Source organism: Mytilus californianus, unplaced genomic scaffold (assembly GCF_021869535.1).
Source record: "Mytilus californianus isolate M0D057914Y unplaced genomic scaffold, xbMytCali1.0.p SCAF_35, whole genome shotgun sequence".
Taxonomy (NCBI): Eukaryota; Metazoa; Mollusca; class Bivalvia; order Mytilida; family Mytilidae; genus Mytilus; species Mytilus californianus.
In genome coordinates, this window is record NW_026262685.1 from 1,371,967 (window position 1) to 1,496,728 (window position 124,762).

At 31.7% G+C, this 124,762-nt stretch overlaps 2 protein-coding genes across 3 annotated transcripts; one reads left to right on the forward strand and one right to left on the reverse strand.

The window, feature by feature from the left end:
• Nucleotides 1-12,666: 12,666 nt before the first annotated feature.
• Nucleotides 12,667-23,049, reverse strand: LOC127736681 (uncharacterized). Its single transcript, XM_052247260.1, has 5 exons — nt 22,943-23,049; nt 21,503-22,133; nt 15,969-16,007; nt 15,552-15,621; nt 12,667-14,687 (listed from the first exon to the last, which is right to left on the reverse strand). Exons 2-5 carry the CDS (start codon nt 22,130-22,132, stop codon nt 13,891-13,893), a joined length of 1,536 nt encoding a protein of 511 aa, XP_052103220.1. The 5' UTR covers nt 22,133; nt 22,943-23,049; the 3' UTR covers nt 12,667-13,890.
• Nucleotides 23,050-56,891: 33,842 nt separating this feature from the next.
• On the forward strand, nt 56,892-120,767 carry LOC127736695 (protocadherin-11 X-linked-like). 2 transcript variants are annotated; one of them, XM_052247271.1, is made up of 6 exons: nt 56,892-57,053; nt 68,610-68,679; nt 111,932-114,697; nt 116,358-116,507; nt 118,288-118,408; nt 119,069-120,767. In XM_052247271.1, exons 3-6 carry the CDS (start codon nt 112,001-112,003, stop codon nt 119,560-119,562), a joined length of 3,462 nt encoding a protein of 1,153 aa, XP_052103231.1. In that variant the 5' UTR covers nt 56,892-57,053; nt 68,610-68,679; nt 111,932-112,000; the 3' UTR covers nt 119,563-120,767. The 2 variants fall into 2 exon arrangements, with proteins under 2 accessions (XP_052103231.1, XP_052103232.1); XM_052247272.1 differs by lacking the exon at nt 56,892-57,053 and adding an exon at nt 63,939-64,028.
• The last annotated feature ends 3,995 nt before the right edge of the window (nt 120,768-124,762 follow it).

Below are 124,762 nucleotides of genomic sequence, written 5' to 3' on the forward strand. Positions count from 1 at the left end.
TTTAATTTTTTTTTTCCATTTTTGAGATCAAGGATTTGTATAGTGAGAGAATCATGCATAAATGAAACAGTGACCCAACAACAGCAACAAACACAAAACACAGAGGGCTACATAAAGTCTTCAATATTAAAAAGTTTTGCTCACTGGTGAAGGCAGTAAGGTTATCTATAGTTGTTATAATTTCTGTGTCATTTGGTCTCTTGTGGAGAGTTTTCTCGTTGGCAATTATACCACATCTTCTTATTTATATATATATATATAAGTCTAAATTGTCCCAAATCTATAAAAGTTGCGAACAGTGAACAGAAGCATTCAAAGATTTGGCATTTACAGGAAGAATATGCCATGATGCTCAGCAGCTTTCACAACTAAAGACTGGCTGAAGAAAGATCTGAAGTCAATAATTATTCAAGTTGGTTCCAATTGTAAAGAGCCTCAAGATTTTTTAAACTATTGGTATTTTATTCCGTTAGTTTAAACATATTTTATTTGTTTAAATATACAAAAGGGATGAGACACAAGTTAATCAAACCAGAGACATATAATGTATTATATGTCTCTGATCAAACTTATAAAGTTTTCTCCTCTTCTTTATTCTGTTTTATGGCAACACTCAGTAGAATCATGTTAAACAAGGGACATAATTCATCTCACTTCCAGACAATAAATCATCTAAATATTGTTATGAGAACGGGGTTGCTGAGATTTTTTAATAACAGTTATCTTGTAGATTATATAATAATGAGATTTATATCAAATTAGATATACTTACAGATGATAATGTCTGCACTGGGGAAGAAAATGACAGTGAAAGTTATCAGAGAAATATATTGTAACTTGATGTGGGATTGTCTAACTCAGGTTAGATATAATTAATTTACAATGAGTTATTTATTTTTAACTTAACCAGCTAGAGACATTTTAATTTCAAATAGGGGCATCAGTGGCCTAATGGTTTAAGTAGTCTACGTACTGTATCACTGAGGTTGTGAGTTAATTGACTAAGATTGTCAGTTTTCCTACCGAAGGTCTTGGTTCTCTCAGGGAACTGAGTCAGGCCTCCTCGGTCAATTAAAACTGACTAAGGTAGTTTTTTGCTGAAGTTGAAGTCCAATCAACTTGAAACTTAGTACACATGTTCCCTATGATATGATCTTTCTACTTTTAATGCCAAATTAGAGTTTTGACCCCAATTTCACGGACCACTGAACATAGAAAATGATAGTGCAAGTGGAGCATCCGTGTACTATGGACAGATTCTTGTTTCTGAATATTTTTTTTGTACACATATGCATCAAATTATTTTTCTCAAGCAAAGTTCCAATTGTTAAAAAAATCAATATGTGTTCCTGGATACTTATATAAAACATAACCATACACCATCGTCCTGTTTAGAAAGGATTTGTACCCATTGCTGAGCTAAAAAATTTCTTTATGTCTGTTGACAGTGGCAAGCCTGACTACATGAAAGTGCTGTTTGATTTTTTCCCATGATATCCAGCATTTATGGTGATATAATTAAAGGCTGATTTTCAATATTAGCAATTGTTCAAATAAATAACATGTTTATGTTTCTAATGCTATCTTAAAATATTTTTTAATTAGAAAGGATATTATAATTGTGATTTAGTAGATAGATTATAACTTAATAACAGTTTTATAACTTCGGACTTGTGAAAATCATACTTGAAACCATTTGAAGGACTTCATTTAGATAAAACGTTTATCATAAACATGAATTTAACATTGTTATAGACCCTGTTACAGATTTAGAAAAGACAATAAAAATTGTGATGATTTTATGACTGTTTTATTGACAGGGCTATGAAATATAAATTGGATCTATGAAGAAAAGAAGTTTAGGAAATAAGCAAGATGGCGGAAAGTGATAATAGAAGAAACTTTTAAGTTGTAACAGCAGTTCAAGGTTTGTCATAAGATGATCCTCCCTTTATAGCACTTGCCATCACTTTGCGCCCTGATGATCGTCCGTAAGTTTTTCTTTAAAAAGTCTTCTCCTCTGAAAGTGCTCAATGGATTGAAACGAAAGTTTGTCTGCTTCATTTATAGGATGTCAACTTAAAAGTTTGGGATTTTTGTCCAGGTTGATAAACCAACATGGCTGCTGTATCTAAAAATAGACTGTAGGGGTCAAACTACAGTTCTGAATATTATTTCTAAAACTATAGCAATTAAAGGAAAACTGACAAGGTAAAAATGGCCAAAAACACAACAAGGTCTATCTACACTGAAAATTTAGGAAAAATCTGCCTACCCATTATGAAGTTATTTCCTCTGAAATTTTTTTATTTTATTTTTTAGGCATTTCCTTATCATTGTTTCAAAAACTGAAGGAGCTAGGTTAAAAGTATAAATTGCAAAACTGATCAGCATGACAAGATGTATTCATCCTGAAAATTGGAGAAAAATTTTACTGCTTGTTTTGTAGTTATATATAAATAATTATTGTCCAATTTTAGAAGCTATTGGCTGTTATCATGAAAACTATAGGAGCAAGGTTAAATTAGTAAAATGCAAAAAGGATCAGCACAAGAAGATATATATATTCTGAAAATTGGAGAAAAATCTGTTGACCTACTAGGAGTTATTGCCCTTGAAATATATTTTTTTCTTCTAATTTTTTGATGTTATTTTGAAAACTATGTTAAAAGTGTAACTGCAAAATTGATCAACATGACATGATCTGTCTACTCTGAAATTGTCTCAACCCTTTTTGGAGTTATTGCTGTTGAAATGTTGATTTTTACTGGGTTTTTATTTTTGCAGTTTTTGGCTGTTAGCTATATAAGTATTGGAGCTAGGTTAAACATGTAAATTACAAAAATGATCTGCAACACAAAGAGTTACTAGAATATGTGCATATAAAGTCCATATTAGCAACAATAAAAAAGCCTCTTGAATCATAGCAGTGCAGCTGCATTGATATTTCAGAGTTTACTAATGCATAATAAATTGAATTAACTTCATCATATTTTAATGATTGATTGATAGTAAAATTTATACTATGAAAAACCATGCTTTTTGAAACTATATTTTTTTATCCCCTGGCCGTAGGCAACAGGAGCAATAAGTGTTACCCTTGTCCGTTTGTCTTTCTGTCCTCCCGTCTGTCCTCCCCATTTTCGTTTCTGCACTCTTAACTTAAGTTTGCCTAATACAAATTTTTATGAAACTCATACACAATGCTAAGAACCAAAACTAGCAGACAGCGTTCAGATTTGGGCAGTGAGTCACTTACTGTTCTAGAGTTATGCCCCTTTTTAACTTGAAATTTCAAAGCTTGAGCCATTCTTCTTTTATTTTCAAAAGCATACTTGGTTATATTTGGGGAATTGGTAGTTCAGATTCCCATTGTTTGATATTTGAAGAATCCTGTGCTTCTACATATTTTAAAAGAAATTGTTTGCAAAATCATAATGAAAATATTTGGGAAATATAGAATTAATACTGACAGTTAAAAAGCAACTCAGTAAATTAGAATTGTCTCCCTTTGCCAAGTTCAGACTACTGTTAAAAAAAATGAAAAATTAAATATACAGATTGACATAAAATACTGTTTTTTTTTCTTCTGCCACAAAGGTGTATGGGAAGTACATCACTAATTCATGGCCCCATTGCTTTCTATGTTAAATTCCTCAATTTCAAGCAGGCACAGCTCTTTTGTCTTAAGTTCAAATAAAGTGGCAATCATTGCATGTCAAAGCAACACCTTATGGTGTATTGTACTGAAAAAATCAACATACCTTTAATTGCATGTAAGAGAGAACTGGTTCATGGAACTTCGGATGTACCAAAACAGGTACTTCAGATCTGACAAGCAGGCAAAATTTACCCCCCTTTTTGAATTGCATGCAATTGTTTTATTATTCAAAATTATATAAGTTAAAAAGTATTCTACAATGATCACCAGTCATTCAATCTCCTTTGAGACTAAAATTACCTAAATATTCTACATATTTTGAAAGTTACACCCATGCATAGGAACTATTTTGTGTTAAATATGTACTACTTTCTTGTATGTGCTTTTTGACTGGGCCCAAATTAGTGGTGTTTCACCTATATATTTGCAGACCTTTAGATGATAGATTATATTTTACACAGTTCATTTGCTGCATGCAGTACCCAGAAATATTTTATTGAACAATTTATCTTTTTAGGATTTATGTAATTTGTCTGTTGTCAGTAAAAATAGCTTACATTAATATTGTAAATTTTTTTCTGCATGTGTAGCACTCTCCTTTGTTCGAACTAAGTTAGACAAGAAAATGCCAATTTTCTGTGGTTTTTAAAACGTGTCTAGGGAAGAAAGGTACTACTTCTGATGATTTTATGACATCATCTATTTTAGAAAACTTCCAGTTTCTAGACAAAGAAATACCAAAGCTTGCTTTTGAAAACAATTTTATTTCAATGGAATTTAAAAAACCTATTTTAACCCTGACAAATGTTCACCTGTCTGCATCAAATCAGGAACCTTGTCAGTAGTTGTCTGTTATGTCACTTAAAACCTTGTTTAACCCTGACAAATGTCCATCTGTCTGCATCAAGTCAGGAACCTTGTCAGTAGTTGGCTGTTATGTCACTGAAAACCTTGTTTAACTCTGACAAATGTCCATCTGTCTGCATCAAGTCAGGAACCTTGTCAGTAGTTGTCTGTTATGTCACTGAAAACCTTGTTTAACCCTGACAAATGTTCATCTGTCTGCATCAAGTCAGGAACCTTGTCAGTTATTGTCTGTTATGTCACTTAAAACCTTGTTTAACCCTGACAAATGTTCACCTGTCTGCATCAAGTCAGGAACCTTGTCAGTAGTTGTCAGTTATGTCACAGAAAACCTTATTTAACTCTGACAAATGTTCATCTGTCTGTATCAAATCAGGAACCTTGTCAGTAGTTGTCTGTTATGTCACTGAAAACCTTGTTTAACCCTGACAAATGTTCATCTGTCTACATGAAGTCAGGAACCTTGTCAGTAGTTGTCTGTTATGTCACTGAAAACCTTGTTTAACTCTGACAAATGTTCATCTGTCTGCATCAAGTCAGGAACCTTGTCAGTAGTTGTCTGTTATGTCACTGAAAACCTTGTTTAACCCTGACAAATGTTCATCTGTCTACATGAAGTCAGGAACCTTGTCAGTAGTTGTCTGTTATGTCACCGAAAACCTTGTTTAACTCTGACAAATGTCCATCTGTCTGCATCAAGTCAGGAACCTTGTCAGTAGTTGTCTGTTATGTCACTAAAAACCTTTTCTTAACCCTCACAAATGTGCATCTGTCTACATCAAGTCAGGAACCTTGTCAGTAGTTGTCTGTTAAGTCACTAAAAACCTTGTTTAACCCTGACAAATGTTCATCTGTCTACATCAAGTCAGGAACATAATCAGTAGTTGTCTGTTATGTCACTGAAAACCTTGTTTAACCCTGACAAATGTCCATCTGTCTGCATCAAGTCAGGAACCTTGTCAGTAGTTGTCTGTTATGTCACTGAAAACCTTGTTTAACCCTGACAAATGTTCATTTGTCTACATCAAGTCAGGAACCTTATCAGTAGTTGTCTGTTATGTCACTGAAAACCTTGTTTAACCCTGACAAATGTCCATCTGTCTGCATCAAGTCAGGAACCTTGTCAGTAGTTGTCTGTTATGTCACTGAAAACCTTGTTTAACCCTGACAAATGTTCATCTGTCTGCATCAAGTCAGGAACCTTGTCAGTTATTGTCTGTTATGTCACTGAAAACCTTGTTTAACCCTGACAAATGTTCATCTGTCTGCATCAAGTCAGGAACCTTGTCAGTAGTTGTCTGTTATGTCACTGAAAACCTTGTTTAACCCTGACAAATGTCCATCTGTCTGCATCAAGTCAGGAACCTTGTCAGTTATTGTCTGTTATGTCACTGAAAACCTTGTTTAACCCTGACAAATGTTCACCTGTCTGCATCAAGTCAGGAACCTTGTCAGTAGTTGTCAGTTATGTCAATGAAAACCTTGTTTAACCCTGACAAATGTTCATCTGTCTGCATCAAGTTAGGAACCTTGTCAGTAGTTGTCTGTTATGTCACTAAAAACCTTTTCTTAACCCTGACAAATGTTCATCTGTCTGCATCAAGTCAGGAACCTTGTCAGTAGTTGTCTGTTATGTCACTGAAAACCTTGTTTAACCCTGACAAATGTCCATCTGTTTGCATCAAGTCAGGAACCTTGTCAGTAGTTGTCTGTTATGTCACTAAATACCTTTTATTAACCCTGACAAATGTTCATCTGTCTGCATCAAGTCAGGAACCTTGTCAGTAGTTGTCAGTTATGTCAATGAAAACCTTGTTTAACCCTGACAAATGTTCATCTTTCTGCATCAAGTTAGGAACCTTGTCAGTAGTTGTCTGTTATGTCAATGAAAACCTTGTTTAATCTTGACAAATGTTCACCTGTCTGCATCAAGTCAGGAACCTTGTCAGTAGTTGTCTGTTACGTCTTTATGTTTTGTAATTGGTATATTGTTTGTTTATCTTTGATAGTCTTTTGTATCTTTTTTCAAATTTTGTTGACTTGTAGCAATTTTCAGCTTTTCATATTTCATGAGATACTTGCTTAGTGCAGAAATAGTAATGTTGATATCTTCATGGTTTATTTGTTTAATCATTTGGTTGCTGTCTTACTGAGGTTTTCCCTGAATCTCCTTTCATTTATGATACAAGTAAAGTTATGTTACCTAGTCAACCTATTTATGATTCAGTTTTCTGGTAAATCAGTTATGTCCGACTTGGAATTGTAATACAATGAATGATTTATTGTCTTGAATTCTGTGACGTGGTATTATCCACTGCAATCTAGTTGTGACATTTTTTTTTCTCTCTGATTGGTCAATGTTTATTCACATTTCTCTATACCCTGGATACCTCAGATCAAATATAAACAGGTTAACAGTCATCAGTTTCTAATACTATCATGAAGATGATCCAATGAAACCTTCAAGTTGGACAGTATTTGTATCTGTGCCTTCAAGTTGGACAGTATTTGTATCTGTATCTTCAAGTTGGACAGTATTTGTATCTGTACCTTTAAGTTGGACAGTATTTGTATCTGTACCTTTAAGTTGGACAGTATTTGTATCTGTACCTTCAAGTTGGACAGTATTTGTATCTGTACCTTCAAGTTGGACAGTATTTGTATCAGTACCTTCAAGTTGGACAGTATTTGTATCTGTATCTTCAAGTTGGACAGTATTTGTATCTGTACCTTTAAGTTGAACAGTATTTGTATCTGTACCTTCAAGTTGGACAGTATTTGTATCTGTACCTTCAAGTTGGACAGTATTTGTATCAGTACCTTCAAGTTGGACAGTATTTGTATCTGTATCTTCAAGTTGGACAGTATTTGTATCTGTACCTTTAAGTTGAACAGTATTTGTATCTGTACCTTCAAGGTGGACAGTATTTGTATCTGTATCTTCAAGTTGGACAGTATTTGTATCTGTACCTTTAAGTTGGACAGTATTTGTATCTGTACCTTCAAGGTGGACAGTATTTGTATCTGTACCTTTAAGTTGAACAGTATTTGTATCTGTACCTTCAAGTTGGACAGTATTTGTATCTGTACCTTCAAGTTGGACAGTATTTGTATCAGTACCTTCAAGTTGGACAGTATTTGTATCTGTATCTTCAAGTTGGACAGTATTTGTATCTGTACCTTCAAGTTTGACAGTATTTGTATCTGTGCCTTCAAGTTGGACAGTATTTGTATCTGTGCCTTCAAGTTGGACAGTATTTGTATCTTTACCTTCAAGTTGAACAGTATTTGTATCTGTACCTTCAAGTTGGACAGTATTTGTATCTGTACCTCCAAAGTGGACAGTATTTGTATCTGTACCTTCAAGTTGAACAGTATTTGTATCTGTACCTTCAAGTTGGACAGTATTTGTATCTGTATCTTCAAGTTGGACAGTATTTGTAGTTGGACAGTATTTGTATGACAGTATTTGTATCTGTATCTTCAAGTTGGACAGTATTTGTATCTGTATCTTCAAGTTGGACAGTATTTGTATCAGTACCTTCAAGTTGAACAGTATTTGTATCTGTATCTTCAAGTTGGACAGTATTTGTATCTGTACCTTCAAGTTGGACAGTATTTGTATCAGTATCTTCAAGTTGGACAGTATTTGTATCTGTACCTTCAAGTTGGACAGTATTTGTATCTGTACCTTTAAGTTGGACAGTATTTGTATCTGCACCTTCAAGTTGAACAGTATTTGTATCTGTACCTTCAAGGTGGACAGTATTTGTATCTGTACCTTTAAGTTGAACAGTATTTGTATCAGTATCTTCAAGTTGGACAGTATTTGTATCTGTACCTTCAAGGTGGACAGTATTTGTATCTGTACCTTCAAGTTGGACAGTATTTGTATCTGTACCTTCAAGGTGGACAGTATTTGTATCTGTATCTTCAAGTTGGACAGTATTTGTATCTGTACCTTCAAGGTGGACAGTATTTGTATCTGTACCTTCAAGGTGGACAGTATTTGTATCTGTATCTTCAAGTTGGACAGTATTTGTATCTGTACCTTTAAGTTGAACAGTATTTGTATCTGTACCTTCAAGGTGGACAGTATTTGTATCTGTATCTTCAAGTTGGACAGTATTTGTATCTGTACCTTTAAGTTGGACAGTATTTGTATCTGTACCTTCAAGTTGAACAGTATTTGTATCTGTACCTTTAAGTTGAACAGTATTTGTATCTGTACCTTCAAGTTGGACAGTATTTGTATCTGTACCTTCAAGTTGGACAGTATTTGTATCAGTACCTTCAAGTTGGACAGTATTTGTATCTGTATCTTCAAGTTGGACAGTATTTGTATCTGTACCTTCAAGTTTGACAGTATTTGTATCTGTGCCTTCAAGTTGGACAGTATTTGTATCTGTGCCTTCAAGTTGGACAGTATTTGTATCTTTACCTTCAAGTTGAACAGTATTTGTATCTGTACCTTCAAGTTGGACAGTATTTGTATCTGTACCTCCAAAGTGGACAGTATTTGTATCTGTACCTTCAAGTTGAACAGTATTTGTATCTGTACCTTCAAGTTGGACAGTATTTGTATCTGTATCTTCAAGTTGGACAGTATTTGTAGTTGGACAGTATTTGTATGACAGTATTTGTATCTGTATCTTCAAGTTGGACAGTATTTGTATCTGTATCTTCAAGTTGTACAGTATTTGTATCAGTACCTTCAAGTTGAACAGTATTTGTATCTGTATCTTCAAGTTGGACAGTATTTGTATCTGTACCTTCAAGTTGGACAGTATTTGTATCAGTATCTTCAAGTTGGACAGTATTTGTATCTGTACCTTCAAGTTGGACAGTATTTGTATCTGTACCTTTAAGTTGGACAGTATTTGTATCTGCACCTTCAAGTTGAACAGTATTTGTATCTGTACCTTCAAGGTGGACAGTATTTGTATCTGTACCTTTAAGTTGAACAGTATTTGTATCAGTATCTTCAAGTTGGACAGTATTTGTATCTGTACCTTCAAGGTGGACAGTATTTGTATCTGTACCTTCAAGTTGGACAGTATTTGTATCTGTACCTTCAAGGTGGACAGTATTTGTATCTGTATCTTCAAGTTGGACAGTATTTGTATCTGTACCTTTAAGTTGGACAGTATTTGTATCTGTACCTTCAAGTTGAACAGTATTTGTATCTGTACCTTCAAGGTGGACAGTATTTGTATCTGTACCTTTAAGTTGAACAGTATTTGTATCTGTACCTTCAAGTTGGACAGTATTTGTATCTGTACCTTCAAGTTGGACAGTATTTGTATCAGTACCTTCAAGTTGGACAGTATTTGTATCTGTATCTTCAAGTTGGACAGTATTTGTATCTGTACCTTCAAGTTTGACAGTATTTGTATCTGTGCCTTCAAGTTGGACAGTATTTGTATCTGTGCCTTCAAGTTGGACAGTATTTGTATCTTTACCTTCAAGTTGAACAGTATTTGTATCTGTACCTTCAAGTTGGACAGTATTTGTATCTGTACCTCCAAAGTGGACAGTATTTGTATCTGTACCTTCAAGTTGAACAGTATTTGTATCTGTACCTTCAAGTTGGACAGTATTTGTATCTGTATCTTCAAGTTTGACAGTATTTGTAGTTGGACAGTATTTGTATGACAGTATTTGTATCTGTATCTTCAAGTTGGACAGTATTTGTATCTGTATCTTCAAGTTGGACAGTATTTGTATCAGTACCTTCAAGTTGAACAGTATTTGTATCTGTACCTTTAAGTTGGACAGTATTTGTATCTGTATCTTCAAGTTGGACAGTATTTGTATCTGTACCTTCAAGTTGGACAGTATTTGTATCAGTATCTTCAAGTTGGACAGTATTTGTATCTGTACCTTCAAGTTGGACAGTATTTGTATCTGTACCTTTAAGTTGGACAGTATTTGTATCTGTACCTTCAAGTTGAACAGTATTTGTATCTGTACCTTCAAGGTGGACAGTATTTGTAAATGTACATTTGTGCAAGTGATACCGTAACCTTGAATGACAGACATATATACATGTACCATAATGATCATCCTGAATATGCATGAACAAGGTCATGTTTTTCTCAGACTGTAAATGACAACTTTACACCAAATCCATTGGATGTTGGATTTGAACCAATTGATATTTTAGTCTTAGATACATGATTTTTTTTTGTCTAGCCTGCGACGAAAGTCTAAGTATGCGAGACATAGGGATTACTATTCAACGGTGGCAACTGTGTAAACTATTTGTATAAAGCTTTATATAAGGTAGAAAACCTTGATGCTTCATACCTTGTACGCAGATACCTTATGTTACCAAGTTTCAGTCTGTCACATGTCCATTGTCCTTGACCTCATTCTCATGGTTCAGTGACAGCTTGAAAAAAAATTATAGATTTCACCTGACCTTGACCTCATTATATGGATCAGTGATCAAGGTTAAAGCTATGTGATTAGGTCCATTTCTCAGAAACTATAAGCAGAAGGTCAGCTATATGTGGTGTATGGAATGAGTGAAAGTGACACATGTAAGTCTGGCAGTTTTCATCTGACCTTGACCTAATTTTCATGATTCATTGGGTAATGTTAAGTTTTTGTGTTTTGGCTGTTTTTCAAATACTATAAGCAGTAGGTCAACTATATTTGGTGTATGGAATGATTGCAAGGTGTACATGTCTGTCTGGCAGTTATAATCTGACCTTGACTTTATTTTCATTGTTCATTGGTGAATGATGAGTTTTTTTGTTTTGGTCTGTTTTCAATTACCATGAGCAATGGGTCAACTATATTTGGTGTATGGAATAATTGTAAGGTGAACATGACTGTCTGACAGGATTTATCTGACCTTGATTTCATTGTCATGAATCTTTAAAAATGTTAAGTTTATGTGATATTTGTAGTTAAACTTTTATCTTTAAAGGGGCATTAGCTACGAGATATAAAAAAATAAAATTTGATTTTTTTTTGTTCAGTCATTAATTGCTATGTCAGTAACTGCTAGTAGTCCTTTGTTAATTTATGTATCATTGTCATTTTGCTTAGTTTCTTCTGTTAAACTTTCAATACATATCAGTTTAACTATTTCAAGGCCCTGCCCACTAGATCATGGTCCAGTGACTTAGAAATAATTAGTAATTTTCAATGTTATGTTTTCTACTTAAATCAGTTTGATAGGAACTACTTGTCACAGTTCAATGATATTTTCTATGAAGTTGCATCACTATCAGTACATATCAGTTTGATGACTATTCCGAGGCCCTGCCCCGAGCCTTAAGTCATGGACCAGTGACTGAATTAATTCAAAAGCAATTTTCAATGTTAAGTTTCAGTTTGATAAATGTGATAGATCAATGATATTTTCTGTTAAGTTGCATTACTATCCAGTCATATCAGTTTGACAACAATTCCCGTAAGTGAATAATGACTTTCAATTAGTTACAGAATTTCAATGTTAAGTTTTTTGCTTAAGTTAGTTTGATAGGAACTACTTATGATAGACAATGATATTTTCTAAAAAGTTGCATTACTATCAGTATATCTAAGTTTGTCAACCAATTTGAGGTCCTGCCCCCTAGTTCATGGTCCAGCAACTTTAAATTAATTAGCAATGTTGCTGTCCATCAGATTGGCTTCTTCTGAATTTTCTGCCGACTGGCAAAACATATCTCTGTGTCAACAGTTTATTATATTTTGTTCTTATGTTGCAATGTTTCACCATTGTCAGGGGTAGGGTTTGGCGCCAGCAAACATGATTAACCCCGTCACATTCTGTATGTGCCTGTCCCAAGTCAAGAGCCTGTTATTCAGTTGCTGTCGTTTGTTGCTGTATATCATATTTGTCTTTTTGTTTATTGTTTTGTACATAAATCAGACCGTTATTTTTCTCGTTTGAATTGCTTTACATTTTTCATTTTTGGGCTTTTTATAGCTTACTGAGCAGTATGGGTTTTGCTCATTGTTGTAGGCCGTACGGTGACCTATAGTTGTTAACTCTATGTCATTTGGTCTCTTGTAGAAAGTTTTCACATTGGCAATTATACCACATCTCCTTATTTTTCTATAAAATACTTGACACTGGACGTTAATCAATCACTCGCGTTTGGCGTACACAACTTTAAGTCAGGTATCTTTGACAATTTTATCATATATCAAATTAATACTAATTGAATTAAACAAATATATTATAGAACTGAACATTTATTAAAACCACACTAAAGTATTACTTTACAACTCAACTTTTTATAATAAAATGATATACATAAAATTAGTTAAATATATACCTTCATGTAATCATTTAGCTCTCTGATGGGCTACTCATTAATATAAAGATTCCTTAAATGTACCATACACAAATATATAATTTAAGAAGGGTGTCACTTTAAAACGACTATACTGTGTTATATCCCAAAAGACAAAACAGAGCCTGTAGTAGATCCCAGCAGTTAAAAATAATTAATATATACAGCAATTGATCTCAGCAGGCAGATATGAACTCAAATTAAAACCTTTAAAATGGCTAGCTAGAATTGAACAGGGCATAAAATTGTTCACCTGCTATTTTATGTTTGATCTGAATTGTTTTTTTGGTTTCACATTCCCAAAGGTGGACTTTTCGACTGCATATTTCATTTGGAGACATTAGGAAAAAACATATTTTCCTTAGAAGCCAGTGGCGTGTTGATTCTCAAACTATCAGATTGTGACAGTTGCCTATAGTACTAAACGAAAAGACCTTGATTCAAACAAGGATTCCATGGAATCTTTAAGTAATGCAGCAACAGTATCTGTTTTAGTGTTGCAATGTCAGGCACAAAATATAAATTTGTTTCCTATAAGATTCATTGGATTAAAAATAAAAAATAAAACATGTATATTTAGCTCAGCAATCCCATTTTTTTACTGGAAAATTGGAAAACAGTTTTTTTTTGGGGAAGCCTAAAATAAACAAAATAGCCGAAACATTTCAAACAAAACACAAAACAATGCTCTTAAATAAAAAAAAAGTTTATTAAATCTGTTAAATAACAAATATTAAAGCAATTAAACATGTTCCAAATGTCCTTTAAATTGAGAATTGTTTGATGGAGTTTATTATAAATTGTTTTTTTTTTTAAATTAACTTTTTACAAAGATTTAATCACCAAAAAGATTTATATTATGTACTGATTTTTTTTAAAACTATTTTATTGTTTTAAATTATCTCACTGAAAATGTTTTTTAACATGAAAATGGTACTTCTTAAGTGCTTCTATTTTATGGAGAATAACCAGAAATTATCAAACTGATTAAATAATAAAAGTAAAAAAATGATTACCTTGAAGTATCAAATATGTAATAAGTACATTAAGTTACAATTGATTAAAGACTTTAACAAGATCACCTTGTATGATCACCAGTTTTCTTTGTGTGAAATTATAATGTATCACACCATTCCTAGCTGAAGTGGTTTGAAGTGTCTTCACTGGTTTATACTGTTTACCATCAGATGACACATGTACTGATTTATCCTCACACACCACATACAGACTGTCATCTTGTAGTGTAGTCATACTATAGGGTGGTGATGGTAATGTTAGGGTGTGATGTCTGTCATCACTATAACTGTACCAATACAGCTTGTTGTTGTTCAAGTAGGTATCACAGTAGAATATTCTGTCACCAGAACCATGTAACCAGTAAGGATCACAGTCAGTCTGTATTGTCTGTACCACCTCTCCTGTCTGATGATCTATGATCTGTAGTCTGTTGTCACCATATACAACTAACTGGTTGTTTATAGTTGTAATGCTACCACACCACATTCCAGGTAGTGAAATTGATTTAAGTTTGAGTTTATTGTTTATGTCAAACATCTCTATACACCCACTACCAAACAGTGTAACAGCTACTGTAGAGTTGTTGACTGCTGTAACACTGTATGGGTGACCCTGTACATCTATACTGTCTTCCTGTGATCCATCTGTATTACAGATCAGTAGTCTGTCCTGGTCAGGTAAACACACCACCAGTCTACCATCATCCATCATCACTATTTCTGTTACTCCTCTAAAACTACCACCAACTACTGATGACAGGTCTATCTGATGATGTAGTGTGAAGATAGACTGTCCTAGTTTGTAGGTTTTTATTGGATATTTTTTATTTTCTGAAAAAGTAGAGTTGAAAGTATTGAGTTGAATCTGTAGGAGGTCAATAGGTTTGATCTTATAAATAACATCACAAACACTTGTTGATTATATATATGACATGACAGGTTAATATGTGTTTTTTAAATCTAGATTACACAATTCAGTGGTTTTATATATTTCCTTTTTTGAAGAAGAAAACCAAAGATTTTGTCTAATAATGATATAATATATAGGTGATTACATCCTTTTTTATGTATGGTTCTCTCATTATCACCTTTCTTTGTCTTTATATCTATACAAATTTTAAACTGTTCGAAGACAATTGGTGGGGTCAATTTCCCTTTATTTTATTTTGCACCAGGTCCATTTTCAAAACGTTTTCTTTTTTTTTTTTTTTTCTAAAATTCACATAATCACAATTTCATGTGTGTTCTTATTTTTTTTTTAAATAAAGTAAATCTAAATTCCACAAAATGGTTGAAACATGCAATTTAGGCATATTCTGAGTTATTTCACAAAAATGAATAAACCATTCTTATTTTTATATTAAACCATTTTAGAAGTAAAATTGTATTCTTTCAGATACAAATTATTTAATGCAATAAGGATGGAATTTAAAAAAAAACATGTAAAATTTGCATAGACGAATTAAAAGTGTTCCCAGTAAAAATGCATAGTACTGAAAAATACTTAGATTTTATGGATATTTGTAAAATTGGAGTCAATCTTTAATGATTATTATTTAGGTTCATTTATATTCAACTTTCAGTTAAATTTTGGACTTAGACCCTGTGAGTGATAAAAAATAATTGGATGAAAATGGTCCTTCCTCTTTCCTTTAGCATGTTAAACAGTTTTAATTTTTGTATAGACAAAAATACCTTGTTTGTCAGTTTTCTCTTCTAAACTCTGCTTGGTCAAACTCTGTGTTGTTAAATGTTGCCATATTTGCTATAGAAATATAAACAACAAATTTAAAAGTAGAGACAAAGTGGAAACTTTCTTTATACATGCAATTTTATATAGTCTTTTTCAAAGTTTTAATATCTGCCGTTAATTTTTATGTAAGAAAAAATAATCTTTAAAGCAAAGTGCATAATAGGAATGTAAAATTTCTTAAACAGGGATATTTTTCATTCTAATCATTCCCATACGTATTTATAGTACTGAAACAGCTGCTTATTAGGTTAGACTTATTTTTATCACATATTGCATATATACATGATATATTTCATTTACAGAATGTCATTCCATTTGTTTTTGACTATAAAAGTAAATTAACATGATCGTTTACATACCTGTACACAACGCAGTGTTTCAGTCGTATTTGTATCTATCTGAAAAAGAGAAAATTTGTGAGAGTAAATATGAAACATAATTTCACCTTATATAAGAATGCCTGATTTTGATTGGTTGGTAGCCAGGGTATTTTTAGCATATTCTAACCTTTTTTCCTCATTGCAAACGAATTTGCCTGTTTTCACCACTGCCGGTGAATATGCCTCGAAGTCCCCTCTATGCCGTGGTATTTGCCATTTGCCATTTTGGATATTCCTTTTTTAACCCTTGCGAGCCTCTTCCCGCCAAAATTATTCGGATATGACATGACCTCAAAACAGCACTAACGCATATAAGTACATGTATAATTCCCGCCGTACTTTGATAGTCACTATTTATCCTCAAATTATGCATAAACATGTTCATGAGTAAAAGAAAGATTTCCCTTGACCTGTACAGAGAGTTTCAATAAAAATCTATTCGGTGTAATTAAACAGATATATCATGTTATGGAGGGGTATTTGCAAAAAATAACAGTCTTGGGACCAAATTTCCCTTGCCTAGCGGCTTGGGAAATTTCACAGTCCCTTGCCTAGCGGCTTGGTAAATTTCACAGTCCCTTGACTGATATTTTTTGCAAACACCCCGCCATAACATGATATATATCTGTTTAATACCTTCTTTTAAACTAAATAATCTTGTGCAATGCTAAAACATAAGTACATGTATCAACAAAATGCAGGACCATAAATGTTCTTAGCTGACTACAGCAATAATATTAAGATATATTCTAATTTATTGATAATGATAAGGTCATCTCTAGGTCTTCTCCCAACAGGCAGAAAAACCCTTTCCAAAGTGGGATGTCATTTTGGATGTGTAGGACGTATACATTTTCAGGCATGTCCTTTCATAATGAGAACATGAACATTAAATCTAATCAGAGACATATATACATGTCTCTGAACTTATGCATTATGTAGAGAGAGTGCCATATGCTAGGAACATTAAAAACCTTGCAAAATCTTTTAGAGGGGTCTTTAGGTGATCTAATGCAAGGCTAAATTTCTGTCCCCTGTTTTCCATTGGCATACTAAATTTCCCTCCATTCATCCAGTTCGATCCCATATTGCAGGACCTCCCTATTGTATTTATTGTTAATTTGTTCTACTCCTGCCCATGCATGTCTGACTTATTTGCTACTGAGAGTAAAGCAAGCAACAATCAACCAATCTTATTATAGTGTTATACTGATAACCTTCAAAATTTACTTTATTTAAAGGATTTATAAATTTTCACAAATCATATCATGATTTACAGACTCTACTTTTTTTATTTTTTTTTGGGGGGGGGGGGGGGGGGGGGGGGGGGGGGGCTTTAAAGCTTTCTGTTTGGTTGTGACCTGGATGGAGAGTTGTCTCATTGGCACTCATACCACATCTTCTTATATCTATCTACAAATAACATTTCCATAAAGATACAAATGTGACATCCCTATAGTGATCAGTATTCTGCAGATCTTGTTTACTAATACTGTTACTTCTTGAGTCTTTGATTTTTATCCTAAAGTTCCTGAATATGGCATATTGATATACAACTTGACAATAAATTGACACAAGCATTAGCACATAATAGGTTTTGTTTTGCAGAAATGGCAACGGACACTTAGTACTGATACTTCATCTACTGATACTTATTATACTAAAAGCGTAGAAACAGCTTAGAAACAGCATCTATAGAAGGCACTTTTTTACAACATTGAATGTATTATAAGCAAGAATGTTTGCAGAATGTCATCACTTGGTGTTCATCGGTCATCATCTTATCAGTTTAAAAGTTTTGTTTATTTCCTTAAAGCAGTTATAGATGACAAAATCTGACCTAGGGAAAAATGTTTATAATTTTAAGAATAAAAGTAAACTTTATTTTATAATTATGTCACATACTGATTGTACATTATACAATAACATTTAAAAATATGCAATAAAACAATCAATACCCAGCCATTGAGTAGGTTTATGAGACATATTTTTATTTTTACCATTTTTTGTGTTTTGGTCTATTATTTTGAAAACTACAATAGATAGATTAGAGACTATGAAAAGCAAAAATAATCATCAAAACAAGATTTGCAAAATAGGTCAGTAGCCTTCTCATATGATTTACTGCCCTTAAATAATGATTTGTATACCCTTTTTAGCTCACCTGGCCGGAAGCTTTTTAGGGTATCTGGATGGCTGACAATGGTAATAAAATGCTTCGCTGAGCGCAGCTGGATACGACCGCAGAGGTCCAACCCTGAACAGTTGGGGCAAAAATGGACACAATATTCGCGCTTGATACAGGTCTGAATTTGGATTGTAATTAAACATTTGACACATAATAGGTTTCTGACACAGAATAACTGTAGTCAAAGAACTTAGAATTGGTTATATGATTTGAATTTATATTTTGTGCAATACACTATGATGTTGCGTATTGACCCCCCCCCCCCCCCCCCCTTTATTTTGCAAAAAAAAAAAATATTTGAAGAAATTTTCTTTTTAATTTCTGAAATCTGAAATGAGAAAAAATTGACCCCCCCCCCCCTTTTCCAAAAAAAAAATTCTTTCCTTCAAGATATGGTCATAATCTCGTTTCAAATTTACAATGGAGTTTGCAACCATAATAACCAATTTAAATACATCATAAAAGTCTTAAAATAGAAAATGACATACATAATCATGGCTAAAATTAATATTCCTTTAATAGTAACTTCTAATAAAATGCTCCGCCGGGCGCAGCTTGATACAACCGCAGAGGTCGAACCCTGAACAGTTGGGGCAAGTATGGACACAACATTCAAGCTTGATACAGCACTGAATTTGGATTGTGATTAAAATTTGACACAGCATAGGTTTCTGACACAGAATGAATGTGGTCTAAGAACATAAAAAATTTTAATTTACCTATTCAAACCATATCATTATTATTTGCTTTTATATATAAATCAGAAATAACCAATTTAAAATGGAAAATTTTAAAGAAAAAAAAGGAAAAAAAGGAAAAAAAATCCCTCTACCAAATGTTTTGAACCCCTTATGATTCATCACCCCATACTCAATCCCACTTACACACAAGTTATGGTCCTGAAACTAGAAAAATGCTTGTTTTTTGCCCCTTTTTGGCCCCTTATTCCTAATATTTTGAGGCACTTACCCCCAAAATCAATTCCAGCCTTCCCTTTGTGTTATGGTACCTTGCAGTACAATTTCAGAGAGATCCTTACACTTGAACACAAGTTATTGTCTGGAAACTAGAAAAATGCTTATTTTTGGCCCCTTATTCCTAAACGTTTTGGCCAATTACCCCCAAACTCAATTCAAGCTTTCCCTTTGTGATATTGAACCTTGTAGTATAATTTCAGAAAGATCCATACACTTACACACAAGTTATTGTCATGAAACTAGAAAATGCTTGTTTTTGCCCCTTTTTTGGCCCCTAATTCCTAAAATTTTGAGGCAATTACCCCCAAAATCAATCCCAGCATTCCCTTTGTGATATGGAACCTTGTGGTACAATGTCAGAGAGATCCATACCCTAACACACAAGTTATGTCTGGAAGTTACAAAAACGCTTATTTTTGGCCCCTTTTTGGCCCCTTTTTGGCCCCTCATTCCTTAAATGTTGGTACCATAACCCCCAAAATCAATCCCAACCTTCCTTTTGTGGTATTGAACCTTATGGTAAAATTTCCATTCACTTAAACTAAAAGAGTTAGAGTGCGAAAACCAATGTGTCTTCGGACAACGACAACGCTGGACGACGACGACGACAAAGACGACGCCAACGTCATACCAATATACGAACGCAAAATTTTTTTGCAGCCGTATAAAAATTAATTGACAGCTAATCACCTCAAGACAATACAACATCTTTATACATAATTTAAAAGCAATGTAAGGGAGGTAATCCAATTTTTTTTTTTAAACTTTAAATGTATTTGGATTACCTCCCTTACACTGCTTTTAAATTGTCCATTAACCAGGAAACCCTTGTTTTTCCCCCTTTTTTGCCCCTAATTCCTAAACGGTTTGAGCCATAACCCCCCCCAAAGTCAATCCTAACCATCCCTTTGTGGTATGGAAACTTGTGGTATAATTTCAGAGATTCATACACCGTTCCACAAGTTATTGTCTGGAAACTAGAAAAATGCTTATTTGGGCCCTTTTTTGGCCCCTAATTCCTTAAATGTTGGTACTATAACCCCCAAAATCAATCCCAACCTTCCTTTTGTGGTATTGAACCTTATGGTAAAATTTCATAGAGATCCATTCATTTAAACTAAAGTCATTGTGCGAAAACCAATGTGTCTTCGGATGACGAAGACATCATACCAATATTTTTTGCGGTTGTATAAAAATAGAACATAGGGGTAAAATGCAAGTTTGTCTATTATCTTGAAAACCAATATAAATAAATAAAATCTGAAAAGGGCAGAAATGTTGCGAATGATAAGATCTAGCTATTGTTCATTTGTTTTTAAACTGTGAGATGACTTTAATAGGAGTTATTTATACCTTTAAATGACAAATTTTAACAACTTTTTAATGTTTGCCTATTATCTTGAAAATTATAATAGATAGAGAGAAACTTTATATAGCAAAAATGATCAAAAAGATAAATACTACAAATAAGTCAAATGGTTGAAATCATCTGATAGCCCCTTATTGGAGTTATTGCCCTTTAATGACGATAGTTACTAATTTTTTGCAATTTCTAATATCTGAAAAAATATCATAGATAGTAGAGATAAGTGAGAAGTGAGCACATATGAAGCTGTTACTTCAATATCATTGCCAACAACCTGTTATATTTTTAATGGAAGAGTGAAGTCTTTTAAATTGGTATGTTATAGGATTAAACGCCTTTTAAAGGAATTTATTGGTGTATAAACTCGACCAATTCACTCACAAACAAATAAAAGTCCGAAGGACTTTTATGATATGTTTGTGAGTGACTTGGTCCAGTTCAGACTTTCATTTGTTTGTGAGTGAATTGGTAGAGTTTATACACCAATAAATTCCTTTAAGAAGGCATTTAATCCTTATAATTTTTTAATATTGGAGATGAGGATAATTTCCCAATTACATAGCCTCTATCACAAGTAAATTGTATATTTGTGTCATTGAATTGGCCTGGCGCATGAATATATTTGTTGGTTAACACAAAAATATGTACTCCATGAAATTTGCTATCTGATAAAAAATAAACTACAAAAACTCTTATTATCATTCAAATGAAATGTTTTGTGCTCAATATTTAATTTAACGATTAACGTGGAGTGAAAATAAATTTTGTTAAAGTCGAGCCGGATTGTGTTATTATCCCTGCCTTCTTGTTTACATTAGTTACGAAAAGAAGTTCGGTCAACGTCTTCTATTGAAAAATAAACAACGTTAAGAACAACTACCGGAAGTCCTCTCAACCAATCATATCAACGTATTCCTATACATAGTACTGAGGAATATCTGAGTATTGTTATATTTTTTGTCTAAATAAAAATAACTCTAACCTTTTCCAATATCTCATGAATATTTAAAAGGGTTGTCATGTATTTGTTACACAGTGCATCATCCAGTGGTCTTTTCTGTATCCTTATCAGTTCATCTTCTTTAGTCAGGTCAAGTTGAAGGATACTGGTCTTGAGCTCATCCATCAATGGGCCATACTCATCCTTGGTTATACCACATGTTGTGTTATGACTCAGATAGTCATTTTTATTCCGTCTGAGGATGTGGACTGCCTCTTGATCAAGTTGTCCAAGTTTGCAGCAGTTAAACAATATAAGACCACACAAACTCAAATCAAGATTATCCAGTTCGATTGACTTGGCTGTGTACTTACAAAAACAGTTGTGTATACCAGGCCCTGGATTTTCAGCATAAAGTTGTTTCCATTGGTGATGATTTAGAGGAAGAGCTCCTTGGTTGGTGCAGTTTGCTTTATCTGTACAGCACCATGCATTCCTGTGGCGTAGGTGAAATAATATGTGGATGACTGCCTTTTTATCAAGAAAATCCTTCAGACATCCAAAGTTGAGGCTTTTATAGTTTTCGTCTAACTTTTGTTGAAACAATGGAGTAACAACCTCCAGGTAGACAGATCCAACAATGAAGTATCTTTTTTTATCTTCCTTATCCATTCTGTAAAATATAAGATAATTAAAATGCTACCCCATTTTCATTGTTAAAAAAACCTGATTAACTGTCTAAAGTATTTGATTTTAATCCCAATTTTTTTGAGTATTTTTAGCTCATGTCGTCTTCCTAATTCACTGTGTTGTTTGTCTGTTGATCCTTTAAATTTGTTATTTTTTACTCGCAAAAGCTGCATTAATAAATCTATCTGGAAAAATTAGTTGGATTATAGTATTTCCATTAAACACCACCCAGTTTTTGAGAATTTTTTCCTTTTTTGCCAATACTGAAGAGAAACATGTTTTTTAATCTTTGCTGAATTAGAAAACTAATAATTGTAACCGAGTCATTTTAATGCTTAGTCCATGTTTGATAACTTGACAGAAAATGGATTCTCAGCTAAGTTATGGCATTTATATAGTTTACACTGGCTTTATGGTCAGGTAAGCTATAAAGATGAACTAAATTGGCCACTGTGCCACACAGAGACTGGAAAGCGTTATTTGCAATGAATTGGTGAACTATTTGAATTATAAGTGTAAATAAAAAAGGGTGTGGTTGTCAATAAAAATATTGGGTTAAATGGGAAACATGCATTTTTTTTAGATAAAGACTATTGAAATACAGAGGAAATACGGAACAAAAGTTTTATAGTGTACTATTAAAAATGGTATTTTCCTGTCTGATATATATAATTATAAAAATTGGTTTCATTTTGAATTTCCAAGTAGCCTTTCAACTTTCAATTTAAGCAGAAGGAAATGTGTAAACCAAATAACTACCAAAAAAAATAAAAATATGTTGATTGTACAAACCTTTGTACCTAGTCCATGTTTTGGTGGTCAATTTTTTTGTTTGTTTTAGATATATACTACAGTCACCAGTTTCTGTTGTCCCTAAACCATTAATTGGAAATACCCTTTTCTTTTTATATAATTTAAATAATGAGTCATGTGATCACAGAGAAATATAAATGAAACATGCTTACCTCCCTTAGTATATATATATATTATTTAAAGCACTGCAATATATAGAGGATTATAGATCATTGTTTTGCACTTTAATATATTATCAATATTGGTTTTGCTCATGCAGTTGTATAAAATGAAGGAACAAGTGAAAGCATAATTATTTATTATATTATGTTTTTTTTTATATTTATATATATAATCATTATTAGAATTTGTGTTTTACACCTGTCAGAGATTATTATAATTTATATTTTACACCTGAGATTACTTTAACATTATATAGTAATCTCAGTTTACACAAATATGTTTTCTATTTTTGTTTGAATTCATTTCTAATTTTCCCAGTGTTTATAATGGATGAGGTAAATGCATGGGTGTAAATATAGATATTATACACACACCCTTAACCAATGCCTTTAAGAAATAATTTTAATTTAAATGAAGTGCTTATGGACTGTTACTAATCAATGACCATTAAGTTGTTCTTAATTATTCAATTAATAACACTGACTATTTTTTGGATGTCTGTGATTCAAGAAAAATGATTTCTTTTAAGGAACTCTTCAATTTTGATGAAGGTTTCCATTCATAATAAATGATTTTTAAAAAACATGGAATAAGTTTAATAATCAGGAAAATCTAAATGGCTACCATTTTTCATAAGAGGAATTATATTCCATTTTATTATACTAGTTCGTCATAGACAGGACGTATTATGGTATACTGCTGTCAGTCTCTCCACATGTCCTACAAAACTATAAGCTGCTTTGATAAAAATTTAACATCTTAAAACTTGAACGGTATGTATGAATTGGTGGAAAAAAGCTTCATTTATATTTTGAACATTTTAATATTTGTTCCAGATTTTCACATATTATGCGCTAACTTCGGTATTTTTGGATTGATTTCCTCACAATTGTACATTGTTGCCCGGATTACTAAGATTGGTACCTGTTATACAAATTTGTTGGTTTGTCGTTATGGGATTTCACTGTCAGATTTAAAGGAGAGGTGGGATTTCACTGTCAGATTTAAAAGAGAGGTGGGATTTCACTGTCAGATTTAAAAGAGAGGTGGGATTTCACTGTCAGATTTAAAAGAAAGGTGAAGGATACCAAAGGGACATTCAAACAACAGTACACAAAACAACATAATATTTTTTTAGCATGTTGTACCATAACCAGATTATGTTTTGCTCAGATCACTAGAATCTTTACACAATTGTTAGAATTGATGAATGAAGCATTTGAAGAGAATTTGATTTATAAAATTATGGCAATATTCTGGCAACGAAGACTTGAGTGTTCTTATGAACAAATTGGTCCCCATTTCAGATTTTTTCTGATTTTCAAACTCATCTTATGTTTACATGAGTCATGTCAATTTGAAAAAGATCCAACAAATAAAATAGCGCTAGCATGGTTACAAGTAAAAATGGGTTATTTCTAGTAGTCCCCAACCCAAAAACATTACACCCCATTTTAGGTTTTTCTGGTTATCAAACTCATCTGAGGTTTTGATGAGTGAGAGCCTTCATGCAAATTTCAAAGATATCCAACAAATAATGAAAGTGCTGGCATGGTGTCGAGAAGCAGTTGGTTAGTTTAGGTCCCCAACCTGAAAATTATTTTTTATATGCCATATCTTTAAAAAATATGTTGATGTTCTTTCATTTAGATATTGTGTGTAAGGTTTACATCTGAGGTAAAGCTTTGTAAATCAAATATATTGAATTTAAACAGTTCAAATTCTACTGTAGACACATAATAAAATATAACGATTAATTTGTCAATAATATTAAGTTCTAACAAAGATAAGTCTTCAATAAAACCGATTTTCTGTACTTAAAAATCACAATCTATGTCAATATTTGGAAATATTTGTCCACTTCAGTGATAATCGAGTATTAATATCATAAAGAGGTTTTCCTTGAGTGATTCAGGGCGGAATAAAAGTAAAAATGGATTACAATTATCTCCCCTGAAGCAAAAATAATTATAATATTTTATTTGTCTGTTTTGAATGTATTTTTATTGAAAGTTAAATGTAGGATACATTATATAGTTATATTATGTTAATGTGCCGTTAAGCTATAATATCCTTGATCCCAATAAATTGTTGTCCCATCTGACAAATAATTACCTTGTGTGATAGAGTTCATATAAAACCTTTAGTAGCAATATAGGTAAAAGTATATTTTTGGATAAAACGAAATAATTCTGAATGACTGAGAATGAAAGAAAATTCCAGATTAAAAAATTAAATATTTAGGACCTGGACAATAATATAAAAAAAAGTGAACCTGGTTTCTTAGCTTTGTAATATTAGATTTTATAAGTGTTTTTTTTTAATTTTTATTATTTGGTTGGGTGTAATAGTATGGCTGCTAAAAAGCTGCAGTATATAGTGTTATTTTTGCAAAAAATAAAGAAGAAATTTTGTAGATTTGAATCTTGTGTTTAAAATAAATTACTAATTAAACAATTTATTTGAGGTGCTTTAATCAGATGCTAGAGTGTATTGCATATATAGATATGTTTAAAAAACATGAAATCTAAAGGCAATTGGATTTTCTTAAAGCAAGTGTTTTAAAGTAGTAAAGAAATATTATATCTGAATGCTATATACCAGTCTGCTTGTTTTCACAACCATTTTGTTGTCTTATTTTACAACCTATATAAAAAGACTCTTGTAAGTATGCAGCACATCAGCATTAAGTACATTTATTTCCTGATAAGTGTAATTAATGGATCTCTAATTTTGCTTAAATACTCTGCATTATCTGTGGTACAGTTTTTGTTTGTTGCATTCTGAAAAAGGGAATTCAGTGAAAAAGTAGTATTATCGTTTCTTCTATTTCTAAAAACAAATTCCATTGCAGAAGTGTATGCATAACAGTATTTGGAAGTACATATAACTGCCTTCACCGAGGGTCTCTATCTCCTGTGTTTAATCTCCAAACTACCTATATCATAAGGTCTGTAACATCTCTCAATGATTTATTCCTGTCCATATAAAACTATCATATAGTGAAATATGGATTGTTTGTATTGCTTGTGAAGTACCGATCGTACAGGATATTTGAATAAGACTTATAAAGTCAGTATGAGTAGGCATGTGTTTGACTTTAGTGTTTTCAGATCTCGTTCAGGAGGATTTATAGAATAGACTTAAATGTTGACAAGTTGGTACAGATGTTTTATACTCTTATGAGCAGGAAAAACATGAGCTTCATAAATAATCAAACCTTATATGATTGTTGTCTTCATGAAGGCCATTTATATATATACTGAAGGTACACCATGGTTAAGATGCATTATATTAAAAATGATATGTTTAAAGCTGATTAATACTCAATTAAGCAAGCACTGAATTTTTGAATGTTGCATACTTTTTGTCTAAATTCTAGTCTATGCAACAAGATGCTTGTTAGTTTTAATCTCTCTCAATTATAGACAATTGTTTGAGGTAAATACAGTCATGAAACATCCATTAGCAAAAAATGTTTGGTTTGATTAACAATTTGTCTAAAATTGAAAACAAAAATTGTTTACAGTATATTTTCCTTGTTCTCAATTTTTCTTTGATCTTAAGAGTCTAATGAAATAAGCTGATAGTTAAATCTGTGATTCAAACCCTATATGTCCTGTCACTTGTCATTTTGTTATAACATCCAAAAATGTCTATCTATTATCAGTCTCAGCTTTGACATGGAAGCTAAAAGAAGGCACAAAATGGATTGAAAATAATATTTTAATAAAAAAGACTGTTTAAAGAGGTTGTTGTCAACAGAACATTATCAGGGTCCTAAATAGAAATAAATGAAATATAATATCAGATAAATACTTGATAAAAATGATCACCTCTCATGTGACATCGTTCCTTTTGTCCTCAAATTGGTCACTAAATTCTGATTGTTTACTTTTCATTTTCTGCTCACTTACAATTTTCTGGTGCATTAGACATGGAGGATTTTGTTTGGTATCAGAATACAAAATAAATTACAATGTAGGACTGGAAAATCAACAAAAACACAATTTGAAAAAAATAATCTTTTATAAATATGGATTTGACCTTGAGGCATCTTATTCAGGTGACATGGGTGTCACAAGGAGCCTGGAGGATGAAGAAAATATCCATCATTTATTGGTTCAACCCAAAAACATGTAAAAGTTCAAATACAAATATAATAGGCCACTGTATTATATTATAAATATTCAAATGTTACTGGGAGTTTTTATATGACTGATTTATGCTTGTTCTGTTTTTGGATTTACAAAATAAAAGATGTAGGTTTACTGTCAATGAGATATCAACCCTTGATAACCCTATCAAATCCTCCCAAACAATCAATATGTGATTTTGTGAATATCTCTTTTCATGTGCATTTGAACAATTAATGTATTTGCTGTTGTTTTTGGGTTACCTTCTCTTTCTGGCTTCCATACAAAGAAAAGTGTTCAATTACTTCCTTAGCTTCTCTTATGCAAAAGTTCTAAACCATCAATAACAGAAGTTTTTTTTTCTCAAAGTCATAATGTTAGTCAAGGATTCTTAGGTGCCTTTTGAATTTCTTAACACACACACACACACAAAGAAATAAGGAAAATATCATGTGAAATGTAATCAATAATGCTACCCAATTTTTTGTTTAATGATAGCTGTGATCATCATTACATTTCGGTTATGGCACTTCCAGCCTTAAATTAGTTCTTAATTCTGATCTTTTTAAATGAAATTAACTATTATTGAAAATCAAGAAATAGGGCAAATTGGTCAGAACTTACAGAGATTGAATACGTTTATTGAAAAGGCTGAAGAGTGAACATAATATTTGCATCTTGCATAAATCAAGATAATCACTTTAGATCATCTAGTTGAGTAATAAGTTTTTACAAATGTCTGCCCTTTACAGTTCTGACAGCCATTGATCTTGGCCATGTTCTCCATGCACATCAAGACCTGTAGTGTATTAACGTATGTATAATAAAATTGCAGATATTTGTTCTCGATTTGTTGTACTAATGTTTTATTTCAATACATGTTAATCATTGCAAGTAGAAGATGAATTACATTTCACTGTAATATGTACAAAACTAAATACAATTAGAGAACAAATATTTTCCAAAATTAGTGAAATAGTTCCCTGAGACTTTTTTAAATATGACTATAATGAAGCAAGATTTAAATTTTTGTATACCTGTGGTAAGACTGATATAATTAAAATTATTGTAAAATTCATAAGCACAGGGCTGCCAAGTCTAACGCAATTAGTGTGAGACTCATGCATTTTCATGCTTATTTGGCAGCATTTTCCTTTGATCTATTGTTTTTTCTCTTTGATCTTTACAATTTTGGCCAAATCTCACGCATTTGCTTCATGAAAACTTGGCAGGACTGGAAGCACCATGTATAATTCTAGAAATGTTTTATTGAGTACTTAATAACTTTGTGGTACCACCTCCTCAGCAGAGATTATATACATTCATTTATTATTGTAACAATATTTTCTTTTAATAATGGAGGGTATATACAGTTATATATATATAATGTTTATAAATGTGGTCAGATATATGTTTGTATGTTTATGTATAGTCAATGTTTATTGTCTTGGTAACAATCCTATAATTTTGGATTTTGAACCAATAAAATTATCTTATCTTATCTTATCTTATCTTATCTTATCTTATCTTATCTTATATCTTATCTTATCTTATCTTATCTTATCTTATCTTATCTTATCTTATCTTATCTTATCTTATCTTATCTTATCTTATCTTATCTTATCTTATCTTATCTTATCTTATCTTATCTTATCTTATCTTGCCTTCCCCTGTCCCTAGGTCTCCGGTGGAGTAATCCCTAATACTACTCCCCTAATGCCTCCCAGAGCAAGGTGTGAAACCATATGGTTGACCTATACAAGGATACAAGATAGGAGGTCTAGGACCTTAGTGATAAACATTTACATATTCCATAACCTATGTGTCCAGATTTTCCATTTATTGTAGAAATTAAACATTTACATTATAAATGGGTAGGAGAAATGTAATTTATCTTTGTGGTAAACAGATCTATCTTCATTTGTAAACAATTGGGTTGATAAAAAGTTACTGTGATGACAGAGACTGATTATTTTGTAAGTGATCCAAGGTGGTGCCACCTGGTGAAAGAAAAAAGTATATTATGTTACCCCATCTTAAAGTTCAGGTTCAGGTGAAATAATTATTAAGATTTTTTTTCTGCTTCTTGCACCATATGTTATTGGAAATGATAAAAAAAAATGTACATCTGTCAACGTATATTTGTTCTGCCTAACAGAAGTTCCACTGGAAACTTTGTTATAAACAATGTTATAATATCTGTTCCTGTTGGAACAAATATTCTATACCATTTATTCTGTTAGAAACATTTACTGTAATATTTATTCCAGTGGAAATAATATTCCAGAATATTTTTTCTATTTGGAACTTATATTATGAAGGAACTTCTATTCCGTGACACATCAAGCTATTAAAACAATGTTATTCAACCTATTTACTCGTTTTTTTCTTCTTCATTTTAGTTGCTTTAATCAAAAATGAATGAAAAGATGCATGTTGTTTACATCTAGGTAATAGTAACCCCAAAACACAAAAAAAAACCCATGTATTATGATTTCTGGTTGATGTTGTTTGAATTTCTTGTCCTTGATAATCATGATAATAGTATATTTCCTGTTTACTGTTCAAGTATCAGTCTAAATTTGTAATACAGTTGTCTGATGCTGTCTTGTAAGCTAGAGACTGCACACCTGTCAAGGTTGATTATTTAAAATGTGGATCGTGTCAACAATCTGAAGCTCAGGACTATCTTATCGACTCAATAGTCCTCCGAGTAAACACTTCATTTTATAGTCTGTAAACCTATTTACTTTCATTGCCATGCTATAATCCTCTTTTCTTGTTTGATGTTTCTATATTAACCACACTATTTAAATCACTCGTCCCTTCGGCATTTTCTGATAAATCAAAACATCGAAGAAAAAATATTAATCATCTGTTACATCATTTGTGTTTATTATTTCTTAGGTTTGAACTGAGACTACTATAATAGTAGTCTCAGGTTTGAATTCAGAAAATATTTATTTTTAATTTATTTTGAATCCGTATAGATTTGAAGATACATGACCTGGTACATTTGGTCGTTTGGACATTAGATAAGATTTTGAGGACACTTTTATATTAATATTTAGTTTTAATAGGATTAAAGATCTTTTTCCGCAGGATATATTTGGTGAGCTGGAAGGTAATAAGAATGTTCCATGATATAGCTGTTTTTAGAACTTCATTGAAAACATTCTTTGAAGATTTCATTGACACTTATATTTGATTAGTTTTAATTGATGCTTAATCATATACAGATATTTTTAGATCATATAAAGATGCATTTAAATTTTCAGTCTTTGTGGTAAGATTAGATTTAATGATGCGTCAATAAAACTGTAGTAAGGTAATGACCATTTAATTTTAAAGGGGGGGAGAGGGGGAGGGTAAATGTTGGTGTTTTTTTTTCATTTTATTTTTTTTTATCCATGCATGCAAACATCAAATTATTTCTTTTTTGTTTTTTTGTTTTAAGAACTTAATAACATTTAATGGCAAAAATTCTCAATCCGAAATTTTTTAATTCCTTCTGCTTGATCAAAATATTTGGGAATATTTGTTTAGAGAAAACAATTACCTCGGTCATCTCAGAGTTAAATGGTTGTTCCCTAATTTGAATGACCAAAAATTTCTAAGTGTCTTCTCTTTGACAGCAGGTATACCATCAAACATAAGGATTTGAATTTGATCTCACAAAAAGAACAAAATTCCTTTTTAGTCAAGATTTAACTCAGAAAAAAAAAAAAAAATGTGACAGAAGAAATTTCTTTTGACAGACCCTCATTTCAATAAGGCCAGACATTTCCTTGGTATAAAGGACAAATGGAAACATCGAAAAACATTTTTTTCATGTTAATTTTAGATAGACACGTAGAGGTCAATGTACATAGTATTCAATGATTTTCAATATTTCTTTTTTTTCAACAATATTGTTGACTATGAAGAACATGAAAATAAGAAGATGTGGTATGATTGCCAATGAGACATCTATCAAACAAAGACCAAGTGAGGTTGATTTATTAGTAACTATACGTCACAATATGGCCTTTGAAAAAATTAGAAAAAAAAACATACAGTATAGTAAGCTATCAACGAAATGACGAAACGTATAACACTTAAAAGGGAATATTCTAGGCTAGGATTAGGGCTGGTGTTAGGGTCACCTATGTGTAGGGTAAGGTTTAGGCTAAGGATAAATTAGTATAGCTCTATATGGGTTTGGACCTAAAGTAAAAGAAGGTCAGGTTTTTTTTATGTCTTTTACATTGATTTTTTCAGGATGATTTATTTTAGAACTTCAGTTTAATGATGTGGATGTTAATCATAATGTTTTCCCCAATCATTATTTTGATAACTCTAACATGCATCTTTCACTGATTCAACAGAACAGAAATGTTTAGCAGTCTCTTGCTGTTGTTAGTATTTACTATACTTTTATTTTCCACTGTGTCTAGCAGTCTCTTGCTGTTGTTAGTATTTACTATACTTTTATTTTCCACTGTGTCTAGCAGTCTCTTGCTGTTGTTAGTATTTACTATACTTTTATTTTCCACTGTGTCTAGCAGTCTCTTGCTGTTGTTAGTATTTATGATACTTTTATTTTCCACTGTGTCTAGCAGTCTCTTGCTGTTGTTAGTATTTATTATACTTTTATTTTCCACTGTGTCTAGCAGTCTCTTGCTGTTGTTAGTATTTACTATACTTTTATTTTCCACTGTGTCTAGCAGTCTCTTGCTGTTGTTAGTATTTATGATACTTTTATTTTCCACTGTGTCTAGCAGTCTCTTGCTGTTGTTAGAATTTATTATACTTTTATTTTCCACCTTGTCTAGCAGTCTCTTGCTGTTGTTAGTATTTATTATACTTTTATTTTCCACCTTGTCTAGCAGTCTCTTGCTGTTGTTAGTATTTACTATACTTTTATTTTCCACTGTGTCTAGCAGTCTCTTGCTGTTCTTAGTATTTACTATACTTTTATTTTCCACTGTGTCTAGCAGTCTCTTGCTGTTGTTAGTATTTATGATACTTTTATTTTCCACTGTGTCTAGCAGTCTCTTGCTGTTGTTAGTATTTATTATACTTTTATTTTCCACTGTGTCTAGCAGTCTCTTGCTGTTGTTAGTATTTATTATACTTTTATTTTCCACTGTGTCTAGCAGTCTCTTGCTGTTGTTAGTATTTATTATACTTTTATTTTCCACTGTGTCTAGCAGTCTCTTGCTGTTGTTAGTATTTATGATACTTTTATTTTCCACTGTGTCTAGCAGTCTCTTGCTGTTCTTAGTATTTATGATACTTTTATTTTCCACTGTGTCTAGCAGTCTCTTGCTGTTGTTAGTATTTATTATACTTTTATTTTCCACTGTGTCTAGCAGTCTCTTGCTGTTGTTAGTATTTATGATACTTTTATTTTCCACTGTGTCTAGCAGTCTCTTGCTGTTGTTAGAATTTATTATACTTTTATTTTCCACCTTGTCTAGCAGTCTCTTGCTGTTGTTAGTATTTATGATACTTTTATTTTCCACTGTGTCTAGCAGTCTCTTGCTGTTGTTAGTATTTATGTAATTTTATTTTCCACTGTGTCTAGCAGTCTCTTGCTGTTGTTAGTATTTATGATACTTTTATTTTCCACTGTGTCTAACAGTCTCTTGCTGTTGTTAGTATTTATTATACTTTTATTTTCCACTGTGTCTAGCAGTCTCTTGCTGTTGTTAGTATTTACTATACTTTTATTTTCCACCTTGTCTAGCAGTCTCTTGCTGTTGTTAGTATTTATTATACTTTTATTTTCCACCTTGTCTAGCAGTCTCTTGCTGTTGTTAGTATTTATGATACTTTTATTTTCCACTGTGTCTAGCAGTCTCTTGCTGTTGTTAGTATTTATGATACTTTTATTTTCCACTGTGTCTAGCAGTCTCTTGCTGTTGTTAGTATTTATGATACTTTTATTTTCCACTGTGTCTAACAGTCTCTTGCTGTTGTTAGTATTTATTATACTTTTATTTTCCACTGTGTCTAGCAGTCTCTTGCTGTTGTTAGTATTTACTATACTTTTATTTTCCACCTTGTCTAGCAGTCTCTTGCTGTTGTTAGTATTTATTATACTTTTATTTTCCACTGTGTCTAGCAGTCTCTTGCTGTTGTTAGTATTTACTATACTTTTATTTTCCACCTTGTCTAGCAGTCTCTTGCTGTTGTTAGTATTTACTATACTTTTATTTTCCACTGTATGTTTGTGTGGTCTGTTGTAGGGTCTTATATATGTGGGAAATCTGTTAGCCTTTTATGTGCTGTTGAAAAGCTCTCTAAATTTCTAATGAAGTATCATTTGGTTAAACTAAAAACTGTATTGTCAAATATAGTGGGAAAGAACCAAAAATAGTTTTGTCTGTAAGAACCAAGAAACAAGTTTTCACAATTTGTTATAAATAGATATAAGAAGATGTGGTATGAGTGCCAATGAGACAACTCTCCATCCAAGTCAAAATTTAAAAAAGTAATCCATTATAGGTCAAAGTACGGTCTTCAACACGGAGCCTTATGGCTCACACCGAACAGTAAGCTATAAAGGGCCCCAAAAATTACTAGTGTAAAACCATTCAAACGGGAAAACCAACGGTCTAATCTATATAAAAAACGAGAAACGAGAAACACTTATGAACCACATCAACAAACGACAACTACTGAACATCAGATTCCTGACTTAGGACAGGTGCAAACAAATGCAGCGGGTTTAAACGTTTTAATGGTACCAAACCTTCACCCTTTTCTGAAACAACAGTGTAACATCACAACATAGAAAGACACACTATAAAATATCAACTGAAATAGCTTAACTCAATCAAAGGACATATTAACACCAATGAACATACAATGAACAAATAAATTTGACCTATGATACAATGCAAATACAAAATAAATAAACTAAGGGAAGAATAATAAAAGTAACATGTTATATCGGTATGAAATGTTAAACAATTAAAGAAAAACAATATGCTCGAACAAAAATATCAGCCATTTGCAATTATTTTAAACACAGGTAAATGAAAATAATTTTGTTGTGAGGTATACGTGTACAGTTCCAATAGAGAAAGGAAATACTTTTACAAAAAAAATAGTTTTGGTGTTCATAGTAAGAAGTGAAAATTTATAGTAATACCAAACACTTATCAAAGCTGGTATATAGACCAGATATAACCCTGAATAACATTAAATAACATAAGCATTACAATTAGTATCAACAGGTCAAATAAACAAGAAAGTACGATTTGAGGGTTAACTTAGAATCATAAAGTCTGCATCAATATGTTATTACAATATTAAAGATAATCATTTGAATAATTACAGTGAGATCCAGACAACAGTATCATACTACAGAATACAATACAAATATATTCATGGTGTCGGAGACCAGAGAATTACAAATGCATTTATGGTGTCACAGACCAGAGAATTACATATATATTTATGGTGTCAGAGACCAAAGAATTACATATATATTTATGGTGACAAAGACCTGGTCTTAAGAACTACATCTATGATCAGGTATTGCTGTTTTGTACAATATTACCCTGTCTTGTTGTCACACTGTCTATGATCACACAGACTATTTTGTTATGTCTTGTCGTCACACAGACTATGTTGTGATGTCTTGTTGTCACACTGTCAATGATCACACAGACTATGTTGTGATGTCTTGTCGTCACACTGTCTATGATCACACAGACTATGTTGTGATGTCTTCTTGTCACACTGTCTATGATCACACAGACTATGTTGTGATGTCTTCTTGTCACACTGTCTATGATCACACATACTATGTCGTGTGTTGTCTTGTCGTCACACTGTCAATGATCACACATACTATGTTGTGATGTCTTGTTGTCACACTGTCAATGATAACACAGACTATGTTGTGATGTCTTGTTGTCACACAGACTATGTTGTTATGTCTTGTCTTCACACAGACTCTGTTATGTCTTGTTGTCACACTGTCAATGATAACACAGACTATGTTGTGATGTCTTCTTGTCACACTGTCTATGATCACACAGACTATGTTGTGATGTCTTGTTGTCACACAGACTATGTTGTTATGTCTTGTCGTCACACAGACTATGTTGTTATGTCTTGTCATCACACAGACTATGTTGTGATGTCGTGTTGTCACACTGTCTATGATCACACAGACTATGTTGTTATGTCTTGTTGTCACACTGTCAATGATAACACAGACTATGTTGTGATGTCTTGTTGTCACACTGACAATGATAACACAGACTATGTTGTGATGTCTTGTTGTCACACAGACTATGTTGTTATGTCTTGTCGTCACACAGACTATGTTGTGATGTCTTGTCGTCACACAGACTTTGTTGTTATGTCTTGTTGTCACACTGTCAATGATAACAAAGACTATGTTGTGATGTCTTGTTGTCACACTGTCTATGATCACACAGACTATGTTGTGATGTCTTCTTGTCACACTGCCTATGATCACACAGACTATGTTGTGATGTCTTGTTGTCACACAGACTATGTTGTTATGTCTTGTCGTCACACAGACTATGTTGTTATGTCTTGTTGTCACACTGTCAATGATAACACAGACTATGTTGTGATGTCTTGTTGTCACACTGTCTATGATCACACAGACTATGTTGGGATGTCTTGTCATCACACAGACTACATTGTGATGTCTTGTTGTCACATAGACTATGTTGTTATGTCTTGTCATCACACAGACTATGTTGTGATGTTTTGTCAGCACACAGACTATGTTGTAATGTCTTGTCGTCACACAGACTATGTTGTTATCTCTTGTCGTCACACAGACTATGTTGTTATGTCTTGTCGTCACACATACTATGTTGTTATGTCTTGTTGTCACACTGTCAATGATAACACAGACTATGTTGTGATGTCTTGTTGTCACACTGTCTATGATCACACAGACTATGTTGGGATGTCTTGTCATCACACAGACTACGTTGTGATGTCTTGTTGTCACATAGACTATGTTGTTATGTCTTGTCATCACACAGACTATGTTGTGATGGTTTGTCAGCACACAGACTATGTTGTAATGTCTTGTCGTCACACAGACTATGTTGTTATCTCTTGTCGTCACACAGACTATGTTGTTATGTCTTGTCGTCACACATACTATGTTGTTATGTCTTGTTGTCACACTGTCAATGATAACACAGACTATGTTGTGATGTCTTGTTGTCACACTGTCTATGATCACACAGACTATGTTGGGATGTCTTGTCATCACACAGACTATGTTGTGATGTCTTGTTGTCACATAGACTATGTTGTTATGTCTTGTCGTCACACAGACTTTGTTGTTATGTCTTTTCGTCACACAGACTATGCTGTAATGTCTTGTCGTCACACTGTCTTTGTTGTGATGTCTTGTTATCACACTGACTATGTTGTGAGGTCTTGTCATCCCAATGACTATGTTGTGATGTATTGTCCTCACAATGACTATGTTGTGATGTCAGATTATTTGACAATTTGTTATTATTTAATTAACAGGTACTATAACATGTAGTCAGGCAGGAAAACTAAGATTAAATAGAATGTTCAATCCAAAACTTCAAATATCATTATTCATCTTGAGACTAAGCAAGTTATAAGCAAAATTAAATTACTGGAAGTTGACTCTTGCAAGCTACTTATTGATTGAGACTTCATGGATCATTATGGGTCATACCAATAGTAACGATGTCCAGATGATGTGCATAAAAAGTTGGGTTTCTATACCTCTGGTATACTGGTTTTTTTTCCAGTTAATATAATCTGTCAATTTTCTATTCTTAAATTTCATTAAAGGAAACAATCTGTAAAAATCATAAAAACTTCTGAAATTTCGACTTCCTTATTTTAACTTGGAACGTTACTATTCAGTTATCCCTAATGCATTCTGGACTTTAGCTAATATCTGATTTTAGTACACACCAGATTGTTTTTGGATGATCACTTTCATTACGACAGATTTAGTTTGGCTAATTGTATTAACCTTTATTGACTCTGATCCCGTCATTATTGTCAGAATCAAATCATGGAACAAGTGATTCCTGCGTGAACAGTGTAATTTGTTGACATGGAAGACTTCATTAAAATCTTTTTCAGGAAGGGTAATAAGCCAATGGATTTTTGAAGCAAATGAGACATAGGAATTTACTTGTTAAAAATCTCTTGATTCATGGCTGATTTGACAAAAATATTGAACTGACATTTCACAAATCATCCTTGCCATTTGGACCTTTTCTACAGAAAGCAAGAATTGATTATTGTTGTTTTTAGCTTTTGACTCCAGATGGTTTATGAAATTTATATGGAAACAAAGTTAACAAAACTTTTTTGAGATGATATGCTGGTGATAAAAATCCTCCACAATGGAAAAAATGTTCTTTTCCTAAATAAATATGCATTGAAACACTCAGCTTTGACAGTTGTGTCTCCATATGATCATGAAAGTTTCTTTAAGGTAACAAATTATGTTTGTGTTTTTTATTTTTTTTAAGAACACAACAATTTAAGAACTTTTTAGTTTGAAAAATCCCATACTAACTAAGTATTCTGTTTTTATCTTATTTTGTCCCAATTGATTAAAGAAACGTTTGTTTTTCATTTTTAGTGTACTAAGAAACCTTGCTTTTAATTCTACATCCTTGATCAATGGGACTCATTTCAGGCACTTCCAAAATTAAGCCATTGTACTGTGTTATTTTTCCAAAGTAAAGAAAGATTGATAATCATAAAAAGTCTAATTAAGTATTGATTACTGATGTAAATTACACATCTATCAATTGTAGAAATTAATACCATATAGGGATTAAAGAGGGTGTGTTTCTGTTGTCAAGTTGGACACTGATAGACGAGCCTCACTTTGATATCCTTCTTGTCACTTGAACAAAAATATAAGTTTACCAATTAGTGTAATAATCATAGCTTACACCATGTTCAAGGGAGGTAATCATTGTGTAACATTAGAACACTGGGACATATCTTGAAGATTTGTCAATGTCTTTTTTTAATTAAATTGGGTAAGCTCCTTTGATAGGATACCCTATGATATTAGTGTTTAGATGCCAAATATTAAAGTGGCATGTTGAACAATGAATACATTTTTTTGGATTTCTTTTCAATGGATGTTGTATTATCTTTGATTGTCAGAATATTGTATAAATGTTGAACTTTGCACATTTAAACAGTCAATTTACATGTAGAGTAAATCCAGTTCACAAATGTATTTGACAAATAATTATTGGCACTGCATGAAGGTTATATACCCACTGGCAGATCCAGGACTTTCAATAAGGGTGAGGGGAGGAGGAGTAGCAGTAAAAAGTCACAAAAATTGTCCAAAAAAACACAATTTTCAGCCACAAAGGAACTTTAAGTTATCACCAGCTGGTTTTACTTTCTGTGGAATTCAATGTACAATTTTTTTATTTTTTTTTTATCTCAAATTGATTTAAAAATTACATGTATTTTATGTTTCCTTCTCAATATATTGTATTACTCAAGTTTTATGTTGTGTTCATTTAGTTTAAAGCATGCGTTTCAATTTTATTTATCGTCTTGTCTTTTGCTTTTGGTACTTTGTGTAAAACTTAAATGGTAACTATTGTTTATAAAAAAAGAAATTTCTAGTAAATTTGATACACATTAAAGACAGTAGCAGTAGCAGAGGTTCAAGTAAATTGTGTGTATAACAAATGCAATTAATGTTTAATGATGTTTCTCACTATTTTGCACAAGACTAAAAGAGGAGGGAAATTCCTTGTGATGCTTTTCTTCATTTACACTATTGCAATAAGGGGGACCTTCAGCTATTTTCACTTTACTTTTTTTATTGCAAAAGTGGTTTTGTCTTTTTTAAGTTTAACTAAGAAGACGACAGAATGTCTAAAACAATAAAACAAATTTATATATTCTGCAATTCATTGAGATATGACCGATCACCAGATAACTTTATTCAACATTCAGTTCATTGCGATAGGTAACTCATAAGTCAAGACTTAAACTGTCGCTTGTTCAAAGTTTAATGAAATCACATTGGTTGATCTTAAAGCTTTTGTTCTCTTTATTTGGGTACAGTTTAGAACTTGGTATGATCACCTCATAAAATAAAGACACCCGCTATATTACAATTAAAGGTTTAAGGTATACACTTAATTGTGTTAAAATCCTTTGATCTTATCTCCATCGAGTAAATGCTTTTATTTATTGTGACAATTGTCCCTGTTTATTCGGGTCATTAACCGTGACAAGCGAAAGTACGAATAGTCAAATAGCGGAAAAGTAAAGCTTTTAGTTTAAATTTTCTTTTGAACTAAAGACTGATTATAAACAAGAGAGAAACCTGGCTAGGTTACCACACAAAACAATGAGTTTTTACCAATGCATTGATTTTTAAACATTTGTGTGGTTTATTATTGTTTTTAATTGTAAGTTTCCTATAAGCATTACAAATACCTGCATATATATCTCTGACAGTGGCAGTTTCATAAATTTATAAAATTGTCTTTAAATATACCAGAAAAAATTGTATGATAAAAAAAACAAAGAAAAGTGAAAACATTAAACATAAACATAAACAAAAATACAAAATTGTTATTCCCTAGGGCTGGATACAGATGGATACCTGAGTATAATTGCTCCTACTGTAAAAAAAAACATAAGTAATCAAAATATTGCCAAAGACTTTGATGTCATTTTCTTTGACAAGAGATTAATGTAATAAAATCTGCCTATTTCATTGCATTATTATCTTTGTTATAAAACAGTGGACAAGAACACAAATTAGAATTTAAAGTCTTTAAGGCAAATATAGTTTTATAGAAAAAAGAAAATTGCTATATTAATCCGGAAATATATCTAGTGTGTCTTGTAAATAAAGATGGTTAAACTATAGCCTCAGAATATGTTATAGCAACCAAGGTCTATCTTTTACAATCATGGAGACATAAATCCTGCTGTGTAGCTTCCTGTCGAAGGGTACAGCCCTTTATTTATACTATCACATAGCCTTATATTGAGAGTTATTGAACCAGTATTATCATTCACGCCATCTTTTTCTTTCATTTTGTCAATGAAAGTAGTTTCACTTTTCATTGACAGTTTATCAGCTTGAACAGATTATTTCTTAAACGTTTCTGTCTATCATTGGGTTTACAGATCCTCACGAAATTGAAAATGGAAGTAATGTGTTAAATTTGTGCTAAAACGGCACTAACGGCTATCTTGAACAATACTAATGAAACATTTATATAAATGTATAACAAAGATGCCCAGTCTATTATGAATCTCTTGAATAGATATGTTTTTACACTGATGTTGAATTGTGAAAAGTAGTTCTATTTGTACATGATATTAAAAAAATTGAAAAAGAAGGCAGAAATAAAACACATTTTTATATGAAGTACAGATGACCATTATTGCACTATAGTAATGTCTGATTCAGTGACAGATTTTATCCTGGTATTATGGGATCTAAGAGAACACAAAGTAATACCATTATCATGTGACAATTAAAGCTGGTATTATTGGATCTAAGAGAACACAAAGTAATACCATTATCATGTGACAATTAAAGCAGGAAAATTGTCATTTTAAACCTAAAAGGAAATTGAAATCGAGACTTTTCACAATCTTTAGACAACGCTTAAAAATGTATTTTTGCAAAAAGCAACCCAATTAGTAGATTAAGTGTTGAATGACAACTTTGATATTGGCTTAACATTATCACACATTGATTGAAGCAAACTAATTATGCATCTGAACTTCTGATATAAATTATAGCATTAATACCTAGAATGTTACTAAATGTGGAGATACATTTTTTTCTGCAATAGCATTGATGCCAAAAGTGATACTAAATATTCAGATATTCTAAAATGAGTGCATTAAGGTAAAAAAAATTTGACTAATAGGATGCTAAACAATTTAGGAAAGTTGTTGGATGGAATTTTATTTTGGCTTATTAAGTTGCTGTCTTCATTACTTATAATTTTATACATGAAAAATGTTAGGTAGAATTATTTAACTTTAGCAAATTGAGGCGATGTTCCAAGCAAAGAAATATAATGTTGAATGTCTGCTACCATTATGTAGTTAAGCATTATAACATACCTTGCTGTACAAAGAGTTACATCATTTTAGAGTTGATGTGTTAGACAAGAGATGACAGATTTTAAAGAAAGACTTAAATTGCCATTGATATCTCATAGTTTATTTTTTACTCTGCTTTCACAACTTCTAATAGCTACATGTATGTTAGTTATTGTGGAGCTGACCATTGATATCTCATAGTTTATTTCTTACTCTGCTTTCACAACTTCTAATAGCTACGTGTATGTTAGTTATTGGGGAGCTGACTATTGATATCTTATAGTTTATTTCTTACTCTGCTTTCACAACTTCTAATAGCTACATGTATGTTAGTTATTGGGGAGCTGACTATTGATATCTTATAGTTTATTTCTTACTCTGCTTTCACAACTTCTAATAGCTACATGTATGTTAGTTATTGTGGAGCTGACAAAAAGGAATTTGACTTAACTTACTTTTTATAGGAAAGACCTTCAGTACATTATTGAAACGTTTCATGAAACAGTCAATTAAAAAAAAACAGCAATAAAAGGGTGAGGAGGATTTTGAAAATGAATAACTTGGCCTGGTAAGAACTGAAAATAAATGACTTTGCAAAATGACAGAATGAAAATAAATAATCTGCAACTAAAATGCAGGATATTTGAGGATACAAATGTGTACCAAAGTGAAAATACATTATCAATCCGTCCCCTAAGCAACAAATATGTAGCTGTTGACTTTCCCTGAATTAATTAAGTCTATAAATGCAGCTCTTGCAGTGGGAAGCTAATTTGTTAATCTAGATTTTTAAGACTAGTACATGTAGAACAGCATAATATTTTGGTTGTGTTTCTGAGTATCTGGCTAATTGACAAATACCTCACCATCTCCTTTTATTCATATTGTCATTATGAAGGTCATCATTTTTTGGAAGCTCTGATCTTTACTTATATTTTATGCAGCAGAAATGATATTTTTCTTGGTTGGATTATCATGACCTTTATCTTATACATGAAGATTCAAGTTAAATAGTACAAGGGTCCATATCCAGTCAAGTCGTATATAAGTAAAATTGTCAAAAGTGTTAGCCGTCACTTGCTAAACACACCTATATATTTTTCAAGATGAAAATTGTAGATCTTTGTTAAGTTGTTACACTGTTCTTTTATAATCTACGGAAATATTGGCTCATTTCTTTATGCACTCTGAAGGAATTTGGAAAATAATTTTTTCTTGATATTTCATGCCATAACCTATCAGCAGTTGACTGTCCACTTGTCATTATAAATAAACATTGACACATAGTTTTCAAAGCAGATGATTACCCACAATTCTCTGGTCCATCATTATCACATGATTTGTGGCCAGACACCTTTGATGGTTCATGATGTATTGGACAGGGGCAAATTGGTCTTGCTTGATTTAAAAGGTCATCTGGACTTTGTCCTGATCATTCACCCAATGACAATGTACATGGACTAAGAAAACTTAATTAAAATTTTATTAAAGCAGACTTTAGTATTGATGTATTACACTGGAATTAATTACACTTTGAAGTCAGTACAAAAGAAACAATGATTTACTAATTGAAATTTTAAGGTTTAAATTTTAGAAGAGTGCACACATGCAGGTTTACTTTGTGTGTTTGGTTTTTATATGCATGATTTGACTGAATTGTTTGTAATACTATTAAAGCTTGTACGGTACAAAAGATTTGTTGTTTAGTCTGATATTGGTTGTTGTTCATCTTGGTCTTTGATATAAATGTAGTCTCTTGTTTCTGACAGCTATTTGGTTTTTCTCAGTCATCTGTAAAGGGTCATCTGCTATATTTAAAGATTTTTTAAAAACAAAATTATGAAAATAATCCCTGATGATTTTAGTTTTTCGATATAAAGCACTGCATGATATAGAAGTTTTTGATCAAGTACAAATCATGGATCCTAAATTCTTTTTGGTGTTTAGCTTTATCTTCAAAAGAGAGACAATTAAGAAACTAAGTAACAGTTGGTTGCAGGCTGAAACATAAATCCTTTTCTATAGATTGTTGAAATAGAACCAAATTTTGATTAATTTGTCCTCAGGTACCTGTTATTTCCTTTCAAAATCATATTCAGCAGAAAATAATAGAATGTACAGCATACCTTAGAACCTGTACATATTGGACCTCAAAGCATTAATATTTTTTTTTTTTAATGTTTATTGATCTCTGAAATATAATTCTTTCCGCGTTTCCTCAACTTTTGCTGACCCGTTTATTTATGTGCTTCTACAATGTTTGTGAAAAGTCAGCTTTTATGTTCTTATTAAATTCTATAGATGGGTATGCTTCATTGATTTTATTCCTTCTAGTGATTGTCTTAGTTTTATGAAAATGCAGGCTAAAATAAGACCACGGCTTTACCAGCAGGATTTGGTTCTTTGTGTTCAGAAGTATAAGCACTTTAGATAAGCCTTTAATGATAGATGTGTTTAAAAAGTTACACTGCTATTCTATCATCAAGGAAAAACTAACGAAGAAAGACCCTTGTGAAATTTACATAATTTTTATGTGAAAAGAGAACTTTTATTAATTAAATATGCAAATACGGCTTACAAAGATTTTTATAGATTTGGAGGAGATTTTGAATTGTTCTTTGTGAGTCTAAGACTGTTTGATGTCGATTGAATCAAATTTCAAAAGGAAAATGATCAAAATGTAATGACACAAATAGTGTATATGAATAAAAAGCAAGAGCTTAGACAAAGAACAGAGAAACAGATTTTCAAAGTCGTGGGATTAAAGTTAAACTGGTTTATCAAGTACATTTTCTTTTAATGCCTTGATGAATTTCTTACTTTCAAAATCAATGTCGGGATAATGTTGGCATATTCGGTCTCAATGGTTTTGTGTCTTGCCTTTAGGATCTTGATAAAAAAAGGTTATGACAAGTTCTGCCGAGACCAAGCTGGTTTAAGAAATTTTTCAAAAATTTGTCAGTTTTACATTTAATATTCCTTTCAATAAAACCGAGAGGTGATCATATTTCCTTTACCATGTGATTGACTTCTGTGAAGTGTTATCCATTTTCTTCCTAGAGCAAGAATGACAGTAAATTACATGAAGGTAACTTGAATACAGTTACTATTTCTTATATCATAATTAAATAGGTGAGGTGAAGATGAGGTCAGGTGAGTTGACGACCTTTGTCTCATGATGACCACTGTAAAACAAGATGAAGCCATGACATTGTTGGTTTTAAATTTTAATCTGATATCTGTCAAAAGATTTCAATCTTTTATCTAAATATTTATGCAGATGTGTTTTTCATGTCATATGAGGTACATCTTTTAGCTTACAGAATGTGGAAAGTGTAAATTGATGTTTCGTATCTGATAATTTACAAGTAACTTGGGAGTTTATTCAATCCAAATGATCAGAACTTTTGTGTAGAATTCAATTCAGAGAAAAATGTTGGGTTTTCAGGAGAAAAAATATCAAAATTATGTTAAATCACAATTTAATACTAAATTTTAAAATTAATTCTATTTTTTCTTAGTTTACTGCAAGGCCTTCAGTTTGATCACATCACTGTCACGCCAGCACATTATAGCCTGTACATAGAAGATAAGACAGAAATATATTGACTGTAGGATGAAGTTAATACATATAAAGAAAAGATCACAGAAGAAAAAGACTTGAACCATCATATGTATATCAAGACAGTAATGCTGCTGCATTTAAAAGGGCAATCAAGATGGAGGATACTGCTTAATACATGTAACCTTATTGGATACCTTTCTCTAGGTATTGCTTTCTATATTTCTAGACTTTTTGGAATTAGAATAAAGGAGGAGGAGGGGGGGGGGGGGGGGGGTCGGTGGGGTATCAGGTTCATATTGTTAAACATTTATTTCTTTCAAGATATTTGATAGGAAAGCCACAGATATATTCTTTATCTGCTGAAAACTTAACTTTTCTAATTTATTCTACATATGGGCGTTTTTCAATAAAAACGTGATTTCTTAAAAAATGTGTTTGATCTTTACAAGTATTTTTTTGTGCAGTCAGTACATTTAATTAGATATAACATTTTTAAGCAAAGAAACATGCTATTTTTTAGAGGGATTAAAGGGATTAATAAGATATTGATTCCTGAATGGTTCAAAATAGTCAAAATGGCATGTCCCTAGACCTCCTATTCAATATTCATTATCTCTAAAATATTGTACTAAAAGGTAGAAATAAATGTTATTTTTACTTAATATAAGTTCTTTAATTATTCAAAAGTATGTTTAGAGCCAACATATTTTAATAAACAGTTTTTGACAAAGGATTTTTAATTTTAGAAGGTGTGTCCCTGAAATTCCTGACAAAATGTCCACTATGAAACGAAGTCATTAAATTTTGCTAATAAACAGTTTTATAAAATTAATGTTTGCAAGATATATAAACATTAGGGACTTACAATAGAAGTGATGCTTTTATAACGGCAGTTAAATTGTTGGCAAAATAAATTGAGCACATCAAATGGACCAGAGTGATACCATATTTTTTTTAATGTCCACTACGAAACGATCAAATCTCCTTCAGTATCTGGTTTTAAAATTATGAAAAAAAATATCAGTGTACAGCTTTGTATGTGCTTTGATGAATAGAATCATTTTTGTTACTATAACAATATAGGGATTGTGGGGAAAAAAATAACACATGTGAATATGTCCACTACGTAATGGTCAACTACGAAACAAGTATGAGAGAAAAACGTTTCATAGTGGACACTACCACTACCATGCAGTCATTTTTTACTTTTTTTAGCTCAACTGGCCCAAAGGGCCAAGTGAGCTTTTCTCATCACTTGACGTCCGTCGTCCGTCATCGTCGTTAACTTTTTACATTTTGAACTTCTTCTAGAGAACCACCGAATGGAATGAAACCAAACATGGCATGAATGTTCCTTATGAGGTGCTGACCAAGTGTTGTTACTTTGTAGCCGATCCACCATCCAAGATGGCCGCCAGCAGGGGACTTAGTTTAACATAGGACCCTATGGGAAATACATACAAATGTCTTCTTTTAGAGAACCAGTGAATGGAATGAAACTAAACATGGCATGAATGTTCCTTATGAGGTGCTGACCAAGTGTTGTTACTTTGCAGTCGGTCCATCATCCAAGATGGCCGCCAGCGGGGGACTTAGTTTAACATAGGACCTAAATTATGGGAAATACATACAAATGTCTTCTTTTAGAGAACCACTGAATGGAATGAAGCAAAACATGGCATGAATGTTCCTTATGAGGTGCTGACCAAGTGTTGTTACTTTGCAGTCGGTCCATCATCCAAGATGGCCAACAGCGGGGGACTTAGTTTAACATAGGACCTAAATTATGGGAAATACATACAAATGTCTTATTATAGAGAACCACTGAATGGAATGAAACCAAACATGGCATGAATGTTCCTTATGAGGTGCTGACCAAATGTTGTTACTTTGCAGTTGGTCCATCATCCAAGATGGCCGCCAGTGGGGGACTTAGTTTAACATAGGACCCTATGGGAAATACATACAAATGTCTTCTTTTAGAGAACCACTGAATAGAATGGAACCAAACATGGCATGAATGTTCCTTATGAGGTGTTGACCAAGTGTTGTTAATTTGCAGTCAATCCATCGTCCAAGATGGCTGCCAGCGGGGGACTTAGTTTAACATAGGACCTTTTTTTGAAATACATACAAATGTCTTCTTTTAGAGAACCACTGAATGGAATGAAACCAAACATGGCATGAATGTTTCTTATGAGGTGCTGACCAAGTGTTGTGTCTTTGCAGTCAGTCCATCATCCAAGATGGCTGCCAGGGGAGGACTTAGTTTAACATAGGACCCTATGGGAAATACATACAATTTATGTCTTCTTTTAGAGTACCACTGAATGGAATGAAACCAAACTTGGCATGAATGTTCCTTATGAGGTGCTGACCAAGTTTTGCTACTTTGTTGCCGATTTACTGTTCAAGATGGCCACCAGGATATTTTATTAAATAACGGGACCAATATTAAACCAAATTTGGCCTCAATCATTATTTGGGTATCTGTTATGATTTTTATCTATCTTTACATGATTTCTAAAATCAAAGTAGAGTCAGGTGAGCGACACAGGCTCTTGAGAGCCTCTAGTTTCAATTATATTCGTGCAAATCAAATAACAAGGGTTAATTTCATGTAATTTTCAGTATGTTTTTATCAACATAGAATAGGGTTGATGTCAACTACGAAACTTATCAAAAAGTCCACTACGTAACATGAGTTGTACCTTCATATGTGAAGTACTGTCTAATCTTTGTCGATACAAAAATGGTTCTCCAATTCAGAAAAAAATGAGATCTTTCTAGTTTATAAAGTAAAACAAACTGGAATATCAATAGGAGACATTAAAATGTCATACGATGTGCGTTTAGAAGCAGTTTCGTAGTGGACAAATGTCCCCTACGAAACAGTACATAAATTATGGAAAAAATATCATTTTGAAGAGTATTTAAGATTGCACTTTTTATTTACAAACAGGTCTATAATAGAGGTATTCAAAATAACTCTTGAAATAAAATTTTATACAAGTTGATTTTCCATTTTTTGTAGGTCTGAAATTCACACTTTTATTGAAAAACGCCCATATACACCATTTATACAGGTTTATATTTAGTCTGAGGCTGTATTGCAAAGCTCCATTTTTCAGAGTTATTATTTTATTCACTAGTTTTAATCTCCTTTGACTTGAGTCGGTCTCTGAGCGTCACTGCTTAATTATCTGAGTTTACTCCATTGGTTGTCAATTAGTCTTGTGTACTCCATTATTTTGTTACTATTTGAGAAAGCGGTCATCAGAGTGTTTGGTATGCAGGATAAATTTTCACGTCAAAATGAAATAAAGTTCCCACGCCATACCAAAAAAAAACATAACTGGTTATTTGAATGCAATTGTTATTTCATCAACTAATGAAAATCAGGAAGCTTTCACAATAATTGTTATGCAGCTCTTGAATATTTCTGCATGAATGTGCAATTTTAGGGACATTCTCAATTAATTTCATCTTATTAAATGTTAGTCTAGAATCATCTTTTTATCTGTCCGTCATCCAAGGCAGAATCATGGCGATATCTTTTGAAGAGAAATAATCTTTAGATGCATTGTTTGTATTGCAAACCATGTCTGTGCTGGGGGCTGAAAGAAAAATGGTGGAAAGGTCTTTGATAAGCTGAAAAGTATTTAAATTTTCATTTTATTGTACCAATAATTACAATTTGTGATTCATTTAGCAACATTAACAGTTTGAAGTATGATCTCTTGAAATTTTTGTCAGGAAACAGATATTAAAACTATGTATAGCGGTAGGAATTAAGGTTCTCTTCAATAAATTGTGTGCTGTTGGCAGGTTATTGAGACCATCTGAAAATATGCACCAGCATTGTGCAGTAAATACGATAATTATATTTTTCTAGCCCCAGGGTGAGTCTGTGAATACCTACCCCATTAGATGTTTATTCAGAGGGAATATTGTTTAATTTTCATTTCATACCAGTATTAGACCAACTACAGGTGGCAATCACAATTGTTTACAGGTGAAGTCATTAAAATTCAAAATAATTAAATAAGTGATAGTCTGAGATGAAAATTTAACACATTTTGTTTGAGAGTTGAAAAGATTGAAATTTTTGAACAGATTTTGTTTTCTCAGTAAGCAGGTAATCATTAGTTGCAATCTAATTGAGCAAGTTCACACTTTTCTGTTTAAATTTAAAAAATTGGTCAATTTGTGGTGGAATTTTGTATCACTGATGGACATGCAAACGTGATGACCATTGAATTAAAATGACATCTGTTGAGGATATAAAGACCAGTAATTTACTGGACAAATTGTTACTTAATGATAATTCTTTGTAGAATCATGTTTTATCCTATTTGTAATTTGCAAGTATTGGTCATTTCAGAAGTTGAATGTGGGTGGTCCTTTCATGCAGAATTTGTGCATTCATTTTATTTGTTCAATAAAAATTGATTTTAATCTGTAAAGTTTGTCATCATGCGAAGTGTGTTACAATTTATTCTAAAAGCCTTGTGAATATTTCATGTAATTTTTTGTTTGGAAAAAAATAAATGTTTAAATATTGTTTTCCAAGTCAATTAATTATGAAAATAAGAAGATGTGGTATGATTGCAAGACAGCTTACTCTCCACTAGAGACTAAATGATGCTGAAGTTAACAAATATGTTATTTTCTAAGTAAAGTATTAAATATGAGGTAAATTGTATCATTTGATTTATTGCAGCCCATTTACCAATATATTTTCTTCTAAATGTGAATAATATTTGCCACTGGACATCATCAACAACAATCAATATATCTAAATGTGAATGAAAGGAGATGTGTGAGAAAACATCAATCAGACAGCAACCAAACAACACAAAAGACATCTAGAGCACATCCTCCTTTCAAATTGCTGGGTAATATATAGTTTCAAGCCATGATCTCTTATATTAAATCATTGTTGTCAGAGATCAGTTATTTGTCCTTGGAAAGTCATCTTCAATGAGACACATCATATTGAGATGAGTGCACATGCTCACATTTTCCAATGAATAAATATGCACTCAAATATAAAGATTTGTTAGATGTCACAGTTGTAACCATGATAATTATTTAACACCACAGTTGAAAACTTTGTGACCCTTAGCGTCAGCTCTTTGCATATTGGTCACCCCTCAGCTGTGAAAGTAACAATAACTTTTTGATGTAAACTTTCTGGATGGCCTAGCTATTCTGATTGGAAAACTCCTGACCCTGTCACTTACTCACTAAACTAAAGTGAATAGAGAATTCCCATCAATTTCTTCCTGTACACTAACTTAATAATAGTTTGTCCTTTTATTGAAAGTGCTTGTAATATTTGCCACTGCCTATTAGCAATGAAAAATTGGCTTTAAACCCACAAGTTTTGTTTATTATAAGATAGAGAATATATTGCCTGAGGTTTAGGTAGCTGCTGTTTGTCTATGATTTTTTGGCAACTTTTGGGCTCTTGACAAATTGTTTCTTGGACTCGTGTCAAATTATATGCATTGAAATCAAAGTAGTACATATATCTCTTCTACTGGATAGTTTAGCAGTAAAGCTGAGATTTAAATTCTTCAGTGGAGACATATTCATAACTTGAATCTATCTGCAGAATTCTTGTATTTAATGAAGGATCTTATAGATCTTTTAAGTTATTTTTTTAAATTAGTAACTCTGTATAATTAATAGCAAATTAAATTCATGTTATTTTGTTTACTATGCACATGTGGACCAATCTTCAATTTAAGTTGTACTCCACATTTTATCAATGATATAAGATGTCCAGTTATAATCACCTTGTTCAGATCCAATATAATGTGATAAGTACATGGAGCCTATCTATGAATGTAAACACATTCAGACAATCTGATTCATCCATCTTAGGAATGTCTGGATATGGACATCCAATTAAAATCTAATTAATGGTAATTAATGGCTGGACATGCACCATATGTCCACCTTAGATTTATCTCTGTATCCAACATGTCATTGAATTTACATAAATTCCTGTCATATAGATACAGGTATTAAGGGTTAAATGAAACAAAATGCTGATGTCAAAGATTCTAATATTTGTACACATCATTAAGGCAATTCCTTAGACAAGTTATTGCTGAGAAAAATTTGTTTCTTATTATCTCTGGATAAATAAAAACAAATTGATTCAAATAATATAATACTTGTTTGTAGATTTTAACCTTTTTTACCTGCAGTATATATCATATTTGTTTTTATATCACATCTCTATGTTTATGCAATTTGCATTTGTAGATACGAAAGAATTTACTCTTTTTAATACCTGTGTCAGCTCATTAAATCCAAGCTTTACAGATTGAAGCAAAAATGACATTAAGACAGAATTATGCAGCTAGAAATCAAAAAATTAACCAACCAACAGGTACCCATTAAATGATAAATTTTTACACTATTTATGAAATTAAATCTTGTGCAACTTGCACCTGTAAATTGTTAACTAACTTGTCACTCAGTTTCAGGTTACTGTATCCTTGTTAGCTCATCATAAGGTGAGGTATTACATGCTAATTACATGTTTACCTGGATTACAGGTAATAACAGGTTACCTGAACCCACTTGTGCTTTGGGTTGCTTAACTTTTGAACAAGGCTACTTAATCAGTTGATTTATGTTCTTTGAAAACCACCTGAATTTTACCCACAAGCCACAAAAATTATAACCACTTTGTACCATCCATGGAGATGTAAGGGGTAGGGCAAGAAGAAAAATATGGTGTTTTTCTGGTATACAAATATGAAAATGCTATAATGTTTAAGTTAGGTTTTGAAATTAATAGATATAAGAAGATGTGGTATGTGTGCCAATGAGACAACTCTCCATCCAAGTTACAATTTGTAAAAAGTACGGCCTTCAACATGGAGCTTTGGCTCACACTGAACAGCAAGCTATAAAGGGCCCCAAAAATGACTAGTGTAAAACCATTCAAACAGGAAAACAAACGGTCTAATCTTTATAAGAAACGAGAAACACTTATGAACCACATCAACAAACGACAACCACTGAACAACAGGTTCCTGATTTAGGCAGGTGCAAACAAATGCAGCGGGTTTAAACGTTTAAACAGGTGGCAACCTTCACCCTAACCTGAAACAATAAATAGAGAGACACACTCGATCTTGATATCTATATCATTAACGGGAAGCTTAATACAAAAATTTATGATAAAAGAGATGATTTTTCATTTCCTATCGTTAATTATCCATTTTTAGATGGTGACGTTCCCTTGTCATCATCTTATGGTGTTTATATATCTCAACTTGTACGATTCGCTCGTGTATGTAACAACGTATTAGATTTTAGCGAGAGAAATTTATATATTACTGAAAAATTATTACACCAGGGTTTTCGATATCATAAACTAGTCAAAACATTTACTAAATTTTATCATCGGTATAAGGACATCATTCGTAAATATAACTCAACATGCAGACATCTTATACGTTAGGGTATTTCACATCCAATCTTTTATGGTAATATTCTTTACAAAGCACAAAAATGTCAGTATTCACCTCAAAAGCTAACAAAACCTTTAAACAGAGTTATTAAGAAGGGATATAGTTACGATACTGTTGTCAGGTCATTAAAGATTGCATATTTTGGCTTTAATATTGATTCACTTATAGGGTCTTTGCATCGGAATTAAACATATTTATTCTAAAACCAGTTGTTGGCATGACATGGGTTATGTTCTCATATATTTTATGACGGTATAATACTAAACCCCTAACAGGAGGGATTGTTCCTGATATTCATATGATGAAGACATAATCTTTCAATCAGTTTAATTGAGGTCTGGAGCTGGCATGTCAGTAACTGCTAGTAGTCTGTTGTTATTTATGTATTATTGTCATTTTCTTTATTTTCTTTTGTTTCCTATTCTGACATCAGACTCAGACTTCTCTTAAACTGAGTTTTACTGTGCATACTGTTGTACGTTTGTTTTTTCTACATTGGCTAGAGGTATAGGGGGAGGGTTGAGATCTCAAAAAACATGTTTAACCCTGCCGCATTTGGCGCCTGTCCCAAGTCAGGAGCCTCTGGCCTTTGTTAGTCTTGTATCATTTTTAATTTTAGTTTCTTGTGTATAATTTGGAGTTTAGTATGACATCCATTATCACTGAACTAGTATACATATTTGTTTAGGGGCCAGCTGAAGGACGCCTCCGGGTGCGGGAGTTTCTCGCTGCATTGCATGAAGACCCATTGGTGGCCTTCGGCTGTTGTCTGCTCTATGGTCGGGTTGTTGTCTCTTTGACACATTCCCCATTTCCATTCTCAATTTTATTTTTAAATTTTATACTATAAAATATCATTCCTTATTATAGTGGTAAATGTACAGGTAGATTATTATTGAAAGCCTATGATAATTTCAATGTATTTTAATATTTTAACAGGATTTTTTAAATTTTTATGAACATTTAGTTTGGAAGATGGTTAAGGACAATTTTAATTTTAATTATAAATAATTTCAAAAAAAGCAATTAAGAATAAGTTAAAATGAGGGTCTGTCCGGATAACTGGAAACAATTTTGTTCCCCTCTCTGTTTGAGCTACAAAATAACAATTTTGTGACAAGCCTGCTTTAACATCTGATTTATAGTTTCCTTGTTTCCACCTGTAATCTACAAAAAACAAAGTTACATTGTATATTCTGTTTACATGCAAATGTAGCAGAAAATTTACCAAGCCTGCTTAACTTGGTAATTTATGATTTCCTTATTTAATAAGTAGTTATAGGTTTTACAAAACTGCATTGCACCCTGTTAAACAGCTTTATAATAAGTACTTTGCTAAACAGACAGTTTTATACCTACCAACCACATCATAAACAAATTATAGGTTTATATATCAGGTAAATTTGTTTTGTGGCCAGGTAGGGATGTTAAAACCCTAGTTAAATATGTTTTATTACCCAAATCAGATCTAACTTTATCTGAGATAGATAAGTATATCAGTGGATCGACTGTAACTGATAGGTCTTTATAAAGTCTGTGTAACTTATACTTCCCAAGTCTACTTAATTAACTTGTATTGGCTGGACTGGTCAGTACAACTGAAGATTTAGGTTTAATTGACATGGAAAGAAAAAATGTTTTGAACTTACATTCTATTTTTATAAAAAAATATTTCTTTTTTTTTTTTAGTTTGTTGTGGGATATCCAAACATAATTAAATTAAGGAAATGAGATGTGTCTTTTACATTGTTAAGTAGCTTTCTTAATTAAATTTATCTGCCATGTAGGTTGAAGAAGTGTCCATATTTCACCGGGAGGAAGAAGCTGTCTGTAATTTTAAAGTCATTTTAAAAGATACTAGTATTTAGATTTTCCATAAACACCATCAATATGTTTGTGTTTTGGTTGATTAGACAATTTGTGCTTTATTTACAGTGTTTGATCAAATTCAATCTTTAGTGATGTCAGGCTGTCCTGTGTTGGGATGCAGGTAACTTAGATTACAGGCAGTGCTTTCCCCCCAATGATATTTGTCCTTACATATGTCCATTTGTATATTGTAGAAACCATCTGTAGAGTTACAGTACTGCATCCTGTATTCATTAGAGATAGTTCAGTCTGCTTGGTTATTGGTTGTCCATTGTGAAGGTCAGTGGATGGTTCTTGGTTGTCCAATGTGAAGGTCAGTGGATGGTTATTGGTTGTCCAATGTGAAGGTCAGTGGATGTTGGTTATTGGTTGTCCAATGTGAAGGTCAGTGGATAGTTCTTGGTTGTCCAATGTGAAGGTCAGTGGATGGTTCTTGGTTGTCCAATGTGAAGGTCAGTGGATGTTGGTTATTGGTTGTCCAATGTGAAGGTCAGTGGATGTTGGTTATTGGTTGTCCAATGTGAAGGTCAGTGGATGGTTATTGGTTGTCCAATGTGAAGGTCAGTGGATGGTTCTTGGTATTTTTTCAGAAGCGAAAGAACTCTGGGTAATTTTATTGTTTTATCACCAAAAGAAAAGAATATTATGTCAATGGTTGAATTTACATTGTTTAGGACCTTTTTTTTCCCATCATAAAGTTTTGGTGTATGCTTTTGAAAATATTACCCAGAATGCATTAGATTCTGAAATGGTGAATTGTGTAGTCCATTTATAATATTTTAAAATCTTTAGAAATTAATAACTTGATGAAACTAGATCTTTGTATTAAACTTTTTGTACTTGAACACATTGTTTGATTTGAAAACTTCTTTTAACAAAATGCATTATGGCAGGTCTTAGCTTTCTGTGACCATTTTAGTAGTAGAAGTTTTCTTCATAAGAATCATGGGTTTATATATGTTCTATATTATATGTAGTATCTCTCTATAAAATTCATGTTGTTTATAGAACTGTTACAGTTAAAAGTACATGTTTATTCAACACCTACTTCAAATAACACATTTCTTTTAAACATTTTCAAAGTAAGCTGAATCCAGTACAAGAAGACCATTGAAATTTCAAAAATATTTTGACAAATTTTGTAATAATGATTAAAGTTGGGTGTAATGTCTATATCATGATGTCTGCAAATTTCATTAAGTTAAAAAAAAATAACATTAAACCTTTGATGAGGAACATGTTCTTAGGAGACCTTTGAAAAAAGTTTTTCCTGTGTTTATATGATAAGGAAAACAAACTTATGCTTGTTTAAGTTAATGTATAAACATTGAGTTATTTATGTGAGGTTGTAATGAATTACTGTGTTACTTAATGAAACTTTTCTGGAAACTTTGAAGTATGGAAATTAGTCGATAAGTTCATTAATGTGATAATTAAGTGATTTAGCATTATAAATTAATGAGAACTATTTAGAAGAAATTTGTGAAAACAAGCATTATGAGTTATCCCTGGAATTAAAATAGTTGTGATTATAACACTTTATTTTTACCTCTTCATCTACAAGAAGCATGATGAGCTGGATAGTCATTGTTTGTTGGAAAAAAGGGGGGTATGATTTATTCCAGAATATTTGAAGTAAAGATACAATTCACAGGGTCAATGAGGAATGAAATACAATATATTTTTTAAATACTTGTACACTTATTGCTGATCTTGAATTTTCATCTACTGCATATACAAGTCACAGACACACTAAAGACCTGAGGTTTGGAATCCATTTTTTTTTCTGGCATCTCACTTTAAACAGGAAATTAATATAAATTGGAACAATTTTGAACAATAGAAAATCATGTTAGTTTCTGTACTATATACGTCTATGAGAAACGAACCAAACTAAGAAGGACTAAATTCATTTGGTTAGCATAGAAGTACATATAAAACTAACCCCCTTGACCATGCATGACCAACCCTCCTTAAGTCAGGTTAGTTTCATAATAACTTATTACTAAATATTCAAGAGTCCAAAATTATCTCAAATATATAGTATCTTGCTTTTAGATGATTATGTTATAAGACCTTTCCGAAATATTTAATTATTTCTAATACTTCCTCTACAAAAATTGAAATTTCTATTTCATTTTTAAAGAAAATTAATATACCTTAAATTTATGCTTTGTTTTACTAGGATCAAATTATCCATCTTTCTAGTCCACACATATAATTTGTAGATTATCTAAAATTTTGAGTTTGGGTTGCTGTCTCATTGACATATATCCCACTTCTCTTTTTACACATATGTAAATGATCGTATAAAAAAAGTTTCATTGAATATCAGATAAATTTTGTAAAGAAAAATAATAAAGATGTTTAAATATTTCAACTACTTGGTTGTAAGCAATCTAGATTAAATGATAACAATTGTCTTTGTTTTCACTGCATCTTCAATAAAACAGATTTATTGTAAAAAGTCCTGATTTATCTCCATTCCCCAAGACACTGAAACAGATATCACAGATAAGGCAGATCTCATTAATATTCATTAGATCACATGACCCAGGTGAAAAATTGTTCAACTATGACAAATGTATTAGAAAATCATAGTAAAAGATAGTGATAAGTTTGTTTTTAGTTGACTCTCGGAAAAATTGTTTGATGAATGACTGATTTTGAAGGATTTGGAAAAAAAGTTTTAATCAATATTCAAAAATTTTTGTGCCAATAGGATTTTTCTCATATTTCGAATTCATGTGAGTATTAAGCTTTTTTTTTTAAGACGAGACTTCATTTTATATTCAAGTTCAAAATAGACTGAAAGTTTTAATTTAAATAAATATTTTGATTAAAATGTTTGAAATTTTAATTAAAGTGCCTTAAAGAAATTATATTTTGTACATGATAGGTCAATTAATTTTAACAATTTGGACTTAAGATTTTTAAAATAAAAAATGAAATGGTATTATTATATAAAATACTTATTTAATGTTACTTGCATTTGAGAAGACATTTAAAAAAATTGTTAAATTTGGATAGAAAAATAAAGTTGCAATTTTGGGAAATCTGCTGCAATTGGAGACTAGGGACATAGTTTTTCCATTACTTAGGAGCTGTAATGATTTTTACCATTATCATATTGTCCTTCCTGTTACTTTGATCAATAGGACTGCAGAAATCCCAAACAGTTTCCTTAACATTGAATATCAAAAGTGAAAGCTTGAGACGTTGTGTCTCACAAACCTTAAAATAACACAAAATTCAGAAAATTCTAAGGAATGTGTAGTGCTAAATCAATTATGGTATAATTTACTGTTTTTGAAATAAACAAATTAACTACTAATTACATCTAAGACAAATATGGCACCTGTGGTCTATCTTTCTATATAAAAATGACAGGCAAATGTTTTATATCAATCAGATCTAAAATAAACAGAGAAGTTTAGGTGTTTGATTGATACAGCAGTCTTGCTAGTATAAACAGCATAGTTTTCATGGCTGATTATTAGATTTTTACAGCCATTTGATTAGACTAGATTGAATTTTGATGTCTATTTAATGGGTAGACTTCCTCTCAACAGTGACAGATGTATCATGTTCTCTTCCTCAAGCTTTTAATCCACCTCATATCAAGTTAGATATTATTTCTTATTGTCACCTGGTCAGCTAATTATCCAGATATCTCCATTGCCAGGACTTTGAAGACTTTGGACAACCAATTTTAATACTGTTTTACTGTTTTAAAGTGTTTTTTTTTGTGCTGTTTCGTAAGACTAGAGTGGAGTGGAAATCTTGAAATTTACTTTATTATCCATATAAAGCTTTAGGTATACAGTTGACCATTTTCAATGGAGTAAAAATAAAAACACCTGACAATGCAAGTTTAAAAACAATACATATTTCTTGAATATACCCCAAAATCCTTATGTACTGAAATACTCAGTTTGTATTTTTTATAAATTCTGGTATATACAGTGTGTTCCTCAGATTCCAGTAGCAGGTTGAATAACTGTCTTCTTGGCTGTTTTGTCCATTTAAACTGTCTTTGATAAGTTTATGAAAAATTTGTAAGCAATGCACACACAATTTTTTTTTAATCATTAAATTCATAGAAATCCCTGTTTTTAATAACGTTATTTCAAATATCTTGCATAAGATGAATAAAATATGATCCACAAATCGGCTTTAATGTTGACAACTACCAATTCATTTTGTCAGCTGATTTTTGTAGATTTCAAGACATAATGTAACTAAAGCAACCTTTCTTCTATACAAATGTTATCAAATTTTAATGCAAATTAAATTAGGGTAAAAAATCCAGTTGATGACAGAAGAAATGTTTTTATGGTGGGAAATACCAGAAAATTTTACTAATCAAATAATAGTTTAACTTTGTGCCTAAAAGCAATGGAAAAAATACTGTCCGTTTTCATTACTGTCAATATAACGTACAAGAACACTTTGATTGGTAAGGGAAGCCGATTTATTTTGTAGGATTATGGGCTGTGAAATTATTCATATAATGACTTAATGAAAATTGATTTGTATCAGTGATTTTAATCCATGAATCTGGTTATATCCAAAGATTAGGATACTGATGAAGATGTAATTAGTCCCCACAATGCTTATATGATGAAAAAGTGACATTTTAGATTTAATACAACAAATGTTAAAGGAATATGTCTAATAGGATCTTCAGTTACAGAAATATTTGTTTGTCAGATATAGAATAAAAATATCTAAGAATACAATAGTTGAAATGCAATATGAATGTACTTATAAATTTTGCATTTTTCATGCTATAAGCAGATATTTAATTACCGGTACTAGAAAATGTTTCCAAAAAAAATGCATTTTATATTCATTCTGTTTTGTTAGGTTCTTTTTTCACAGATTAGTTTTCAAATTTTTATTATGTTTAATAAAAGGAGGTGTGGGAATGAGATATAGCAACCCAAGGACAGCCATACCAGTTTGAAATTGTCTCATATATAATAATCTTGAATTCAATTATAGTGACATTTATAGCAATATGTAAATCCTGTTATGTAAGACTTGGTTTTACTTTTTTTTCCTATTGAATGCCAAGTCATGAGTCTAGGTGGAAGTCTATATAACATTTTCACATATCAACATTTTAAAAAACGATGTATTTAATTCAATAACTGAATCTGATACATGTACTACAACTGTAAACATGTATGGATAGAACTGGCTATTTATAAAATTAAGGTCACAAGAAGTATTGGAATTCTTGTTCAAAAATCAATTATTTCAAGATACCATGATGATTATTGCTTTAAAGTAAAAGTGTTTCCAAAATTCCTTGCAAAATTCCTTGTAAAACCAGGTTTAATCCACCATTTTCTACATAAGGAAATACCAAGTCAGGAATATGACAGTAATATTTTCCATTTGTTTGATGTGCTTGAGCTTTGCCATTTGATAAGGGACTTTCCATTTTGAATTTTCCTTGGAGTTCGGTATTTTTGTTATTTTACTTTTTGCAATGAAAAAGAAACATTTAAGGCAAAAATAGACCTGTTTAAAAAAAAATGCAATTATATTTTGTTTAATAGTAATATGTACACAGTTATATGTCTCTATGTTAGTGGTGTTTCTATTTAGTTATAATCAGTTTATTTCTGGTCGAAATCACTACTTGCAAATGTCATAACATTTTGAAAAAACAAAAAAAATGAAAATTTGAAATAATGAAAATAAAATGTGGTCTCATATTTTATGACTAACATTGTGCAAGATCTGCTCCCATTCTGTTCAAGCCTTGTAATTCATCACATTAGGATTTTATTGTCAACTTTGTTGACAGGCTTTAATTATTCAGAAAATGAGCTGTCTTTTCTTTCACCAGTTTTCCGCTGTGGTGCAAATTTGTGATGTAATACTTGGCACTGTCTGACATTTATTAAATTATTCAATTAAAAACTCCACATTATTGATAAACTTTTTAATCATTTTTCAATTTAATTTAATTAATTTTTCAAAGGTTAAAGTGGTCCATTTAAGGATATTTATGTAGGACATTTAACAGGGTACAGTGTGTATAAATCATGGTAAATGTACGAGTTCTCCTTTCAACACAAAATAATCAATCAATTTTGTAGTTTATTATAGGTGAATGAGCCTCTTTAACTAGTCTCTTCAAACTGAAGCCAGGGACAAGGGTGGTCGATATTATGTGGGACACTTTTATTATTCACTTTTACGATGTTTATATCAGTACTTTTTAGTTTGATATTGTAACTGTTCATCTTAGTTTCAATGGAAAATATTTGGTTGTTTTTTGTCGAAGACAGTCTCTTTAAAAGAGCTAGCACAACTGCTTTTTAAAGTCAAAGTAAGAAGTGAGCAACCTCCATCTGGGAGAATTTATTACCAGTGTAAAGGTCACAAATGATAAAATACCAATGGAGAGTTTATTACTCACACCTCAGTGTTACACGTTCCTTTTATTTACTCTGACAGGGTTTTAGGTTCAACAATCCAGATTTATATGGAGTTAATCTGAATGTTTTTTGAGGGTTGGTGAATAAGTTCTGTGGAACATTGGGATGTTTTTGGTCGGGGTTTAGAGAAGGGCTTGGGAAATAGCTTTGCTAGCTGGCTTGTTTGTTCTGGTTAACAAGAGCTAAGGTTCCACAGCTAGTTAACAATCTGTTCAATCGATCATCCCTCTCAGCTATGTGTTTTTATATATTGGATTTATTTTAAAAAAGAGTATGCCAAAGGCCACGTAAAACATATTATCGCAGTCTATGTGTTTATTAACAGTTCTGGTTGTTATTATGAAAATGCAGTGGTTGATCAATCCTTTTTTTTCTAATTATTTGTATAACAAATAAATGAAATTTCAATTTGTTTTGTTTCATTATTCAGAGGTGATAAAAGGCTTTGTTATTTTTAGAATACATTTTGGTGATGCATGCAAATAAAGAAATCATATTTCCTCCTCCCTCTGGACTAGATAAATATAAAGTGTTTACCAAAAGGAAAAGTTACATTTATTCAGATACTTATCTTAGTAAAAAGTCTGTTGATTGGAATTTGTGTACAAAATATAACCATATGGGTTTGTGATTTTCTTGAAGACACATGTGTCAGAATGCACCCATATGTTTGAGGAATTATCTTTACAAGATAATCTAACATTAAACATATCATGTATTTTTATCTTTACTCAAATTACCTTATCTTATAATCTAATACTGATCTAAAGAAATCCTCCTTTTACTAATTTAGATAGCTAATTGGCCAAAACATTTCATTTTCACTCTTTGTCCTCTTTGAAATTGAAACCACTATCATTGAGGGTTTGAAGATTGCAGTAAACTTTTTGTGAGAAAAAACTAAACATATTTTATAGAACTATTGAAAAGGTCGAACTTGTAGAAATTTGCAAACAAATACAGCATCACTGATATATTCATTGAAAGGACAAGATTATATAGGGCCTTCTTTGACCTAATTTTTCCCTGAAATTTGTACAATTAATTTTAGTAGAGATAAAGCAAAAACTAAACAAACAGATAGTTAGAAGCCATTACGTCACAATATATGTAATCAGAGGTAGGCTACATGTGTTATATAAAAATGTAAAGAATTTGGTCCATAAATGTCAATCGTTCCTTAGCCAAGATTGCATGCAAGAAACAGCTAAATAATGTTCCAAAGTATTTGTTTAAACACCAACACCTTTTATTAATATTTAAGTGGCTCTTAAATGTGCTTGATATTTCCCATTCACAGATATATTTGTCAAAATTTATGGCATCTTTTAGCATCATAAATTCTCTGTGAATCTGATTTAAAAGATGTGTTAAAATTAGTAATCCATCATTTCAAGGCAGAATTCACATGATTTTATAATACTTGACCTAAAAAGGTGTCTTTATGCAACCTCTCTTACTAACAGTGATAGAGAGTTGTTTCCCTTGATTGTATCAAAAAGAGGTAAAACTAAAAGCATGAATTAAAAAAATAAAAATAAAAACTTGCTGCTGGATACTATACCAACACTAAATCCAAAATAAGAAAGGAAACCAATTATGTTTCTCTAGATGTCTTTTGGTTATTTGTTTCATTGGGTTGCTGTCTCATATCTATCTTTCATATTCTTCATTGCCACCACTGTAAAAGTGAACACATGTATGAGAACCAATCTGTTTGACCTTGTTTGATGATATCACAATATCAAAGGAAACTAACAAAAGTCTCTAATTAAAGAACATGTATCTTCCTATGTCATCATTGTCTTTAAATCTGTATGATAAGGAACTGATATTATCTATAAGTATTAACAGAGTCTAGTTTCACTTCTCATTCATATCTACTTTCATTTTCATTGATCAGCTGTTTGATTCTGATGATTTGTTAATTAGCATGAATAATTACCACATGGTTGTTAATTTATCAAACAATTTAATCATGAATAATTTCCATCTCACTTAATGTTTATATATAACATTTGTAAATTTTGATATCAATAGAATAAGATGTGGAATTTATCATAATGTCAATGAGACAGCAGCTCAATGATGCAAACAAGAAAAAAAGACTTCCAGGATAAATTTCATGATTTGACCTCATCTAGTGACCTCTACGATCTTCGTGCACACCTCATGGTACTCTCAGCATATAGGTGCAATAAAATTATAGTTATATTGATCAAAACTATTTAGTAATTATAATCTTTTGAACTACAAATTTGGTAAAAACAAAAATTGAATGCTTTCAACAATTCTATTTAATAATTTCTGACAAAATGTGACACAGATTTCCATGGTTATGACATGTGTTGCTAGAAATGTCCCCCCTGATCTTTTACATGAATGGTCTATCTGCATGTATAATATCAATACCTAGAGATGGCTTTTCTGTTAATAATTATTGGCTGAGCCTGTTATAACAGTAACACACTAGTAGTAGTACCAGTTATTGGCAAAGTCATAAAATTGATAAACTTTTCTCTATTAAATGAATTGTGTATACTCATTTATTGATTACATAATCATTCTACAGTTACCTAATATTGACAGTAGATCATCAGATATTTTATACCTTTGGAAATTTGTAAATTCAATGCATCAGTCATTCAATCAATGTAGATATGCATCATCATAGTTTTACTACTGCACTATTTACAGTCTGACTGGAGGTCAACGGGAATCATTTTACAGTTCAGCTAGCTTTAAAACCTATCTTTATATCACAGATGCATTGAATTCTATCAAACTCAACCTTTTCTATCGTTCTTTTATCATATGACATGCTACGGGTCAGCATCGCTCTCGGATCATGTCCAGAATTTAAATAAACCTATACATTGAATATAAGATTGTATTAAGACATAGTTTAAAGGATATTAGATGGACTATCAGATTAAGATCAGAACATATATAAGATGATGATCAGCAATCGATCCAAATTACAGAATTTAAAACCTGGCACACGGTACTACCGTATTAATAGAATATATATTTCGGTTAAGTTCCAAAGACTTGTAGATTGATAAGATTATCAGTATATGATATCGGAGTGATATTACATCCAAAGGTGTTCCGGGTGATTGGAGATTATTTACGATAACAAAAACAGACTCAAATAACATTTGTATTTTTGTAAACTTTTGCATATAACAAATGCAGGTCTGTGCTGGTGGGGACTTTTTCGTGATATTCTGATAAAAGTTGGGAATCTGTTTCAATTGCCAGGTGAGCTCAGATTTTCTTCAGCTTTTGTTTTGATAACAAAGTTTCCCAACCATTACCTATGAATACATTGAAAGATAAAAAATAATTCACCAAAGTGATGCAGCACCTGTTTAGAACTTTTAAAAATTCTTACAATTAAAAAATAACATGGTAGGCAATTCAAAATATCCTATGGTAGGGAATACTCAATTTATCTATTATTGGAGACAGCCATCATCCAGTACTGGCTATTGATGTTAAAATAGGGTATGCATAAGAATTTTTCCTAACATTTGCTAAAAGGGTAGAAAGGAGAATTAACTTTCTACTTGCTCCTGAGTATACCCGGCCCATAACATTGATCTATGACTCATTTCAAAATATGATATGAATATTAAAAAATAGAGAAAAAAGCTATAGATATGATGCAAATGAGACATTAACGGATGATAGTCATGCTTGCAGGGTGACATTAAAAAAATTTCGTCTCCCTATTGGCAAGATTGTCATACATCACTTAAGTAACTCATAATTATCAATTTTATTAATGAGGTAATTCAATTATTCATTATTTTACACGGTAACGACCTTCAAAAGCAATGGATCCTTTAGAATCATATTGAAAATCAATTAAATTTAACATGAAACTTTATTTTCAACATACCTCTGAAAGAAAGGAATAGAAATAATAACAGTCTGTTGTTAATTGGTATTATGTAGAACTCATTACAATATTATGTAATAACATTGTTTATTGCCTGTAAAGTCATGATTATTGATAGACATATTTGTATTAATTATGAAGCAAGGAATTCATATTTAGAAATTAATATTCTTGAATTTTATTAATAGTTATACATTGATGACAACTATTATGTATCTGCATTGCACAAAGTGTTTACTTTTACAGCTAGATAGGAAGTATGTAAAAGTTTATCTGGCTTTAGTCTGAGGACCTATGTAAAGCATAATATGAAAGTTTAATCTTAGAAGCTATAATGTAAAGCATAATATGAAAGTTATGTCTGAGGAGCTATGTAAAGCATAATATGAAAGTTTAGTCTGAGGAGCTATAATGTAAAGCATAATATTAAAGTTTTGTCTGAGGAGCTATGTAAAGCATAATATGAAAGTTTTGTCTGAGGAGCTATGTAAAGCATAATATGAAAGTTTAGTCTGAGGAGCTATAATGTAAAGCATAATATGAAAGTTATATCTGAGGAGCTATGTAAAGCATAATATGAAAGTTTAGTCTGAGGAGCTATGTAAAGCATAATATGAAAGTTTAGTCTGCGGAGCTATAATGTAAAGCATAATATGAAAGTTATATCTGAGGAGCTATGTAAAGCGTAATATGAAAGTTTTGTCTGAGGAGCTATGTAAAGCATAATATGAAAGTTTAGTCTGAGGAGCTATGTAAAGCATAATATGAAAGTTTTGTCTGAGGAGCTATGTAAAGCATAATATGAAAGTTTAGTCTGAGGAGCTATGTAAAGCATAATATGAAAGTTTTGTCTGAGGAGCTATGTAAAGCATAATATGAAAGTTTTGTCTGAGGAGCTATGTAAAGCATAATGTGAAAGTTTTGTCTGAGGAGCTATGTAAAGCATAATATGAAAGTTTTGTCTGAGGAGCTATGTAAAGCATAATATGAAAGTTTTCCTCTCCTTAGTTGGCTCCTATTTTGCAGGAAAAATTAAGCTCTTAATAAGCAACAAGATGTAAAAAATTGCAATGTTACACAATCTTCTGGTTACCGGGTAAATTACTGCACTTTTCTTGTATCCCTGGTACTTTCGACTGGAGAACCGTCGTACACAAGCATCGCACAAGTTGGCTCTCCGAGGTGGGTGGGGAGCAAGAAGGTGAACTGTGGTTTATTTTTATCAATAGTAACGCTTAAGTCGACGCTAGGGGCCGTCTTGACCTTGTTGTAGGGTATGAATGATTCGTTCATTGTTGAAGACCCTACATCAACTGTCAAGATGAAGAACAGGAATAAAAGCCCTGTTCATTGATAATTTTCTATGTTTTCTATGTATTGTGTGCGATTTTGTCCCATGTACATTTACTCCATCAGAGGTCGACTTAACAAAATTTAAAAGTATGGCCAATAGGGCCAGTTAGAGCGTAAATTTACTGGCCCAACTCAAATAAAATTTGCCCTAATAATACTATCTATGTGAAAATATAGTCAAATGTATGGCCAATGGGGCCAGTAGTTTTTATGTTCAACTGACCCTATCGAAATTCTACTGGCCTAGAGCCAGCGAGCCAGTGCTTAAGTCGACCCCTGCTCCATATCCTTTCATTTTCTATTTAAACTGTAAAGTGGTCTATTTTCACAAAGTACATATTTCAAAACTTAAGTCAAACCAGTATTTAATACTTTCACATATTTTTTGTCCAGATTTCTAATTTTCCTTTATGATTAGATTTAGGTAGGGTGATTTTTTGGGCACTTTATCTTAGTTGTGATAGTAACTAAATGAACACATTGTGACAATTTTTGACATTCTAGTATTTGTGCTGGTTGGTTGCTGCCTTATTAACCAACACCTCATATCTCCTTTTATTCATAGTATATGTCAATAATAAACTACAAATTCTACTTTTTTTCTGAATTACTGGTCAAATTAACTGAATGAACAGGTGCTTGATGACAAGTGTTTCTAATGACACCTTAGGGAACTGTAACCTCCCAGTAGCTAGGATATAATGATATTTATCACTAATATTAGATTAATTTGTATTATACTGAGAATTATGGAGGTAATATTCCAGTAATTAGCTGATTACTTGATCATAGATACTATTTAATCCTATTAAAGTCCTAAGTCAAACATTGTCATCTAGCTGTCATATATTTTTGGACCTGATACTGGTCAGGTATGTTCAATCAAAGATTTGTATAGGAAAACTTAAACAGATCCTTGGTTCAATGTTTTAAAAGTATCAGAGCTCTCCGTCAGGTATAAAACCAAATGACAGGTATAAGGGGTCCAATCAGTTCCTAAGAAATCATGACAAATATAGTCACATTGAGAATTCTGAATAAGTGAAAAATATGTATGAGCTTTAAGCTCGTTTAAAGTGAAGAGATTTTTGACTAGTTTATAGTCGTCTAATTGCTGTTTGCTTTTAATAGAATGTCCCAAGAAGAGATTTTGGGTGGGAACAGTAAAATACATTCACAACAACATTGTTATAATGCAAGTTCTGTTTTAACTTGGACTCAATACATATCTATTGGTCCCAGATTTTATGAAATGCACATTCTAACTAACTATATCCTGTGGGATCATGTATGTTGTGAACTATATTGTATGACAGTTATGTTCCTGACACTGGTGATTCATCTGATATTTATCTACTTAAGGGTAAAACAAAAACAGAATTGAAAAGGCATTTTAAATGTTACTTCAATAAAGTGGACTTGTTTCCATATAAGACCTAGTCCATACTGTTTCAAGCTTTGACATCCTTATAGTGTAATACATGTGGTCACTTTATACCCCTTCCTCATTGATGAGAAAATGGTTGTGAATTGAATTTAATTATCAGTTCAAAATGACATTGATTTCAATACATGTATAGGAAAAGATGTTCAACATAGGAGTAGATATAATTTTGACATGGCGTTTCTCTTCGACAAATGAATTTTGAATGTGACCTCTTGGTATCTTGGTATCTTCCGCATTTTTTTCAACTTTTTTAACTTGAATGATTTGTGCTATGGTCATTCTAAGGATTCAATGTCTGTTATCAAAACACTGATATTAACATTACTTTTGAATTTTTATGGTTAATACTCAGACTTTAAGGAAATAAGTAATAAATTTTAAATGTACTCTCAGTCAATATTCCTCGTCAGGAAAATGCATTTATTCAACCACAAATCATTAGAAATAAATCTTTTATGACTTATTATGAAAATGTAATGTATTTTATCAATAATTTTAATTGATTTTTGTAAAGTAAGAATTGAATAAGAATTGTATAAAATTTCTAATCCTCAACTTGGATCTTTGTATAATATTGCTTAAAATCTTCAGGATTAATGGCAATGATTTACAAAAGTTTAACTTATGAAAATCTAGTGATTTTTCCTAATCTTATAATTAGATGATGTTAAAGTGTACATATATTTCAAGTAAATTTTAGCCAACAAGTAACCATGTTTCTAGTCTAGCTTATTAAACGAGAAGCTGTAATAGCCAGATATGTGGATATATATGTAAAAAAAAAGGTTAATTGTCAAATGAATGGTTATATGGCCAAATTGACTTGGTTCTAAAATTAACTTTATATTTATATATTTTTCAAAAGCCTAAATGTTGTTTTTTTTGTTAGAATAATTCATAAAGTTTTAAAACAGAACGTTTCAAATTTCATATTGACTATTGTCAATGACGCACACAAGTGTGGTCATTATATTTCAGCAGTCACCAAAAACGTTTAACTTGACTGACCCTAAAGTAAATAGTGAAAGTGTTCAATTGTCTTACCTTATACAAAGACAATAGAAATTGAAATGAAATTGTTAAGCATGAAATATGTCTTTATATTTAATTGTTAACTAATGGACTGTGTAATTTTCAGGTCTGAACAAATTTGGCATGGCATGATGAGGCAGACAGTACAAGAACAAAAGAGCTATAACTTATAGAAGGTAGGGCAATTATTAAAAATATTATACAGAAATTATCAATGATGAAATTTTCAAATAAATTATTTTTGCTACCATTTTGTGCATACATTTTGGCTATAAGCATTCCTATTGAAGGATTTTCAAGGAAAGCTTGGAATGCAGCAAATTAATGTAAATAACTTGCAGACCTGGAAAATCATTTTCAACTTTTGCATTTCTTGATATAGATCCCAATTGACTGTTGGGTGTAAAATAGTTTATGCAACAAGAAATTTATTGCATGGTCCTTTTCATAGATTAATAGACATAGGTGAATTGGATCCTATGCTTATTTCAAAATATATGTGGTCACAGTGCTAGTGGATTTTGCAGCAAGCTTTTTTTCTAGTATCTATAAGTAACTTGAAAGGTTTTACATTGTTATAATCATATGGACTAAATCAATACGAATTCCTGTAATTTCTTATGAAATTAATACATTGTCAGTATACCCTTATAACATTTAAAGTCAGAATGGATTTATAAAGTGACCACCATAAAACCTGTCATACTCAGGACGTTTAGTTAATGAGGTTTCTCCCTTAGCATGAGGGTAGGATATAAATGCCAGTAAATTTTGGAACTTAAGTCTATTGGCAGATAGGTACTATGTTGTCTTAAGACATTTGATTTGACATTTTAGGAAGAGTAATATGAACCTCTGGGTGGGTGCAAATGTGGAGACAATATATTTACCATTATCATCTATAATCTTTATTATTTTGTTCATGGGTTATCAGACATACCAACTGGTAAATTTGTATTTGATACAGAATGACAGATTAATGGTATAGTTTATAATTTTCATGAGGTTTTATGAGTTTGAGATGTGTGCTAGTGAGATTGTCTCCCCCTGGCCTTAATGGATAGAAAGAGAAAATACAGAATTGTAGATACTGGTTTTTATTGCTCATAAATGTTAGGATTAAAAACACACCATATTACTGTCTGAAGATAAATCTGCATCTAATAAGAGAAATTCTGATTTCTGGTCATTGTAATTGGCAGATATAAAATACACATAAAACTTTTTATGATGAACCTGGGAAGTAAATTTCTTTTGTGTTTGTTTCTCCAGTCCTTGACAACCATGATGTGAAGAGAGTTGGAATCCATATTATCAAAGTTGTTATAAACCTGATGCATTTTTATACGACCGCAAAAATTGAAAATTTTTTGGTCGTATATTGGTATGACGTTGGCGTCGTCGTCGTCGTCGTCGTCGTCGTCGTTGTCGTCGTCGTCGTCGTCGTCGTCGTCGTCGTCGTCGTCGTCGTCCGGCGTCGTCCGAAGACACATTGGTTTTCGCACTCTAACTTTAGTTTAAGTGAATGGATCTCCATAAAATTTTACCATAAGGTTCAATACCACGAAAGGAAGGTTGGGATTGATTTTGGGGGTTATGGTACCAACAGTTAAGGAATTAGGGGCCAAAAGGGGCCAAAAATAAGCATTTTTGTAACTTCCAGACAATAACTTGTGTGTAAGTGTATGGATCTCTCTGACATTGTACCACAAGGTTCCATATCACAAAGGGAAGGCTGTAATTGATTTTGGGGGTAATTGCCTCAAAATTTTAGGAATTAGGGGCCAAAAAAGGGGCAAAAAACAAGCATTTTTCTAGTTTCATGACAATAACTTGTGTGTAAGTGTTTGGATATTTCTGAAATTGTACTATAAGGTTCCATATCACAAAGGGAAAGCTGGAATTGAGTTTGGGGGTAATTGCCCTAAACGTTTAGGAATTGGGGGCCAAAAAGGGGCCAAAAATAAGCATTTTTCTAGTTTCCAGACAATAACTTGTGTTCAAGTGTATGGATCTCTCTGAAATTGTACTGCAAGGTACCATACCACAAAGGGAAGGCTGGGATTGAGTTTGGGGGTGATGAATCATAAGGGGGTTCAAAAAATTTGGGGGGGGGATTTTTTTTTTTTCTTTTATTTTCTTTTTTTCCTTTTTTTTTTCTTTTAAAATTTTCCATTTTAAGTTGGTTATTTCTGATTTATATTTAAAAGCAAATAATAATGATATGGTAGGAGATACACACCAAACAGGATGTGTAATTTATTATATAATAAGTATTGTGCAATAGCAAGAAATTTTCAATTCCACAGTATTGCACAATAGCAAGAAATCTTCAATTGCACAGTATTGCGCAATAGCAAGAAATCTTCAATTGCACAGTATTGCGCAATAGCAAGAAATATCCAATAGCACAATATTGCGCAATAGCAAGAAATTGTCAATTGTACAGTATTGCGCAATAGCAAGCAATATTCAATTGCACAGTATTGTGCAAAAGAAGATACTTCGTATAAATTGCTTATTTCTTGATCAATTTCAATGGGGTTTTATTCTTGAATTCTTGGGGTTCTTTAATATGCTGAATCTAACCGTGTATTAAGTTTTTGGATTTTGGGCCCCGTTTTTAAATTGGTCCACATTGAGGTGCAAAGGGTCCAAAATTTAACTTTGTTTGATTTCATCAAAAATTGAATTATTGGGGTTCTTTGATATGCCGAATCTAACCGTGTATTTAGATTCTTAATTTTTGGTTCCGTTTTCAAATTGGTCTACATTAAGGTCCAAAGGGTCCAAAATTAAACTTAGTTTGATTTTAACAAAAATTGAATTTTTAGGGTTCTTTGATATGCTGAATCTAAACATGTATATAGATTTTTGATTATGGGCCCAGTTTTCAAGTTGGTCCAAATCGGGGTCCAAAATTAAACTTTGTTTGATTTCAACAAAAATTGAATATATGGGGTTCTTTGATATGCTGAATCTAACCATGTATTTAGATTTTTGATTTTTGGGCCCCCTTATCAACTTTGTCCACATTGAGGTCAAAAGGGTCTAAAATAAAACTTTGTTTGATTTCATCAAAAATTGAATTCTTGGGGTTCTTTGATATGCTGAATCTAACCATGTATTTAGATTTTGGATATTGGACCATAATAGGTGAATGTCCAATTTAAAATTTTTAAGTTCTTAGACCACATTCATTCTGTGTCAGAAACCTATGCTGTGTCAAATATTTAATCACAATCCAAATTCAGAGCTGTATCAAGCTTGAATGTTGTGTCCATACTTGCCCCAACTGTTCAGGGTTCGACCTCTGCGGTCGTATCAAGCTGCGCCCTGCGGAGCATTTTATTAATCCAAAGAATCTGCTTTCTGTATCCATTATCCCAAAATTTCATTAAATTAGGCTAAGAGAGGGTTTAGGCAAACAGCTAATGAAAACTCTTGATCATAAAAGTTTTTATTGCTAATGCACTTTTTGTACAAAAGAAAGATGCAAAATTGCAGGTCTTTAAAATTGTATCTGTCTTAAAACAAGTCAAATAGCTATCAATTATAGATGGTAAAATAGAGGAATCTTCTACAAAAGGGAGCATATTGCTATCAGCTCTTTAAAAGGACAATAGAGGGAAATTTAATTGAGATTCCAATTCTAAAATTAATTCCATTTAAAAGTAAATTATGCTCATTTGTATTTAAATTCAGAGTTTGACTATCAACAAAAATGAATGAGCCTCACTTATAAAAAAATTTGTAAGGGTTCCGCGGAACCCAGTGTCTTGCCTACTTTTGATGTTAATCGCAGGCTCAACAAAATTGAGGAAAAAAATTAATAAAAATATTCCTCTCTATACTATCTTTTGATTGTAAGTAGCTTCTGTCCAAGTTTGGTAAAAATCCAGGATAATTTATGAATCTAATAAATGTTTTAAAAACTTAAACTGCAGAATGTATGTAATGTTGACTGGAAGAAAAACTAAGTCCATTTATAAGTAAAATATGGAAAAAATGGAACAAAATTTTATCAGAATTTCCTTCTAGATACTATCTTATGATCATAAACAAGCTTCTTTCCAAGTTTGGTAGAAATCCAGGTTAGTTTAAGAAAGTTATTAAAATTTCAAAAACTTTAACCACAGAGTGAATGTAATGTTTCCTGGCAGAAAAACTAAGTCCACTTATAAGTAAAATACGGAAAAAATGGAATTTTTTTTTTACAAAATTTACTTCTGGATACTATCTTATGATCATAAACAAGCTTCTTTCCAAGTTTGGTAGAAATCCATGATAGTTTAAGAAAGTTATTAAAATTTCAAAAACTTTAACCACAGAGTGAATGTAATGTTTCCTGGCAGAAAAACTAAGTCCACTTATAAGTAAAATACAGAAAAAATGGAATTTTTTTTTACAAAATTTACTTTTGAATATAATCTTATGATCATAAACAAGCTTCTGTCCATGTTTGGTAGAAATCCAGGATAGTTTAAGAAAGTTATTAAAATTTCAAAAACTTTAACCACAGAGTGAATGTAATGTTTCCTGGCAGAAAAACTAAGTCCACTTATAAGTAAAATACGGAAAAAATGGAATTTTTTTTTTACAAAATTTACTTTTGAATATAATCTTATGATCATAAACAAGCTTCTGTCCAAGTTTGGTAGAAATCCAGGATAGTTTAAGAAAGTTATTAAAATTTCAAAAACTTTAACCACAGAGTGAATATTTGTGGACGCCGCCGACGACGACGACGCCGACGCCGACGGAATGTAGGATCGCTATGTCTCGCTTTTTCGACAAAAGTCGAAGGCTCGACAAAAATGAAGAAGATGTGATATGAATGCTAAATGCACACTATAATATCAGTCAGTAGGTAGACAATGCATAAGTACAGATTTATTCTAGCTTTCTACAGCTTTTTACTGACGCCATCAGGAGTTGGTTGACCATTATGGAATATCCGTTTCACAGATGATAGCGGATATGTTCCAAATGTCGTAACTACAATCCCGTCCCCTTTTCCCGAATGTGACCTACCGAATTAGACTTATTACTGGGTTTGTACTAACATGAGCAACACGATGGGTTACACATGTGGAGCAGGATCTGCTTACCCTTCCAGAGCACCTGAGATCACCCCCAGGTTTTGGTGGGGTTCGTGTTGCTCAGGCTTTAGTTTTCTATGTTGTGTTTTGTGTACTATTGTTTGTCTGTTTGTCTTTTTCTTTTTTAGCCATGGCGTTGTCAGTTTATTTTTCACTTATGAGTTTGAATGTCCCTTTGGTATCTTTCGCCTCTCTTCTACAGGATACAAATATAAACTTAAATAGAATTACTCTAAGAATGGACCAAAAGCTGGTATCTGCACTTAAAATTTAAATGTATAATCACTAAGAGATTTATATATATTTTTGTGTGTTTAAATTATTTTATTTTACCGTTATTATTTTTTTATGAGGAAATATGTTTGTTCATGACAAAAAGAAACAAATAAATTTGATATGATAATCCATTGGTACCAACATCTTATCAGTTCTACAGAAATTTATTGAATTAAGCAGTAGCAAAGCTTCAGAAGATTTTCTTTCATGGCAACTTCTAGCATCAATAGAAATAGAATCAAATTGATGTTACACACGACCTTTGGACATTTGGACAAGTAAAACATTGATTGTCTCCCTTGGTAGATATCTTGTATGTTGGCACTGAATGACAATCCATGGTTTATATTATCCAGATGTTTATAAAGGGACAATAATACAATTATTTGAGAATTTTCTGAACATTTTGGCAGCCTCTTCTGTCATTAATGACAAATTGATGAATTTGTTAAGGAAATTAAATTTATATTGAAAAAATGCCAGTCAGGTCTCTCAGTGCAGAAGGTGTCCAACTGTAGCAAGGACAGAACTGGATACTCAAAGCATTTAGTGTCTTTTTTTCAATTTTGTGATATCTGTACTTTTTTCTAGGTGAAAAATTTCATGTTAAAGTTCTAAAAAGTTTAACTCAAATACATGTATATTGTATAGTAGTGAAATTAGGGCCAAGTTTTATCATGAAATTTAGGTGGTTTAAAGTTTGTGACGGTTTTTTTTCCAGATAAAATGTCTGAGCGGAAATGATATTTGATGTTTAAATTTTATTCTGTTTGAATAAATCTAGCTTTCAATTCTGGCTTGCCATATGGTAAAGTCATAAGTCATCCCTATTCAATGCTTTGTACTGAATTCTATTTCCTTTTTGTCAATTCACCTTTATAAAGTCAACAAAACTTTCCGAATTTAATTCCCATTAATAAATGCATATCCAGATATTACGGTGTATCTTTTGTACCTTTACAATAGAAAAGTTCTGTATTGGGAGGAGCTGAGCAACTTACTTCACAAACATTATCCTGTCAAATATATGTAAGGTGGTACCATTACAAAAACATATTGACTGAAAATTACAAATTGATGAAGATGTGAACATGGGAGAATTTCTCTCTGCCAAAGGAAAGTTTTTACAGCTTGATATTGTTAATATATTAGTAGATTTTTATTATATAAATTATTGACATTTTGGTGACTTTCAGAACTTTTGTTGACCATAAAGATCATAAAAAGATGGGAAAAGTGTAGAATTTAAAACATTTTGACGCATAAAATGCAAATTCCTTTTTGATGATACAATGCTTTTGTGACACTTCAAGCTCTTTAAAATGTAAAGATAGCTCTCCTCGATAACCAAAGGGTAGTTAAAGAAACCGTTAGTAGGTTTACAAACATTTCAACCTTTAATGAAATGGTCATGCATTCTTTTGACAGGTAAAACAAAGGTGTGCAATCCACCATCTTTATACTATTATTGTGATGATTTTATCATTGGTATAACAATGTTCATGACAAATCAATAAAATTACAAAAATCAAGATAATTTGGTTGATTCTAGCTATTTTAAAAAAAGCTTGAAAATGAAATTTCTGATCAACGATAAAAATGTCAAATGTTTTAGTCTCTTAAGTTCATTTTGGAATGATCTAAAATTGGATTCTTATATTGAATATTTATAAGTCTGAAAGTTCAATTTCCTCATTGGTTGCAGAACATACTTTTTATTCTTTTTTATTTAAAATTTAGACAATTTTTAGTATAGTATTAGTAAAAGACAATTTTTCGACTATACCCTATTCAACTGCAGATTGACAGTTTGAAATTTGAAGTATCTCAGTCTTTAACCTGTGTTTGTTATTAAAGGTATTTTAATTGTATAATTGATAATAATTAAGAGATAGATTGTATTCATTACAGTGATTACAATCTGATTGTGTGGTTATTTTCAAATAATGGAAGGATTTCCATGTAGATGGTGAAATATTTATCAAATTCCTCAAAATTTATCACAGTAGAATTCAAAACAATATTCGGAAATAATTTTAACTAACAACATTTAGTATAAGAAACCAAATTTCATTGTCACAAACTTTCGTTGGGTTTGGTGTCATTAAAATTCAGAGGGTGTGACTTGTACTAGAAAGTATCTATTTAGTTTATACAAAAACACCTCCAAGAATAATTTGATAGAAATAATTTCCCTCCATTCAAAGTCAGAAAAAAAATAAACAAAATAGATTGTTGATGAAACAATTAAATAAGTTGTACTTAAAGACCGTTTGACCATTGAGGTGAGTCGATCAGATCGGAGATAGAAATCTTAACCAAACTTTACTCACTACCCTATTAAACAAAGGTGATTTAGAAACATATTAGGTGGTATAGTAAAAAACAAAGTGGAGGAAATGAACATGCATGATTAATACAAAAATCAAAGGTTAAGACTTGGAGCCATGGGTTTATCTCTCACTCGATGTGAAGAGTTCTCTTTTCTTGAATTTAGTTGACATGAATTAAATGAGTTTTGTATTGATATAGGAAGATATTTTGAAAATTTGTATTATGCTTGTAGCATGGAAGTGATATTTTTTGAGTGAAATAGAAAATTGCATATAAATCCTACTGGATCAGTATTATCTGCTATAGAAAGGTAAGTCTTAGCCTTCAATGTGACACCAACAAATTGCACTGGAATAAATTGACATGTTAATATGGTTAGAAATCCAATTTTAATTATTTTTTTATTTCATCAGAAATTTTCTTTCTTTTGAATACAACTTTATAAATATTGTTTAAAAAAAGATAGAAAAAATCAATATCAATTCTGTTTTCAATAAAAACTTTTGAAGACTATTTATTGCATATTAAATTAAAAAAAAAAATGTTTTCCCCATATCTTACAGATTTTTATTAAGATTATGTAAATGAACAGTAAATCTGTCAAGGTTCTCCTTCTTTTCTTGTAATTCTATCAGGACATACAATACAATTGCTTGTTGAAATCAGTCTTATATATAAAATAGATTGTATTCAGCCATTGTTTAAGTTGTCATTTAAGTCGTCATTATATATGTATTAATACATTTTGAGTGAAAGTTTTAAACTGATCTGATCATGTTTATTTTATTTGAATGAAATAATCTCCAGTAGATGATTCTATTGTTGAGAAACGTGGTTTAAGCTGATTAATACAGATAAATAAGCACTATAGATCTTCTTCAAAGTCTAATCTCTTTTTGGAAAATAAAAAATTGAACAGTTAAAGAATTTCTCTATTAATGAAAGAACCATTCATCTGTTTGTTTTAATTTCATTCTGTTATCGAAAAGAATTAATCCATTAACCCTAGCAAAAGATCTAGACCTCTATAAGCATTGGTCATTTTCTAACAGTATTTACTTTAGCCGACTGAGGACCAAATGACATTATAGAACTGACCACAACACCAGACAGGTGGCATTTGATTGTACAACACCTGTGTAGTAAGATATTATAAACCCTACTGATGATATCATTATTTAAATCTTATCTGAAGAAATCAGATTTTTATCTCTTTCTTTCTCTCTCTCTCTATTAGTATGTGTTTGATTAGTATGATATTTGTCCTCAATGGCCATTATTTTAACTGGCAAAAATCACTTCAAACAAGATTACTCAAATGCTCTCATCAAGTCAACTTGTTAAATGTAGAAAATGGCGAAATTATTTTTTCAAAAGATGTTAACGGTCTTTGGTGACATTTCCATCTGTATTAATTTGTTTAATACATATTTTGAAATAGGATCTTCTAAGGCTGCAAGTTCCCTAATGTTTATTTCTTATAATATTGTAAGTTTTATAGCCGACTAATTAGGACAAACTTATAAAATGAAATGAAAATTACCACATTTTATTGAGGTATAGTAGTTTAATCTCAATTAAAATGACTGAGCTCACATTTGTGGTGAAATTTAATGAGTTACTGCAATATCTTCTTCAGATGAGTTTTAATCTTTTACTTTATAGTTCTTTGTCTTGGAGATTATTCAGTTGTAGAGAAATTTCCTTAATTCCTTAAGAGGATGATATTTTATAGCTGTAATGTTTTAACATAGACAATGATTTTTGTACAGTTTTTGTATTCTATTTATAATTCCTGCATCTTAGGCAAGGGAGATATTATTCCAATGAAAAATCATCAGTTTTCAGAAAAGGTTCTTAATCCATGATAATACTAATATTGATTCCCAACATGATAATCTTCTCAGATTTATATACAAAACATTAATAGTGATTATTTTCAAACTTTGATGTAGCAAATCTAATCATCTATGACAATAGCAAGTAAGATTTGAATTTTGTCACCCAAAATTAAATTTTAGCACTTTAAGGTAATGATTAACACCTATCAGGGGAGGTTACTGATTAATCTACTGATCAAAGGGAGATAAGTAGGTAATCTTGTTACAGAGTAGATTTCATGTCAATATTTATATGGTGAATCAAAGTAATTATACCTGTAATCTTATTATTTGCCTATGATCATCACTTGATAGGTAATTACCTACTGGTAATTCTGTAAACTGAAAGATATACTGTTTTTTTTCTGAAATTGGCTAAAAAGTCTTAGTATTGTCAGAGACATATAATAATGTATTATATGTCTCTGGTATTGTACAATTGTATATGTAATGGACTAAATACTGAAGATATTGAAGTTAATATACCAAGGTAAATTTCATGAGCATGATACTGGAAACTTGGAATGTTTTATTTCTCAGCAGCCTGTGATACAATTACACTGGTTCGTATAAATTTATTTTCTTATTTAATTTGAGCGTTTTTCGTTTGCATTTTATCCATTGAATATATCTCCACATGAAAAGTATCAAATTTTGATTTAGGATATTATTACTTTTCTTTCACCAAGTCGGCCATCCATATTTTTTAGTTAGGCTTGATTAGTTGTAAAAGCCTTGCTTACTCAGCTGTCACATAAGATTTTCCTTCTGCTCATTAGCTAATCAAAATTCTCCAAGCATGGCTATTTGTAAAATTAAAGCATCTCTTGCTGTTCGTATGCAATCTGTCTTTAAAGAATTATTCAACAGTTAAAATGTTTTTATTGAAAATTTTATACGTTTAAAGATATTAATGTGATTATTTTCGGATAAAAAAACCAACTCAAAAGAAGCTGGCTTCCTTGTCAATTTCATTTTTTGATTGGAAATGTACTTTTATTAATATAATGCTTTAAGCATAGTTCTATTAATGCAAAAATATACATTATTTTTGTGTTGAAAAAATAGAACGCATCCTTATAATATTCTTTTGAGCTATAAGATGACAAGTTTTTTATATCATGGCCTGAAGAAATAAGAATGGTTTTGAAACTGATGACTAAAATCTTTGACCATTGTCCATCAGTCAACAGGATGTGACAGACGTTATAACAATATTGTTTAATTTCATGGTTGTCCGTCCATTCATTGTCAGCCATCATACTCTCAGCAGGGTTAGAATAACATTGTCACAAAAAGGTGGAGCGATGGATGAGCTAACTTGGCGTACTGTCAGTAAATTTACTGTTTGTTTGCTTTAGCTCTGGACAACTTGTATTGAAGTGGTCATTTTATGCAAGTTGACCAGTGACAACACCTGGGGGAGAGGAAAGCACTGGTATTTAATAAGTTTTTATTATGTTCAGTGTGAATAGGATGTTGATTATTTTGTCTGTATTTAGGGAAAGACCATTTAACTTTGAGGGGGGTTTATGGCCTTTTTTTCAATCAGATAAATTTTTCCCCCTTCCTGATTAATATATTTTTTTCTTCAAAGTTGGGAAAAAGAATATATTTTTTATTAAAAAAAAATACCCCCCCCCTCTCAACTCCTTTAGAGTTAAATGGTCATTCCCATATAGGAATATTTGTAGTACTGTGTATCAGTAGAGAATTGTTAAGATTCTTCACCAGGAAAAAGAAGGTCAATGTCTAAAATGATCTTCAGCTAAAATATCTATTAAGAAAATGTTATTTGACCTGAAATGAAAGTAAGAGTACAGTTTTTCTTTTTCTTAAAGAAGTTTTGATTGTTATGTGTCTTTGGATAGATGATGTTAAATCAAGGTTGAATTATAAACAGGTATCATGGTAGAATCATTAACAAAAAAGGTTAAATCTAATATTATATATTGAAATATTTATTTAGTTTAAACAACTTTCTGGTATTTAATATTTATTAATTATAAAAACTAATTTACCTGTGGTTTTTCTATCTGATACATTTGTTTACTTAGTAAAATGTCAATGATCAATCAAAAATTTACCCACAAATTAAATATAATCTGTCTATTTCAACTTCTACTAGCATTAATCCATCAAATTTGTAATCATTTTAAAATTTTACTGGTCATTTAAATCGGTCAGTATCTGACCGTTCATCAGTGGTCATGTCAGACCTCCGTATAATTTGGATATAACTCAGTAAGAATTTTAATCGGTTAAATTACAATTAAACTTTAAATGTTTTCCCGATATCAGTTTGGATGTAATTTTGTCATGTTTTACCAACAAACTATAAACTTTTTGGACTAGACTTTGATTTTATAGAATTGTTTGGATGTTAGTTTATCTTCTTCAAAAGTTCAGCACAGCATGAGTAATCTTGGACATACTTAATAACACAGAGTTGGTCATTTTGGCCAAAACAATGCTGAGATAATTTTTGTGAGAATTTTTTGCAATACCTGATTCAGTACAATGGAGTTTAATGTAAATTATTTGATTACAAAATATGGTAAGTTGTAATAATATGGGGATATGGTTCTTAATTTTGCATATTTATTAACCACAAACAATTGTTACAGTTTTTTCCTACATCAGGAAATGCATTTAATATATTAAGTTTAAATATGGATTATTAAATGGAACTGGAATTATAATAATATCATTATTTTTCAATGATACATTAAAAAAAAAATTCATGAAATTATTTAAAATAAACAGGTATTCATGTATTGTTTTAAAATGGTTCTTGTCTTAGACCAATAGTTGTGTTTGTCCGAATTCCTATTTGTTTCCAACTTTCAGGAAGAGTCTTTTCAAAACAATAGCTTATTGAATGTCATAGTCATTTCTTAGTACACAATTACACACTCTGTGTTAAAAAAAAACTAAATATAGCATGTCAATTTTCCCTCCAGTTGTTTCAACTACGAAACATCATTTAAATTACAAAACTTAATAATCTTCACCTTCATACAATCTTAAAAAATAAATTATCTTGAACAAGTTTAGGTCCATGCTGGCCTGTAATTTAAAACTGAATCTACACTGTTAAATTATCTGAGACTAGTAATTGCTGGAAAGATTGGCTACTATAAATAAACAAATATATAACTACCAGTTCAATTTATTCATTTTTGACAAATTGTATCTGCAACCTCCTAAAAACAGACTGACATTTAAAGATTGTTTAAGCTGTATATGTGCTTGTATATTTTCAGAGACTAACAACTTTGTATACATCTATCTATACTTCAAAGATTAAACACAGATTTCACTAAGTCTTATTTGGTCCAAACAAGCAAAAACTTGGTTGTGAGTTTTGTCGGAATTTTCACTCTCTGGGTCCTTGTAACGGATAAGGTAGACTTAACGTAAACACTTGAGCGCTGAAGTACCTGTATTAGGGAAGATTAAGATTTGTAAATGTATTAGACAACAGATTTTTAATTCTTGACATGTACTGGTATGTAGCATAAAATTGAGAATGGAAATGGGGAATGTGTCAAAGAGACAACAACCCGACCATAGAACAGACAACAGCAGAAGGTCACCAACAGGTCTTCAATGCAGCGAGAAATTCCAGCACCCGGAGGCGTCCTTCAGCTGGCCCCTAAACAAATATATATACTAGTTCAGTGATAATGAACGCCATACTAAGCATGTATTCATATAATTGGTGGAAGAATTTTAATAAATTATAACTTACATTGATGCTTCTTATTGGCTGACCATTTAAAGTTTAGAGGAGTTTTTTTAGTATTAAGTTTTGAATGTCATGATTTGTGTGGTTTCAGATCAACATGTCAATTTTAAATCACTAAACAAAAAGTTTACATGTTTTTTTTCTTGGGCAATATATTGATATTCACTAAAACCTGTTCTGGAGTACAAGCAGTTCAAATCATGTTTTCAGTTTATTTTAAGTGTTTGCAATGGCTCAAAGCAAGTAGTTTAAACATGTGAAACAAAAATTTAGTCAGCTTTTTAATTCTTGCCTAACAATAAGAGATCCAATTTGTTGATAGAGAGTGTGACGTAATAGTTCTAATAATGACGACAGATCTTTCACTTAACTTCTGAACTCATTTAAAATTTTCCAAAGGATAATTTAACAAATTCAACTGACATCCTTTTTGATTTTGACAATTGTCCTTTTGAAATGACTTGTGTCCAATTTTCTTGCCAATAAAGTGGATGTCCCTTCTGGTTATTATCACGGTCCAGACCATTGTCCAACACAGTGGACTTCCTATTTCTAATTTATCTATCTTTTATGAATTTTAAGTTTTAATTACATGGTTGATAAAAAGATTTCATAATCAATTTAAGTTTAATTGACAAATTATCAGATGGACTATTGTATGAGCTGATGTCTACACTTCATTAACCCACCCTTCTGTCAATCCTCAAAACTTTTAATTTATTTAAGGGTAGACAATACTGAAATTACAGTTATTTTAACCTTTACTGCGGATGTAAACCTATTGCCTTGGTATGTTATATTTTATATTAGAATATTTAAGTTACCGTTAAATCATGAAAAAAATTATTAACGTAATAGAAACTATTATTTATTTCTGTGAAAAACAGAAATTACTTGGGACTAAATTTTTTTTTCAAAAGTTGCATTGTTTTCAAATTCTGAAAAGATTGAACCTAAGGAATACCAAGGATGAGACCTGAGTATGTTAAACAGCCCTTTTACAATCCTTTCAGCTCTGTCATTTAGAAACATTTATAACCCAAGATTTATATACCCCTATATCAAATGTGATGACCCTTTGCAAATCCATATTCCAATTAGCATAGGTAAATAATAGGTAATAAAACACAGCTGACTTGATCAATTTCACTTTTATCTCATCCATTTACAAATTTCACAATTTTGTGTCAAGTGTACATTTCCTTTGAGAGGAAAGAAAGACAGAAATTTTATTTTTACAAAGAATCAGGTTGTTCCAGATTAAATATGTAAATTTTTTTTATTTGATGTTTTCTATGATTGACATTAGATTATGAAATATTGACAAAGGAATAAAATTAATGGAGTTATGTTGATTAGATTGAAGATAATGTTAAATATTCACACCTTTCAGGTAAAAATTACAGGTGATACATGTAGGATATCATGGTCCACTATCAAACTGACCACTACACCAATAAAATACTGATAAAACCGATATTGAACTTGAGGAGATTTTAAACAAATTACAAAATTGTGAAAAATTGGATTGATATTAAGTAATGAATTATTTGGAGGTTAAAGGTATAGTAAGAATTTGAACTTTCTTTGTTTCTGTGAAATGTGACTAATGTTCCATGCTTGAGTTTAGAATTTATCAAATTTTGTCTGTATCATTTACATGGTCCCTGTCAATAATTCATGCTCAGAACAAAAGGAAAATGTCCAAGATAAATTGGTAGAAATTGACATAATTATGACACCCACAGCTCAGCACATGATATCACCTAGGTTTTAATGATCTAAAATAAATATTGTAAAATGAACTTGATATAAAATTGTAGATTATTTTCACAAAGTATATGATAAATGGTGATTGGCTACTATATGTCATATAATAACCGTATGATGGGACTTAAATCTCATTGATCGGGTCATGCTTAAACAATTTATATCATTATTTGTACTTTATATTCTTTAATCCTTTCTCAGGCAAAATTCTGTCAGAAAACTTGACTTTTATTAGTCACCTTAAAGATATATATACTCTTTTATACTGTCTGTCACTTTTGCAATCTACTTCCCTGAGAAATAGCATAATTATAAAATGTAAGTCTTTTTCAAATAAAGCTACTTAAAAAAAACTGACCCACTAAACAGGGGGTGGATGTATTATATACTAATTTAAGAAGTCACCTACAGGTCAAATTGGTTGATGAATGTGTTTTTTAAGTTATGCTATGTAATATGCTAGGATTTTTTATTTATATTGACCTGCATTATGACTAATGATTTTTTTATACAGAATATTAATAAAAAGATAAGATGATATTAGTGAATTATCCCCCTTTGTTGTGGAATTAACTGTGCATTCTATACATTCAGTAAGAGTTACATTATATGAAGTTAAATCAATGTTTTGTAATGATATTTTATATTGGATGGTTTGTTAATGCCAAGGACATCTGTAAACTGACAGTTGTCAATCAATGTAATCGATTAATAATTGATACTGGTAAAATAATAATGATGTCTAATAGGGAGAAAAAAATATGGTATTGAATTTTGATTAAATTTACAAGGAAATATAAAATATTATTTTTTATGAATTTATGCATTTTGATATTAACTATATGTAAATATTTAAAATAATTAGGGAATTCTTTATTACTAATAAGAACCTGTCATGAATAATAAAAAAATCTTAAAATCTTTAAGGGAACTTAATCTTGGTTATTATATGATTTTTTTTTTTTGTATGTTTTTCAACATTATAACATTTTGATAGTACATTATAGAAATTTAATGTTTAAATAATTGAACTTTATTTTGGTTTGTCATGTCAAAAATGAAATTTGTTGATGAATGTGTTTTTGTTTCAATCTTTATATGTTATTTATTACCCTGAGAAATGATCTAGGCATTATAATGACAACTTGTTATCAAGATATTTAGCGGATGATTAGCTGAAATTTCATGACTCCTTGTTGCACTTCTTACTTATAAAGAACAAGTTATTTTAACCTTTATTGCTTTTATTATTGGGTGACTTTAATGATCACCCTCAATTCTACACTTAGTTCATCCAGTTAAAGGGGACGTCAACAAGTGAAAATTACTGTAATTTTATTTATCCCATGCTGGTGGTTTGCTAACTTCTTCCAAACATTTAAATACCAAAGTTTTATAACCATTTTTGTCTCAGTCATAATGTAGTATTGTTCAAGTCTTAAGAAAAATGGACATTTAAACCTAAATAAAATTGAGAATGGAAACAGGGAATGTGTCAAAGAGACAACAACCCGACCATTAAAGAGCAGAAAACAGCACAAGGCCACCCTACAATGGGTCTTCAACACAGCGAGAAAATCCAGCATCCAGAGGCGGGTTTCAGCTGGCCCTAAACAAAAATGTATACTAGTTCAGAAATTTACCATGTCCACACAAATTCTTCAAGTAATGGTAAAGTATATGTATACTGATATTGCAGTAGTATCGTAAATGTTTGAAATCTTGTAGTTTTGACATGGAAGGAAATATAGTTCTGTGGTTTAGTCATTACATGTGGTTCTGTTCCCTATATAGAGGCCTTCAATTAGAATAGAATTGAAATACAGATGCTGGAAAGTATAGATATCAGAAGGAGGGAATAAAGGGGAAAAATAGAAGGAGCAGAAAATTTAAGCTTTTGAAAAGCATGGTGTTGAAAAACGAATGAATGAAAATAAAGAGATACTAGAAGAAAACTCAAAGTTTTGAGAAACATAAGAATGATAATAATTGTTTTGTATGTTATTAAGCCTAATTCCCCTCCAAGTTGTCTTTAAGATCATATGATTGACCTCATCATTGACAATGCACACCTCCATCTGACTGGATTGATATGTCAGTGTAACCCTTCGGTCCATTTGCCAGTAACATGTTTAATTAAACCATTGTTATGGCTGTATGTGCTGGTTACTATGACAAAGCTGTGATGTATTGGCTATGGTGAAATAATCATCATTATATCCTAATTAACTCACATTTAATGGAGATATGTTGTAAAATCCACCTTAGAAATGATGTGGCATTAGTCCATCAATTTCCTTAATTTTGTTTCTGACCAAACGTTAACATTAAATATAAGCTGGGTAATAAATTTCACCAAGTGTAAGTTCTAGGAGATCAGTTATCTTTTAGTATTTCCAGTTCTTCAGGGATTAAGACTTTCAGTTTCCTAAATCTTTGAATTTAAATTTGTGAACAAACAGATAATTAATTGTTAAAAAAAACAAAACATTATTGTGGTAAAAAGAAAATATTTAGTGTCAATTAGCATATATTTACTATGAAATTTGACAGTAATGTACCTCAGTACATATATAGAAAATTAGTAAAAATTAATTCTGACATTTATTATATCCTATATTTATTCTGGGAACAGTATATCTAACGGGAAATGAATCTGATACGCTTTTCAGTATAAAATTGATAAAATCTCGGACTCCCCGAGACTTCCCAAGATTTACGGATTTTGGTAGCGTCTGACTGAAAAACTATCAGAACTGCTCAACAAATAAACCACATAACTCTAATTGTAAATAAATACAAGTTTTATCATTTAGTAGATATATTTTGTCATATAAAATTACCAAAATAAGTTTGATTTATTTGATGTTCAGTGTTTTATAATAGTTTGGGAATTTGTAAATCATCGCGGCAATGGCCGCCATTTTTTTATTACCTGGTTTGCATTCTGCACAATTCTGTGATGAAATGCTTGCGATTTTAACAAATTTGAAGTGACAGAATACAAGTTTGATACACTAGCATCACTATAAAACTAGTTTGAATGACATTTAATTGATAATATCAGAAATTATTAGGATAATAGCGAGTCCGTTTTTTAACACATGTCCGTTTCTGTATCGTATCTTTATTAACTATTGCACGACGATAAAGGTAGCACGGTAGTATTTGCATTCCAGAATTTAGGTTGCTCTTTTGTGTACCCTACTTAAGTCAATGTATCTGAACATTATGATTGGACAAAAATACAGTATCAACTGAACATACTTTCCCAAACTGAGGGATTAATCAGGTGTAGAAAAATATGAAATAATTTTACATACAGATGAAAATGAATTTTTGAGAATTTTTTTAAATTGTGTATTCACTGCACGATAAAAGACCTAAAAGCACTAGTGGCCTTAGGTTCTTAAAGATAGCAAAAAAAGTAAACGGTCATGATACATATTCAAATTCATTTCTGAATAGTAAAATGAAAGTACTTCAGTAAACTGTGAATGTAGAATTTTTAGCAGTGTTAGAAAGTGGTGAAAATTCTAAAAAGGCTATCATTATCCCTTATGGGCCAGGAAATACTACCGTGCCACCTTAAGGGGGATATACATGTTTACACTAAATCAATGAAGGATTTTTTTTTACCTATGCAATTTGTTAGTTTATCAATAAAAAGTTGATTAAGGGCAACTATGATAAAAACAGCCCTTAAATTCCACCCCTGGGAGTGAAAATTGCTGATTCAGCAAATTTTGCCTGATCTGTGGGTAATAAAGTAAAAATTTACCTAGAAAGTAGAACTTCATTATTTTTATGTAACTTGCAATACATTTTTAATTATAAATGCTCACTTTAACTTTTCGCAGTGTCTGACACATGTGCAACCACTGGAATTTGAGACGCGACATATTTTATTTGCCTGTACATCCTATTATTTTCACCGAAAAAAATAAATTGCATAATTTCTTATTTTTTTCCACACAAGTACAGCTTTACTAGTTTTCTTTAGGTTTAATTTGTAGTTTTGTGGTAACATGACACCAGTATGAGCTTTTTTGGAACCAGCAAGTGGTTAAGGGGTCCTTACTTATTCATTTAGCCCTCATATTTGACTGAAAAAGAGATAGCAATAGGGGTTTCTTTACACTGACAAGACATTTTTTTTGACAAAGAATGTAATTATGACTGTTTATCAGCAAGATTAAATAGTTTATTCATTTTCCATGCAAATGTCATTAATTGTTTTGATTTTCTGACAATGAAAAGCACAATAAAGGTAAAATGATTATGTAAGGGGACATAATTTAACTTAATGCATACATGAGAAATAGACAAACAGTCAACTTAGAGATATATTCTAGTACATATATTGTCAAAAAGATTTCAGAATGATAGTTAACTGCCATCTAAAGAATCTTGTTGTGTTGCCTTCATAATCTGGAAATGCTTAAAGTAATGTAAGGCATGCTGTTAAATGTGGAATGGACTTTAATATCATTTTTCATGATTTGGTGCTTAAACTGTTACTTTCAGTCAGATTAACTATAAATAGAGTTGGCAATCCAATAATTCCTCCTGAATCACCATGTTTGACTTCTGTGTTGATTTGAAACATCATATATTTGGATTTTGTTCACTCCTTAAGTAAAAATGGTAAGATGATAAAAAAATGAAAATCTACCAGCTGGGGTAGGGGTGTAATCTTTCATTTTTTTTTGGTAAGAAATAAGTGCAGACTAGTATTCTTTATTGTAATATGTTACATAGTAAGAAGGCTATGCATCATAGGTGTCATGACTGATTTCAAGTTTGAAATGTCTTGGTTAAGGTAGCACGGTAGTATTTGCATTCCAGAATTTAGGTTGCTCTTTTGTGTACCCTACTTAAGTCAATGTATCTGAACATTATGATTGGACAAAAAATACAGTATCAACTGAACATACTTTCCCAAACTGAGGGATTAATCAGGTGTAGAAAAATATGAAATAATTTTACATACAGATGAAAATGAATTTTTGAGAATTTTTTTAAATTGTGTATTCACTGCACGATAAAAGACCTAAAAGCACTAGTGGCCTTAGGTTCTTAAAGATAGCAAAAAAAGTAAACGGTCATGATACATATTCAAATTCATTTCTGAATAGTAAAATGAAAGTACTTCAGTAAACTGTGAATGTAGAATTTTTAGCAGTGTTAGAAAGTGGTGAAAATTCTAAAAAGGCTATCATTATCCCTTATGGGCCAGGAAATACTACCGTGCCACCTTAAGGGGGATATACATGTTTACACTAAATCAATGAAGGATTTTTTTTTACCTATGCAATTTGTTAGTTTATCAATAAAAAGTTGATTAAGGGCAACTATGATAAAAACAGCCCTTAAATTCCACCCCTGGGAGTGAAAATTGCTGATTCAGCAAATTTTGCCTGATCTGTGGGTAATAAAGTAAAAATTTACCTAGAAAGTAGAACTTCATTATTTTTATGTAACTTGCAATACATTTTTAATTATAAATGCTCACTTTAACTTTTCGCAGTGTCTGACACATGTGCAACCACTGGAATTTGAGACGCGACATATTTTATTTGCCTGTACATCCTATTATTTTCACCGAAAAAAATAAATTGCATAATTTCTTATTTTTTTCCACACAAGTACAGCTTTACTAGTTTTCTTTAGGTTTAATTTGTAGTTTTGTGGTAACATGACACCAGTATGAGCTTTTTTGGAACCAGCAAGTGGTTAAGGGGTCCTTACTTATTCATTTAGCCCTCATATTTGACTGAAAAAGAGATAGCAATAGGGGTTTCTTTACACTGACAAGACATTTTTTTTGACAAAGAATGTAATTATGACTGTTTATCAGCAAGATTAAATAGTTTATTCATTTTCCATGCAAATGTCATTAATTGTTTTGATTTTCTGACAATGAAAAGCACAATAAAGGTAAAATGATTATGTAAGGGGACATAATTTAACTTAATGCATACATGAGAAATAGACAAACAGTCAACTTAGAGATATATTCTAGTACATATATTGTCAAAAAGATTTCAGAATGATAGTTAACTGCCATCTAAAGAATCTTGTTGTGTTGCCTTCATAATCTGGAAATGCTTAAAGTAATGTAAGGCATGCTGTTAAATGTGGAATGGACTTTAATATCATTTTTCATGATTTGGTGCTTAAACTGTTACTTTCAGTCAGATTAACTATAAATAGAGTTGGCAATCCAATAATTCCTCCTGAATCACCATGTTTGACTTCTGTGTTGATTTGAAACATCATATATTTGGATTTTGTTCACTCCTTAAGTAAAAATGGTAAGATGATAAAAAAATGAAAATCTACCAGCTGGGGTAGGGGTGTAATCTTTCATTTTTTTTTGGTAAGAAATAAGTGCAGACTAGTATTCTTTATTGTAATATGTTACATAGTAAGAAGGCTATGCATCATAGGTGTCATGACTGATTTCAAGTTTGAAATGTCTTGGTTAAGGTAGCACGGTAGTATTTGCATTCCAGAATTTAGGTTGCTCTTTTGTGTACCCTACTTAAGTCAATGTATCTGAACATTATGATTGGACAAAAAATACAGTATCAACTGAACATACTTTCCCAAACTGAGGGATTAATCAGGTGTAGAAAAATATGAAATAATTTTACATACAGATGAAAATGAATTTTTGAGAATTTTTTTAAATTGTGTATTCACTGCACGATAAAAGACCTAAAAGCACTAGTGGCCTTAGGTTCTTAAAGATAGCAAAAAAAGTAAACGGTCATGATACATATTCAAATTCATTTCTGAATAGTAAAATGAAAGTACTTCAGTAAACTGTGAATGTAGAATTTTTAGCAGTGTTAGAAAGTGGTGAAAATTCTAAAAAGGCTATCATTATCCCTTATGGGCCAGGAAATACTACCGTGCCACCTTAAGGGGGATATACATGTTTACACTAAATCAATGAAGGATTTTTTTTTACCTATGCAATTTGTTAGTTTATCAATAAAAAGTTGATTAAGGGCAACTATGATAAAAACAGCCCTTAAATTCCACCCCTGGGAGTGAAAATTGCTGATTCAGCAAATTTTGCCTGATCTGTGGGTAATAAAGTAAAAATTTACCTAGAAAGTAGAACTTCATTATTTTTATGTAACTTGCAATACATTTTTAATTATAAATGCTCACTTTAACTTTTCGCAGTGTCTGACACATGTGCAACCACTGGAATTTGAGACGCGACATATTTTATTTGCCTGTACATCCTATTATTTTCACCGAAAAAAATAAATTGCATAATTTCTTATTTTTTTCCACACAAGTACAGCTTTACTAGTTTTCTTTAGGTTTAATTTGTAGTTTTGTGGTAACATGACACCAGTATGAGCTTTTTTGGAACCAGCAAGTGGTTAAGGGGTCCTTACTTATTCATTTAGCCCTCATATTTGACTGAAAAAGAGATAGCAATAGGGGTTTCTTTACACTGACAAGACATTTTTTTTGACAAAGAATGTAATTATGACTGTTTATCAGCAAGATTAAATAGTTTATTCATTTTCCATGCAAATGTCATTAATTGTTTTGATTTTCTGACAATGAAAAGCACAATAAAGGTAAAATGATTATGTAAGGGGACATAATTTAACTTAATGCATACATGAGAAATAGACAAACAGTCAACTTAGAGATATATTCTAGTACATATATTGTCAAAAAGATTTCAGAATGATAGTTAACTGCCATCTAAAGAATCTTGTTGTGTTGCCTTCATAATCTGGAAATGCTTAAAGTAATGTAAGGCATGCTGTTAAATGTGGAATGGACTTTAATATCATTTTTCATGATTTGGTGCTTAAACTGTTACTTTCAGTCAGATTAACTATAAATAGAGTTGGCAATCCAATAATTCCTCCTGAATCACCATGTTTGACTTCTGTGTTGATTTGAAACATCATATATTTGGATTTTGTTCACTCCTTAAGTAAAAATGGTAAGATGATAAAAAAATGAAAATCTACCAGCTGGGGTAGGGGTGTAATCTTTCATTTTTTTTTGGTAAGAAATAAGTGCAGACTAGTATTCTTTATTGTAATATGTTACATAGTAAGAAGGCTATGCATCATAGGTGTCATGACTGATTTCAAGTTTGAAATGTCTTGGTTAAGGTAGCACGGTAGTATTTGCATTCCAGAATTTAGGTTGCTCTTTTGTGTACCCTACTTAAGTCAATGTATCTGAACATTATGATTGGACAAAAAATACAGTATCAACTGAACATACTTTCCCAAACTGAGGGATTAATCAGGTGTAGAAAAATATGAAATAATTTTACATACAGATGAAAATGAATTTTTGAGAATTTTTTTAAATTGTGTATTCACTGCACGATAAAAGACCTAAAAGCACTAGTGGCCTTAGGTTCTTAAAGATAGCAAAAAAAGTAAACGGTCATGATACATATTCAAATTCATTTCTGAATAGTAAAATGAAAGTACTTCAGTAAACTGTGAATGTAGAATTTTTAGCAGTGTTAGAAAGTGGTGAAAATTCTAAAAAGGCTATCATTATCCCTTATGGGCCAGGAAATACTACCGTGCCACCTTAAGGGGGATATACATGTTTACACTAAATCAATGAAGGATTTTTTTTTACCTATGCAATTTGTTAGTTTATCAATAAAAAGTTGATTAAGGGCAACTATGATAAAAACAGCCCTTAAATTCCACCCCTGGGAGTGAAAATTGCTGATTCAGCAAATTTTGCCTGATCTGTGGGTAATAAAGTAAAAATTTACCTAGAAAGTAGAACTTCATTATTTTTATGTAACTTGCAATACATTTTTAATTATAAATGCTCACTTTAACTTTTCGCAGTGTCTGACACATGTGCAACCACTGGAATTTGAGACGCGACATATTTTATTTGCCTGTACATCCTATTATTTTCACCGAAAAAAATAAATTGCATAATTTCTTATTTTTTTCCACACAAGTACAGCTTTACTAGTTTTCTTTAGGTTTAATTTGTAGTTTTGTGGTAACATGACACCAGTATGAGCTTTTTTGGAACCAGCAAGTGGTTAAGGGGTCCTTACTTATTCATTTAGCCCTCATATTTGACTGAAAAAGAGATAGCAATAGGGGTTTCTTTACACTGACAAGACATTTTTTTTGACAAAGAATGTAATTATGACTGTTTATCAGCAAGATTAAATAGTTTATTCATTTTCCATGCAAATGTCATTAATTGTTTTGATTTTCTGACAATGAAAAGCACAATAAAGGTAAAATGATTATGTAAGGGGACATAATTTAACTTAATGCATACATGAGAAATAGACAAACAGTCAACTTAGAGATATATTCTAGTACATATATTGTCAAAAAGATTTCAGAATGATAGTTAACTGCCATCTAAAGAATCTTGTTGTGTTGCCTTCATAATCTGGAAATGCTTAAAGTAATGTAAGGCATGCTGTTAAATGTGGAATGGACTTTAATATCATTTTTCATGATTTGGTGCTTAAACTGTTACTTTCAGTCAGATTAACTATAAATAGAGTTGGCAATCCAATAATTCCTCCTGAATCACCATGTTTGACTTCTGTGTTGATTTGAAACATCATATATTTGGATTTTGTTCACTCCTTAAGTAAAAATGGTAAGATGATAAAAAAATGAAAATCTACCAGCTGGGGTAGGGGTGTAATCTTTCATTTTTTTTTGGTAAGAAATAAGTGCAGACTAGTATTCTTTATTGTAATATGTTACATAGTAAGAAGGCTATGCATCATAGGTGTCATGACTGATTTCAAGTTTGAAATGTCTTGGTTAAGGTAGCACGGTAGTATTTGCATTCCAGAATTTAGGTTGCTCTTTTGTGTACCCTACTTAAGTCAATGTATCTGAACATTATGATTGGACAAAAAATACAGTATCAACTGAACATACTTTCCCAAACTGAGGGATTAATCAGGTGTAGAAAAATATGAAATAATTTTACATACAGATGAAAATGAATTTTTGAGAATTTTTTTAAATTGTGTATTCACTGCACGATAAAAGACCTAAAAGCACTAGTGGCCTTAGGTTCTTAAAGATAGCAAAAAAAGTAAACGGTCATGATACATATTCAAATTCATTTCTGAATAGTAAAATGAAAGTACTTCAGTAAACTGTGAATGTAGAATTTTTAGCAGTGTTAGAAAGTGGTGAAAATTCTAAAAAGGCTATCATTATCCCTTATGGGCCAGGAAATACTACCGTGCCACCTTAAGGGGGATATACATGTTTACACTAAATCAATGAAGGATTTTTTTTTACCTATGCAATTTGTTAGTTTATCAATAAAAAGTTGATTAAGGGCAACTATGATAAAAACAGCCCTTAAATTCCACCCCTGGGAGTGAAAATTGCTGATTCAGCAAATTTTGCCTGATCTGTGGGTAATAAAGTAAAAATTTACCTAGAAAGTAGAACTTCATTATTTTTATGTAACTTGCAATACATTTTTAATTATAAATGCTCACTTTAACTTTTCGCAGTGTCTGACACATGTGCAACCACTGGAATTTGAGACGCGACATATTTTATTTGCCTGTACATCCTATTATTTTCACCGAAAAAAATAAATTGCATAATTTCTTATTTTTTTCCACACAAGTACAGCTTTACTAGTTTTCTTTAGGTTTAATTTGTAGTTTTGTGGTAACATGACACCAGTATGAGCTTTTTTGGAACCAGCAAGTGGTTAAGGGGTCCTTACTTATTCATTTAGCCCTCATATTTGACTGAAAAAGAGATAGCAATAGGGGTTTCTTTACACTGACAAGACATTTTTTTTGACAAAGAATGTAATTATGACTGTTTATCAGCAAGATTAAATAGTTTATTCATTTTCCATGCAAATGTCATTAATTGTTTTGATTTTCTGACAATGAAAAGCACAATAAAGGTAAAATGATTATGTAAGGGGACATAATTTAACTTAATGCATACATGAGAAATAGACAAACAGTCAACTTAGAGATATATTCTAGTACATATATTGTCAAAAAGATTTCAGAATGATAGTTAACTGCCATCTAAAGAATCTTGTTGTGTTGCCTTCATAATCTGGAAATGCTTAAAGTAATGTAAGGCATGCTGTTAAATGTGGAATGGACTTTAATATCATTTTTCATGATTTGGTGCTTAAACTGTTACTTTCAGTCAGATTAACTATAAATAGAGTTGGCAATCCAATAATTCCTCCTGAATCACCATGTTTGACTTCTGTGTTGATTTGAAACATCATATATTTGGATTTTGTTCACTCCTTAAGTAAAAATGGTAAGATGATAAAAAAATGAAAATCTACCAGCTGGGGTAGGGGTGTAATCTTTCATTTTTTTTTGGTAAGAAATAAGTGCAGACTAGTATTCTTTATTGTAATATGTTACATAGTAAGAAGGCTATGCATCATAGGTGTCATGACTGATTTCAAGTTTGAAATGTCTTGGTTAAGGTAGCACGGTAGTATTTGCATTCCAGAATTTAGGTTGCTCTTTTGTGTACCCTACTTAAGTCAATGTATCTGAACATTATGATTGGACAAAAAATACAGTATCAACTGAACATACTTTCCCAAACTGAGGGATTAATCAGGTGTAGAAAAATATGAAATAATTTTACATACAGATGAAAATGAATTTTTGAGAATTTTTTTAAATTGTGTATTCACTGCACGATAAAAGACCTAAAAGCACTAGTGGCCTTAGGTTCTTAAAGATAGCAAAAAAAGTAAACGGTCATGATACATATTCAAATTCATTTCTGAATAGTAAAATGAAAGTACTTCAGTAAACTGTGAATGTAGAATTTTTAGCAGTGTTAGAAAGTGGTGAAAATTCTAAAAAGGCTATCATTATCCCTTATGGGCCAGGAAATACTACCGTGCCACCTTAAGGGGGATATACATGTTTACACTAAATCAATGAAGGATTTTTTTTTACCTATGCAATTTGTTAGTTTATCAATAAAAAGTTGATTAAGGGCAACTATGATAAAAACAGCCCTTAAATTCCACCCCTGGGAGTGAAAATTGCTGATTCAGCAAATTTTGCCTGATCTGTGGGTAATAAAGTAAAAATTTACCTAGAAAGTAGAACTTCATTATTTTTATGTAACTTGCAATACATTTTTAATTATAAATGCTCACTTTAACTTTTCGCAGTGTCTGACACATGTGCAACCACTGGAATTTGAGACGCGACATATTTTATTTGCCTGTACATCCTATTATTTTCACCGAAAAAAATAAATTGCATAATTTCTTATTTTTTTCCACACAAGTACAGCTTTACTAGTTTTCTTTAGGTTTAATTTGTAGTTTTGTGGTAACATGACACCAGTATGAGCTTTTTTGGAACCAGCAAGTGGTTAAGGGGTCCTTACTTATTCATTTAGCCCTCATATTTGACTGAAAAAGAGATAGCAATAGGGGTTTCTTTACACTGACAAGACATTTTTTTTGACAAAGAATGTAATTATGACTGTTTATCAGCAAGATTAAATAGTTTATTCATTTTCCATGCAAATGTCATTAATTGTTTTGATTTTCTGACAATGAAAAGCACAATAAAGGTAAAATGATTATGTAAGGGGACATAATTTAACTTAATGCATACATGAGAAATAGACAAACAGTCAACTTAGAGATATATTCTAGTACATATATTGTCAAAAAGATTTCAGAATGATAGTTAACTGCCATCTAAAGAATCTTGTTGTGTTGCCTTCATAATCTGGAAATGCTTAAAGTAATGTAAGGCATGCTGTTAAATGTGGAATGGACTTTAATATCATTTTTCATGATTTGGTGCTTAAACTGTTACTTTCAGTCAGATTAACTATAAATAGAGTTGGCAATCCAATAATTCCTCCTGAATCACCATGTTTGACTTCTGTGTTGATTTGAAACATCATATATTTGGATTTTGTTCACTCCTTAAGTAAAAATGGTAAGATGATAAAAAAATGAAAATCTACCAGCTGGGGTAGGGGTGTAATCTTTCATTTTTTTTTGGTAAGAAATAAGTGCAGACTAGTATTCTTTATTGTAATATGTTACATAGTAAGAAGGCTATGCATCATAGGTGTCATGACTGATTTCAAGTTTGAAATGTCTTGGTTAAGGTAGCACGGTAGTATTTGCATTCCAGAATTTAGGTTGCTCTTTTGTGTACCCTACTTAAGTCAATGTATCTGAACATTATGATTGGACAAAAAATACAGTATCAACTGAACATACTTTCCCAAACTGAGGGATTAATCAGGTGTAGAAAAATATGAAATAATTTTACATACAGATGAAAATGAATTTTTGAGAATTTTTTTAAATTGTGTATTCACTGCACGATAAAAGACCTAAAAGAACTAGTGGCCTTAGGTTCTTAAAGATAGCAAAAAAAGTAAACGGTCATGATACATATTCAAATTCATTTCTGAATAGTAAAATGAAAGTACTTCAGTAAACTGTGAATGTAGAATTTTTAGCAGTGTTAGAAAGTGGTGAAAATTCTAAAAAGGCTATCATTATCCCTTATGGGCCAGGAAATACTACCGTGCCACCTTAAGGGGGATATACATGTTTACACTAAATCAATGAAGGATTTTTTTTTACCTATGCAATTTGTTAGTTTATCAATAAAAAGTTGATTAAGGGCAACTATGATAAAAACAGCCCTTAAATTCCACCCCTGGGAGTGAAAATTGCTGATTCAGCAAATTTTGCCTGATCTGTGGGTAATAAAGTAAAAATTTACCTAGAAAGTAGAACTTCATTATTTTTATGTAACTTGCAATACATTTTTAATTATAAATGCTCACTTTAACTTTTCGCAGTGTCTGACACATGTGCAACCACTGGAATTTGAGACGCGACATATTTTATTTGCCTGTACATCCTATTATTTTCACCGAAAAAAATAAATTGCATAATTTCTTATTTTTTTCCACACAAGTACAGCTTTACTAGTTTTCTTTAGGTTTAATTTGTAGTTTTGTGGTAACATGACACCAGTATGAGCTTTTTTGGAACCAGCAAGTGGTTAAGGGGTCCTTACTTATTCATTTAGCCCTCATATTTGACTGAAAAAGAGATAGCAATAGGGGTTTCTTTACACTGACAAGACATTTTTTTTGACAAAGAATGTAATTATGACTGTTTATCAGCAAGATTAAATAGTTTATTCATTTTCCATGCAAATGTCATTAATTGTTTTGATTTTCTGACAATGAAAAGCACAATAAAGGTAAAATGATTATGTAAGGGGACATAATTTAACTTAATGCATACATGAGAAATAGACAAACAGTCAACTTAGAGATATATTCTAGTACATATATTGTCAAAAAGATTTCAGAATGATAGTTAACTGCCATCTAAAGAATCTTGTTGTGTTGCCTTCATAATCTGGAAATGCTTAAAGTAATGTAAGGCATGCTGTTAAATGTGGAATGGACTTTAATATCATTTTTCATGATTTGGTGCTTAAACTGTTACTTTCAGTCAGATTAACTATAAATAGAGTTGGCAATCCAATAATTCCTCCTGAATCACCATGTTTGACTTCTGTGTTGATTTGAAACATCATATATTTGGATTTTGTTCACTCCTTAAGTAAAAATGGTAAGATGATAAAAAAATGAAAATCTACCAGCTGGGTGTAATCTTTCATTTTTTTTTGGTAAGAAATAAGTGCAGACTAGTATTCTTTATTGTAATATGTTACATAGTAAGAAGGCTATGCATCATAGGTGTCATGACTGATTTCAAGTTTGAAATGTCTTGGTTAAGGTAGCACGGTAGTATTTGCATTCCAGAATTTAGGTTGCTCTTTTGTGTACCCTACTTAAGTCAATGTATCTGAACATTATGATTGGACAAAAAATACAGTATCAACTGAACATACTTTCCCAAACTGAGGGATTAATCAGGTGTAGAAAAATATGAAATAATTTTACATACAGATGAAAATGAATTTTTGAGAATTTTTTTAAATTGTGTATTCACTGCACGATAAAAGACCTAAAAGAACTAGTGGCCTTAGGTTCTTAAAGATAGCAAAAAAAGTAAACGGTCATGATACATATTCAAATTCATTTCTGAATAGTAAAATGAAAGTACTTCAGTAAACTGTGAATGTAGAATTTTTAGCAGTGTTAGAAAGTGGTGAAAATTCTAAAAAGGCTATCATTATCCCTTATGGGCCAGGAAATACTACCGTGCCACCTTAAGGGGGATATACATGTTTACACTAAATCAATGAAGGATTTTTTTTTACCTATGCAATTTGTTAGTTTATCAATAAAAAGTTGATTAAGGGCAACTATGATAAAAACAGCCCTTAAATTCCACCCCTGGGAGTGAAAATTGCTGATTCAGCAAATTTTGCCTGATCTGTGGGTAATAAAGTAAAAATTTACCTAGAAAGTAGAACTTCATTATTTTTATGTAACTTGCAATACATTTTTAATTATAAATGCTCACTTTAACTTTTCGCAGTGTCTGACACATGTGCAACCACTGGAATTTGAGACGCGACATATTTTATTTGCCTGTACATCCTATTATTTTCACCGAAAAAAATAAATTGCATAATTTCTTATTTTTTTCCACACAAGTACAGCTTTACTAGTTTTCTTTAGGTTTAATTTGTAGTTTTGTGGTAACATGACACCAGTATGAGCTTTTTTGGAACCAGCAAGTGGTTAAGGGGTCCTTACTTATTCATTTAGCCCTCATATTTGACTGAAAAAGAGATAGCAATAGGGGTTTCTTTACACTGACAAGACATTTTTTTTGACAAAGAATGTAATTATGACTGTTTATCAGCAAGATTAAATAGTTTATTCATTTTCCATGCAAATGTCATTAATTGTTTTGATTTTCTGACAATGAAAAGCACAATAAAGGTAAAATGATTATGTAAGGGGACATAATTTAACTTAATGCATACATGAGAAATAGACAAACAGTCAACTTAGAGATATATTCTAGTACATATATTGTCAAAAAGATTTCAGAATGATAGTTAACTGCCATCTAAAGAATCTTGTTGTGTTGCCTTCATAATCTGGAAATGCTTAAAGTAATGTAAGGCATGCTGTTAAATGTGGAATGGACTTTAATATCATTTTTCATGATTTGGTGCTTAAACTGTTACTTTCAGTCAGATTAACTATAAATAGAGTTGGCAATCCAATAATTCCTCCTGAATCACCATGTTTGACTTCTGTGTTGATTTGAAACATCATATATTTGGATTTTGTTCACTCCTTAAGTAAAAATGGTAAGATGATAAAAAAATGAAAATCTACCAGCTGGGTGTAATCTTTCATTTTTTTTTGGTAAGAAATAAGTGCAGACTAGTATTCTTTATTGTAATATGTTACATAGTAAGAAGGCTATGCATCATAGGTGTCATGACTGATTTCAAGTTTGAAATGTCTTGGTTAAGGTAGCACGGTAGTATTTGCATTCCAGAATTTAGGTTGCTCTTTTGTGTACCCTACTTAAGTCAATGTATCTGAACATTATGATTGGACAAAAAATACAGTATCAACTGAACATACTTTCCCAAACTGAGGGATTAATCAGGTGTAGAAAAATATGAAATAATTTTACATACAGATGAAAATGAATTTTTGAGAATTTTTTTAAATTGTGTATTCACTGCACGATAAAAGACCTAAAAGCACTAGTGGCCTTAGGTTCTTAAAGATAGCAAAAAAAGTAAACGGTCATGATACATATTCAAATTCATTTCTGAATAGTAAAATGAAAGTACTTCAGTAAACTGTGAATGTAGAATTTTTAGCAGTGTTAGAAAGTGGTGAAAATTCTAAAAAGGCTATCATTATCCCTTATGGGCCAGGAAATACTACCGTGCCACCTTAAGGGGGATATACATGTTTACACTAAATCAATGAAGGATTTTTTTTTACCTATGCAATTTGTTAGTTTATCAATAAAAAGTTGATTAAGGGCAACTATGATAAAAACAGCCCTTAAATTCCACCCCTGGGAGTGAAAATTGCTGATTCAGCAAATTTTGCCTGATCTGTGGGTAATAAAGTAAAAATTTACCTAGAAAGTAGAACTTCATTATTTTTATGTAACTTGCAATACATTTTTAATTATAAATGCTCACTTTAACTTTTCGCAGTGTCTGACACATGTGCAACCACTGGAATTTGAGACGCGACATATTTTATTTGCCTGTACATCCTATTATTTTCACCGAAAAAAATAAATTGCATAATTTCTTATTTTTTTCCACACAAGTACAGCTTTACTAGTTTTCTTTAGGTTTAATTTGTAGTTTTGTGGTAACATGACACCAGTATGAGCTTTTTTGGAACCAGCAAGTGGTTAAGGGGTCCTTACTTATTCATTTAGCCCTCATATTTGACTGAAAAAGAGATAGCAATAGGGGTTTCTTTACACTGACAAGACATTTTTTTTGACAAAGAATGTAATTATGACTGTTTATCAGCAAGATTAAATAGTTTATTCATTTTCCATGCAAATGTCATTAATTGTTTTGATTTTCTGACAATGAAAAGCACAATAAAGGTAAAATGATTATGTAAGGGGACATAATTTAACTTAATGCATACATGAGAAATAGACAAACAGTCAACTTAGAGATATATTCTAGTACATATATTGTCAAAAAGATTTCAGAATGATAGTTAACTGCCATCTAAAGAATCTTGTTGTGTTGCCTTCATAATCTGGAAATGCTTAAAGTAATGTAAGGCATGCTGTTAAATGTGGAATGGACTTTAATATCATTTTTCATGATTTGGTGCTTAAACTGTTACTTTCAGTCAGATTAACTATAAATAGAGTTGGCAATCCAATAATTCCTCCTGAATCACCATGTTTGACTTCTGTGTTGATTTGAAACATCATATATTTGGATTTTGTTCACTCCTTAAGTAAAAATGGTAAGATGATAAAAAAATGAAAATCTACCAGCTGGGGTAGGGGTGTAATCTTTCATTTTTTTTTGGTAAGAAATAAGTGCAGACTAGTATTCTTTATTGTAATATGTTACATAGTAAGAAGGCTATGCATCATAGGTGTCATGACTGATTTCAAGTTTGAAATGTCTTGGTTAAGGTAGCACGGTAGTATTTGCATTCCAGAATTTAGGTTGCTCTTTTGTGTACCCTACTTAAGTCAATGTATCTGAACATTATGATTGGACAAAAAATACAGTATCAACTGAACATACTTTCCCAAACTGAGGGATTAATCAGGTGTAGAAAAATATGAAATAATTTTACATACAGATGAAAATGAATTTTTGAGAATTTTTTTAAATTGTGTATTCACTGCACGATAAAAGACCTAAAAGCACTAGTGGCCTTAGGTTCTTAAAGATAGCAAAAAAAGTAAACGGTCATGATACATATTCAAATTCATTTCTGAATAGTAAAATGAAAGTACTTCAGTAAACTGTGAATGTAGAATTTTTAGCAGTGTTAGAAAGTGGTGAAAATTCTAAAAAGGCTATCATTATCCCTTATGGGCCAGGAAATACTACCGTGCCACCTTAAGGGGGATATACATGTTTACACTAAATCAATGAAGGATTTTTTTTTACCTATGCAATTTGTTAGTTTATCAATAAAAAGTTGATTAAGGGCAACTATGATAAAAACAGCCCTTAAATTCCACCCCTGGGAGTGAAAATTGCTGATTCAGCAAATTTTGCCTGATCTGTGGGTAATAAAGTAAAAATTTACCTAGAAAGTAGAACTTCATTATTTTTATGTAACTTGCAATACATTTTTAATTATAAATGCTCACTTTAACTTTTCGCAGTGTCTGACACATGTGCAACCACTGGAATTTGAGACGCGACATATTTTATTTGCCTGTACATCCTATTATTTTCACCGAAAAAAATAAATTGCATAATTTCTTATTTTTTTCCACACAAGTACAGCTTTACTAGTTTTCTTTAGGTTTAATTTGTAGTTTTGTGGTAACATGACACCAGTATGAGCTTTTTTGGAACCAGCAAGTGGTTAAGGGGTCCTTACTTATTCATTTAGCCCTCATATTTGACTGAAAAAGAGATAGCAATAGGGGTTTCTTTACACTGACAAGACATTTTTTTTGACAAAGAATGTAATTATGACTGTTTATCAGCAAGATTAAATAGTTTATTCATTTTCCATGCAAATGTCATTAATTGTTTTGATTTTCTGACAATGAAAAGCACAATAAAGGTAAAATGATTATGTAAGGGGACATAATTTAACTTAATGCATACATGAGAAATAGACAAACAGTCAACTTAGAGATATATTCTAGTACATATATTGTCAAAAAGATTTCAGAATGATAGTTAACTGCCATCTAAAGAATCTTGTTGTGTTGCCTTCATAATCTGGAAATGCTTAAAGTAATGTAAGGCATGCTGTTAAATGTGGAATGGACTTTAATATCATTTTTCATGATTTGGTGCTTAAACTGTTACTTTCAGTCAGATTAACTATAAATAGAGTTGGCAATCCAATAATTCCTCCTGAATCACCATGTTTGACTTCTGTGTTGATTTGAAACATCATATATTTGGATTTTGTTCACTCCTTAAGTAAAAATGGTAAGATGATAAAAAAATGAAAATCTACCAGCTGGGGTAGGGGTGTAATCTTTCATTTTTTTTTGGTAAGAAATAAGTGCAGACTAGTATTCTTTATTGTAATATGTTACATAGTAAGAAGGCTATGCATCATAGGTGTCATGACTGATTTCAAGTTTGAAATGTCTTGGTTAAGGTAGCACGGTAGTATTTGCATTCCAGAATTTAGGTTGCTCTTTTGTGTACCCTACTTAAGTCAATGTATCTGAACATTATGATTGGACAAAAAATACAGTATCAACTGAACATACTTTCCCAAACTGAGGGATTAATCAGGTGTAGAAAAATATGAAATAATTTTACATACAGATGAAAATGAATTTTTGAGAATTTTTTTAAATTGTGTATTCACTGCACGATAAAAGACCTAAAAGCACTAGTGGCCTTAGGTTCTTAAAGATAGCAAAAAAAGTAAACGGTCATGATACATATTCAAATTCATTTCTGAATAGTAAAATGAAAGTACTTCAGTAAACTGTGAATGTAGAATTTTTAGCAGTGTTAGAAAGTGGTGAAAATTCTAAAAAGGCTATCATTATCCCTTATGGGCCAGGAAATACTACCGTGCTACCTTAAGGGGGATATACATGTTTACACTAAATCAATGAAGGATTTTTTTTTACCTATGCAATTTGTTAGTTTATCAATAAAAAGTTGATTAAGGGCAACTATGATAAAAACAGCCCTTAAATTCCACCCCTGGGAGTGAAAATTGCTGATTCAGCAAATTTTGCCTGATCTGTGGGTAATAAAGTAAAAATTTACCTAGAAAGTAGAACTTCATTATTTTTATGTAACTTGCAATACATTTTTAATTATAAATGCTCACTTTAACTTTTCGCAGTGTCTGACACATGTGCAACCACTGGAATTTGAGACGCGACATATTTTATTTGCCTGTACATCCTATTATTTTCACCGAAAAAAATAAATTGCATAATTTCTTATTTTTTTCCACACAAGTACAGCTTTACTAGTTTTCTTTAGGTTTAATTTGTAGTTTTGTGGTAACATGACACCAGTATGAGCTTTTTTGGAACCAGCAAGTGGTTAAGGGGTCCTTACTTATTCATTTAGCCCTCATATTTGACTGAAAAAGAGATAGCAATAGGGGTTTCTTTACACTGACAAGACATTTTTTTTGACAAAGAATGTAATTATGACTGTTTATCAGCAAGATTAAATAGTTTATTCATTTTCCATGCAAATGTCATTAATTGTTTTGATTTTCTGACAATGAAAAGCACAATAAAGGTAAAATGATTATGTAAGGGGACATAATTTAACTTAATGCATACATGAGAAATAGACAAACAGTCAACTTAGAGATATATTCTAGTACATATATTGTCAAAAAGATTTCAGAATGATAGTTAACTGCCATCTAAAGAATCTTGTTGTGTTGCCTTCATAATCTGGAAATGCTTAAAGTAATGTAAGGCATGCTGTTAAATGTGGAATGGACTTTAATATCATTTTTCATGATTTGGTGCTTAAACTGTTACTTTCAGTCAGATTAACTATAAATAGAGTTGGCAATCCAATAATTCCTCCTGAATCACCATGTTTGACTTCTGTGTTGATTTGAAACATCATATATTTGGATTTTGTTCACTCCTTAAGTAAAAATGGTAAGATGATAAAAAAATGAAAATCTACCAGCTGGGGTAGGGGTGTAATCTTTCATTTTTTTTTGGTAAGAAATAAGTGCAGACTAGTATTCTTTATTGTAATATGTTACATAGTAAGAAGGCTATGCATCATAGGTGTCATGACTGATTTCAAGTTTGAAATGTCTTGGTTAAGGTAGCACGGTAGTATTTGCATTCCAGAATTTAGGTTGCTCTTTTGTGTACCCTACTTAAGTCAATGTATCTGAACATTATGATTGGACAAAAAATACAGTATCAACTGAACATACTTTCCCAAACTGAGGGATTAATCAGGTGTAGAAAAATATGAAATAATTTTACATACAGATGAAAATGAATTTTTGAGAATTTTTTTAAATTGTGTATTCACTGCACGATAAAAGACCTAAAAGCACTAGTGGCCTTAGGTTCTTAAAGATAGCAAAAAAAGTAAACGGTCATGATACATATTCAAATTCATTTCTGAATAGTAAAATGAAAGTACTTCAGTAAACTGTGAATGTAGAATTTTTAGCAGTGTTAGAAAGTGGTGAAAATTCTAAAAAGGCTATCATTATCCCTTATGGGCCAGGAAATACTACCGTGCCACCTTAAGGGGGATATACATGTTTACACTAAATCAATGAAGGATTTTTTTTTACCTATGCAATTTGTTAGTTTATCAATAAAAAGTTGATTAAGGGCAACTATGATAAAAACAGCCCTTAAATTCCACCCCTGGGAGTGAAAATTGCTGATTCAGCAAATTTTGCCTGATCTGTGGGTAATAAAGTAAAAATTTACCTAGAAAGTAGAACTTCATTATTTTTATGTAACTTGCAATACATTTTTAATTATAAATGCTCACTTTAACTTTTCGCAGTGTCTGACACATGTGCAACCACTGGAATTTGAGACGCGACATATTTTATTTGCCTGTACATCCTATTATTTTCACCGAAAAAAATAAATTGCATAATTTCTTATTTTTTTCCACACAAGTACAGCTTTACTAGTTTTCTTTAGGTTTAATTTGTAGTTTTGTGGTAACATGACACCAGTATGAGCTTTTTTGGAACCAGCAAGTGGTTAAGGGGTCCTTACTTATTCATTTAGCCCTCATATTTGACTGAAAAAGAGATAGCAATAGGGGTTTCTTTACACTGACAAGACATTTTTTTTGACAAAGAATGTAATTATGACTGTTTATCAGCAAGATTAAATAGTTTATTCATTTTCCATGCAAATGTCATTAATTGTTTTGATTTTCTGACAATGAAAAGCACAATAAAGGTAAAATGATTATGTAAGGGGACATAATTTAACTTAATGCATACATGAGAAATAGACAAACAGTCAACTTAGAGATATATTCTAGTACATATATTGTCAAAAAGATTTCAGAATGATAGTTAACTGCCATCTAAAGAATCTTGTTGTGTTGCCTTCATAATCTGGAAATGCTTAAAGTAATGTAAGGCATGCTGTTAAATGTGGAATGGACTTTAATATCATTTTTCATGATTTGGTGCTTAAACTGTTACTTTCAGTCAGATTAACTATAAATAGAGTTGGCAATCCAATAATTCCTCCTGAATCACCATGTTTGACTTCTGTGTTGATTTGAAACATCATATATTTGGATTTTGTTCACTCCTTAAGTAAAAATGGTAAGATGATAAAAAAATGAAAATCTACCAGCTGGGGTAGGGGTGTAATCTTTCATTTTTTTTTGGTAAGAAATAAGTGCAGACTAGTATTCTTTATTGTAATATGTTACATAGTAAGAAGGCTATGCATCATAGGTGTCATGACTGATTTCAAGTTTGAAATGTCTTGGTTAAGGTAGCACGGTAGTATTTGCATTCCAGAATTTAGGTTGCTCTTTTGTGTACCCTACTTAAGTCAATGTATCTGAACATTATGATTGGACAAAAAATACAGTATCAACTGAACATACTTTCCCAAACTGAGGGATTAATCAGGTGTAGAAAAATATGAAATAATTTTACATACAGATGAAAATGAATTTTTGAGAATTTTTTTAAATTGTGTATTCACTGCACGATAAAAGACCTAAAAGCACTAGTGGCCTTAGGTTCTTAAAGATAGCAAAAAAAGTAAACGGTCATGATACATATTCAAATTCATTTCTGAATAGTAAAATGAAAGTACTTCAGTAAACTGTGAATGTAGAATTTTTAGCAGTGTTAGAAAGTGGTGAAAATTCTAAAAAGGCTATCATTATCCCTTATGGGCCAGGAAATACTACCGTGCCACCTTAAGGGGGATATACATGTTTACACTAAATCAATGAAGGATTTTTTTTTACCTATGCAATTTGTTAGTTTATCAATAAAAAGTTGATTAAGGGCAACTATGATAAAAACAGCCCTTAAATTCCACCCCTGGGAGTGAAAATTGCTGATTCAGCAAATTTTGCCTGATCTGTGGGTAATAAAGTAAAAATTTACCTAGAAAGTAGAACTTCATTATTTTTATGTAACTTGCAATACATTTTTAATTATAAATGCTCACTTTAACTTTTCGCAGTGTCTGACACATGTGCAACCACTGGAATTTGAGACGCGACATATTTTATTTGCCTGTACATCCTATTATTTTCACCGAAAAAAATAAATTGCATAATTTCTTATTTTTTTCCACACAAGTACAGCTTTACTAGTTTTCTTTAGGTTTAATTTGTAGTTTTGTGGTAACATGACACCAGTATGAGCTTTTTTGGAACCAGCAAGTGGTTAAGGGGTCCTTACTTATTCATTTAGCCCTCATATTTGACTGAAAAAGAGATAGCAATAGGGGTTTCTTTACACTGACAAGACATTTTTTTTGACAAAGAATGTAATTATGACTGTTTATCAGCAAGATTAAATAGTTTATTCATTTTCCATGCAAATGTCATTAATTGTTTTGATTTTCTGACAATGAAAAGCACAATAAAGGTAAAATGATTATGTAAGGGGACATAATTTAACTTAATGCATACATGAGAAATAGACAAACAGTCAACTTAGAGATATATTCTAGTACATATATTGTCAAAAAGATTTCAGAATGATAGTTAACTGCCATCTAAAGAATCTTGTTGTGTTGCCTTCATAATCTGGAAATGCTTAAAGTAATGTAAGGCATGCTGTTAAATGTGGAATGGACTTTAATATCATTTTTCATGATTTGGTGCTTAAACTGTTACTTTCAGTCAGATTAACTATAAATAGAGTTGGCAATCCAATAATTCCTCCTGAATCACCATGTTTGACTTCTGTGTTGATTTGAAACATCATATATTTGGATTTTGTTCACTCCTTAAGTAAAAATGGTAAGATGATAAAAAAATGAAAATCTACCAGCTGGGGTAGGGGTGTAATCTTTCATTTTTTTTTGGTAAGAAATAAGTGCAGACTAGTATTCTTTATTGTAATATGTTACATAGTAAGAAGGCTATGCATCATAGGTGTCATGACTGATTTCAAGTTTGAAATGTCTTGGTTAAGGTAGCACGGTAGTATTTGCATTCCAGAATTTAGGTTGCTCTTTTGTGTACCCTACTTAAGTCAATGTATCTGAACATTATGATTGGACAAAAAATACAGTATCAACTGAACATACTTTCCCAAACTGAGGGATTAATCAGGTGTAGAAAAATATGAAATAATTTTACATACAGATGAAAATGAATTTTTGAGAATTTTTTTAAATTGTGTATTCACTGCACGATAAAAGACCTAAAAGCACTAGTGGCCTTAGGTTCTTAAAGATAGCAAAAAAAGTAAACGGTCATGATACATATTCAAATTCATTTCTGAATAGTAAAATGAAAGTACTTCAGTAAACTGTGAATGTAGAATTTTTAGCAGTGTTAGAAAGTGGTGAAAATTCTAAAAAGGCTATCATTATCCCTTATGGGCCAGGAAATACTACCGTGCCACCTTAAGGGGGATATACATGTTTACACTAAATCAATGAAGGATTTTTTTTTACCTATGCAATTTGTTAGTTTATCAATAAAAAGTTGATTAAGGGCAACTATGATAAAAACAGCCCTTAAATTCCACCCCTGGGAGTGAAAATTGCTGATTCAGCAAATTTTGCCTGATCTGTGGGTAATAAAGTAAAAATTTACCTAGAAAGTAGAACTTCATTATTTTTATGTAACTTGCAATACATTTTTAATTATAAATGCTCACTTTAACTTTTCGCAGTGTCTGACACATGTGCAACCACTGGAATTTGAGACGCGACATATTTTATTTGCCTGTACATCCTATTATTTTCACCGAAAAAAATAAATTGCATAATTTCTTATTTTTTTCCACACAAGTACAGCTTTACTAGTTTTCTTTAGGTTTAATTTGTAGTTTTGTGGTAACATGACACCAGTATGAGCTTTTTTGGAACCAGCAAGTGGTTAAGGGGTCCTTACTTATTCATTTAGCCCTCATATTTGACTGAAAAAGAGATAGCAATAGGGGTTTCTTTACACTGACAAGACATTTTTTTTGACAAAGAATGTAATTATGACTGTTTATCAGCAAGATTAAATAGTTTATTCATTTTCCATGCAAATGTCATTAATTGTTTTGATTTTCTGACAATGAAAAGCACAATAAAGGTAAAATGATTATGTAAGGGGACATAATTTAACTTAATGCATACATGAGAAATAGACAAACAGTCAACTTAGAGATATATTCTAGTACATATATTGTCAAAAAGATTTCAGAATGATAGTTAACTGCCATCTAAAGAATCTTGTTGTGTTGCCTTCATAATCTGGAAATGCTTAAAGTAATGTAAGGCATGCTGTTAAATGTGGAATGGACTTTAATATCATTTTTCATGATTTGGTGCTTAAACTGTTACTTTCAGTCAGATTAACTATAAATAGAGTTGGCAATCCAATAATTCCTCCTGAATCACCATGTTTGACTTCTGTGTTGATTTGAAACATCATATATTTGGATTTTGTTCACTCCTTAAGTAAAAATGGTAAGATGATAAAAAAATGAAAATCTACCAGCTGGGGTAGGGGTGTAATCTTTCATTTTTTTTTGGTAAGAAATAAGTGCAGACTAGTATTCTTTATTGTAATATGTTACATAGTAAGAAGGCTATGCATCATAGGTGTCATGACTGATTTCAAGTTTGAAATGTCTTGGTTAAGGTAGCACGGTAGTATTTGCATTCCAGAATTTAGGTTGCTCTTTTGTGTACCCTACTTAAGTCAATGTATCTGAACATTATGATTGGACAAAAAATACAGTATCAACTGAACATACTTTCCCAAACTGAGGGATTAATCAGGTGTAGAAAAATATGAAATAATTTTACATACAGATGAAAATGAATTTTTGAGAATTTTTTTAAATTGTGTATTCACTGCACGATAAAAGACCTAAAAGCACTAGTGGCCTTAGGTTCTTAAAGATAGCAAAAAAAGTAAACGGTCATGATACATATTCAAATTCATTTCTGAATAGTAAAATGAAAGTACTTCAGTAAACTGTGAATGTAGAATTTTTAGCAGTGTTAGAAAGTGGTGAAAATTCTAAAAAGGCTATCATTATCCCTTATGGGCCAGGAAATACTACCGTGCCACCTTAAATCGACTATAATCAGGTAGTGTCAAGTCCCGTCAATATATATGTTCCTGATTTATTTTAAAACTTTTAATTGTGCTACAATTAAGTCTATATTGTTAAACAAACAAAATTGCCTCTAATCAGATCACAGCAGGAAAGCGACACCTTGTTCACTATAAACTAAAGTCTCCCTTTAATGGACTAATGAAACGCAAACAAATTAATTAGACCAACTATAGAGACTTGGTCAGTGTGATATCTCTGATGTGGAATCATTACACAGTAGGTTTAACAGTTTCATACATGTATTGGATCATGGTCAGTGAGATATTATGTAAATAGCCCAAAAAGATACAAAACTTTCTGTGAAAAATAAACTGGCCATTTATAGGTCATCATTAAGTGGTACCGGTATTTACATCATTTGTGGTCTTGGAAAGTCAATAGACAGTTTTCTAATTTAAAAAAGTAAAAGAAATTGTAAGTAAAAATTGTGGCAAAATGTGGTCAATATACATACAAATGACAAAGAATAATTTACATTTTTTTAGTTACTGTTTGTTTCCAAATCTAAAAAACAAAGCATCATTTTTTGCATTAAACTAGATCTTGCCCTATTATATTTGTTCAAGTAGCTGATATTGTATAACATGGAACTGTTATATTGAATCAGCATAAAAGTGGAGTTTGGCAAGTCAATTTCCTTTTGATTGTAATATTTCTAAATTTAAAAACTTGAATATTGATTTGCAATTTATTTATTAGATATTGGCATTATAATCGTGATTTATTAGTTGTGGTTTATTTTTTCTAATGACTTATCAGCTTATCCTTACACCTTTAATGATTAAATCTGTTCCTTGTTATATCAATAAACAGCCAGTTGACACAGATTATACAATTTATTATAATTTTTACTGATTCCTTTTTTTGAAATGGTCTAGAAGATTAAAATGTATTTGCATTAACAAGAAACTGCTGGTATATAGCCTACATTTGATAGGAAGGGCTAAAAGTTGGGATTACCGCCACAGTAGTGGACAATTCTACTTCTCGAGGATAATCCATTCTTTTGTATACTTACAGTACTGTATTGACCATAAAGACAGGACAATATTGTTTTGACTTTTAAAACTAATTCCTTTTCAAATGGATAGGATTTAATGCTCCAAGTTTGAAGCAAATAAGATGTTGAGCATGCATTCCAAGTTTCATTTCATTGCTCATTGCTTTGTATGTTTATTTCTGTTACTTAGAATTTATCTTTAGAATGGTGGCGGGAGGGGGGGGATGGAAGTGTTTGGAATTTCTATACATTATTTTTTCAGTTCAAAATTTGATTAGAATACACCATTTAATGTTCTTATTTACTTTTTCAGGGGTTGTAACAAATGCAAAGATTTTAAAGAAGACTTTCCAAGCTATGGTTTGAGAACAGGAAAAGCAAGATGAATATGGAGGTGTTTATAATTCTAATATTATTAGTTGTTGTTGTATCCAGTCAGTCACCAATAGTATTACAGTTTTCTGTGAAGGAGGAATTAGATCCACAGGTCATTGTTGGGAACGTCGGACAGAAATCTAACTTATCCGATACATTTACATTCAGATTCATAACAACTTACCAGAACTTTGAGATTGATGAAAACTCTGGAATATTAAGTACTGTTCGTAAACTGGACCGTGAAACACTTTGTCCAAATCAATTGTTGTGTAGACAACATCTTCGAGTGACAGCCATGAGTGGACCTAATGTCAAAACTATAGTTATTTATGTTGATATTTTGGACGTTAATGACAATTCACCATCCTTTCCTGTTACTTCTATGGCAAGGAGTATTGCAGAAAATCTTCCCATTAATACAACCATTACATTGGTTGGAGCCACTGACCCTGATATGGGGGTCAATAACTCTGTTCAAAGTTATGAGATCGTTCCAGCTCTAAATATATTTGCACTTGATATTCATCCGAAACTTGACGGGACTTCTGAGGTTATTTTGAGAGTGCTGACTACGTTAGACCGTGAAACAAGGGATTACTATCAATTATATATGAAAGCTAAAGATGGAGGAAACCCCGTAAAAACTGGTATGCTTATGCTCAATATCACCGTCACAGATGTTAATGATGAAAAGCCTACATTTACAAAGGAGCAGTATGATGTTATTATTAATGAGAATATAACAGTAAATCAAGTATTCCTGACATTATCAGCTACGGACAGAGATATCGGAACCAATGGTGAAGTTCATTACAAATTCAGCTCTTACCAAACTGATTCTACAGTGTTCTCTCTGTTCGATATTAACACAGTTACAACACCCTCTGGAAATAAAGGGGAAATATTTGTAAAGACCTCTTTAACTGTTATACCTGAAGCACCATATAGAATCATTGTTGAGGCATCCGATAGTGGTACAACTAAGGTACTAAGTAGTCAAGCAGTGGTCACTATTTCTGTTCTAGACATTAATAATAATGACCCAATTATTGGTGTGACTTTTGTTGACGGAACAGATTATGCATTAATACCAGAAAATAGTGCAAATGGTACAGTGGTGGCATTTGTACATGTTGATGATGCTGATCAAGGAGTTAACAGAATAGCTACATGCTCTATAAGTAGCATTTTTTTTCGTTTAGAAACTTTCGCTGAAAATGAATTCAAGATATCAGTTCATGGTTTATTAGACCGTGAAGATCGTTATGAACATGTAATAACTGTGTTTTGTTTGGATGGAGGAAATCCGAAACGTAATGCCACCAAAAGTTTTGTAATACAGATAGAAGATGAGAATGACAACCAACCAGTGTTTACAGATACAGAGTACAAGCCAAGAATCACAGAAAACAAACCTCCATTTACATATATAACTAAAGTAAGTGCTACAGATGCTGACCAGGGCAATAACGCTCAGGTTCGATATCAACTAGGTGAGGATGTGCAGAGTGATTTCCAAATTGAATCAAATACTGGTATTATAAAAAGTAAGCGATCTTTGGACCGTGAGAAGAAAGGATTTTACTCATTTTTTGTCTATGCTGTTGATAATGGTGTGAGTAGTTCTCGTACCTCATCTGTTGTCGTGGATGTTACTGTGGAAGATGAAAATGATAACTACCCACAATTCTCAAAGCAGCATTATACTTTTGAAATTACCGAAAACCAGCAAGTACAGGTTGGTCGTGTTGAAGCTAATGATACTGATGAAATGGACAATGGTGTCGTCACATTCCATATTAAAGAAGATATAAATTACGTCCCTTTTTCAGTTTCACTAGATGGCGGGATAGCTGCTACTGAAGAGTTAGATCGTGAAGCCAAGGATCAGTACACTTTTGAAGTCATTGCCAGAGACTTGGGTAACTTAAAACAAAACAGTAATGCTACAACTGTAACGGTAAATGTTTTGGATATTAATGATAATGCTCCTGTGTTTATATTTCCAAATTCTACGAATAAATCTGTCAGTATACAGTATTTGGCAAATCCTGATACGTTAGTGACGACATTAATAGCAGAAGATAGTGACGCTGGTAAAAATGGGACAGTAACTTACAAATTTATTTCTGGTAATGAAGATAATCTATTTTACTTGGATGATTATTCTGGGGAGATATTTTTGTCTAGAAAGTTACACATTTATGAAATCAAACCGTATGAACTGACCGTCTCTGCTGAGGATCAGGGAAGTCCACATCAGCAAGTTACACATGAACTTTTGTGGATTCATGTCAAATTTGTCAATGTTACTACAGTTGCTAGTTTAACAGATGCCGGAGCTGGACAGAATATTATCATTGCTATCATTATAGGGTGTATAACTGCACTCTTGTCCATTTTGATTATTATCACAATTTGTGTCATTCGTAAAATGGATTCTCGGAAACATATTTATAGTGCCAAATCTGCTGAACATATGAGAATTGTTGATCTGAAGAGAGGCAGCAGTAATCGATCATCCTCATCCAAAGGATCACAGGACCGTATCATGGATGTATATGAACTCCCACAGAAAAAGGAAGTTAGTTTCTCAATAGACGAGGAACAGGAGAATACATTATCTATGACATTTCCATCCACACTGTCTTCAGGGTCTGGAATGGTCACCTTCAAATCAAACAGCTCATTAAATACTCAGGTACGTTTTATAAAAGTCAAATGTAGGAGTTTGTTGTAGTGTGATTATCAACTGCAGACTAGTAATATCAAAGACTTTCAAAAATTCAACAGAATGATTAAGATTGCAGTGTCTGAGTGACATTAATAATACCAATTTTTCTGCTGAATTTCAAACTTTTACTTAAGAACAACAACTTTAAAGTGTAGAATTTTAAACTATCTGCTTTCTGAATAGGTTTGAAATTAGCAAAATGCATAAAAAAAATAAAAATCTTAAAGCAGGTTATCTGACTTCTATTTTTGGTGAAAATAGCTGTTTTTAATATGATGATTTTCTCCCTTAAAATTTTAAAACACAGTCAGTCTTTATTATAACTGCACCCCCATCATAAACACGATAAAAGAAAAAAGAATGATAAAGCTATTGGAATTTTATTTTTCATAATACTTTGATGTTTATTGGTTCTTCAACCCAGTAGATGATCAAAATGTATATTTTTTATTATTTGGGGGTTGGGGTAGCATATTTGTATAATAGTCCATGCATGGGTTCCTTCAAAAAGCTATTCACCTGTTAATACCCTATTATAAATATACCTAACTACCTAATGAAGTAAGGTACGAAATTCGTTTCTCTAATTGACGCCCCCCTTTTGGAAATTGTCTTCGCCCCCGGGGCGTTTATTAGAATAAATACGGTAAGTACATTCGCTTTTTGATGTCAAAGTTTCATCAAACTATGGGAAAGTTGTAATAGTCCTCAAAACATTGATGTCAACCTACTTTTATGTAAAATATTTGTCAATTTAATTGTCTGAGTAAACTTGAGCTGGTGACAGTGGAGGTTGGCTGATGGGATGTATTCTCCGTTAAACCTAATATTTATGTATAAACCACTTCACACGACAGACCTTAGTCACAACGGAACTCCAGTCGCTGGGTATTCTATCTCCCATCTTTATGTTAATAACAATCCTAAACATTGACTTACAAGTCAAAGAGAATAATAGCAAAGATCTGCAAACAAAAGTAATCCCCCTTGTTTGTAAAGTAAGTGTTTGCTCAGAAGTAATTAAAGGATATTAAGATATTAACGTTCATAGATCTCAATGAAGATTGGTTATAAGGGTAGATAAGATCTACTTTTCAGTTTGGTGTTTATTTGATAATTTGGTAATGATAATATAGTAATAAGAAAATAATAAAACCTCATAAATTATGGATTGGACAAAAGTTCAAACAATTTACATTGAGACAGTTATCGTACAGTTATTTTTGCTGCTCGGTAGATTAAGAGAAGTTTCCTGTTGGAACTTCCTCTGACGTTAGTTGGTATGGTTGACAAGAAATTCACATCTTTTGTTGACACCTTAAATTTCCCTTTGATTCAGATACAGAATTATTTGAATAATCTTAAATCTATGTAAAATATGGCTCTAGATCTATGATATTATGAAATGAGTTGAAACTGATACCTTTGTTATTTTGTCTGAAGTAATTATGTGTAAGCTGGTTTTAATTTTGAATAAAGAAAATGAAAAAAAAAACCTAAGAATTTTTCACTGCAGACTTCCAACAATGAACAAAAATATGGTAGTTTAAAGTGGAAATAAAAGGATTGAACACTAGGCAATTATATGAAAATCACTATTTTAAAAAATGTATTTCTTCTGTTACAGCAAAATGGACATGTACCTAACCATGGCCGTGATGACAGTCTGACTGATAGTGGTCAGCAACAGTTACATAGAATGACCTCTCTACGTGTACAACAACAATATCTACAAACTCAACAGAACGGCAGAGAAAAATGGAAACAGTCACAACAGGTATTAACATTACTAAATGTTTCTTTTTATATTGTTTGAATTACTGTTCCATGGAACAAAGACTAAATGAAAAAAAGATATATCCAGAAAAAAAATCACATTGTATCTTTATTAACAACTTTTAAATAATTTATGATTTTAGATCCTTTAAGATGGTTAATTTTTGTGACAAATATTTTTTTAAAATTCAATCTTTTTACTTGATAATTAGCAACTTGATAAAATAGAGGCATGCAAGTTATTGCAAAAATGCTGTTGATTTGTTTGTAATTTTTATTAATAATCTTAGAATAATCACTTGGAAAAAAAATAGTTTTCATCTTTGTCATTTGGTCTCTGGTGGATAGTTATCTCATGGGCAATCATACCACGTGTTCTTATTTTTATATTTAAATGTTTAGAGTTATCTCCCATGAGTGTGACATCAGATCCAATATTTTAATAATGGCCTTGATAAGCTATGATAGATTGAATTAAACACAACTCTCAGTATACTCAATATTTAATCATCCTCCTGTATCCATTCTGTAAATTACCACTATCATTCACTATTACCAATATTTTAATAACCCACAGGCAGTTTCTGTAGTACAAACCGTGTCCCAATCACTTTTTGATGACCAGGTTTTTCTATAATTATACTTCCCTCACTTAAGGTGTTTATGTAATTCGTACCTCATAATGGGGAATCATTGTTACGAAACTTTTTGATAAATGATGGTGGTCTGAGAACAAAGGAAATAGAAAATGTTGGTTTCATGGAAGATAAACAAGTCGTTGGGAAATTTTCTTCCTTTTGGCTATATCTGAACTAGAAAAAAAACAGTACTAATAGCTTCAGGTTGTCTATTTGATATTTAAATTATTATGCAATGTCATTAGTATATTCAGATTAGAATTGTAGATTAAGGATAAAAAACAAGATTTTGACAGGAAAGGTGTAAATTAGAAAAGAACTTGATGTCTTATTTAAATAATGGCATAATGAAAGATAAATATTATTTTGTATCAAAGACAATCATAATGTACTTTAAAGGCCGAGGCAGGGAAAGGTGACAAAGGAAGATGCATATCTCAAAAAAATTATTATAATATTGATATGCCTTTGGCTGAAAGGTGGTGAAACTAAAATAGTAAAAAAAATAGTCATTGAAGTCATAATGAACTAAAATGTTAATATTTTACCCTGAAGTTATGGTGATGACAATTTTTTAAATTATATTTTGTTCACAGTTATAGAATATGTATTAGAATATAGACATGTTCACAATGTTTCCAAACTTTGGTAGAAATAATTTTTTTAATCCTTGATTCTTCTTTTTACTCTGGATTTGTTTATGATTTTCGTCGGTTTGTTTGTTGATGGTTAACCACAAATATAAGTGTTCAACTAGATAACAAGCTTTCTTCCATGTATTCAGAACTTGTTAAAACTTCAAATTCAAAAATACACAAACATTGGTACTCACTTGAATAAATAAATTCACTTTATGTGTTTATAATATTGCAATTTAGATTTATGAATAATCAAATATTATGATACTGTCTGCCTGCGGGAGGGTTTTTTCTAGCTGTGTTGAAGGCCCATTTGTGGCCTTTGGCTGTTTTCTGCTCTTTGGTCGTTTGTTGTCTCTTTGACACATACCCTGTTTCTATTCTCTATTCTATGATCAGACTGTAAGCTTAGCCTCCTACAATATCATGCTTTTTAAGGTACCATGAATTCATAGATAAATTCATAATTTAACCCAATAATAATTAAGATTTGATTATTTTCCAGCAACAGAGACAGTTGTCCCCAGTGGCTAAGTCTGAGGACAGTGACATGTCTGCTGTCTCTACTACAGACAGTGGCAATGGTGGCAGTGATGAAGATGTTAGAAATCATCCACCAGAATCAGGTTGGTATTCTTCAGGGAGAAATTACTCAAGTTACTTTGATGTGAAATATTCCAAAATATTTTATTGCTATGTAACTTATATGTTAACTAGGCAGCACTAAAAATCACTAAATATTTGCAAAAATGAGAAAAAATTCTTGTTCTTACAACACATATTAATAGACAGTAACAGCAGAAATTTCTTCACCTTAAAAAGAAAAAAGTATTACAAAAATATTGAACTCCCAAGGTAAATTCAAAAAGGAGAATCCATAAAGCCTGACAAAACCAAATGCTCGACTACATCAAACAATAAAAGGAATGGAAAACTATCATATTTCTGACTTGGTACAGGCATTTTCTGGAGAAAATGGTGGGTGAAACCTGGTTTTATAGCTAGCTAAACCTCCCACTTGGAAAAGAATAATGTGAACACTGGTTAACAAGCAGTCAGAATTCAAAGATATTCATAGGAAAAAGGAAAACAGTCAAATTATATTTGTTATTAAAATCCTTCTGTCTTAGTAACAGTGAACAGTAAATGACATTTATTGTTAAAATTTCCTAGCTGTCTCTATTCTCCATCTGTCTTAGTAAAAAAAAAACAGTACATATGTTAAAAGATTCACCAATTTTGCAGAAAATACATAATATTTGACCAGCTTTTATTTGTACTTGCAGGTTGTCGCCCTGGTTCTGTATCTCCAAGACAACACTCTACCACAGATAGTGCTATTTCTAGAGACATCAGTGCTACAAAACCTATATTATCTACTTTTGGACATCCACAAAATGGTGGCATGTCCACATTTCCACGCAATCCACAGGGAAAAAATCAAATGTTTCATAATGTTAGAGACCCTCATTATCATAATAACTATGAAGGTGCAAAAATACAAAGACTTCATTCAGATAATATTCATCCTCATCAACAATACATTGACATTCCACGAGTGCCATCGGGGGACCTGTTTCATGGAGATCTTCAAAGAGCTAACAGAAATAACAATTTGACTCGTTCATATGAAGATACTTTAAGTGACAGTTGTGTTTCTCCCCGAGACGAGGATGACAGAGCTACGACAACATCGGGAAGTTACACAGTAAACCCTGACGATCTTTGTACTGAAATTGATGAATTATTTTTTCGAGATCGAGGAGATACAGTAGTATAGTATAGAATGAATGAATGAATGAAGGTTCTGTGAGAGAGTGAGAAAGAGGTTTTTGTAAGTGAACAAAATATTTTTATACAGCATGTTTGTATGAGAGAATATTGAGGGAAATTAATTCCATGTCTTGCCAAAGAATTGAATAGTGCATAAATATTTCGCCACTGCCAATTGTTGTATAAGAAGGTCACATGATCATTACCATAATGTTCTTACACTTTTAAATAAGAAGTCAAATGTGACATTAATTTGGGTAATTATAATTTAAAAAAAAAATATAATGTTCAGAAATAGAAAGTTTTGACATGTTGGATGTGTTTTCAGGAAGTCTAAAAATAAAACTCTAAATTTTTTGTTTAATTTCTTTGGTTTACAATTTAACAAAAAGTGATGTTTGCAAAAGTGCCATCTTCCATTGATCATTATAAGCCATTTGATTGGCTGCTTTTGGGCTTCCAAACATCCTTCATTTTGAAACTAAACATGCAGTCACCACGGTATTCAGTCAGTAGCGATCAGCTATACATATATTTCTTCACCATTTAATGACAAATAAGCTCCTTATATTTGTTCTGCTTTCCAGCCATTGAAATTTTTTAATTAGAAAATTGCTGCTTTTGCATTACAATTTAATTTTGATTGACATTAATGAATTTTTTTTCGTCTTTTGGAAAAAGAATATCTGACATTGGTTGGCAACCAATCTTTTTTAAGATACTTTTCAAGAATTGCTATTAATTATCTGACATCAAATATTCTCTTTTTAAAAAATTAGAGAACTGAAGGCAGAATTTCAGGTGTAATGAGCTTTAAGATAAAGTGCACAATATGATGTCATAATGAAAAATTGGTCATGTCTAAATAGACCCTGTCTATTTTCATTTAGTATACCAAAACACTGTTCTGATGTGTGCTACATGTATACTAAAACAAAAGTTTCCATTAAATAAACTTGCTATGTTACATTGAAATCCAGATTTAATGATCTCAGTTAAATGTTTGTGTTTTGTCCTGATTGTACAGTAAATTATAATCTAGCACCCGAGTGCCAGGGGGTTGTCATGGTAACACTGTTGTGATGTTGTCCATCTAAATGGACTTTTTTGTTGAATCTGTTTGTTAAGATTATTTGAACATTTTTGAATCACAAATATTTTGTATAGTCAAATATTCATAAGATAAAGAAAAATAAATATATGAAAACCTTAGCATAGATTTATTTGTTGCCAGTTGTCATAATTATTAAATGCTTTGCAGGTTACACTTCCTAGAGAAGGTCAAACACCAATTTAGCTGACTGCATTGAATGTAAGAAACATGTACTAGTTGTATAAAGCTTTATATACCACATGGTAGAAAAACTAGCTATATACAGATAATTCATATCTTGATAACAGATGGTCTGAGGTGTCCATTTGGTATATGTCTGCTGTTGACCTCATTGTTGTTGTTTAGTGACTGCCAAAAAAATGTTACCAGAATAATTTAGTCCCTTCCAGTAATCAATCTCTCCTACTTGCCAGGGCCTCAATTCCTTTTACACAAAAAACTCTTAATGAATCCTGGATTTTGATTGGTGCCATGTGGAAGGAGTTTGGTATTTTTGTTATTTTACTTTGTATGCCCCCACTGTAGCGGAGGGGGCATTAAGTTTTACCCTTGTCCGTCTGTACGTCCATTCGTCCGTCCGTATGTCTGAACATACGTCTGTACGTCTCAAAATTGGTTTCCGTTCTCTAACTTAAGTTTGCCTCAAACAAATGATATGAAACTTATACACAATGCTTATCACTACATAACATAAATCAAGTTTGAATTTTGGTGGCGTCACTTTTACCGTTCTAGAGTAATGCCCCTTTACAAATGGAAAAATTGCTGAATTTTTCGTTTCCATTCTCTAATTTAAGTTTGCCTTAACCAAATGTTATGAAACTTATACACAATGCTTATTACCACAAAACTCAAATCAGGTACGAATTTGGGTAGCGTGACTTTTACTGTTCTTGATTTATGTTCCTTTATAACGTTTTATGCAAGCGGGGCATCATCTGTGTCCCATGGAGACATTCCCCATTTATTTTCACATTAAGATGAGAGCTATATTTCACAGAGATTTTCAAGGTATATGTCGGAGAATTATGGGAGGTATGTGTCACATAGAGATATAGGGTATATGTCACAAAGAGATGTGAGGTATATATTACAAAGAGATATAGGGTATATATTACAGAGAGATGCGTAAGGTATATGTCACAGGAATATATGGGGTATATGTCACAGAGAGATATAGTGTATATGTCACACAGAGATGTGGTGTATATGTCACAGAAATATGTAGGGATTATGTCACAAAAAGATGTGGGGTGTATGTTACAAAGAGAAGTGTGCAATGTGTCATAGAGGGATATGGAGTATATGTCACAGAGATTTGAGTAAATGTCACAAAGTGATATAAGGTTTATTCTACAGAGAGATGGGATGAATATGTCACAGATATATGGACTATATCACTGAAAAATTTGAAGTAAGTGTAACAGAGAGATATGGATACAAGTCAGAGAGATATGATGAATATGTCGCTGAAATGTGGGGACTATGTCATAGAGATGTAAGCTAAATGTCACAATTAGATGTGTTGAGTATATCACAAAGATGTGGGGTGTATGTTTCAGAGAGATGTGGGTTATATGTCACAGAAAGGTTTGGGGTATATGTTTCCGAGAGGTGTGGGTTATATGTCACAGAAAGGTTTGGGGTACATGTATATGTTTCAGAGAAGATTTGGTTATAGGCCAAAGAAATGTGGGTAATAGGTCACAGAGATGCAGGCTATATGTCACACAAATATGTTGGGTTATTTGTCACAGATAGGTTTGGGGTAAATGTCACATGAGAGATGTGGGTTATATGTTACAGAGAGGTTTGGGCTATACGTCACTGAGAGATGTTATATATATGTCACAGAGAGATGTGGATTATATGTCACAGTTAAGGACGCTATATGTCACAAAGTGATGTGGGTTGTATGTCACATAGCAATGTTGGTTATATGTCACAGAGTAACATGGTTTATATCTCACAGAGTAACGTGGTTTATATGTCACAGAGTAATGTGGGTTATATGTCACAGAGTAATGTGGGCTATATGTCACAAAGTGGTTGGGTAATATGTCACAGAGTAATATGGGTTATATGTCACAGAGTAATGTGGGTTATATGTCACAGAGTAATGTGGGCTATATGTCACAAAGTGGTTGGGTAATATGTCACAGAGTAATATGGGTTATATGTCACAGAGTGATGTGGGTTATATGTCACAGAGTAATGTGTGCTGACTAAGATGGAGAGTTGTCTAATTGGCACTCATATCACATCTTCTTATATCTATATGTCACAAAGTGATTGGGTTATATGTCACAGAGTAATATGGATTATATTTCACAGAGTAATGTGGGTTATATGTCTCAGAGTAACGTGGGTTATATGACACAGAGTAACATGGGTTATATGTAACAGAGTGATGTGGGTTATATGTCACAGAATAATGTGGGTTATATGTCACAGAGTAACGTGGGTTATATTTCACAGAATAATGTGGGTTATATGTCCCAGAGATGTGTGTTATATGTCACAGAGATGTGGGTAATATGTCACAGAATAATGTGGGTTATATGTCACAGAGTAACGTGGGTTATATGTCACAGAGCAATGTGGGCTATATGTCACAAAGTGGTTGGGTAATATGTCACAGAGTAATATGGGTTATATGTCACAGAGTGATGTGGGTTATATGTCACAGAGTAATGTGTGCTGACTTGGATGGAGAGTTGTATCATTGGCACTCATACCACATCTTCTTATATCTATATGTCACAAAGTGATTGGGTTATATGTCACAGAGTAATATGGGTTATATGTCACAGAGTAATGTGGGTTATATGTCACAGAGTAATGTGGGCTATATGTCACAAAGTGGTTGGGTAATATGTCACAGAGTAATATGGGTTATATGTCACAGAGTGATGTGGGTTATATGTCACAGAGTGATGTGGGTTATATGTCACAGAGTAATGTGTGTTGACTTGAATGGAGAGTTGTCTAATTGGCACTCATACCACATCTTCTTATATCTATATGTCACAAAGTGATTGGGTTATATGTCACAGAGTAATATGGGTTATATGTAACAGAGTGATGTGGGTTATATGTCACAGAATAATGTGGGTTATATGTCACAGAGTAACGTGGGTTATATGTCACAGAATAATGTGGGTTATATGTCCCAGAGATGTGGGTTATATGTCACAGATATGTGGGTTATATGTCACAGAATAATGTGGGTTATATGTCACAGAGTAACGTGGGTTATATGTCACAGAGTAATGTGGGCTATATGTCACAAAGTGGTTGGGTAATATGTCACAGAGTAATATGGGTTATTTGTCACAGAGTGGTGTGGGTTATATGTCACAGAGTAATGTGTGCTGACTTGGATGGAGAGTTGTCTCATCGGCACTCATACCACATCTTCTTATATCTATATGTCACAAAGTGATTGGGTTATATGTCACAGAGTAATATGGGTTATATGACACAGAGTAATGTGGATTATATGTCTCAGAGTAACGAGGGTTATATGTCACAGAGTAACATGGGTTATATGTAACAGAGAAATGTGGGTTATATGTCACAGAATAATGTGGGTTATATGTCACAGAGTAACGTGGGTTATATGTCACAGAATAATGTGGGTTATATGTCACAGAGATGTGGGTTATATGTCACAGAATAATGTGGGTTATATGTCACAGAGTAACGTGGGTTATATGTCACAGAATAATGTGGGTTATATGTACCAGAGTGATGTGGGTTATATGTCACATAGAGATGTGGGTTATATGTACCACAGTGATGTGGGTTATATGTCACAGAGTGATGTGGGTTATATGTCACAGAGTAACGTGGGTTATATGTCACAGAGTAACGTGGGTTATATGTCACAGAGATGTGTGTTATATGTCACAGAGATGTGGGGTATATCTCACAGAGAGATATGGGGTAGATATCAGAGTAACAGTAACCCTTAAACATACAAATGAAAATAGAAAATGTTTATTGAACATATATATTAAACAGTATTTTCCACACAAAAACATAAGCTTTTCACAAGGTATAAAATAGGTCAAGATTCTTAAGACAAGTT

Bases quoted from the DNA above. Each gene is read 5' to 3' on its own strand.
- LOC127736695 (XM_052247271.1), top strand. From the start codon at position 112,001: ATGAATATGGAGGTGTTTATAATTCTAATATTATTAGTTGTTGTTGTA. The intron at 116,508-118,287 runs GTATTAACATTA...ATTATTTTCCAG, and splicing joins AATGGAAACAGTCACAACAG to CAACAGAGACAGTTGTCCCC. The intron at 118,409-119,068 runs GTTGGTATTCTT...TTGTACTTGCAG, and splicing joins AAATCATCCACCAGAATCAG to GTTGTCGCCCTGGTTCTGTA.
- LOC127736681 (XM_052247260.1), bottom strand. From the start codon at position 22,132: ATGGATAAGGAAGATAAAAAAAGATACTTCATTGTTGGATCTGTCTAC. The intron at 15,622-15,968 runs GTATGTAAACGA...ATATTTCTATAG, and splicing joins AAACACTGCGTTGTGTACAG to CAAATATGGCAACATTTAAC. The intron at 14,688-15,551 runs GTATTTTTGTCT...CTACTTTTTCAG, and splicing joins AGAGAAAACTGACAAACAAG to AAAATAAAAAATATCCAATA.